This window comes from Xenopus laevis, chromosome 7L (assembly GCF_017654675.1).
Source record: "Xenopus laevis strain J_2021 chromosome 7L, Xenopus_laevis_v10.1, whole genome shotgun sequence".
In the NCBI taxonomy this organism is placed as follows: Eukaryota; Metazoa; Chordata; class Amphibia; order Anura; family Pipidae; genus Xenopus; species Xenopus laevis.
In genome coordinates, this window is record NC_054383.1 from 111,581,782 (window position 1) to 111,725,960 (window position 144,179).

At 38.6% G+C, this 144,179-nt stretch overlaps 5 protein-coding genes across 14 annotated transcripts in view; 1 reads left to right on the forward strand and 4 right to left on the reverse strand.

The window, feature by feature from the left end:
• Positions 1–4,202, reverse strand: part of LOC121395496 (neurofilament medium polypeptide-like) — a 5,960-nt gene extending 1,758 nt beyond the window's left edge. Inside the window, exons 1-9 of the mRNA XM_041569068.1 lie at positions 3,716–4,202; positions 3,243–3,278; positions 3,062–3,094; positions 2,844–2,879; positions 2,278–2,683; positions 1,686–1,745; positions 1,532–1,579; positions 586–693; positions 1–468 (exon numbers count right to left, since the gene is read on the reverse strand). The exon at positions 1–468 is cut by the window's left edge and continues 300 nt beyond it. Coding sequence (XP_041425002.1) covers positions 1–468; positions 586–693; positions 1,532–1,540 — 585 coding nt within the window. The 5' untranslated portion in view covers positions 1,541–1,579; positions 1,686–1,745; positions 2,278–2,683; ... (2 more) ...; positions 3,243–3,278; positions 3,716–4,202. The remainder of the gene's footprint in view (positions 469–585; positions 694–1,531; positions 1,580–1,685; positions 1,746–2,277; positions 2,684–2,843; positions 2,880–3,061; positions 3,095–3,242; positions 3,279–3,715) is intronic.
• A 6,054-nt stretch (positions 4,203–10,256) lies between these two features.
• Positions 10,257–18,703, reverse strand: LOC121395607 (nik-related protein kinase-like). Of its 3 annotated transcripts, XM_041569516.1 has the most exons (20): positions 18,532–18,703; positions 18,342–18,374; positions 18,124–18,159; positions 17,558–17,963; positions 16,966–17,025; positions 16,812–16,859; positions 15,866–15,973; positions 15,125–15,748; positions 14,584–14,706; positions 14,390–14,422; positions 14,087–14,152; positions 13,816–13,872; positions 13,359–13,481; positions 12,873–12,983; positions 12,676–12,766; positions 12,293–12,408; positions 11,759–11,813; positions 11,370–11,448; positions 10,896–11,047; positions 10,257–10,557 (listed from the first exon to the last, which is right to left on the reverse strand). In XM_041569516.1, exons 6-20 carry the CDS (start codon positions 16,818–16,820, stop codon positions 10,547–10,549), a joined length of 1,758 nt encoding a protein of 585 aa, XP_041425450.1. In that variant the 5' UTR covers positions 16,821–16,859; positions 16,966–17,025; positions 17,558–17,963; positions 18,124–18,159; positions 18,342–18,374; positions 18,532–18,703; the 3' UTR covers positions 10,257–10,546. The 3 variants fall into 3 exon arrangements, with proteins under 3 accessions (XP_041425450.1, XP_041425448.1, XP_041425449.1); XM_041569514.1 differs by having other exon boundaries at positions 10,257–11,047; XM_041569515.1 differs by lacking the exons at positions 17,558–17,963; positions 18,124–18,159; positions 18,342–18,374; positions 18,532–18,703 and having other exon boundaries at positions 10,257–11,047; positions 16,966–17,124.
• Positions 18,704–25,555: 6,852 nt separating this feature from the next.
• LOC121395608 (serine/threonine-protein kinase STE7-like) lies at positions 25,556–34,976 on the reverse strand. 4 transcript variants are annotated; one of them, XM_041569521.1, is made up of 21 exons: positions 34,434–34,976; positions 33,961–33,996; positions 33,780–33,812; positions 33,562–33,597; positions 32,999–33,401; positions 32,408–32,467; positions 32,254–32,301; positions 31,307–31,414; positions 30,422–31,189; positions 29,881–30,003; positions 29,687–29,719; positions 29,389–29,454; positions 29,118–29,174; positions 28,661–28,783; positions 28,175–28,285; positions 27,978–28,068; positions 27,595–27,710; positions 27,061–27,115; positions 26,672–26,750; positions 26,198–26,349; positions 25,558–25,859 (listed from the first exon to the last, which is right to left on the reverse strand). In XM_041569521.1, the coding sequence occupies exons 7-21, from the start codon at positions 32,260–32,262 to the stop codon at positions 25,849–25,851; spliced, it is 1,902 nt and encodes a 633-aa protein (XP_041425455.1). In that variant the 5' UTR covers positions 32,263–32,301; positions 32,408–32,467; positions 32,999–33,401; positions 33,562–33,597; positions 33,780–33,812; positions 33,961–33,996; positions 34,434–34,976; the 3' UTR covers positions 25,558–25,848. The 4 variants fall into 4 exon arrangements, with proteins under 4 accessions (XP_041425452.1, XP_041425453.1, XP_041425454.1 ...); XM_041569518.1 differs by having other exon boundaries at positions 25,556–26,349; XM_041569519.1 differs by having other exon boundaries at positions 25,556–26,349; positions 32,254–32,467.
• A 5,564-nt stretch (positions 34,977–40,540) lies between these two features.
• rpl28.L (ribosomal protein L28 L homeolog) lies at positions 40,541–45,478 on the reverse strand. The gene is given in 5 exon segments (NM_001086269.2): positions 40,541–40,660; positions 40,986–41,104; positions 42,146–42,269; positions 43,518–43,608; positions 45,458–45,478. Coding segments are annotated over 4 exon segments (414 nt in total). The 5' UTR covers positions 43,599–43,608; positions 45,458–45,478; the 3' UTR covers positions 40,541–40,570.
• A 23,895-nt stretch (positions 45,479–69,373) lies between these two features.
• gsg1l.L (GSG1-like L homeolog) lies at positions 69,374–109,576 on the forward strand. 5 transcript variants are annotated; one of them, XM_041569524.1, is made up of 6 exons: positions 69,374–69,922; positions 98,225–99,121; positions 101,929–101,973; positions 103,608–103,760; positions 105,083–105,194; positions 109,157–109,576. In XM_041569524.1, exons 2-6 carry the CDS (start codon positions 98,797–98,799, stop codon positions 109,485–109,487), a joined length of 966 nt encoding a protein of 321 aa, XP_041425458.1. In that variant the 5' UTR covers positions 69,374–69,922; positions 98,225–98,796; the 3' UTR covers positions 109,488–109,576. The 5 variants fall into 5 exon arrangements, with proteins under 5 accessions (XP_041425458.1, XP_018081767.1, XP_041425460.1 ...); XM_018226278.2 differs by having other exon boundaries at positions 69,377–69,922; positions 101,926–101,973; XM_041569522.1 differs by lacking the exon at positions 69,374–69,922 and adding an exon at positions 82,132–82,481 and having other exon boundaries at positions 101,926–101,973.
• The last annotated feature ends 34,603 nt before the right edge of the window (positions 109,577–144,179 follow it).

Below are 144,179 nucleotides of genomic sequence, written 5' to 3' on the forward strand. Positions count from 1 at the left end.
CTCATAGGGCTCTAGCTGAAGTTGTTCGGATCCTTCTATGTTTTCCTTAGAAGACTTTAGTTCAGATTCCACACAGGACTCTCCTTGAGGTTCTTCAGATCCATATACATTTTCCTCAAACAACTCCAAAACATTTCCAGTTGCCTCATAGGGCTCTAGCTGAAGTTGTTCAGATCTTTCTATGTTTTCCTTAGAACAATTTTTTTCGGATTCCACACAGGACTCTCCTTGAGGTTCTTCAGATCTATATTCATTTTCTTCAAACAACTCCAGAACATTTCCAGTTGCCTCATAGGGCTCTAGCTGAAGTTGTTCGGATTCTTCTATGTTTTCCTTAGAAGACTTTAGTTCAGATTCCACACAGGACTCTCCTTGAGGTTCTTCAGATCCAAATCCATTTTCCTCAAACAACTGCAATACATTTTCATAGGGCTCTAGCTGAATTTGTTCAGATGCTTCTATGTTGTCCTGTATTAAAGAGACAATATTATTTTATAAAATCAACCAATTCAACCACTATAATTTAAAAATCTTTATGATTTCTTTGATTAAAGTTTTTCCATTCATTGGTTATTGTCTGCTTACCTGATAGTGGCAGGTGTTGTTATCAGATCTCTCTTCCTGCTCACTAAGCTGTTCCTCCTGGTTTCTGCTAACCTCAAAGCTGATCTCCTCAGGTTCACGTTCAAATTCCTGGATGAAAAACAGGAAAATGGATTAAACTTATAAATATATATAAAATATTGGTTGCACATTACATAGTAACACAATGTAAAAGACATTATCTTTGCCATTTCTTTATCTGGTTGGTCCTGGGATAAAAGCAAAAATATTTATAATATATCAGTTTTAAAAAAATCCTTAAATAAACCTTGTATATCAGGGGACTGATGTATGTCCTGTAGAGTTTGCAGCTGCCATTTTATTAAAAGGGCACCTGTTGGGTAAAAATGTTATCCCCAAACAAAGGTGCGGGCTAATAGAGACCGCATTCTGGTTGGGGATAACAGCAGTTTTTTTAAACAAAAATGCCCCCACCAGTGCTAGGCCAGTCACTCGTATGCACATAACACGCATGTGACGTTACTCGCATGCACATAATGAGCAATTCAGGGCAGCTTTTCATTATGCGCATGCGAGTGACTGAACGTTGTTGCTCGCACAGGGAGCTCCCTCCTGGTGTGGTATCATAGCGCTGGCGGGGGGGCATTTTTTTTTTTTAAAAAAAACGGCGGTTATTCCCATCCAGATTGTGGGCTCTATTAGCCCGCACCTTTGGGTGGGGATAACATTTTTACCCAACTCGTGCCCTTTAATGTTACAAGGGATCTCCTGGGCTGAATGAAGGTGCTCGGGCTTAAATGACAAAATTGGCAGAAGAAGTGTATTGCACAAGCAAAGCAGCAAACTGTGCAGAGCATAACCCTAGTCAAGATTAGTCACATGGGTATGCCTAACATATTACCATCTCTAAGTGAATTTGGGTTTCCTATTCCCTTAAAATATTTTTGTTATTTTGACTTTTTCTTACCTGGCACATCTCAGTGTTCTCATTGTCTTCAGGATTATCCGAATTCTCCTGGTTAAGAAAGGGGAAGAGATGTTATGAGTGTTATTTCTGTTATAAAGAAGCTAAAATATAACCCTGCATGAAATATAGGGCAATTTTTATGACAGCTATTCACCTCTTTTATGCTTTCCTGGCTGATTTCTATTTCATTTTCTGTTTCTTGCTCTGGCTCCTCCTATTTAAGAGAAATACATTTAGTTATCAGATCAACTTACTACAGGTATGAGACCTGTTATTCAGAATGCTTAGGACATGGGGTTTTCTGGATAACAGATCTTTCCTTAATTCTGATCTCCAAATCTTAAGTCTATTAGAAAATCATGTAAATAAACCCAATAGGCCGGTTTTGCCTCCAATAAAGATTATTTATATCTCAGTTTGGATCAAGTACATGGGACTGGTATTATTACAGAGAAATGGGAAATCATTTTTAAAAATGTGGATTATTTGGCTAAAACGGAGTCTATGGGAGATGGCCTTTCAGTTATTTGCAGCTTTTGGATAATGGGTTTCCGGATAAAGGATCCCATACCTTTATAATGTGCTATATATATAGAATTTACCTTGAAAAAAGTAAATTAATGCAAATTCAAAAAATATATATTTAATCTACTTTACCAAGGCCAATTAACAATAATAATCAATAAAACTTTAAAAGGAAGCTAAAACTATAATGACTGTATGATACCAACTCCTTTCTTGCTTACCAGGCAGATTTCTTCAGTGGGCTTCTCTATTTGAGCCTGGATAAGAGATAAAAAGGTGGCATTATTTTATGCAATTAAAGGTCTATTGTCCATAAAGATTATTACATGCAAAGTTAGTGTATGTTTAGTCTCTGAAAAAAGTTTTAAGGAAATACAATTAATGTTTATAAATAAATGCAGGGTCAGTATAGGGATTTGTTCAAATAATATTGGAAATTCCAAATTGCTATTCCTAGCAAACAGAGAAAATATCATTTCATCATCAACAAATAAAAGAGTTTTAATAATAAAGTCAATGATGTTATGAATGTGTCATCTATGAAAGTGGTATTGTTGTTTCTATAGTTGAATTTCAATATTAGATACTTACCACAACTATTTCTTCAGCAGCTTCTTCTGGCTGATTCTAGTAAAGAAAAAAACATTTTATCACAAAAAGAAAAAAACAAATAGGAAAACTAGAATGTATTCAATGATATGAGAAACCTTCTAACTATATAGATAGCATTATATTTTTACAAGTAAAAGAATAATATTTTATTGTATTTTACCATAGTTTGGCTTACCACAACAACGACTTCATCAATTTCATTGGGTAGTATCTAGAGTAGAGAATAAAAAACGGTGTTATTGCAAAAATTGGACAAATGAATTAAATTTATTTAATAATCTCAATCAAACTTTCATCCGTTATGAGAAAAACGTCTAACTATATAGATGGTGCTATGCTATGAAAAGTAAAAAAATCACATTTTATTGTATTTTATTCTATTTCTTAACTTACCACTATGATTTCTTCATTAGATTGATCTTGTTTCTAAGAAAAATAAAACAAAAGGGTTTTAGAAATGAGCACTTAGATAAATTCATGAGAATAAGTTATAAGAAAACTAATAGATGGCACTATCCTTTTAAATGTAAAAAGGATCACAATCTATTGTATTTTATTATATTTTTCTACTTACCGTAATATTTTGATTTGTGGGTTTATCTGGTTGTTTCTAGTAAAAAGAAGAAAAAAAAAGTTTTATCACAAAAGTTTCTCCCTCCATTAAATTATTCACAAAATAATATGTATGATATTACAATACAGGTATGGGACCTGTTATCCAGAATGCTCGGGACCTTGGGTTTTCCGGATAACGGATCTTTCCGTAATTTGGGTCTTCATGCCTTAAGTCTACTAGAAATTAATTTAAAAATTAAATAAACCCAATAGGCTGGTTTTGCTTCCAATAAGCATTAATTATATCTTAGTTGGGATCAAGTACAAGCTACTGTTTTATTATTACAAAGATAAAGAAAATCATTTTAAAAATTTGGATTATTTGGATAAAATGGAGTCTATGGGAGACAGCCATTCCGTAATTCGGAGCTTTCTGGATATCGGGTTTCCGGATAAGGGATCCTATACCTGTACAAGGAAATAAGTACTTACCTTGCGAAAGCAACGGAAACAATTGCAGATAGAACGCCACATGTTTATTCTCTCTATGGAGACAAAGAGAAAGATCATTTGTATAAATATATATATTGACAAAATAGCTGATGAACACCAGGAATTTCAGTAACAGAAAAATGTGTATAATGTGTATGACGTGTATTATGTATTATGTGTATTATGTTTCTGATTTGCTCCCAGGTTAAGATTTATTTAAGTGTGTGCCTAAGCCTTCAACTGTATATTTATATATACTATATGTGCTTTAGAAGAATCACTACTAGAAAGCACACTATTATATGTATAAAATATCAGCATTGGTAAATGATTGTATGTAGGACCAAGTACAACACCCAAATCACATTTTTAGATTTTCACTTTTTTTTAGAGCAAAAATTGAATTTTCTGTAATTCAATAGATTCAAACAGATTCACAACACCGCTAGCAGTTTTTAAACCATACAGTACCAATATTTAGGGGCAGATTTATCAAAGGTTGGGGTGAATTTTCAAATGAAAAACATTTGAATTTCGAGCTATTTTTTGTGTACTTCAACTAGGGAATACTCCAAATTTGATTCGAATTTGAAAAAAAAATTCAAAAATTCTAATATCGAAATTAATCATGTACTGTGTCTTTAAAAATACGACTTCAACCATTCGCCATCTAAAACCTGCCAAATTGCTGTTTTAGCCTATGGGGGAAAAACTGAATTGAATTCGATGGAATGCACCATTCCTTCGATTCGTACGATTAGAATTCGGCAGAATATGGACCTATTCGATCCAAAAAGGACCTATTCGACCAAAAAAAACTTCAACTTAATTTCGGTTGGTCTTTTTGAATTAGAATTCCAAAGTGTTTTCAATTCGAAATTCAACCTTATATAATTATGCCCCTTTAATATATTAATTTTGTTAATGTTTTTATCTGAATGTGCCAAGCTCCACTCACCTCAGTTGCCTGATCAAGAATGAACCAGTCTGAGCTTCTGTTAGACACTTTGATTCTGTCCATTATGACATCATAAGTACATCCCATAATATGCCCAAGTATGGACGGACTGCTGTTAGACAGTTTGTGTCTATTATGACATCATCAGGACATCACATAATGATATCTATTTCAAACATTGGCAGATTCACAGCATTGTGACATCACATTTTCAACCCAAGGTGGGAAATTAAATAATAGTGGGTTGTGTTGATTCTACATAACTTTGTTTAAAATGTGGTGTGTTTTCTTGCCAGGATGTATGTGCTTTCATTGTGTATTCATTCACAGTACAGGGAATGATATTGTTATATAGTGAAGTCGGGTTAAAAAAAAAAGTTCAACCCCAGTGCACCCATATTTATACAGACCTATTTATACACTCTATAAGTAAAGGAAATGCTGCCATTATAGTATGCATATTAAATTAGCATAGGGAATGCAAAGGCAATTCCACAATTATTTTAGGTTGGACCAAGTACAACATCCCCCTTCAAATCAAATTCTCTGTAATTCCATAGATTCAAACAGATTCACAACACCGCTAGTAGTTATTAAGCCATACAGTACCAATAGTAAGGGGAAGGGTTATCAAAGGTCAAGGTGAATTTTCGAATGAAAAACAGATTTCCAAAGTGTTTTCAGTTCAAAATTCGACCCTTAATAAATATGCCCCTTAATATATTAATTTTGATAATGTTTTTATCTGAATGTGCCAAGCTCCACTCACCTCAGTTGCCTGATCAAGAATGAACCAGTCTGAGTTTCTGTTAGACACTTTGATTCTGTCCATTATGACATCATAATGACATCATAATACGCCCAAGTATGGACGGTCTGCTGTTAGACAGTTTGTGTCTATTATGACATCATCAGGACATCCCATAATGATATCTATTTCAAACATTGGCAGATTCACAGCATTGTGACATAACATTTGCAACCCACGGTGGGAAATTAAATAATAGTGGGTTGTGTTGATTCTACATAACTTTGTTTAAAAATGTGGTGTGGTTTCCTGCCAGGATGTGTGTGCTTTCATTGTGCATTCATTCACAGTACAGGGAATGATATTGTTACATAGTGAACACATATTTATATAGACCTATTTATACACTCTGTAAGTAAAGGAAATGCTACCATTATAGTATGCATATTAAATTAGCATAGAGAATGCAAAGGGAATTCCACAATTATTTTAGGTTGGACCAAGTACAAAATCCCCCTTCAAATCAAATTCCTTGTCATTGTAAACATTTTAATATATTTCTACATTTTTAAATAAGTTATATAGAAGAACTAAACCCTAAAAATGAATTGACATGTGGTCAGAGAAATAAAGGTCTTCTAACTGTTTATGAGAATTGTGCTGTGAGTGCTTTCTATTTGTGCACTATAACTATATTGGTGAGCACCCGGCCTTTACTGATTTAAATGGTGTGTGCAGATACACGGAAGTATTTATTATTATTATTAAAATGTATTTATATAGCGCCAACATATTGCGTAGCACTGTAAAGTAAATGTGATTATACAACTACATCACATGAATTACATATATAGAATATAAGTATATATATATATATAATAGTATCAAAAAGTAACCGCACTCACAGGTCTTTAGTGAAAAATAATAATAATAAGTTATATATATATAATAATATATAAGTACATATATGTTAAACTTATAGAACCAGTAGTGATCTAGGCCTTCAAAGTTGTCACAGGAGTTTCCCATGTTGGATATTTCTAGGAGTGTCTGTGACACGCACATGCTCCGTGGCCTCTGAGCAGCTGTTGAGAAGCTAAACTTGGGGGTCATTGCAAATAATCAAGCAGAAAATGAGTTTTGCCTGTCATACAAGCTGATGTTACAAGGTTGATTATTAAATTGTGATGCTGATTGTGCTGGTTTGTGAGCTGCCATATACTAGTTTACTAATTAGCCTTATATTGTGACATTTATATTATATATATATTCAGTATATTGTGCTTTGGCCCCTGAGCTCAGTAACTGACAGAAGCACATAGCATGTGCAAATAAGAAGATGGGGTGCTACAGATTCCTGTTAAGGGCGCCCAGAGTTAGAAATCCCCACCTCCCTCATGATCGTGTGCATGCCCATCCATCATACCTACATCTGGAGCACAGAGATGCTCAGAGGTTTAGATAATGGGCAAAATCTGCCACCTGCCCAATCACCAGTGCTCCAGATGTAAGAAATCTTCAGACGTGGCTGGGCAGCAAACCTGGGCCTGGCTACAGGGGAATCTTTCATCTAACCCGCTTTTGGGCCGCGGCCCGGCTGTTGGGGACCCATGTTTTTATGTTATCTGTTATATATCAGGGAGGCTAATTTTCAAATTAAAGCTTTTTTGGAATTCAATACTATGATTGAACTTGATTGCATTGTTTTCTCTTTTTTCTCCACTGCTAACATATTTCTGAAAAAAACTTGAATAGGAAAAACTAAAGAGGTTTAATCTCACTTTTCCGTTCATTCTTACAAATTTAGCATTTAAAAAAAATAATAATGAAATAATGGGTGTTGTAAATACACCCCACATTGACTTCTATAGAAGCTTGTCAGGTTTTAGTTGGCAAATTGTATGAATTCTAATAATAAATTCATGATATTGAATTCAAATGTTAATAATGTTGACCCCTATATGGATCTTTTTCAGTACTACAGGCGATATTGCTCATGCTCTAAAATGCATCAAAGAACACAATATCGATCATTTACGATGACAAGCGCAGTTCTTTTGCCATGAATTTCCCCTCAATCCATTGTGCACGAAATCCTAATTATTAAAGGTACATGCGTCAATATGAGCACTGAAGTTTTTGTTTTGTGTGCTCAGCGCCGCGTCCGAAATCCTGTTCCGTATTGAGCACCCAGGGCTACTCCTGCTATGAGGGAAGGTGAGAACCTTTCCTCAGGCAGCAGTGAGCGATACCAGGCGGTAGCCCCAGGGTTCCCTCAGCGTCCTGTGTCAATAGGGTCAGCTCATTAGCGACTAAACAAACTGGCACACAAGTCAACCTTGCACCAAACCCTGAATTTATTTTTATAATGGAAATAGTTAAGCTATGCTGTAGTTCATCAAGCAGGCAGCACTAGGTCCACCTGAGAGCGAATATAAGACAGTGCCTTGCTGGGGCACTTCCGCTTTTGGCCTGTAACATCTAGAAGCAGCATCAGACCAAAGTGGTCAGACCCTTGTGGGAGGTTAGTAACGTTAGGGCTAGCTAGTGGACAGTAATGGCAAGTAAGTTCACTTTAGGAATGAAAGTTAGAGAGGGCTAGTGTGCACGGACAGAGTGTTGTCCCAACAAGGATTAATAGTTTGGGCTAGAGCCCTGAGGTGACTGTGCACCAGAGTTAGGATTTTGAGCGTTCAGGTGTAGATTAGTGGAGATACTACGGAAGAAGCTTGGGCATTGTATTTGAGGTTACAGCAGAGAATCAGAGGTAAGAGCTCCTTAGCAGGAGGCCCCAGTACAGCGAATGACTCTCCTGCCAGTGCTCCTACAGGACAAGGGCCCTGTAGGCAGGGGCGATCCTTGCCATTTTGCCGCCTGAGGCTGCCTTCCTTTGCCACCACCCACACCCCTCCCCATGACGCTCACCAGAAAAAACTTTGATTTTCAAGTCCACCTATTGACTCCAAATAGGTTCTATGAGGTCCCCCATAGGCTAAAACAGCAATTCGGCAGGTTTTAGATGGTGAATGGTCGAAGTCTAATTTTTAAAGACGCAGTACATGATAAATTTCGATATTCTAATTTTTTTAATATTTTTCAAATTCAAATCGAATTTGGACTATTCCCTAGTTGAAATACACAAAAAATAGCCTGAAATTCGAATTTTTCTCATTCGAAAATTCACCTTGAATTCACCTTGAATCTAAATATCTAAGTATCTAAATATATCAACGCCAGATCCAATAAAGAGCATGGCAGAAACGTTTGATGGACATGAGTAGTTCTGTAGAGACAGAACTGGTTCCTTGGAGTAATTGATCAATGATGGATGAGTCAGGGCCTCACTGTGGAGGAGTCCAGATCAAGGAGGAAGTACTAGATACAAGAGTCCAGTTTGAGACAGCCAAGGGGTTAAGAAATATCATAGTTGAGATTCAGGCAAGGCAGCAAAAGGATCATAGTCAGAAGTAAAGCAAAGGCTCAAAAGTCCAGGAATCAATTAACAAGGAACACCAAAAAGAATGACCTATAATAGGGAAATAAACTTGTGACCTTAGCGTTCTTTTATTTAGAATTTTGGTGCCAATTTCAAAGCAATGACGTCATGCACACGGTGCGTCGCGCACAAGTGCGGCCCTGGGCACCACCATCTTGGATTAGAAGCGGAGCGCTCTGCAAAGGATGTGACTGTTAATCATCAAGAAGACTTCTTTAGTCCAGTTGTTAAACCTTTAGAAGAAAAGCTTTCTTCTTAAGGATTATCTACATACCTATAGCACTGACCTTCCTGCATTATCCTCTTAAAGATTCGTGTTCTGTTACATGGAATTACAATGCTTCACTCTATCGCCTTTGGGTTTACAGAAATTGAATACCAGTTGAAGCCTGTTTCCTAAAGTTTCTATTTTAGGACCTCCAAGGGCATAAATATATGTTATGTGTCTGTTAACCTCTGCATCCATTTTCCATGAACTGGGATTCTAGATATGGTCATTGGGAGCTATGAGCTACAGTGCAATAAGATATATATCGACTGGTAACATAATAATAGGTGCCAAAATTGCTCCAGTGCTAACAGCCAACAGCAATAAGGCAGCATTTTCTTCTATACCTGGAGCACACTTTGCCCCTATTATACAATACCTCATGATTCACACAACAAAGATAATATGCACTCCCCCAGGCTATACTCTAAAATGAACATCATCTACTGTACTAAGTATAGTGATAATGTGCTAGTGCTGTCTGAGGTGTGAACAGGTAACAATGTGGGCACTTACAGTCTTAAGTGTGAGCAATACATGGATCTTATGGGTCAGTCTCTTACAGGTGTGAACAGTGCAGGGAAGATAACAGTTGTTAACAATGCAGAACATTTAGAGCCTAAATCTGAGTTGTGAACAATGCAGGGGCCAGTTAATCTCAGTTCACACATGGGAAGGCCTGTGGGCCGCCAGTTGGATAGTACTATTCTAAGGGCCTTTTTTTTTTGTCTGTATTTTAAATATACAAATACTCCCTTGAGCAGTGCTGAGAAGGCAAAATGTTTATTTACATTAAATTCAATTATGGTAGTGTTGGGTCTAGGAATGGGTAACACGGTGCTTTAGCCTTTGGCCTCCCTTCACTAAAAGGAAAATACAGCAAAGCAACTTCATCCAAGAACAGAAAGCTTGTCAATATACAGTAAAAAAGCACTTATATAGGCACTGAATACAATTTTATTTTTATAACATTCTTTATTAGATTTTTTTAAAAACAATTAAGGAAATAAAACATATATATATAAAAAAACGATTTTGTCAATATAAAGAATTAAAAATGACAAAAACAAATGTAATTTTTTTTTTTTATAAAAAGTAATTTTTTACAGTCTTGATGAATTTATCCAAGTGGGATTCCATGGAGGGCAGCCATCGGAAACCTAGTTTTTCTGCCCCCGTCCCTCCCCCGATGGCTGCCCTGGATCTTTTTTTCTTCCAGGTAGTTCCTTGGATCTGTTTGTATCCAATCACAGAAGAATTTCTTTAGGCAGTTTGGTGGTTTCTCAGTCTCCACCAATTGGTCATCTGCAGATGGTGGATGTCGATCTGTTATTCAACTTCAACATTTTCTTCTTTTATCTTCAACGGTTTGCTAGTATGAAATATTGTTCATTGTTAGTCATGAAGCAGGTGTTTACATTTTACAATCATTTTACAATTTCTTAATTTTTTTATGTTTGCATTTACAATTTTTATCATTACATGTTTAATGTCACGTGCCTTTTTCTGCTTATTTAACAGTCAGCTACAACTATCCAACAATAACATTGTCTCCCATCTCACCTTATGGGTCTCACTCCTACATGTGGCCTAGTTCAGTAACCCACACCCTAACAGTCTTTGCCTTTCTTATTTGAAGCCAGAGAATATTGTTTGTATAGGACAACAGATAGTTACAGAATGACAATAAGAATAAGCTATTTTTCTTACCTCTCTGCAGATGTTTCATAATATTCTTCTGTACAACCCTTTCATTGCTTATTTCTGTGATGAAAGGGTGTGACAAGAGCTGCCTTGCAGATGGTCTCTCAGCAGGATTTTTCTGCAGGCATTCCTCAATAAAGTAGTGGAATTTTTCACTCCTGCAAAAAGAAATTGAGGCACAATTATAATTGTCATGTTATAAATATATCTAATTGCTCAGACTTATGGAAGTCCATGCCCATATAAAGCTCTTAGCCCATTTATACTTCACATCATTACTACACCCTATTTTCCTAATCCCTCGTCCCTCACTGTAACTTCTCCTTTGTCTATTCTTCCACCCCATTCACACTGACTCTCTTTCTTATTTGACAACCCCTTACTCCATTGTCATTTCCTCACTCTCTTCACCCTCACTTCCTTTTCCATTTCCCCAACTTCCCCTCACTCTCTTTTTGTCTTTTCATGGAAATCACTCACCATTTGTTCCCTTTCAACGTAGGAGCTGGACCACGAGTAATTTGTTGGATCAAAGCCTTGTCAGGAAGTTTGTTGTATGCTATGTAATAAGGAAATACAATATTAAAACATGCTGACTGCTAATTACAATATTTATAGGGTTCTAAAAGGTCCAAAGTTTGATACAGATCAAATCACCTATTTCAAGCAATAAGCAGCAAGAGTTACTGCACTTGGCCTACTTAGTGCCTTTTATTACATTATGGTGGGGTTAGTTTTTTTATCATTAATTGATTGTAAACTTTACATAAGGGGCAGTATCATTCTGTGTTACAGCATTTACTTTCTAGTAACACACATATATTACGTATATACAAAGTCATGATAATAATTCCTGAGAATGTACTTACGGACACATCCTTCTGCCATGTGAATGGCTGACATTCCCAAAGACCACACATCAGCCTAGAAAACATGGAGGAAAAGAAAACAATTAAAGAAGACTATACACAGGAGACATACTTCTGTTGTCTATCCATCCACATTATGATAGGGCTTCTCTTTAGACTGCAGAATAGGAAATACATTAAAACATGGCACTTTGTACTCATATAAAACAGTTCAAGGGCTGAAGTACAGTGGGTTTCATATCTAAAGAATGACCCCAAACTGAGAAACTTCTGTTTTACACAGAGTTGGAAAATCCAATAAAGCATAAGGAGGGGGTTCTAAAATTCTTGTGCCCTGTACTTACAATACATTATGCTCCCTCAGTTCACTTACACCTTTTCATAATAGCAAAACTGGATGACAAATTTGCTTTTGAGAGGGGTATGTGAAGTAAGTGGCAAAAACACATGTAGTTACCTCATGTGGGCTACATATATTTAAATAAAGGTGGCGCTAACTCTACAATTTAAAGGAAGAAGAAGTCATCACTATACCTTATGGTCAAATTCGCCTCTCTTACTCATGCAGACAATGGCCTCTGGTGATAAATATGCCATATCTCCAGCAGGGCTATCACTTTTTCCTCCCGTGACAGCACCACCAAAATCAACTGAAATTGTAAGACAAAAACATTAATTTTTTATGTTAGTTTGCAAATGGAGCGCACCGATAAAAATCATGGTGATACAGAAACATTTGTGGGCAATTTTTACATGAGAAAGAATTAGTGTGCAGATGTGTTGTTTTTGCAGGTTTAGAACTTTTAAAAGGTTTATATAAACATTATTATTTAGAGACAGAGTAATATAAAATTGACTTCACATTCACTGAAACTTCACAACATCCATTCTGTATTCAGATTCTAAGCGTCACTTACTTATCTTTACAACTGCGTCTTCAGTTAGCATCAGATTTTCGGGCTTCACGTCGCAATGTAGAATTCTCTGTTTTCTGAGATGATACAAGCCCTGGGAAAAATATAAAGGAAAATGGTAAATACAATTATTTTTCATGTTCTTAAACTAATAAGATGAAAATTTGTTAAATAACAGAGAAGGTTCACATGTGACATACCTGTAACACCTGCTTGCAGATATAAGCAATCCAGCTTTCTTCTAAGGAACGATTCCTTTTGCTTTTTATTAGGTCAAGGACTGATCCACCATCACAAAGTTCTGTAGCAATCTAGAACACCAATAAAAAACATATATTAGTACATATATACAATTTAATTGTTGAGCTTGCATTAGGCAATACTAGTGACATAAGAGTTTGTGTGCTATAATTTACTATAATAAAGTGTACTTGCATTGTTTTTGTTTCTATGTGTTCTGTACTAGAAGTAAAATGTGACTGCCTTGATTTGCAGTCAGTGGGTATAATTCAGAAATAGGCACTTATAAGCATTCAGGGTATGACTGCAATCAGGTAAAACTGAGAAGGTCATGTGGATTGGACTCTTTCTTATACAATTGGATCTTATTTGTATCCAAGCTTGTATGAGAGCTGTTGATTGAGAGTTGGTGCACAAAGGTTCAACATATCTAAACGCTTCCTTACCCATAGCTCTTGATTAATCCTTCTAGCAGGCTTTTGGTAAAATGCGCCATAAAAGGAGATGATATTCTCATGGCCAGAGATCTTCTCAAGTATTTCCAGTTCATTAAGGATTTTATCTTCATCCTAATTTACAACAAAAGAAATGTTAATACAACAGAAAATTAAATAAAATGGATGCAATTGTTATTTTAAATACCCAATTTAATTATGGAGAATTACAGCTTGTTAATACCATATGAAAATGTTTTTTGTTTGTTTTAAAATCTGAAATCTATTGCCTTCTATAAAAGGTATTCATCCACTTATTTTCACATAGTAACATAGGAATTTAGGCTGAGAAAAGAAACACATCCATTGACTTCAACCTGTTCAAATATATGAAACCTATGCAAAATAAGGCTTTTTGCAAAAATGCTCATTATAATATAAATATAGTAACATTACAAAGACACATTACCTCTATGTTCTTTATTATTTTAACGGCCACTTCTTTGCGTTTGATATTATGCCAACCCTGTAACACAAGTAGAGAAAGAAGGTTAGTGATGATGAACTTCATTATGGTGAATAAAACAGATATGTGGATAAGGCACAAGTTTATTGGCAGCCTCAGAAACACAAGAAAAAAGGAAAATACTGTAGAGAGTGTGACCAAGTGGGAGAATTCTGAAATCACCCAGAAGCATGACACAAACTACACAATTGTAATGTTGAATAAAGTATCTCACCACATGGACAACTCCAAAATTGCCTTCTCCGATGGCCTCTCCAAGTTTTAAATTTCCCCTGGGCTCCTGAAAAAATAACATTGTAAAATATTGATAAATATTGATAAATATTGATAAATATATACTAAACTAATATAATGCAACTGGACAAATAACTTTCTCAACATTTAATTTAAGAAGCAGTGATATTATAAGGAGAAACTGGAAAATGTTGTATAAGGGGAGAAGGTTGAGGGCTGGAATAATTAAGGAAAACTATGAAAGTTGTGCTTTTATGTTCCAAAATACTGTTTTACAACTTACTGGGTATTTGGCAAATGGATCTTTATCATCCTCCTGGGGAAGAAAAAAAATGTTTAATTAGATAATCTGAGATTATTGGGTGAAACTGCTACAATTATTATATAAAGTACAAGGAAAGGTTTTACTGGGGGTTCCAAAATATTAGGTAAAAGTATATATAAAGGATTCAATAAAGTATGTTATGTTATCCAAACCTTGCTAAAGTCTTCTTGGGTACGGTAGACACACTTTTCTTTTTTCGTTATTTTTCTATTTAATTCTTCCTTTTTCGCTATATTTATATTTGTGGTCCTGTTGTCAATTTTCTTTGGTACCTCCTTAAATAAAAAGAAAGGATTTGTTGTTAAGTTGAACTAAACCCTGAAGTTAAGTTGCTTAAAGGGACAGTATAGACCTTTTTGAACATTATTTCAGTGAACAGCATTTGTGCTGAATTATACTTTGCCTATAGTTTTAATTAAGACATATCTATAGTTTTTGCTAATTCTTGAACTAAATAGAGCAAAAACTGACATTTAAACTACTATACATCTTACTGCCTGCTTTATATTACTATAGTTAATACAAATCACCAGTTTACTGAGAAGCCTGCTGTATAAACAAACCCCTCTCTTCTCCTGCTGAAGCATTAGGCTTTGTGATAAGAGCAGCTCATTATACAGAAGTATTTTAAAGAGGGGTATACTGCCCCTTTAAATTTATATTGATAAAAGGTTTAATTATTTTTGTTCAAACCTCATTAAGGCACTCTATCCTTCTTTGGTCCTTTACTTGCTCTTTTTCAGAGATTTCAGTCGGGAACTTTATTTCGGATTCCACACAGGACTCTTCTTGAGGTTCTTCAGATCCATATACATTTTCCTCAAACAACTCCAAAACATTTCCAGTTGCCTCATAGGGCTCTAGCTGAAGTTGTTCAGATCTTTCTATGTTTTCCTTAGAACAATTTTTTTCGGATTCCACACAGGACTCTCCTTGAGGTTCTTCAGATCTATATTCATTTTCTTCAAACAACTCCAGAACATTTCCAGTTGCCTCATAGGGCTCTAGCTGAAGTTGTTCGGATCCTTCTATGTTTTCCTTAGAAGACTTTAGTTCAGATTCCACACAGGACTCTCCTTGAGGTTCTTCAGATCCATATACATTTTCCTCAAACAACTCCAGAACATTTCCAGTTGCCTCATAGGGCTCTAGCTGAAGTTGTTCGGATTCTTCTATGTTTTCCTTAGAAGACTTTAGTTCAGATTCCACACAGGACTCTCCTTGAGGTTCCTCAGATCCAAATCCATTTTCCTCAAACAACTCCAATACATTTTCATAGGGCTCTAGCTGAATTTGTTCAGATGCTTCTATGTTGTCCTGTATTAAAGAGACAATATTATTTTATAAAATCAACCAATTCAACCACTATAATTTAAAAATCTTTATGATTTCTTTGATTAAAGTTTTTCCATTCATTGGTTATTGTCTGCTTACCTGATAGTGGCAGGTGTTGTTATCAGATCTCTCTTCCTGCTCACTAAGCTGTTCCTCCTGGTTTCTGCTAACCTCAAAGCTGATCTCCTCAGGTTCACGTTCAAATTCCTGGATGAAAAACAGGAAAATGGATTAAACTTATAAATATATATAAAATATTGGTTGCACATTACATAGTAACACAATGTAAAAGACATTATCTTTGCCATTTCTTTATCTGGTTGGTCCTGGGATAAAAGCAAAAATATTTATAATATATCAGTTTTAAAAAAATCCTTAAATAAACCTTGTATATCAGGGGACTGATGTATGTCCTGTAGAGTTTGCAGCTGCCATTTTATTAAAAGGGCACCTGTTGGGTAAAAATGTTATCCCCAAACAAAGGTGCGGGCTAATAGAGACCGCATTCTGGTTGGGGATAACAGCAGTTTTTTTAAACAAAAATGCCCCCACCAGTGCTAGGCCAGTCACTCGTATGCACATAACACGCATGTGACGTTACTCGCATGCACATAATGAGCAATTCAGGGCAGCTTTTCATTATGCGCATGCGAGTGACTGAACGTTGTTGCTCGCACAGGGAGCTCCCTCCTGGTGTGGTATCATAGCGCTGGCGGGGGGGCATTTTTTTTTTTTAAAAAAAACGGCGGTTATTCCCATCCAGATTGTGGGCTCTATTAGCCCGCACCTTTGGGTGGGGATAACATTTTTACCCAACTCGTGCCCTTTAATGTTACAAGGGATCTCCTGGGCTGAATGAAGGTGCTCGGGCTTAAATGACAAAATTGGCAGAAGAAGTGTATTGCACAAGCAAAGCAGCAAACTGTGCAGAGCATAACCCTAGTCAAGATTAGTCACATGGGTATGCCTAACATATTACCATCTCTAAGTGAATTTGGGTTTCCTATTCCCTTAAAATATTTTTGTTATTTTGACTTTTTCTTACCTGGCACATCTCAGTGTTCTCATTGTCTTCAGGATTATCCGAATTCTCCTGGTTAAGAAAGGGGAAGAGATGTTATGAGTGTTATTTCTGTTATAAAGAAGCTAAAATATAACCCTGCATGAAATATAGGGCAATTTTTATGACAGCTATTCACCTCTTTTATGCTTTCCTGGCTGATTTCTATTTCATTTTCTGTTTCTTGCTCTGGCTCCTCCTATTTAAGAGAAATACATTTAGTTATCAGATCAACTTACTACAGGTATGAGACCTGTTATTCAGAATGCTTAGGACATGGGGTTTTCTGGATAACAGATCTTTCCTTAATTCTGATCTCCAAATCTTAAGTCTATTAGAAAATCATGTAAATAAACCCAATAGGCCGGTTTTGCCTCCAATAAAGATTATTTATATCTCAGTTTGGATCAAGTACATGGGACTGGTATTATTACAGAGAAATGGGAAATCATTTTTAAAAATGTGGATTATTTGGCTAAAACGGAGTCTAGGGGAGATGGCCTTTCAGTTATTTGCAGCTTTTGGATAATGGGTTTCCGGATAAAGGATCCCATACCTTTATAATGTGCTATATATATAGAATTTACCTTGAAAAAAGTAAATTAATGCAAATTCAAAAAATATATATTTAATCTACTTTACCAAGGCCAATTAACAATAATAATCAATAAAACTTTAAAAGGAAGCTAAAACTATAATGACTGTATGATACCAACTCCTTTCTTGCTTACCAGGCAGATTTCTTCAGTGGGCTTCTCTATTTGAGCCTGGATAAGAGATAAAAAGGTGGCATTATTTTATGCAATTAAAGGTCTATTGTCCATAAAGATTATTACATGCAAAGTTAGTGTATGTTTAGTCTCTGAAAAAAGTTTTAAGGAAATACAATTAATGTTTATAAATAAATGCAGGGTCAGTATAGGGATTTGTTCAAATAATATTGGAAATTCCAAATTGCTATTCCTAGCAAACAGAGAAAATATCATTTCATCATCAACAAATAAAAGAGTTTTAATAATAAAGTCAATGATGTTATGAATGTGTCATCTATGAAAGTGGTATTGTTGTTTCTATAGTTGAATTTCAATATTAGATACTTACCACAACTATTTCTTCAGCAGCTTCTTCTGGCTGATTCTAGTAAAGAAAAAAACATTTTATCACAAAAAGAAAAAAACAAATAGGAAAACTAGAATGTATTCAATGATATGAGAAACCTTCTAACTATATAGATAGCATTATATTTTTACAAGTAAAAGAATAATATTTTATTGTATTTTACCATAGTTTGGCTTACCACAACAACGACTTCATCAATTTCATTGGGTAGTATCTAGAGTAGAGAATAAAAAACGGTGTTATTGCAAAAATTGGACAAATGAATTAAATTTATTTAATAATCTCAATCAAACTTTCATCCATTATGAGAAAAACGTCTAACTATATAGATGGTGCCATGCTATGAAAAGTAAAAAAATCACATTTTATTGTATTTTATTCTATTTCTTAACTTACCACTATGATTTCTTCATTAGATTGATCTTGTTTCTACGAAAAATAAAACAAAAGGTTTTTATCACTAAAAGAAATGAGCACTTAGACAAATTCATGAGAATAAGTTATAAGAAAACTAATAGATGGCACTATCCTTTTAAATGTAAAAAGGATCACAATCTATTGTATTTTATTATATTTTTCTACTTACCGTAATATTTTGATTTGTGGGTTTATCTGGTTGTTTCTAGTAAAAAGAAGAAAAAAAAAGTTTTATCACAAAAGTTTCTCCCTCCATTAAATTATTCACAAAATAATATGTATGATATTACAATACAGGTATGGGACCTGTTATCCAGAATGCTCGGGACCTTGGGTTTTCCGGATAACGGATCTTTCCGTAATTTGGGTCTTCATGCCTTAAGTCTACTAGAAATTAATTTAAAAATTAAATAAACCCAATAGGCTGGTTTTGCTTCCAATAAGCATTAATTATATCTTAGTTGGGATCAAGTACAAGCTACTGTTTTATTATTACAAAGATAAAGAAAATCATTTTAAAAATTTGGATTATTTGGATAAAATGGAGTCTATGGGAGACAGCCATTCCGTAATTCAGAGCTTTCTGGATATCGGGTTTCCGGATAAGGGATCCTATACCTGTACAAGGAAATAAGTACTTACCTTGCGAAAGCAACGGAAACAATTGCAGATACAACGCCACATGTTTATTCTCTCTATGGAGACAAAGAGAAAGATCATTTGTATAAATATATATATTGACAAAATAGCTGATGAACACCAGGAATTTCAGTAACAGAAAAATGTGTATAATGTGAATGACGTGTATTATGTATTATGTGTATTATGTTTCTGATTTGCTCCCAGGTTAAGATTTATTTAAGTGTGTGCCTAAGCCTTCAACTGTATATTTATATATACTATATGTGCTTTAGAAGAATCACTACTAGAAAGCACACTATTATATGTATAAAATATCAGCATTGGTAAATGATTGTATGTAGGACCAAGTACAACACCCAAATCACATTTTTAGATTTTCACTTTTTTTTAGAGCAAAAATTGAATTTTCTGTAATTCAATAGATTCAAACAGATTCACAACACCGCTAGCAGTTTTTAAACCATACAGTACCAATATTTAGGGGCAGATTTATCAAAGGTTGGGGTGAATTTTCAAATGAAAAACATTTGAATTTCGAGCTATTTTTTGTGTACTTCAACTAGGGAATACTCCAAATTTGATTCGAATTTGAAAAAAAAATTCAAAAATTCTAATATCGAAATTAATCATGTACTGTGTCTTTAAAAATACGACTTCAACCATTCGCCATCTAAAACCTGCCAAATTGCTGTTTTAGCCTATGGGGGAAAAACTGAATTGAATTCGATGGAATGCACCATTCCTTCGATTCGTACGATTAGAATTCGGCAGAATATGGACCTATTCGATCCAAAAAGGACCTATTCGACCAAAAAAAACTTCAACTTAATTTCGGTTGGTCTTTTTGAATTAGAATTCCAAAGTGTTTTCAATTCGAAATTCAACCTTATATAATTATGCCCCTTTAATATATTAATTTTGTTAATGTTTTTATCTGAATGTGCCAAGCTCCACTCACCTCAGTTGCCTGATCAAGAATGAACCAGTCTGAGCTTCTGTTAGACACTTTGATTCTGTCCATTATGACATCATAAGTACATCCCATAATATGCCCAAGTATGGACGGACTGCTGTTAGACAGTTTGTGTCTATTATGACATCATCAGGACATCACATAATGATATCTATTTCAAACATTGGCAGATTCACAGCATTGTGACATCACATTTTCAACCCAAGGTGGGAAATTAAATAATAGTGGGTTGTGTTGATTCTACATAACTTTGTTTAAAATGTGGTGTGTTTTCTTGCCAGGATGTATGTGCTTTCATTGTGTATTCATTCACAGTACAGGGAATGATATTGTTATATAGTGAAGTCGGGTTAAAAAAAAAAGTTCAACCCCAGTGCACCCATATTTATACAGACCTATTTATACACTCTATAAGTAAAGGAAATGCTGCCATTATAGTATGCATATTAAATTAGCATAGGGAATGCAAAGGCAATTCCACAATTATTTTAGGTTGGACCAAGTACAACATCCCCCTTCAAATCAAATTCTCTGTAATTCCATAGATTCAAACAGATTCACAACACCGCTAGTAGTTATTAAGCCATACAGTACCAATAGTAAGGGGAAGGGTTATCAAAGGTCAAGGTGAATTTTCGAATGAAAAACAGATTTCCAAAGTGTTTTCAGTTCAAAATTCGACCCTTAATAAATATGCCCCTTAATATATTAATTTTGATAATGTTTTTATCTGAATGTGCCAAGCTCCACTCACCTCAGTTGCCTGATCAAGAATGAACCAGTCTGAGTTTCTGTTAGACACTTTGATTCTGTCCATTATGACATCATAATGACATCATAATACGCCCAAGTATGGACGGTCTGCTGTTAGACAGTTTGTGTCTATTATGACATCATCAGGACATCCCATAATGATATCTATTTCAAACATTGGCAGATTCACAGCATTGTGACATAACATTTGCAACCCACGGTGGGAAATTAAATAATAGTGGGTTGTGTTGATTCTACATAACTTTGTTTAAAAATGTGGTGTGGTTTCCTGCCAGGATGTGTGTGCTTTCATTGTGCATTCATTCACAGTACAGGGAATGATATTGTTACATAGTGAACACATATTTATATAGACCTATTTATACACTCTGTAAGTAAAGGAAATGCTACCATTATAGTATGCATATTAAATTAGCATAGAGAATGCAAAGGGAATTCCACAATTATTTTAGGTTGGACCAAGTACAAAATCCCCCTTCAAATCAAATTCCTTGTCATTGTAAACATTTTAATATATTTCTACATTTTTAAATAAGTTATATAGAAGAACTAAACCCTAAAAATGAATTGACATGTGGTCAGAGAAATAAAGGTCTTCTAACTGTTTATGAGAATTGTGCTGTGAGTGCTTTCTATTTGTGCACTATAACTATATTGGTGAGCACCCGGCCTTTACTGATTTAAATGGTGTGTGCAGATACACGGAAGTATTTATTATTATTATTAAAATGTATTTATATAGCGCCAACATATTGCGTAGCACTGTAAAGTAAATGTGATTATACAACTACATCACATGAATTACATATATAGAATATAAGTATATATATATATATAATAGTATCAAAAAGTAACCGCACTCACAGGTCTTTAGTGAAAAATAATAATAATAAGTTATATATATATAATAATATATAAGTACATATATGTTAAACTTATAGAACCAGTAGTGATCTAGGCCTTCAAAGTTGTCACAGGAGTTTCCCATGTTGGATATTTCTAGGAGTGTCTGTGACACGCACATGCTCCGTGGCCTCTGAGCAGCTGTTGAGAAGCTAAACTTGGGGGTCATTGCAAATAATCAAGCAGAAAATGAGTTTTGCCTGTCATACAAGCTGATGTTACAAGGTTGATTATTAAATTGTGATGCTGATTGTGCTGGTTTGTGAGCTGCCATATACTAGTTTACTAATTAGCCTTATATTGTGACATTTATATTATATATATATTCAGTATATTGTGCTTTGGCCCCTGAGCTCAGTAACTGACAGAAGCACATAGCATGTGCAAATAAGAAGATGGGGTGCTACAGATTCCTGTTAAGGGCGCCCAGAGTTAGAAATCCCCACCTCCCTCATGATCGTGTGCATGCCCATCCATCATACCTACATCTGGAGCACAGAGATGCTCAGAGGTTTAGATAATGGGCAAAATCTGCCACCTGCCCAATCACCAGTGCTCCAGATGTAAGAAATCTTCAGACGTGGCTGGGCAGCAAACCTGGGCCTGGCTACAGGGGAATCTTTCATCTAACCCGCTTTTGGGCCGCGGCCCGGCTGTTGGGGACCCATGTTTTTATGTTATCTGTTATATATCAGGGAGGCTAATTTTCAAATTAAAGCTTTTTTGGAATTCAATACTATGATTGAACTTGATTGCATTGTTTTCTCTTTTTTCTCCACTGCTAACATATTTCTGAAAAAAACTTGAATAGGAAAAACTAAAGAGGTTTAATCTCACTTTTCCGTTCATTCTTACAAATTTAGCATTTAAAAAAAAATAATAATGAAATAATGGGTGTTGTAAATACACCCCACATTGACTTCTATAGAAGCTTGTCAGGTTTTAGTTGGCAAATTGTATGAATTCTAATAATAAATTCATGATATTGAATTCAAATGTTAATAATGTTGACCCCTATATGGATCTTTTTCAGTACTACAGGCGATATTGCTCATGCTCTAAAATGCATCAAAGAACACAATATCGATCATTTACGATGACAAGCGCAGTTCTTTTGCCATGAATTTCCCCTCAATCCATTGTGCACGAAATCCTAATTATTAAAGGTACATGCGTCAATATGAGCACTGAAGTTTTTGTTTTGTGTGCTCAGCGCCGCGTCCGAAATCCTGTTCCGTATTGAGCACCCAGGGCTACTCCTGCTATGAGGGAAGGTGAGAACCTTTCCTCAGGCAGCAGTGAGCGATACCAGGCGGTAGCCCCAGGGTTCCCTCAGCGTCCTGTGTCAATAGGGTCAGCTCATTAGCGACTAAACAAACTGGCACACAAGTCAACCTTGCACCAAACCCTGAATTTATTTTTATAATGGAAATAGTTAAGCTATGCTGTAGTTCATCAAGCAGGCAGCACTAGGTCCACCTGAGAGCGAATATAAGACAGTGCCTTGCTGGGGCACTTCCGCTTTTGGCCTGTAACATCTAGAAGCAGCATCAGACCAAAGTGGTCAGACCCTTGTGGGAGGTTAGTAACGTTAGGGCTAGCTAGTGGACAGTAATGGCAAGTAAGTTCACTTTAGGAATGAAAGTTAGAGAGGGCTAGTGTGCACGGACAGAGTGTTGTCCCAACAAGGATTAATAGTTTGGGCTAGAGCCCTGAGGTGACTGTGCACCAGAGTTAGGATTTTGAGCGTTCAGGTGTAGATTAGTGGAGATACTACGGAAGAAGCTTGGGCATTGTATTTGAGGTTACAGCAGAGAATCAGAGGTAAGAGCTCCTTAGCAGGAGGCCCCAGTACAGCGAATTACTCTCCTGCCAGTGCTCCTACAGGACAAGGGCCCTGTAGGCAGGGGCGATCCTTGCCATTTTGCCGCCTAAGGCTGCCTTCCTTTGCCACCACCCACACCCCTCCCCATGACGCTCACCAGAAAAAACTTTGATTTTCAAGTCCACCTATTGACTCCAAATAGGTTCTATGAGGTCCCCCATAGGCTAAAACAGCAATTCGGCAGGTTTTAGATGGTGAATGGTCGAAGTCTAATTTTTAAAGACGCAGTACATGATAAATTTCGATATTCTAATTTTTTTAATATTTTTCAAATTCAAATCGAATTTGGACTATTCCCTAGTTGAAATACACAAAAAATAGCCTGAAATTCGAATTTTTCTCATTCGAAAATTCACCTTGACCTTTGACAAATCTGCCGCTAAGTATCTAAATATATCAACGCCAGATCCAATAAAGAGCATGGCAGAAACGTTTGATGGACATGAGTAGTTCTGTAGAGACAGAACTGGTTCCTTGGAGTAACTGATCAATGATGGATGAGTCAGGGCCTCACTGTGGAGGAGTCCAGATCAAGGAGGAAGTACTAGATACAAGAGTCCAGTTTGAGACAGCCAAGGGGTTAAGAAATATCATAGTTGAGATTCAGGCAAGGCAGCAAAAGGATCATAGTCAGAAGTAAAGCAAAGGCTCAAAAGTCCAGGAATCAATTAACAAGGAACACCAAAAAGAATGACCTATAATAGGGAAATAAACTTGTGACCTTAGCGTTCTTTTATTTAGAATTTTGGTGCCAATTTCAAAGCAATGACGTCATGCACACGGTGCGTCGCGCACAAGTGCGGCCCTGGGCACCACCATCTTGGATTAGAAGCAGAGCGCTCTGCAACGGATGTGGCTGTTAATCATCAAGAAGACTTCTTTAGTCCAGTTGTTAAGCCTTTAGAAGAAAAGCTTTCTTCTTAAGGATTATCTACATACCTATAGCACTGACCTTCCTGCATTATCCTCTTAAAGATTCGTGTTCTGTTACATGGAATTACAATGCTTCACTCTATCGCCTTTGGGCTTACAGAAATTGAATACCAGTTGAAGCCTGTTTCCTAAAGTTTCTATTTTAGGACCTCCAAGGGCAAAAATATATGTTATGTGTCTGTAAACCTCTGCATCCATTTTCCATGAACTGGGATTCTAGATATGGTCATTGGGAGCTATGAGCTACAGTGCAATAAGATATATATCGACTGGTAACATAATAATAGGTGCCAAAATTGCTCCAGTGCTAACAGCCAACAGCAATAAGGCAGCATTTTCTTCTATACCTGGAGCACACTTTGCCCCTATTATACAATACCTCATGATCATTTGGATTCACACAGCAAAGATAATATGCACTCCCCCAGGCTATACTCTAAAATGAACAGCATGTACTGTACTAAGTATAGTGATAATGTGCTAGTGCTGTCTGAGGTGTGAACAGGTAACAATGTCCTACAGTCTTAAGTGTGAGCAATACATGGATCTTATGGGTCAGTCTCTTACAGGTGTGAACAGTGCAGGGAAGATAACAGTTGTTAACAATGCAGAACATTTAGAGCCTAAATCTGAGTTGTGAACAATGCAGGGGCCAGTTAATCTCAGTTCACACATGGGAAGGCCTGTGGGCCGCCAGTTGGATAGTACTATTCTAAGGGCCTTTTTTTTTGTCTGTATTTTAAATATACAAATACTCCCTTGAGCAGTGCTGAGAAGGCAAAATGTTCGTTTACATTAAATTCAATTATGGTAGTGTTGGGTCTAGGAATGGGTAACACGGTGCTTTAGCCTTTGGCCTCCCTTCACTAAAAGGAAAATACAGCAAAGCAACTTCATCCAAGAACAGAAAGCTTGTCAATATACAGTAAAAAAGCACTTATATAGGCACTGAATACAATTTTATTTTTATAACATTCTTTATTAGATTTTTTTAAAAACAATTAAGGAAATAAAACATATATATATAAAAAAACGATTTTGTCAATATAAAGAATTAAAAATGACAAAAACATTTTTATATGTTTAAAAAATTTTTTTTTTTTATAAAAAGTAATTTTTTACAGTCTTGATAAATTTATCCAAGTGGGATTCCATGGAGGGCAGCCATCGGAAACCTAGTTTTTCTGCCCCCGTCCCTCCCCCGATGGCTGCCCTGGATCTTTTTTTCTTCCAGGTAGTTCCTTGGATCTGTTTGTATCCAATCACAGAAGAATTTCTTTAGGCAGTTTGGTGGTTTCTCAGTCTCCACCAATTGGTCATCTGCAGATGGTGGATGTCGATCTGTTATTCAACTTCAACATTTTCTTCTTTTATCTTCAACGGTTTGCTAGTATGAAATATTGTTCATTGTTAGTCATGAAGCAGGTGTATACATTTTACAATCATTTTACAATTTCTTAATTTTTTTATGTTTGCATTTACAATTTTTATCATTACATGTTTAATGTCACGTGCCTTTTTCTGCTTATTTAACAGTCAGCTACAACTATCCAACAATAACATTGTCTCCCATCTCACCTTATGGGTCTCACTCCTACATGTGGCCTAGTTCAGTAACCCACACCCTAACAGTCTATGCCTTTGTTATTTGAAGCCAGAGAATATTGTTTGTATAGGACAACAGATAGTTACAGAATGACAATAAGAATAAGCTATTTTTCTTACCTCTCTGCAGATGTTTCATAATATTCTTCTGTACAACCCTTTCATTGCTTATTTCTGTGATGAAAGGGTGTGACAAGAGCTGCCTTGCAGATGGTCTCTCAGCAGGATTTTTCTGCAGGCATTCCTCAATAAAGTAGTGGAATTTTTCACTCCTGCAAAAAGAAATTGAGGCACAATTATAATTGTCATGTTATAAATATATCTAATTGCTCAGACTTATGGAAGTCCATGCCCATATAAAGCTCTTAGCCCATTTATACTTCACATCATTACTACACCCTATTTTCCTAATCCCTCGTCCCTCACTGTAACTTCTCCTTTGTCTATTCTTCCACCCCATTCACACTGACTCTCTTTCTTATTTGACAACCCCTTACTCCATTGTCATTTCCTCACTCTCTTCACCCTCACTTCCTTTTCCATTTCCCCAACTTCCCCTCACTCTCTTTTTGTCTTTTCATGGAAATCACTCACCATTTGTTCCCTTTCAACGTAGGAGCCGGACCACGAGTAATTTGTTGGATCAAAGCCTTGTCAGGAAGTTTGTTGTATGCTATGTAATAAGGAAATACAATATTAAAACATGCTGACTGCTAATTACAATATTTATAGGGTTCTAAAAGGTCCAAAGTTTGATACAGATCAAATCACCTATTTCAAGCAATAAGCAGCAAGAGTTACTGCACTTGGCCTACTTAGTGCCTTTTATTACATTATGGTGGGGTTAGTTTTTTTATCATTAATTGATTATAAACTTTACATAAGGGGCAGTATCATTCTGTGTTACAGCATTTACTTTCTAGTAACACACATATATTACTTATATACAAAGTCATGATAATAATTCCTGAGAATGTACTTACGGACACATCCTTCTGCCATGTGAATGGCTGACATTCCCAAAGACCACACATCAGCCTAGAAAACACGGAGGAAAAGAAAACAATTAAAGAAGACTATACACAGGAGACATACTTCTGTTGTCTATCCATCCACATTATGATAGGGCTTCTCTTTAGACTGCAGAATAGGAAATACATTAAAACATGGCACTTTGTACTCATATAAAACAGTTCAAGGGCTGAAGTACAGTGGGTTTCATATCTAAAGAATGACCCCAAACTGAGAAACTTCTGTTTTACACAGAGTTGGAAAATCCAATAAAGCATAAGGAGGGGGTTCTAAAATTCTTGTGCCCTGTACTTACAATACATTATGCTCCCTCAGTTCACTTACACCTTTTCATAATAGCAAAACTGGATGACAACTTTGCTTTTGAGAGGGGTATGTGAAGTAAGTGGCAAAAACACATGTAGTTACCTCATGTGGGCTACATATATTTAAATAAAGGTGGCGCTAACTCTACAATTTAAAGGAAGAAGAAGTCATCACTATACCTTATGGTCAAATTCGCCTCTCTTACTCATGCAGACAATGGCCTCTGGTGATAAATATGCCATATCTCCAGCAGGGCTATCACTTTTTCCTCCCGTGACAGCACCACCAAAATCAACTGAAATTGTAAGACAAAAGCATTAATTTTTTATGTTAGTTTGCAAATGGAGCGCACCGATAAAAATCATGGTGATACAGAAACATTTGTGGGCAATTTTTACATGAGAAAGAATTAGTGTGCAGATGTGTTGTGTTTGCAGGTTTAGAACTTTGAAATGGTTTATATAAACGTTATTATTGAGAGATAGAGTAATATAAAATTGACTTCACATTCACTAAAACTTCACAACATCCATTCTGTATTCAGATTCTAAGCGTCACTTACTTATCTTTACAACTGCGTCTTCAGTTAGCATCAGATTTTCGGGCTTCACGTCGCAATGTAAAATTCTCTGTTTTCTGAGATGATACAAGCCCTGGGAAAAATATAAAGGAAAATGGTAAATACAATTATTTTTCATGTTCTTAAACTAATAAGATGAAAATTTGTTAAATAACAGAGAAGGTTCACATGTGACATACCTGTAACACCTGCTTGCAGATATAAGCAATCCAGCTTTCTTCTAAGGAACGATTCCTTTTGCTTTTTATTAGGTCAAGTACTGATCCACCATCACAAAGTTCTGTAGCAATCTAGAACACCAATAAAAAACATATATTAGTACATATATACAATTTAATTGTTGAGCTTGCATTAGGCAATACTAGTGACATAAGAGTTTGTGTGCTATAATTTACTATAATAAAGTGTACTTGCATTGTTTTTGTTTCTATGTGTTCTGTACTAGAAGTAAAATGTGACTGCCTTGATTTGCAGTCAGTGGGTGTAATTCAGAAATAGGCACTTATAAGCATTCAGGGTATGACTGCAATCAGGTAAAACTGAGAAGGTCATGTGGATTGGACTCTTTCTTATACAATTGGATCTTATTTGTATCCAAGCTTGTATGAGAGCTGTTGATTGAGAGTTGGTGCACAAAGGTTCAACATATCTAAACGCTTCCTTACCCATAGCTCTTGATTAATCCTTCTAGCAGGCTTTTGGTAAAATGCGCCATAAAAGGAGATGATATTCTCATGGCCAGAGATCTTCTCAAGTATTTCCAGTTCATTAAGGATTTTATCTTCATCCTAATTTACAACAAAAGAAATGTTAATACAACAGAAAATTAAATAAAATGGATGCAATTGTTATTTTAAATACCCAATTTAATTATGGAGAATTACAGCTTGTTAATACCATATGAAAATGTTTTTTGTTTGTTTTAAAATCTGAAATCTATTGCCTTCTATAAAAGGTATTCATCCACTTATTTTCACATAGTAACATAGGAATTTAGGCTGAGAAAAGAAACACATCCATTGACTTCAACCTGTTCAAATATATGAAACCTATGCAAAATAAGGCTTTTTGCAAAAATGCTCATTATAATATAAATATAGTAACATTACAAAGACACATTACCTCTATGTTCTTTATTATTTTAACGGCCACTTCTTTGCGTTTGATATTATGCCAACCCTGTAACACAAGTAGAGAAAGAAGGTTAGTGATGATGAACTTCATTATGGTGAATAAAACAGATATGTGGATAAGGCACAAGTTTATTGGCAGCCTCAGAAACACAAGAAAAAAGGAAAATACTGTAGAGAGTGTGACCAAGTGGGAGAATTCTGAAATCACCCAGAAGCATGACACAAACTACACAATTGTAATGTTGAATAAAGTATCTCACCACATGGACAACTCCAAAATTGCCTTCTCCGATGGCCTCTCCAAGTTTTAAATTTCCCCTGGGCTCCTGAAAAAATAACATTGTAAAATATTGATAAATATTGATAAATATTGATAAATATATACTAAACTAATATAATGCAACTGGACAAATAACTTTCTCAACATTTAAGAAGCAGTGATATTATAAGGAGAAACTGGAAAATGTTGTATAAGGGGAGAAGGTTGAGGGCTGGAATAATTAAGGAAAACTATGAAAGTTGTGCTTTTATGTTCCAAAATACTGTTTTACAACTTACTGGGTATTTGGCAAATGGATCTTTATCATCCTCCTGGGGAAGAAAAAAAATGTTTAATTAGATAATCTGAGATTATTGGGTGAAACTGCTACAATTATTATATAAAGTACAAGGAAAGGTTTTACTGGGGGTTCCAAAATATTAGGTAAAAGTATATATAAAGGATTCAATAAAGTATGTTATGTTATCCAAACCTTGCTAAAGTCTTCTTGGGTACGGTAGACACACTTTTCTTTTTTCGTTATTTTTCTATTTAATTCTTCCTTTTTCGCTATATTTATATTTGTGGTCCTGTTGTCAATTTTCTTTGGTACCTCCTTAAATAAAAAGAAAGGATTTGTTGTTAAGTTGAACTAAACCCTGAAGTTAAGTTGCTTAAAGGGACAGTATAGACCTTTTTGAACATTATTTCAGTGAACAGCATTTGTGCTGAATTATACTTTGCCTATAGTTTTAATTAAGACATATCTATAATTTTTGCTAATTCTTGAACTAAATAGAGCAAAAACTGACATTTAAACTACTATACATCTTACTGCCTGCTTTATATTACTATAGTTAATACAAATCACCAGTTTACTGAGAAGCCTGCTGTATAAACAAACCCCTCTCTTCTCCTACTGAAGCATTAGGCTTTGTGATAAGAGCAGCTCATTATACAGAAGTATTTTAAAGAGGGGTATACTGCCCCTTTAAATTTATATTGATAAAAGGTTTAATTATTTTTGTTCAAACCTCATTAAGGCACTCTATCCTTCTTTGGTCCTTTACTTGCTCTTTTTCAGAGATTTCAGTCGGGAACTTTATTTCGGATTCCACACAGGACTCTTCTTGAGGTTCTTCAGATCCATATACATTTTCCTCAAACAACTCCAAAACATTTCCAGTTGCCTCATAGGGCTCTAGCTGAAGTTGTTCAGATCTTTCTATGTTTTCCTTAGAACAATTTTTTTCGGATTCCACACAGGACTCTCCTTGAGGTTCTTCAGATCTATATTCATTTTCTTCAAACAACTCCAGAACATTTCCAGTTGCCTCATAGGGCTCTAGCTGAAGTTGTTCGGATCCTTCTATGTTTTCCTTAGAAGACTTTAGTTCAGATTCCACACAGGACTCTCCTTGAGGTTCTTCAGATCCATATACATTTTCCTCAAACAACTCCAAAACATTTCCAGTTGCCTCATAGGGCTCTAGCTGAAGTTGTTCAGATCTTTCTATGTTTTCCTTAGAACAATTTTTTTCGGATTCCACACAGGACTCTCCTTGAGGTTCTTCAGATCTATATTCATTTTCTTCAAACAACTCCAGAACATTTCCAGTTGCCTCATAGGGCTCTAGCTGAAGTTGTTCGGATTCTTCTATGTTTTCCTTAGAAGACTTTAGTTCAGATTCCACACAGGACTCTCCTTGAGGTTCCTCAGATCCAAATCCATTTTCCTCAAACAACTCCAATACATTTTCATAGGGCTCTAGCTGAATTTGTTCAGATGCTTCTATGTTGTCCTGTATTAAAGAGACAATATTATTTTATAAAATCAACCAATTCAACCACTATAATTTAAAAATCTTTATGATTTCTTTGATTAAAGTTTTTCCATTCATTGGTTATTGTCTGCTTACCTGATAGTGGCAGGTGTTGTTATCAGATCTCTCTTCCTGCTCACTAAGCTGTTCCTCCTGGTTTCTGCTAACCTCAAAGCTGATCTCCTCAGGTTCACGTTCAAATTCCTGGATGAAAAACAGGAAAATGGATTAAACTTATAAATATATATAAAATATTGGTTGCACATTACATAGTAACACAATGTAAAAGACATTATCTTTGCCATTTCTTTATCTGGTTGGTCCTGGGATAAAAGCAAAAATATTTATAATATATCAGTTTTAAAAAAATCCTTAAATAAACCTTGTATATCAGGGGACTGATGTATGTCCTGTAGAGTTTGCAGCTGCCATTTTATTAAAAGGGCACCTGTTGGGTAAAAATGTTATCCCCAAACAAAGGTGCGGGCTAATAGAGACCGCATTCTGGTTGGGGATAACAGCAGTTTTTTTAAACAAAAATGCCCCCACCAGTGCTAGGCCAGTCACTCGTATGCACATAACACGCATGTGACGTTACTCGCATGCACATAATGAGCAATTCAGGGCAGCTTTTCATTATGCGCATGCGAGTGACTGAACGTTGTTGCTCGCACAGGGAGCTCCCTCCTGGTGTGGTATCATAGCGCTGGCGGGGGGGCATTTTTTTTTTTTTAAAAAAAACGGCGGTTATTCCCATCCAGATTGTGGGCTCTATTAGCCCGCACCTTTGGGTGGGGATAACATTTTTACCCAACTCGTGCCCTTTAATGTTACAAGGGATCTCCTGGGCTGAATGAAGGTGCTCGGGCTTAAATGACAAAATTGGCAGAAGAAGTGTATTGCACAAGCAAAGCAGCAAACTGTGCAGAGCATAACCCTAGTCAAGATTAGTCACATGGGTATGCCTAACATATTACCATCTCTAAGTGAATTTGGGTTTCCTATTCCCTTAAAATATTTTTGTTATTTTGACTTTTTCTTACCTGGCACATCTCAGTGTTCTCATTGTCTTCAGGATTATCCGAATTCTCCTGGTTAAGAAAGGGGAAGAGATGTTATGAGTGTTATTTCTGTTATAAAGAAGCTAAAATATAACCCTGCATGAAATATAGGGCAATTTTTATGACAGCTATTCACCTCTTTTATGCTTTCCTGGCTGATTTCTATTTCATTTTCTGTTTCTTGCTCTGGCTCCTCCTATTTAAGAGAAATACATTTAGTTATCAGATCAACTTACTACAGGTATGAGACCTGTTATTCAGAATGCTTAGGACATGGGGTTTTCTGGATAACTGATCTTTCCTTAATTCTGATCTCCAAATCTTAAGTCTATTAGAAAATCATGTAAATAAACCCAATAGGCCGGTTTTGCCTCCAATAAAGATTATTTATATCTCAGTTTGTATCAAGTACATGGGACTGGTATTATTACAGAGAAATGGGAAATCATTTTTAAAAATGTGGATTATTTGGCTAAAACGGAGTCTATGGGAGATGGCCTTTCAGTTATTTGCAGCTTTTGGATAATGGGTTTCCGGATAAAGGATCCCATACCTTTATAATGTGCTATATATATAGAATTTACCTTGAAAAAGTAAATTAATGCAAATTCAAAAAATATATATTTAATCTACTTTACCAAGGCCAATTAACAATAATAATCAATAAAACTTTAAAAGGAAGCTAAAACTATAATGACTGTATGTTACCAACTCCTTTCTTGCTTACCAGGCAGATTTCTTCAGTGGGCTTCTCTATTTGAGCCTGGATAAGAGATAAAAAGGTGGCATTATTTTATGCAATTAAAGGTCTATTGTCCATAAAGATTATTACATGCAAAGTTAGTGTATGTTTAGTCTCTGAAAAAAGTTTTAAGGAAATACAATTAATGTTTATAAATAAATGCAGGGTCAGTATAGGGATTTGTTCAAATAATATTGGAAATTCCAAATTGCTATTCCTAGCAAACAGAGAAAATATCATTTCATCATCAACAAATAAAATAGTTTTAATAATAAAGTCAATGATGTTATGAATGTGTCTATGAAAGTGGTATTGTTGTTTCTATAGTTGAATTTCAATATTAGATACTTACCACAACTATTTCTTCAGCAGCTTCTTCTGGCTGATTCTAGTAAAGAAAAAAACATTTTATCACAAAAAGAAAAAAACAAATAGGAAAACTAGAATGTATTCAATGATATGAGAAACCTTCTAACTATATAGATAGCATTATATTTTTACAAGTAAAAGAATAATATTTTATTGTATTTTACCATAGTTTGGCTTACCACAACAACGACTTCATCAATTTCATTGGGTAGTATCTAGAGTAGAGAATAAAAAACGGTGTTATTGCAAAAATTGGACAAATTAATTAAATTTATTTAATAATCTCAATCAAACTTTCATCCGTTATGAGAAAAACGTCTAACTATATAGATGGTGCTATGCTATGAAAAGTAAAAAAATCACATTTTATTGTATTTTATTCTATTTCTTAACTTACCACTATGATTTCTTCATTAGATTGATCTTGTTTCTAAGAAAAATAAAACAAAAGGGTTTTAGAAATGAGCACTTAGATAAATTCATGAGAATAAGTTATAAGAAAACTAATAGATGGCACTATCCTTTTAAATGTAAAAAGGATCACAATCCATTGTATTTTATTATATTTTTCTACTTACCGTAATATTTTGATTTGTGGGTTTATCTGGTTGTTTCTAGTAAAAAGAAGAAAAAAAAAGTTTTATCACAAAAGTTTCTCCCTCCATTAAATTATTCACAAAATAATATGTATGATATTACAATACAGGTATGGGACCTGTTATCCAGAATGCTCGGGACCTTGGGTTTACCGGATAACGGATCTTTCCGTAATTTCGGTCTTCATGCCTTAAGTCTACTAGAAATTAATTTAAAAATTAAATAAACCCAATAGGCTGGTTTTGCTTCCAATAAGCATTAATTATATCTTAGTTGGGATCAAGTACAAGCTACTGTTTTATTATTACAAAGATAAAGAAAATCATTTTAAAAATTTGGATTATTTGGATAAAATGGAGTCTATGGGAGACAGCCATTCCGTAATTCGGAGCTTTCTCGATATCGGGTTTCTGGATAAGGGATCCTATACCTGTACAAGGAAATAAGTACTTACCTTGCGAAAGCAACGGAAACAATTGCAGATAGAACGCCACATGTTTATTCTCTCTATGGAGACAAAGAGAAAGATCATTTGTATAAATATATATATTGACAAAATAGCTGATGAACACCAGGAATTTCAGTAACAGAAAAATGTGTATAATGTGTATGACGTGTATTATGTATTATGTGTATTATGTTTCTGATTTGCTCCCAGGTTAAGATTTATTTAAGTGTGTGCCTAAGCCTTCAACTGTATATTTATATATACTATATGTGCTTTAGAAGAATCACTACTAGAAAGCACACTATTATATGTATAAAATATCAGCATTGGTAAATTATTGTATGTAGGACCAAGTACAACACCCAACTCACATTTTTAGATTTTCACTTTTTTTTAGAGAAAAAATTGAATTTTCTGTAATTCAATAGATTCAAACAGATTCACAACACCGCTAGCAGTTTTTAAGCCATACAGTACCAATATTTAGGGGCAGATTTATCAAAGGTTGGGGTGAATTTTCAAATGAAAAACATTTGAATTTCGAGCTATTTTTTGTGTACTTCAACTAGGGAATACTCCAAATTTGATTCGAATTTGAAAAAAAAATCAAAAATTCTAATATCGAAATTAATCATGTACTGTGTCTTTAAAAATTCGACTTCGACCATTCGCCATCTAAAACCTGCCAAATTGCTGTTTTAGCCTATGGGGGAAAAACTGAATTGAATTCGATGGAATGCACCATTCTTTCCATTCGTACAATTAGAATTCGGCAGAATATGGACCTATTCAACCCAAAAAGGACCTATTCGACCAAAAAAAACTTCAACTTAATTTCGGTTGGTCTTTTTGAATTAGAATTCCAAAGTGTTTTCAATTCGAAATTCAACCTTAGATAATTATGCCCCTTTAATATATTAATTTTGTTAATGTTTTTATCTGAATGTGCCAAGCTCCACTCACCTCAGTTGCCTGATCAAGAATGAACCAGTCTGAGCTTCTGTTAGACACTTTGATTCTGTCCATTATGACATCATAAGTACATCCCATAATACGCCCAAGTATGGACGGACTGCTGTTAGACAGTTTGTGTCTATTATGACATCATCAGGACATCACATAATGATATCTATATGTGTTTTCTTGCCAGGATGTGTGTGCTTTCATTGTGTATTCATTCACAGTACAGGGAATGATATTGTTATATAGTGAAGTCGGGTTAAAAAAAAAAGTTCAACCCCAGTGCACACATATTTATACAGACCTATTTATACACTCTATAAGTAAAGGAAATGCTGCCATTATAGTATGCATATTAAATTAGCATAGGGAATGCAAAGGCAATTCCACAATTATTTTAGGTTGGACCAAGTACAACATCCCCCTTCAAATCAAATTCTCTGTAATTCCATAGATTCAAACAGATTCACAACACCGCTAGTAGTTATTAAGCCATACAGTACCAATAGTAAGGGGAAGGTTTATCAAAGGTCGAGGTGAATTTTCGAATGAAAAACAGAATTCCAAAGTGTTTTCAGTTCAAAATTCGACCCTTGATAAATATGCCCCTTAATATATTAATTTTGATAATGTTTTTATCTGAATGTGCCAAGCTCCACTCACCTCAGTTGTCTGATCAAGAATGAACCAGTCTGAGCTTCTGTTAGACACTTTGATTCTGTCCATTATGACATCATAATGACATCCCATAATACGCCAAAATATGGATGTGCTGCTGTTAGACAGTTTGTGTCTATTATGACATCATCAGGACATCCCATAATGATATCTATTTCAAACATTGGCAGATTCACAGCATTGTGGCATAACATTTGCAACCCACGGTGGGAAATTAAATAATAGTGGGTTGTGTTGATTCTACATAAATTTGTTTGAAAATGTGGTGTGTTTTCCTGCCAGGATGTATGTGCTTTCATTGTGCATTCATTCACAGTACAGGGAATGATATTGTTACATAGTGAAGTTTGGTTAAAAAAAAGTTCAACGCCAGTGCACACATATTTATACAGACCTATTTATACACTCTATAAGTAAAGGAAATGCTGCCATTATAGTATGCATATTAAATTAGCATAGGGAATGCAAAGGGAATTCCACAATTATTTTAGGCTGACCAAGTACAACATCCCCCTTCAAATCAAATTCCTTGTCATTGTAAACATTTTAATATATTTCTACATTTTTAAATAAGTTATATAGAAGAACTAAACCCACTAAAAATGAATTGACATGTGGTCGGAGAAATAAAGGTCTTCTTTGTGATTGCTTTCTATTTGTGCACTATAACTATATTGGTGAGCACCCGGCCTTTACTGATTTGAATGGTGTGTGCAGATACACGGAAGTATATATATATAGTAGTATCAAAAAGTAACCGCACTCACAGGTCTTTAGTGAAAAATAATAATAATAAGTTATATATATATATAATAATATATAAGTACATATATGTTAAACTTATAGAACCAGTAGTGATCTAGGCCTTCAAAGTTGTCACAGGAGTTTCCCATGTTGGATAATTCTAGGAGTGTCTGTGACACGCACATGCTCCGTGGCAGCTATTGAGAAGCCAAACTTGGGGGTCATTGCAAATAATCAAGCAGAAAATGAGTTTTGTCATACAAGCTGATGTTACAAGGTTGATTATTAAATTGTGATGCTGATTGTGCTGGTTTGTGAGCTGCCACATACTAATTTACCAATTAGCCTTATATTGTGACATTTATATTATATATATATTTAGTATATTGAGCTTTGGCCCCTGAGCTCAGTAACTGACAGAAGCACATAGCATGTGCAAATAAGAAGATGGGGTGCTACAGATTCCTGTTAAGGGCGCCCAGAGTTAGAAATCCCCACCTCCCTCATGATCGTGTGCATGCCCATCCATCATACCTACATCTGGAGCACAGAGATGCTCAGAGGTTTAGATAATGGGCAAAATCTGCCACCTGCCCAATCACCAGTGCTCCAGATGTAAGAAATCTTCAGACGTGGCTGGGCAGCAAACCTGGGCCTGGCTACAGGGGAATCTTTCATCTAACCCGCTTTTGGGCCGCGGCCCGGCGGTTGGGGACCCATGTTTTTATATTATCTGTTATATATCAGGTATATCAGGGAGGCTGATTTTGAAATTAAAGCTTTTTTTGAATTCAATACTATGATTGAACTTGATTGCATTGTTTTCTCTTTTTTCTCCACTGCTAACATATTTCTGAAAAAAACTTGAATAGGAAAAACTAAAGAGGTTTAATCTCACTTTTCCGTTCATTCTTACAAATTTGGCATTTAAAAAAAATAATGAAATAATGGGTGTTGTAAATACACCCCACATTGACTTCTATAGAAGCTTGTCAGGTTTTAGTTGGCAAATTGTATGAATTCTAATAATAAATTCATGATATTGAATTCAAATGTTAATAATGTTGACCCCTATATGGATCTTTTTCAGTACTACAGGCGATATTGCTCATGCTCTAAAATGCATCAAAGAACACAGTAGCGATCATTTACGACGACAAGCGCAGTACTTTTGCCATGAATTTCCCCTCAATCCATTGTGCATGAAATCCTAATTATTAAAGGCACACGCGTCAATATGAGCACTTTTGAAGTTTTTGTTTTGTGTGCTCAGCGCCGCTCAGTCATTCCGAAATCCTGTTCCGTATTGAGCGCCCAGGGCCAGTCCTGCCATGAGGGAAAGTGAGAACCTTGCCTCAGGCAGCAGTGAGCCATACCAGGCGGTAGCCCCAGGGTTCCCTCAGTGTCCTGTGTCAATAGGGTCAGCTCATTAGCGACTAAACAAACTTGTTTTGTCAAGTCAACCTCGCACCAAACCCTGAAATGTCATCAAGGGGTAAAAATAATTAATTTTTATAATGGAAATAATTAAGCTATGCTGTAGTTCATCAAGCAGGCAGCACTAGGTCCACCCGAGAGCCTATATAAGACAGTGCCTTGCTGGGGCACTTCTGCTTTTGGCCTGTAACATCTAGAAGCAGCATCAGACAAAAGTGGTCAGACCCTTGTGGGAGGTTAGTAACGGAAGGGCTAGCTAGTGGACAGTAATGGCAAGTAAGTTCACTTTAGGAATGAAAGTTAGAGAGGGCTAGTGTGCACGGACAGCCTGTTGTCCGAACAAGGATTAATAGTTTGGGCTAGAGCCCTGAGGTGACTGTACACCGGAGTTAGGGATTTGAGCGTTGAGGTGTAGATTAGCGGAGATACTAAGGAAGAAGCTTGGGCATTGTATTTGAGGTCACAGCAGAGAATCAGGGGCAAGAGCTCCTTAGCAGGAGGCCTCAGGAAGCAGCTAACGACTCTCTTGCCAGTGCTCCTACAGGACAAGGGCCCTGTAGGCAGGGGCGATCCTTGCCATTTTGCCGTCTGAGGCGGCCTTCCTTTGCTGCCCCCACCCCTCCCCATGCACCCACCTTTTCATTGCCGGAGAGGAGTCAGTGCACATCACTAGTGCAGAGCACTCTCTGCACTAGAAGAGACGAATTTCCGGGTTGAAAACTGGAAATTCGGCTGTTACCAGGAGCGGCATTTTTGCAGGCCCTGCTAATCCAGGGGGAGCTGTCGTCTGAGGGGAGTGTCTCAACTCGCCTTATTGGTGGAGCGGCCCTGACTAAACCTGACTGTTTTGCCAAACTGACTGTCCCGTCTCAGCCTGTCAGTTATGTTTCTAATACTGCACAAATATGGCAGCCCGCCTTATACAGGAACATGGGCACCAGACAGGTAATGTAAAAGCATTCTGCAAATACTTTATGGCAAAGTTATAAGTAGATTTCAAAGACAATATCATGATAGATTGAAAAAAAAAAAAAATGTAAACATTAAGGATGTTTAATCCTATTAATTTTGAACCTATGACAAACTCCATCATTGAGTGCATTGCAGGACCAGATTGGGCACAATGAAGAAGTCACCATGAAGAACATGGAGTACCTGCACCAGCTAGAAAACGCACGGACTAAATGATAACTTGTCCGACACATGCTCCGAAGTTGCCATAACCCTTTCCCCAATCTACCTAGTAGGTGACAGCAGATCATTTAACTATAGTTTCTATGACCCTATGGTTAATCAGTAAATTATGCCGTTTGCAAATTGCAAATAAAACCATTAAAAGGATCCAGAAAAGAACATATTATTGCATTATATACCCTTAATTCCTTGAGTAATAAATCACCTGTGTTATCCAGATATTTCATATTTAGAGATCACAGCCTGGGCCCAATCAAAAGGCCTATATCAAGCTATATACACATCTTTCCTATAAAACATGATATAATGAAGCATATTTACTTTTACATATTGTTTATGAGAGGTTATTAATATAGGAGAGTGGGTGGTCTTTTATTTACACCAGCGAAGTCATTGTTGGAAAACTTTATTCAACGAACCGCCTGTTCCCATGTAGAATTGTATGAGTTAACGTTTAAAGAGCCGTTAAGCAGGATCTGGGACAATAATTAGGAGAGCTCAATCCCATTCTATGAGCCTCAAGGTAAGCAGCCCTGCTTTAGTCAATTAGAACTGGGATCAAGGATCCCTCTTTCGTTTTTGCCCATCTGATCAAAAACACTTACCAACTATCCGTACAAATCACAGCATAAATAATTACTGCTTTATACAAGCCCTAAAATAATTACCATGTATAGCTCTGCATATATGATACACAGTGTTAATGAATCCAGATAACTGGACTGGGAATTAAATTGTGCATGTAATCTTAAATTTACATAGATTGTAAATTAGTTATGTTCTTTAATTCCAGATAGTTACTACTTTTTAATCTCTCCAGTAAAGAGGGGAGATATGCCTAGAAGTTTGTGTTTAATATGTAACGAGCTCCAGTAGAAGATGTACTAGCTTATCACATATCGGGCAGGTGTAGAACAATTATGGGCATTTATAGGTTTTTTATTCCCCCTCAAATAATTGCGACAGAGCAACAATACCCATCTATCCAAATTAATTATGAATATCTGCTTTGCCAGCTGCAGTTAAGGCATGAGCCTGCTCTAAATGAAATGTGTATTTCTTCTAAAGGACAATGAAGATTCTGAAGAGGCAATCGCATCAGTATGAAACCATTTTATTGCACAGAACATTTATGTAGTCTTGGCAGCCCGGGAGCGCTTCTTCTTCACCACAACTGGTTTCTGGCTCTTCAGGATGGCGCTAGCACGACGAAGAGCAGCCTATAAACACAAAATCCGCGTGAAAAAAACAAACAACGTTTTTTTTCCCTGAGGAAGATCACTATGATGTGATCGAAAGGTTTGAATTTCTTTCGTTATTCTATTACAATCAGTTACTCTAACATAAACATATCAACACAGTCCAGCTGCAACGCCGAGCATACCATTAGAAAATTTAAAAACACAACTTGGCCAACATTAGAAAAAAAAAAAATAATTTATAAGGTGAAGCTAAAAAGACTTCATGAACAAAATCAATTAAAAAAATCTAATCAATTCAGTGTGCACTGCAGTTATACTTGTAGGGAACAAGACATCCACTTACCATGCGGAGATCCTTCCTGTAGTTGTTCTTGCGGATAATGTGACGCACGCTGCTCAGAGTGGAGCGTGAGTTCTTGTTTATGGTGATTTTTTCATAAGATGTTGCAGGTTTGCGCTGACCTAAAAGTGAACGCTTAGTTAGGAACCAATATTATAATTTCTAGCATAATGTTATAAAAGCGGAGTGAGTTGAATAAAAACCAAGCTCAGTTGCTATTGAGATTAAAAACTAGATTGTCAGCAAAGTCCTATTTTTTAAGTAAAAAGTGACTTGTTATTCAGAATGCTCGGGACCTGGGGCTTTCCGGACAACAATCTTCCACTAAAAATCATGTAAACATTAAATAAGCCTATAGGCTGGTTTTGCTTCCAATAAGGATTATTGATATTTTAGTTTGGCTCAAGAACAAGCTACTTTAAGGGCAGAGACACGCGCAGATTCAGGGAGATTAGTCGCTCAACGACTAATCTCTCCGAACTGCCTCCCACCGGCTAGAATGTAAATCGACGGCAGGATGGCAATCAGTGCGTTTCATTTCTGAGGTTGCCCGAAGTGAAAACGAATCGATCCAAGTGCCATCCAGCTGGCAATTTAGATTCTAGCCGATGGGAGGCAGTTTAGGGCGATAAGTTGCCCCGAAGAAAAGACGATTTATCGCCAGCTGACTAAGTCTTCCCGAATCTGAGCGTGTTTGAATTTAAAATTTTCACTAAATCACAAAAGTTATTTTGCACGCTATTGCCTTGCACAATGAGCCACTTTGGGTTCAGAAGCTCTGTAATAAGTCTGATGAGAGCCTTCCCTCTAAGGGTCAGGGCACATGCTCAGATTCAGGGACATTAGTTGCCCAGCGACAAATCTCTTCTTCGGGGCAACTAATCTTTCCGAACTGCCTCCCGTCGGCTACAATGAAAATCGCCAGCGGAATGGCAATCCGAGTGCCTCGTTATCCAAGGTCGTCTGAAGTTTGTTGCTGGGCAACTAATCTCCCCAAATCCGAGCGTTTGCCCTGACCCTAACACAGCTAGCAAGTCGCATCTTTAGTTTTCCTTTCAATAAGGGGGTTGCAAACATGCAGTCAGGTTATAATAAAAAAACACTTGAGATTCTCCTTGCAGCAAGGGCAGCATTACAAACTCCCAACTTAGAAATCCATTTACCTGCACGTTTTTTCATCACAACAATGACTCCCTTTCCATCAGCTGCAGGCTCAACACCGACTGTTTTCTTGTGGATCAGACCATTGTAGCGAAAGGAGTTTCTTGCCTTTAGATTGTTTGGCTCCTAATCAGTGAACAAGGAAAAGCATGGATTCAATCACTTGCAAACATAATGGTCATATTTTTCACATAGGAAGTGGCTCAGGGTGTAGTGCATAAGAATACAACACACAGGAAAACATTACCGTATCAATCATTTAGCCACAAATCCAAGAATATCTAAGGCAGCAAATATGTTTTAACCCCAAATCTCATCTGGATTTACCTTCAAAGTGGGATTTGAGGTTAGAGCACAGCAAACAGTCACAGTTCACCACTCCCCAATTGCTACAGCTCCAGAACCAGTTTAGTTACCACTGTCACAGAGAGAAACTGGGCCAGGGACAGATGTGAAATATGAACAATCTCTGTAAAGCAGTTTATACAGGTATAGAATCCATTCATAATGCTTGGGAACTGGGGATTTCTGCATAAGGGATCATCCACAAAGTGGATCACTAGGACTTGAACCTATTACTACAAGTGGATTAGTAAAAAAAAATGGATTGGTAAAATTAGTTATTTCGCCGGAAAAAAACTCGAATGTCAGGAAGGCTGCAATCTGCAAAAAAATTGATCCCTGGACCTCTCCTACTGACTTATACAGCAATTCAGCAGCAGCAATTTAGTTGGCAAATAGTCTAATTTCAGTTCTTAAAGGGCCGCAGTATGATAAATCTCAAAATTTAATTTTTTTTAAAAAAAAACTTGAATCTAAATTGAAAAACTACCTAGTCAAATTTGTCAGTTGTGGCCACTGCGACAAATTCAGTTACATTGAGTAGGAGAAATAACAGCCTGCCAGAATGAAGTTCCATCCTAAAGTGCTGGCTCTTTCTTAAAGCAAACCAAAACCAATCATTTTGGGGGCCAAAACACAGATCTCACAGGTCGATCAAACTCTATAATAAAGACTGTAAACTTGCTGCCAGCATAAAAAGCACATCTACAGTAAAGGGGTGGCTAACCTTTAAGTTAACTTTTAGTATGTTATAGAAAGTCTTTTTCCAGCTTTCAAATGCCCCAAATTAAAAAAAAAACTGCAAATTGTCTCAGAATATCACTCTCTACATCATACTAAGAGTTAATTTAAAGGTGAATAACCCATTTAAGGAGTGCCTGAAAGGTATGATGGCAGCACGGTGACAATTTTTTCCCAAGGCCGGTCATTTTTTTGGCACGGACCAAAGGGAGAAAAAAAAAAACAAACTTACTTTGAACCACTGTATTTCCTTTTGAGGCAATGCATATGAGTTCAGATTAATGTTCTTACCGTACTAAAGACCTGATGGTTTCTTTTTACAATAAAGCTGGAGCAGTTACGAACAATCATCCATTGCAAGTGAGCAGACATTTTCAGGCACCTGGAACATAAGATACATTCATGAGCAAAAGAAATGTGCAGAAGTGAAAACATAGGAACAAAACCTCCAACACAGATGCACCACATTTAATTGTACCAGTAACACAAAAGGGTAGGTAACGTGTAGCATGTTACAAAACATCTTATCCTTAGCAATTTTTTCATTGGTCTTTATTTTTTAGTTTCCTCTCCCCCCACTTATTTGCAGTCCTCTTCAACCTCTTACCCGGCAGCCACAAAATCTATTGTTCTGTGAGGCTACAATTTTATCGTTAACTTTTAGTGCATCTCTCTCTTTTCATTCCCTCTCGAAATTCATCTTCCAGTGTCTTTTTCAAACCACTGGCTTGTTGCTAGTCTAAACTAGACCCTAGCAACAAGATGGCTGCTGAACACGGAAGATGTTCCCACATTGCAATGTGACAGTTCTATGGCCATCCCAATGACAGTTTGTATTCTTCACACAAGACTGACAGCAACGCAGAAGTTCTGCAGACAGACATTGCAGTAGCACATGAGAAACTTGGACTTAACAGTGGGAAGATGCGTGTGTATAACCTATCCTAAAAAGTTATGTGCCAGGGAAGAATGTGTAGGCATCTTATGCTCATTCATATTCTGTCTTGATTTTTTATGTATTTTTAATTTACACATTACACTGCAAATAATTCACTCTACAATATAAAATATTTCTTTCCTGAACCAGCAAGTTTATTTTTTAGTTATAATATTGGTGTGTAGGCAGTCATCTCGGGTCATTTTGCCTGGTCATGTGATTTTAGAAAGAGCCAGCACTTTAGGATGGAACTACTTTCTGGCAGGCTGCGGTTTCTCCTACTCAATGTAATGGAATGTGTCTCAGTGGGACCTGGATTTTACTTTTGAGTGTTGTTCTTAGATCTACCAGGCAGCTGTAATCTTGTGTTAGGGAGCCGTTATCTGGTTACCTGCCTTTGTTAGGCTGCTGGAGGGGGAAAGGAAGGGGGTGATAATCACTCCAACTTGGCAGTACAACAGTAAAGAATGACTGAACTTTATCATAGCACAAATTACATGACTGGGGGCAGCTGGGAAACTGACAATTTGTCTAGCCCCATGTCAGATTTCAAAATAAAATATGTTTGCTCTTTCGAGAAATGGATTTGAGTGCAGAATTCTGATGGAGAAGCACTATTAACTGGTGCATTTTGGAAAAAAAAAAAAACATTTTTCCCATGACAGTATCCCTTTAAAGTGTATATTTTATCACATCATGAACAGCAATTTAATTCCAGGCACCTTTCCAATATGCTTTAGCCACATGGTTATGAAGGTGTGTGTGTTACCAAGAGCGTTGCTAGTTCTGACTCCTGACACAATGTAGTAAAAGCCAGCTAGGAGAGCAGAGAACAGATAAAGGCTACGGCTTCGGACAACAGCAATTGTATATAAACAAATGAACACTGGACTATTAAAGATGTGCAGGAATATTGCTTGGAAGTACAGTAGCTGATGAGGGCCATTATAATCTGCTCGTACGAGTGTCAGAAAGAACACACGAACGTTTCATATATAAAGCCGTGATCTGATTGGAGGAGGCTAAACCCTCCGAGCCTTAGCGCTGTAGCAACACTATACATACACCAGGCCCACCATTGAGAGCAATCCCTAGCTACGCTTAGTAGGCCGCCAGCAACAGGAGCGCGACCCGAACTTAATATGGGAGGCCGACCCAAGCCTGAAACGCCTCACTGAAGCACAGGGTAATGTGTAGGTGCCTATTAGCGATCAGACCGGCTGTGTCACACGCGGGAAACGGAGCTGCAGCGCTAAACAATCCCAGGAATGAAGCCACGGACACAGCACGTTACCTCTCTCCGCGCTGCTAGAGGAAGGAAAGGAAGTGGGAGGGGCGGAGCCGAGCCTTATTTCCTGCCGTCTCCGCGCTAGGCTTAGGCGGAAGTGATGTCATGAAACTGAGGGCTTTGAGGTAGATGGTGGAAACGCCATATTTAGTGCTGGAATATGTGCTGAAGTGTGGTAAGTATCCTGTACACTACAGTACTACTAAAAATCTTTTAGCGGTGTTCTCGAGTAATTTGCAATGGGTCATTTTTTTATGTGACTTTTTGTTCTACACTTCGCCAGCATGGACACTTCCGAACTGCTGCCTGGTTGCTGAGGAACGTGGACCCTAGCAACCAGGCAACAGTTTGGAATTAGAATAGAGGATGAGTAGGAAAAGGTTGCAATTACCATAACATGTTAATCTTACTGAAAGTCAGCGACTCCAGCTACATAGCATGTTTTAAAAGTCTAAAAAAAGCAGAATAGAAAGGCAAATAATTGAAAAGAATTTAAAGGGGCTTTTCACCTTTCAGATAACTTATGATGTAGAGAGGGATATTCTGAGACACTTTGCAATTGGTTTTAATTTTTTATTATTTGTGGTTTTTGAGTTATTTAGCTTTTTATTCAGCAGCTCTCCAGTTTGCAATTTTAGCCCTCTGGTTGCTAGGGTCCAAATTATCCTAGCAACCATGCATTGATTTGAATAAGAGACTGGAATATGAATAGGAGAGGCCTGAATAGACAAATCAGTAATAAAAAGTAACAATAACAATACATGTGTAGCCTTACAGAGCATTTAGAAGGGGTCAGCGACCCTCATTTGAAAGCTGCAAAGAGTCAGAAGAAAAAGGCAAATCACTATAAAACTAACATAAAAGTTACGTTATAGGTGAACCACCCCTTAAAGAAAATGGAAAATTTGCTTAGAATGAGCCAATCCACAAAATGCTCAAATTTACTGTAATTTAAAGGCGAACTTTCCCGTTCAGAAGACTTTTATCACCAGTGCACACTAACAGAGGGTTGTGGATGGGAGCTAAGAATTATGTACCCAGTGCTATTTCCTTTAAATACTCTTAAAGGAGTTGTTCCCATTTAAATGAACTTTTAGAATGACATAGAGAGTGATATTCTGAGATAATTTGCAACTGGTTTTCATTTTTTATCATTTGTTGTTGTTTTTTTTAGTTTCTTTTTTAGTTATTTAGCTCTCCAGTTTTGCAGTTTCCGATATCTGGTCGCAAGGGTCCAAATGGCCCTAGTAACCACACTTTGATTTGAATAAGAGACTGGAATATGAATAGGAGAGGATAAAAAAGATGAGTAATAAAAAGTATCTGCAAGGCTACAATACATTTGTATCCTTGAAACAAAAATATGGTGTAGTATTTTGGGTTCTTTCTGGAGCACCCTGTGCTAGAAAAAAAAAGTCGCTAGTGTGAGTTCCCCTTTAGAAGAGACTTTCCTTTTTGTTCCAATTGTGTATATAATTAGATCAGGTTTTTCAGAAACCTTCACCAAGTTTGGCTAAAATGCCTACTTACAAGATTGTAGTAGAATTAACACATGTAGTAGTGGTCTCCAGTGTTCTCCCCTTCTTCCCAGGCCTCTGTTAGACTCCAACATAGGGATACAGAAATCTCATAGTATAAGGGCATTAGCACATGGGCAGATTCGGAGAGATTTAGTCGCCTTGCGACTAATCGCCTCTTCTGCGGGGAGACTGCCTTCCGCCTGCTATAATGAGAAAACGCCAGCGCCAATGCATTCAGATTCCGAAGTTGCCTCATGAGGAAACTTCGGAAATCGAATCGACGCGAGTGCATTGGCGCTGGCGTTTTCTCATTATAGCAGGCAGAAGGCAGTTGCCACGCAGAAGAGGCGATTAGTCGCCAGGCGACTAAATCCCCCCGAATCTGCCCGTGTGCTAAAGCCCTAATACTGTTTTATTTCCATAAGTTTTAGTCACATACAAGTCACATACACCTTTGCAGGTGTCACCAGTTGGTTCCCAAAGGAGAAGATATTTTTGTTTCTGTTGTTCACTTTCTTAGTTTGCTTTAGGCGCTGATCCAAAAAAAATTTATGTGACATTTTTACACAGCTGAGACACTAAAAAGGAACGGCAGGAGAGAGCTATTCTGAAGGACTAACAATTGCTAAACTTTAATGTCTTACTGTTTTATTGTTACATTTGTAGCCTGACAGAGTATTTGAATTTAGCTGGAGGTCAGCTGAGAAGTCAAAAACTTTAAAAAAGAAAAAATGAAGGCCAGTTGAAACGTTGCTTAGAATAAGCTAAAAGTTAACTTCTTCCCTGAAGCGCTCCTGTCTTTATTTGAATACATATCATCCTGGCCCAGTAAACCCCCCCCCCAGCCAACAGGAATGGAAACTTTTTGTTGCCATGGTGACACGCTACTCTTGTCAGCACACAGGATTCTAGTGAGCAGAATGCACACTAGGATCATACTGAGGAGAGAGCACTGAGGGGCTGCAGGCAGGATTATAGTGATTGTGCACTGTGTGGTTTTCAGGCTTCAGCGCATGTATAATGTTTTGTAACTATGGCACGTGCCTATGGTAGCCAATTTTTGCCACATGTGCATTACTGGCAGAAGGCAGAGAGACATCCTTTAGTAAGATGGCGGCGCTGTCCTAGTAATTGGCTTGAGAGATTGCAATACTGATATTTTTCTAACAAAACTTTTTTGAAGGAAAAAAACAGAGCGATCATGGTGTACAGTGTGAGGACTATTGAAGGGGACTGTTTGTAAGCCTTGCCTTTCCTTCTCCTTTAAAGGTGAACCACCCCTTTTATCTTCTTCAGATAAAGTGGATTGCAGACACGTGAGTATGGGTTAGTGCCAACCCAAAATCTTTAGACAGTTTTCTTGTCCTTTCCCAAGCCTACTTTTTAATCACAGGAACCCAAATATTAGGCACCAGGGCTGCCATCAGAATCCCTCTTTTGCGTCCTGGGCCCATTACAGATATAACATTTTGGACCCTTCTAATGTACCAAACCATACAAAGTAATATACAGCTGTACCCACCATTGGCTGCATGCTAGGCCTCGATGGTAAAGACCCTTTCTATTAGGGATGCACCGAATCCAGGATTCGGTTCGGGATTCGGCCAGGATTTTTTTAGCAGGATTCAGATTTGGCCGAATCCTACTTCCCAGCCAAAACTAATCTGAATCCTAATTTGCATATGTAAATTAGGGGCGGGCAGGGCAATCACATGACTTTTTGCAACAAAACAAGGAAGCAAAAAATGTTTTACCCTTCCCACCCCTAATTTGCATATGCAAATTGGTTCGGTATTCAGCCGAATCTTTCTCGAAGGATTCTGCCGAATCTAAAATAGTGAATTCGGTGCATCCCTACTTTCTAAACTCCCCTCAAGTAATTTTTCTTTCTGAATAACAGCTCTTTCTTGAACAACTTTTTACCAGAATCCTGAACATCTCTCTCTGCCACAATCTATTAAACGGAGTTCACCAATGATGTTCATCCTGCTATGGACCAAGTACACTATCCCATTCTCATACTCCCTTTTTTATCTCTTTATTCTATCTTGTGTTGATAACATCTTTTGGTTACTTCAACATTCAGATGACAGTACATTGATTAAAGAGGTGGTTCACCTTTAGGTTAACTATTAGTTCGTTATAGAATGGCCAATTGTAAGCAACTTTTCAATTGGTCTTCATTTTTTCTTTTATGTAGTTTTTGAATTATTTGCCTTTTTCTTCTGAGTCTTTCTAGCTTTCAAATGGGGGTCACTGACCCCATCTATAAAAAAAAAGCAAATGCTATGTAAGGCTACAAATATATTGTTATTGCTACATTGTATTAATCATCTTTCTGTTCACGTCCTCTCCTATTCATATTCCAGTATTTTATCCATATCAGTGGTTGCTAGCCTAATTTGGACCATAGCAACCAAATTCCTGAAATTGCAAACTGGAGAGCTGCTGAATAATACGCTAAATAACTCAAAAATCAAAAATAATAAAAAATTAAAACCGATTGCAAATTTCTCAGTATATCACTCTCTGGGGGAAATTTACTAAAGGGCGAAGTGGCTAACATTGGCGAAAATTCGCCAGCTTGACGTCATTTCGCCATTCGCCAAAGAGATAGACTCTGGAGGAACTTCCCACTCTAACGCCAGGCGAATTTTCGGTCTGACGAAAGAGCGTTACTATGCAAATTCACTAAGTTTTTGAGTTTACTGACCCTTACCTCTATCACCAGACTTGCCTTCGCCACCTCAGACCAGGCTAAGTGCAATAGAGTAGATAGGAGTTCCTCAAAAAAAAAGTTGAAAATTTTTCTAAGTCCCAAAATACGCTGGCGTTTTTTCCTATTTAAAGGGCGATAGACTGAAAAAAATCATAATTTTTTTTTTGCGGTACCCTCCTTCCCCTCTACATTTGCTAACATATGGCACATAAGCTATAATGGGGGCACATGTGTAGGGCAATATAACAACTCTATATAACTTTAAGGTTCCCTGGACTTGTGTAGTGTAATGTATTTGCTGCAGCATATACGGCCATTGTACTTCAACTGCACACCGTATGCTAATTAGCCAACACTAGCGTAACTTCGAACTGCTGAGCATAATTTCGCTGGCGTAATTTCGGTACCCTGTGCGCAACTTCGGATCTTCGTGAATTAGCGTTGTCCAGGCGAATATACGCCTGGCAAAGTGTTGCGATGTGCGCGAACCCAACGCTGGCGAATTATCGCGGGTTAGTGAATTTGCCCCTCTATATCATACTTACAGTTAACTCAAAGGTGAACACCCCTCCATCACATCATCCAGGTTAGCAGTTCACAACAGTATTTTAAACTAAAGTTGTTTAAGCCAAGTTTGTCTTCTCTCTCTTCTGTATTGCAAGTAACAAGCCCCCATACACAAGTTTTGTAAAGTAAACTGAATTTATCGATCACCCTCTCAACCAACATATGTGATTTATTTATAGAACATGCTGTTGCCTTGAAGAATATATCCCTTCTTTGCTACTGTTTAAAAACTTAATTGGCTCTTAGTTCTTATAATTTGCTACATACCTGTCTCTTGGATCGTTACATCCACTAAAATATATCCACTGTCCAATTTATTGTATCATAGTTATAATTTATAGACTCCTTTTACTCCTGAATGCCTCTTCTTCATGGTTTATAAATTCATTGAAACAGAAACCTCCCACCAGCTCTGTCAGGAATGTGCAGTATTTTATTCTGTATAATTGTATTTATTGAACCCCTGTTGCGTGTTTATCCTCTACCCCTCTGTACAGAGCTCTGCATACGTTTTTGAAGCTGTAAAAATAAATAGATACCTACAATTTATGTTGATATTTCTTAGTTCATCTTGTTCTATGTTATAAAAAAATACTGATGCATTGTAAAAAGACAAATGAAAAACAAGCCATTTGTAGAGCTATAAACCTTTTACTTTGTTTGATGTCCTCTGGTTTTTGAAGGGGCCAGAACTGGAATCGGTAACCCGCAGGTACCAGACCCGCTGCAGGACTCTAGAAAAGGGCACAGTCTAGAGACCAACGATTGTGAAAATCATTTTTAAAGTACATTATACAGGCAAGTTCATTAAAAAAAAAAAAAGGTGATGTGCATATATGTTGTGCATATTCTTGCATTTTGTAAAACAAAAAGAATATGTATTCCCATGCCTGGAAATACTGAAAGGGGCAGTATACCCCCTTGATCAATATGAAATAAATGAATAGGACTTGTGCTGAACATAGTTTTTGTCTTTTTTTTTATCACAACAAAGCTATGGTTTTTGTTGTTTCTTAATCTTGAGCTAAACAGAGCATGCAGAAAGACTGAAGCCACTCCATGTTTTTTTCTTGCAAGGTCAATAATTAGATTACCAGTAGACAGCCCCTTCTATTCACCCTTTATTGTGACTTTTTTTGCCTTACAGCTAATACAGCGGGATTATGTCTGCACTGTGCATTTTAATTGGACACAATAGTTGCTCTCACTCCTGTTAAGATGGCCATAGACGCAAAGATCCGATTGTACGAATCATCATACGATCGGACTTCCCCATCTCCCGACCTGCCATTAACCATTGAGATCAAATAAAGTAGTAAAAGAACAGATGAGCCGATGTTCTGCCCCTGACAACAATCGTACAAAAGTTATGTCTGACAAAAGCTGGTGACAGTATCCATCTGAAAATCGTATGATCGGCAATACATGCAGAGATATTATCAGCAGCCGACAGAATTCTTTAAACCTGTCCGATCGACCAAACGACCGATCTCCGCCGGACGAAAAATGTCTGGACTCTCCACACACGGTCCGAAAATCGTACGAATTCTCCATTCGTACGATCTGATCCAGCTTTAGGTAAGTAAGCCTGTGCATATATTTATGTTCAGTGAGATTTACCTTAAATAGACCTGTATGTAATTGGTTATTGTTTCCTGTGTCAGTACCACAGTTCATACTAATCAATAAATGTGTTAATTCAACTCTGATTGATAATTCTTTTTTCTGTCACTTTTTTTATGTGTGAAAGAGGCCTACAGTAAAGATATACCTTCTAGATATCCAGATTTTCCAAAGTCCCACATTTTAATAAGAGAATGGAAAAGGATTATTGTAAACTGGATGTTTTCATCATGGTTCTCTCAAGAACAAATGTCATGATCTAAACTCCTTTCCTCACTAGCATATAGTTCCAATTCACTTTAATGCATAACATGTTACCTAGGGCAAATGCTTTTGACTGGAAGCAAGTTTCTCTTTGGAAATGTGGGAATAATTGGGTACGTGGCCTCTTAGGATCAATAGAGTGGACCAAAAATGTTCTAAGATTGTTATTTGTAAAATTGGCAGGTATGCTGAGGGACTTGATGCAAGGCAAAGCAAAAAGCTCTGGCCTAGAACTTGAGATTCATTTACGTGTGTTTGGTTTTCTAAAATTTACTCTAAGCTTAACTGAATATGGAATGGTTGGATACATTGGAAGAAAGCAAATTACAATCGCACACCCTGTCGCTCCGACAAATAAATGTCCCCGGTGCACAGTGGGAGAGGAATTGGAAACCTCGTAACCAACATTGGATAAATCATGTCTGGGCATGGGTCTGGCAGCTAACTGGAAGCCTGTGCAGAGCAGGAGAAGCAGAAAACTTTGTTTTTATGCCAAAGCCAAGCACAGAAAGACCAAGAATAGCCATAAGTTTTTGCAATTTAGTTGCTAATGAGGTGGCACCAACCTCTGCATCAAGGCAAATTGACATCTAGAACTAAAAACATATACAACAAAATGACAACCAGTTAGAAACCTGCTTTTTTTAAACACTATTAGCCTGAGTGATTTAAAGGAGAACTAAACCCTAAAAATGAATATGGCTAAAAAGGACATAATTTATATATTGCACTTATTTCACCAGTCTAAAGTTTCAGCTTATTAATAACAGCAATGATCCAGGACTTCAAACTTGTCACAGGGGGTCACCATCTTGGATAGTGTCTGTGACACTCACATGCTCAGTGGGCTCTGAGCAGCTGTTGAGAAGCTAAGCTTAGGGGTTGTCACTAATTATCCAGCAGAAAATGAGGTTGGTCTGTAATATAAGCCTATGCTACAGGGCTGATAATTAAATTCTGATGCTAATTGCACTGGTTTCTGTGCTGCCATGTAGTAATTATCTGTATTAATTACTAATCAGCCTTATATTGTGACATTTCTATTCTATGTGTACTGTATATTGTGAGTGGGTCCCTAAGCTCAGTAAGTGACAGCAGCACAGAACATGTGCAGTGAATCAGCAGAAAAGAAAGTGGGGAGCTACTGGGGCATCTTTGGAGGTGCAGATTTTCACTGCTAAAGGGCTGTGGTTGCTTGGCCTGGTACATAAGCTTAAAAAATAATGTACAACATTTCTAGCCTACTTTAGTTCTCCTTTACAGTTAAACTGTCCATTTAACTAGACAAGTGTTATTTTTGAGTGAGTAATAAAAAAGTCCTCACCAGTGGCATAGCTAAAGAGGAAACAAACCCTGTGTACTAGTGCAGGTCAAGAAAAATTTGACCCGACCCTAACCCGCCCCTCTGCCTCCAAATTTATAGACTTGCGCCTGCACTGCAATGACATCACAGAAGGGGTTGGGCCATTCAGGCACAAATCTATGAAAACAGCTCACTTGAGGAGGTCAGTAAGGTCAACCCGTACCCGACAGTAGTATCCACCCGAGGATTCTGCGTGTATAGGGTCGGCGGCACATCACTATTGTATACAAATGAGATGGGGGTAAGAACCCGTTAGGGATGTCCGAATCCACTATTTTGGATTCGGCCGAACCTCCGAATCCTTAGAGAAAAATTCAGCCAAATACCAAACTGAATCCTAATTTGCATATGCAAATTAGGGGTGGGAAGGGGAAAACTTTTTTTACTTCCTTGTTTTGTGACAAAAAGTGACGCGATTTCCCTCCCAACCCCCAATTTGTATATGAAAATTAGGATTCGGATTCGGTTCAGCCGGACAGAAGGATTCGGCCGAATCTGAATCCTGATGAAAAAGGCCAAATCCTGGCCGAATCCCGAACCAAATCCTGTATTAGGTGCATCCCTAGAACCCGTGACCCCCCATTGCCATGTGTACAGCTATTACCTGTTGCCCCCTGCATTTACATAGATCAATATATCAGAGAGGGATGCAGAAGAATGTGCGAAAAAATTGTATAAAACTCTTTAGCTTATATACTCTAGCATTTCTATTATTTTGGTATTTACGTGTGGTGAATCCTATTCTTTTTTCACATTAGCAATAAGTAGTAATTTAGAATGTTTAGGGAAAACCCTTTAAATAACATTTAACAGTTTACTGTGTTCAGCTAAATTTAACGTTTACATCTTCCGGGCTGATCTAAATCTATACCAGTAATTGTTTTTCCCAAGCACAAAGCGATGCATCTGGACAATGTTATACAGGGTTTCAATGAAAAATTAACGTGCTAAAACCTCTAAATGTCCTTACCTCTTAATTAGAGCGGAATAGTAATACCCAGAAGAATAAAGCAGAATTAGCGCTTGTTTGGCAGTTTTGAAAACAAAATGTAAATGGGGCAGTGTTGGCATGTGTTTGGCTTGTTCATAGGCCTAGGCATATGCCCGCTGCCAGGGATTCAGTCTGCTAATGATCTGATATAGATGGAGATAGACAGAGGCAAGCAGAATAAAATAAAGACTGAGAAAAAACTGATTGTCGTGTTGTGTTTTGTCATGGAAATATTTTCGAGGCACAGTGCCACTATTATAATGTCTGCACCTCGTTTTCTTTGTGTGAATGTCACCAGTTCTTTTTCAGAAATAGATTTTAAATGAAGGCAAGTTCATTATTTGTGGTTTTATCTGGATTAACTGATATTTGCCACAGTTCAAATGACTTCAGCTTGGCCTCGAGCTGCAAACAACGTGCCTTTCACTGCTTAAAGGAGAACTGAACCCTAAAAATGAATGTGGCTAAAAATGCCATATTTTATATACTGAAATTATTGCACCAGCCTAAAATTTGAGCTTCTCAATTGCAGCAATGATCCAGGACTTCAAACTTGTCACAGGGGGTCACCATCTTGGAAAGTGTCTGTCACTTGCTCAGTGGGCTCTGAGCAGCTGTTGAGAAGCTAAGCTAAGGGGTCGTCGCAAATTATCCATCAGAAAATGAGGTTTGGATAAATTGGAAGAAAGCAAATTACCCTTGCAAAACCTGGCGCTCCGACAAATAAGTGTCCCCGGTGCACAATGGAAGAGGAATCAGCAACCTCGTAACCAACATTGAATAAATTGGAGTCAAGTCTGGGCATGGGTCTGGCAGCTAACTGGAACCCTGTGCAGAGCAATAGAAGCAGAAAACTTTGTTTTTATGCCAAAACCAAGCACAGAAAGACCAAGAACAGCCATGGGTTTTTGCAATTTAGTTGCTAATGAGGGGGCAGAAACCTCTGCATCAAGGCAAATTGACATCTAGAACTAAAAACATATACAACAAAATGACAACCAGTTAGAAACCTGCTTTTTTAACACTATTAGCCTGAGTGATTTAAAGGAGAACTAAACCCTAAAAGTGAATATGGCTAAAAATACCATATTTTATATAGTGAACTTATTGCACCAGCCTAAAGTTTCAGCCTCTCAATAGCAGCAATGATCCAGGACTTCAAACTTGTCACAGGGGTCACCATGTTGAAAAGTGTGACGCTCACATGCTCAGTGGGCTCTGAGTAGCTGTTGAGAAGCAAAGCTTAGGGGTTGTCGCAAATTATCAAGTAGAAAATTAGGTTGGTCTGTAATATAAGCTGATGTTACAGGGCTGATTAAATTCTGATGCTAATTGCACTGGTTTCTGTGCTGCCATGTAGTAATTATCTGTATTAATTACTAATCATCCTTATATTGTGACATTTCTATTCTATGCGTACTGTATATTGTGAGTTGGTCCCTAAGTTCAGTAAGTGACAGCAGCACAGAGCATGTGCAGTGAATCAGTAGAAAAGAAGATGGGGAGCTACTGGGGCATCTTTGGAGACACAGATCTTTACTGCTAAAGGGCCGTGGTTGCCTTGGGCTGGTACAGAAACCCAAAACATAATGTACAACATTTCTAGCTTTAGTTATGCTTTAGTTCTCCTTTAAGAGCAATTAATGAAGCATGCCAGGACACTAAGAGGTAGAATGACTTGTCCAGGGTTAATTGGGGCTTCCACAGGGATTTAAGTCTTGGTCTATTGCTTGAGCTAGAGCAGAGGTCCCCAACCTATTTTACCCATGAGCTACATCCAAATGTAAAAAGAGTTGGGGAGCAACACAAGCATAAAAGTTCATGGGGGTGCCAAATAAGTGCTATGATTGGCTATTTGGTAGCCCCTATGTGGACCGGCAACCTATAGGATACTTTGTTTGTCAGTACACCTGTTTTTTTGCAATCAAAACTTTCCTCCAAGCCTGGAATTAAAAAATAAGCACCTGCTTTGAGGCCACTGGGAGCAACATCCAAGGGGTTGGTGAGCAACATGTTGCCCTTGAACTACTGGTTGGGGATCACTGTTCTAGGCTAATTCTTCCCTATTTCAGCTACCTCAAGACAAAGCAAGTAAAACAAATGACCCCTTTGCTAAGTAACATTCTGTTATGGTAAGAATACTGTATTGTGAGACCAAAGCAACTGATATGGAGCTAAAATCAGAGGTGATTGTTTAGTCTTCCTTTAATTATTATTTATATGTTTTGAAGGGAATTATATTTCACATATTTTAAAGAACAGGGGAAACCTATCACTGTTGTCCCAGTGAATTAGGGATTCCTTGTCCTTTACATGCTTTCTATACAAGTGAATGAGGGGGGCTAGCAACCATATATATGTGGCATGTGCTGAAAATTTGTTTTGCCTCTTGTTTAAAAAATATATATATTATGAATGAGTGACCAAAGGAATCTATAAAAGGCGAGTGTTGGCTTTAATGTTTCCATAATGGCAGATTTAAGCTCCAGTGCAGGTGTTGCTAAATAGGAATTATGTTTTCTCTGTTCAAAGCTGGAGTATTCCAATCCATCCAGGAGTCTGATCAATGCCCCACAGAATCACTTGGGCTGGAATTTGAATAATGGAATGAGGGACAAAAATTGTTTGACCACACCCATTTTCTGTCCAGATCCACTAAATACCATGTCCATTTTACAACATTTTGCAGGTAAGTATGAACACATTTCTGGGGATTTTAGAGCCATATTTGATGTGTTATTACAGTTTTGCTAATAATAATTAAGCTGCGAGTCTCAGTTCTCCCAAGAGACCTGCTTATCTTAGTTACAAATATATCTAAGTGCAGGTGCTGAGTATTCTGGGCTCTCTGCCAAAAGCCTCTTATTTAATTAAGTTTCAGAAACTTTGTATCTTTTTCTGGTGTCAGTGCAGGAGATCAAAGGGAAATGCAGGACAGAGACTTTGGGCTGAGCTGTCAATATCGGGACAGATGCAGAAAGTGTGACAGTTGGACCATATGGTACAGGATTAACCCCAAAAATATGTGTGGACCCAGTGAAATGAGGGTATGAAGGCGCATCCAGAGGGCAGGAGTTATTTGTATTCAAACTGTAAAACCGAAAAAGTGTCTGTTGTGGATCCTGCAAACTTACTTATGATTTGTTGTAATCATGTAATTTACTTTTTTTCTAATCTCATCAATTTGGCATATCCTTGGCATATTCTATCTTGATAAAGAGAAACTTTTTTTTTTAATACAAAAAGCACATCTTTTTAATAAAAGTTGAGTTTATTTGGCATAATTGTTCTTCTTTATTAAATGAATGAGATGCCATTAGGGTTGCCATGCTTTTTTCTCCATAATACCGGCCTTTATATTGGAGGTGCTGGCCCTAGCTGGTGATTTACCGACTGGGCCGGTCAAATACTGACCATAGATGCCATTGACTGCAGGTATTACAAGTCGGGAATCTATTGTCTGGAATGCTTGGGACCTTGGGTTAAGGTATTTGAAATTTGGATATGTCTACAAAAACAATAAGGTTTTATTGCTACCAACATAGATTTATACCTAGTTCCTGACAGCGACAAGGTACTGTCTTATTAGTACCGAGAAACGGGAAATCATAAAAAAAATAGATTTTTTTTTTTTATGGGAAATGCCATACCCCCAGGCTTCTAGATAATATATCCCATACCTGTACAGCGTTTGCATTCATGATTGTCTTCACTTCAGCTATTTGGTTGTACAGGTATAGGATCCCTTATCTGGAAACCCGATATCCAGAAAGCTCCGAATTATGGAATGGCTGTCTCCCATAGACTCCATTTTATCCAAATAATCCAAATTTTTAAAAATGATTTCCTTTTTCACTGTAATAATAAAACAGTATCTTGCACTTGATCCCAACTAAGATATAATTAATCCTTATTGGAAGCAAAACCAGCCTATTGGGTTTATTTCATGTTTAAATGAATTTCTAGTAGACATAAGGCATGAAGACCCAAAATATGGAAAGATCCATTATCCGGAAAACCCCAGGTCCCGAACATTCTGGATAACAGGTTCCGTACCTGTACTTGAAACAGATTTCATGCTGTGAAAAACTCTTTTGAATGTAGTACCTAGAAAAAAGAAGATGCTTTGGGATGACCACCTATTGACGGAAGATTTGAGAATCATCCAGTCCAAACACATGAACGGTCCCTTGCCGAGCCTGTATCTTACCATTTTAGCAGCTGACCACAGATATTTATTACTGATGTACAAGTTGGCTCTGTCTAATCAACAAAATGTATTTAATATCTCTAGCCATTTTCCCAGAGTAATAACATCATTTGTCATTCTTAGCCTGGGAATGGTTCGCTGGTAGCTCCTACTGCATTATTTCCCCAGCCTCTTGCAAAACCTGATTAATATAAGCAATTATACAGTGCAGCTCTTCAACGAGAATTAGTAATGACAATTGGCACAGAAATAGCTGCACATCAATAAGGGAACGGAGCAGGCTGGATGATTTCTTTTTGGACCGCAGCATGGAAAAGCCGCAGGCTTAGGCTTCCTGCAAATAAAGCTGCTGGTCTGGCCTCCATGAGTTAAAATCCTCTATCCAATTATTTGTGCCCTTGTATGTGACCGAATCAATGGCTTTGTGAATTTACACACCATTAGAATCACTGCCAATATTACTCTGCCAGGGAAAACACTGGCTCCTGTTGTCATAAAGGGCAAAGAGAAAAGCTTCATACCGGGTTTGGGAAAAGCTCTTTGGCTTCAAATGAAATGAACCTGGGGGTCTATAGGTTAAGCTGAGTACAGGGATTTCTAATAGGGTTACTGGCGCCCAGAGGTATTGGAGGGATGAACTGCTTTGTACTGTGCAGCATGTTCTTCTTATTGTGGAGATCCAGCATTTCTTTTCAACTGCATGATATTCTCCGAGACTTGCAGACAGAGAATGCCTTCCTACACAGCAAGGTGGAGAATATGACAGAAATGCTGATGGAGCTGAAATTCTACATCTGGAACAACACCCGAGGTAACAAAAACACAGAGGGTACAAGGCAGGTACCAAGTAGGAAGAAGGGGGGGGGGTTAGGATTGTTATGAATAAAGCAGAGGGCCCATGCTCTCTAAGATGTACTGCATATAAAACTATAGCTACTAGGCTGAATTGTATAGACAAGAAGTTTCACTTGCTGTCCCTCGCTCCATGCAGACTCCCAGCAGCAGGGTACAAAAGCCATGCCACTAACATTCCCAAAGTGAGGAGAGTCTGTACAAAGTGTTTCCTCCAAGTAGCTGAAAAAAACATGCATGTTAAAGGGATTGTTCACCTTTAAATAAAAGGGGTGGTTCACCTTTAAGTAGCAACTTTTCAAATTGCCTTCATTATTTATTTTGTATAGTTTTTGAATTATTTGCCGCCTTCTTCTGACTCTTTCCAGCTTTCAAATGGAGGTCACTGACCCCATCTAAAAAACAAATGCTCTGTAAGACTACACATTTATTGTTATTGCTCCTATTGATTTCTCATCTTACTATTCAGGTCCTCTCCTGTTCAAATTTCAGTCTTTTATGCAACTATCACTCTCTATGACATACTTAGGGGGTTATTTATCAAAGTCCGAATTTATCTCAATATTTTCTGAAAAAAACTCCGACCAAATCCACATGGGTTTTTTGGGCTTATTTATTAATACAGTTTCCTGAAAATTTTGTTTGTGGGAAAAATATTTTTTTTGGTATTTTTCACCCGAAAACTCAGAATTTTGCTCAGGGTATTGCCAAAAACCCAGCGCACATCAGAAAGTCATTGGGACTTCTCCCATTGACTTATATGCAACCTTGACAGGTCTGAGGTGCCGGATTTTCAGATTCAGACTTTTCCATCCTCAGGGTTTAATAATTTCCAAAAAATTTGGTGATTTTTTTTTTTTTAAAAGTCAGATTAATTTTTCATGATTTTTGCATTCCGAGTTTAGTAAATAACCCCCTAAAAGTTAGCTTAAAGGCGAACAACCATTTTAGCGTTTAATATGATGTAGACAGTGAGTCCTTTTGCAGTTAGTCCTATTTTTGTAGTTTTTGAATTCTATAGCTTTTTGTTCAGCAGCTGTCTGGTTTGGAATTGCAGCAGCTAGCTGGTTGCTATGGTCACATTTTCCCTAGCAACCAGGCAGTGCTTTGAATGATAGATAGGAATATGAATAGGAGAAGCCTGAATATAAAGATAAGTAATTAAAAGTAACAATAAAAATAGACTAGTAGCCTCGCTGAACAAAAGGGTTGTTTTTTCAAGTTTGTTCAGTGACCCCCATTTGAAACCTGCAAAGAGGCAGAAGAGCAAGCAGATAAAAAATTAGAACAAACTGAAAAGTTGCTAAAGCCATTCTATCATATGCTTAAAATTAACTTAAAGGTGAGCTACTCCTTTAAGATAGTGAACCATCAGGTTTGTAAATTGTATTGTATGTTACCTATAATGTAATTTAATGTAGTTGTCACTGCAATTATCTACTACCCATAAAGTATGAATAAGATGTGCAGATACAGTGAAACCTCGATTTTAAGTCCCCTGATTTTAAGTTTTCCCGCATTTTACATTTTTTATTTGTGGTCCCACCAATTTATTATGCATTTCAACTGGTGCATTTTCCTGATTTTAAGTAATGTTTTCCAGGATTTTACATCCTGATGTACCCAAAAATTGCTTTTTTTCCTCTATGAATGTTATTTTTTGTGAAAAAAAGAGGTTTAAAATACTAACCAGATATATATTTTGCCATGGTTCTGCCTGTAAATGGTCAGTTCCAATTAGTCTGCCCCTTATACAGTCGTGCACAAATCACTTATTAATCTGTTGGTGCTTTTTAAATGCGCGTTATTAATAATAATAATAATAATAATAATAATAATAATAATAAATATGGATAAATGCATTTTAGGCATTCACCATAATTTTCCTTGAGAAATGATGGAGCCACGATGCATTAAACAATGGGAAATCATTTGAGTTTATGTAACCTGTTATTCACCTACGCTGCTAATCTCCACTGTGCCGTATAAATATGCAAACATGGTGTATTTGGATGTGCGTATTGAAGAAGTTCCCGTAGGGACAGGCCTATCATGTTTATATAATACATACAAGTGCCAGTAAGTGGAAGTTAAACTATCTTGCTAGAAAACAGAAGTATAAATGGACTGTCTCTATATAAATGTTAACATTTCCATGTTCCAATTTGTCTGTTACTATAAATTCTTTTTTGCAGGTTCAGCACCTACTCCAGACCATCTCCAAGAAGGTGTTTCATGCAACCAAGATACTGTCTGGGCCGGATCTTCCCAGATCAACACCCCTGTGCCAGTCCTTATTGCAGCCACACAGGCACTTCTTACATTTATTAGTAAATAGTTGTCTTCTTGTCCATGATCTGCTTTCATAGCATTCCAACTTCCAACCTCTGTTCAGTTCAGTGCCACCCGCCTTGAACAATCCAGCGAATCATGTGTGAGACAACACAGACCCAAGCAGTTCTGAAACAGTAACATTTTAATAAAAAATGTCATAATAATATTAGTTTAGGCTTGGATCACTCTGTCATGGGTATTAGTGATGTGAACAACACCAGAATGGGTAGAGTACCAGTACAGTACCAAGGGCTGTTAGTGCTATATGCTTCAGCCACTTGGGAAACTTTTAAAGGGATAACTTTTTGTATGTAGAATGGCAAATTCTAAGCAACTTTTCAATTGGTATTCATTGTTATGTTTTATAATTTTTCAATTTGTTGCCTTTTTCTTCTGACTTTTTCCAGCTTTCAAATGGGGGTCTGTGACTCCCATTAAAAACAAATGCTCTGTAAAGCTACAAATGTATTGTTATTGCTACTTTTTATTACTTGTCTTTCTGTTCAGGACCTCTTCTATTTATATTCCAGTCTCTTATTCGAATCATTGCATGGTTGCTAGGGTAATTTGGACCCTGGCAACCAGACTGCTAAAAATTACTGCTAAATAAAAATCGAAATAACTCAAAAAACACAAATAATAACACATGATAACTAAGAATACCACATTCTACATAATACTAAAAGTTAATTTGAAGGTGAACAATCTATCTATCTACCTATCTATTTATCTCTCTCCCTCTATCTCTATCTATTTTATCTCTTTCTCTCTCTCTCTCTCTCTCTCTCTCTCTCTCTCTCTCTCTCTCTCTCTCTCTCTCTATCTATCTATCTATTAATCTCTCTCTTTTTTTCTCTCTCTCTCTCTCTCTCTCTCTCTCTCTTTATTCATCCATCATCTATCTATCTATCTATCTATCATTTATACGTTTGTCTATCTATCTAACAATTTATCTATCTGTCTATATATCTATCATCAATCTCTCTCGCGCTCTCTCTTTCTCTCTTTCTCTCTCTATCCATCTATTAATCTCTCTATCTATCTATCCATCTATCTTTACGTCTGAATATCTATCTCTCTGTCTCCCTCCTTCTCTTTGTCTCTCTCTCTCTCTATTTATCTCTCTCTCTTTCTCTCTCTTTATCTATCTATCATCTATCTATATCTGTCTGTCTGTCTGTATTTCTCTTGCTTAACAGCATTGGACTTGACTAGTCAGTAGCCTAGCTGTCTGTAAACAATGCAAAATTGTGACCCACTTGAGGGGGTTTAGAAGTAGGCTTTCTCTGCAAATTAATTTACATTAAAACAAACTGACCTCACATACTGAGTTTTCTAATAATGACAGGGGTGCTAGTTGTGGCCTGTAGATTCATACAGTTTAAAAGTGAAAGGGAAAGTTACTGTTGTGTAATGGCTGCATGCCTCTGCTAATAAAGCACTGTTATACTCTACACATCCTCGGCTACCCAAAACATAACAAATGGGGACAAGGATGGCTCTTCTACCTCTGCAGCAGCCTGCACCTTATTTTCCAAACTCTGGTGAGCCTACCATACCTTTTACTGCTTGGATCCGTATGTTTGAAAATTACATTATTGCTGCTGACCAAGGGGAGATTTCTGCTGCTAGAAAGCGTGCTTTACCTAGGGGCAGATTTATCAAAGGTCAAATTTCGAAATGAAATATACTTCGAAATTCGACCATCTAATGGCTATACTTCGACTTCGAATATCGAAGTCGAAGTTTTTTTTACCGAATTTGACCGTTTTGTGGTCGAAGCAAAATCATTCAATCGAACTATTAAATCATTCGAATCAACTTCGAATACAAAAAATTTAGAAAAATGCATTAGAAAGCCCCCATAGGCTAACATAGCACTTCGGCAGATTTAATTTGGCAAACTATAAGGGGCGATTCACTAACTTCGAGTGAAGGATTCAAAGTAAAAAAACTTCGAATTTCGAAGTGTTTTTTGGGCTACTTCGACCATAGAATGGGCTACTACGACCTTCAACTACGACTTCGAATCGAAGGATTCAAACTTAAAATCGTTTGACTATTCGACCATTCGATAGTCGAAGTACTGTCTCTATAAGAAAAAACTTCGACCCCCTAGTTCGCCATCTAAAAGCTACCGAGCTCAATGTTAGCCTATGGGGAAGGTGCACATAGGCTTTCCTAAGTTTTTTTGATCGAAGGATATTCCTTCGATCGTTGGATTAAAATCCTTTGAATCGTTCGATTCGAAGGATTTTATCATTCGATCGAAGGATTAATCGTTCGATCGCACTATTTGCGATAAAATCCTTTGACTTCGATATTAGAAGTCGAAAGATTTTAATCCTCGATATTCGACCCTTTGTGAATCGGCCCCTAAAAGTCAAAGTTTTTTTAAAGAGACAGTACTTCGACTGGTCGAATATTCAAAAGATTTTACTTCGAATCTAAATAAATTCGAAGTCGTATTATCCTATTCGATGGTCGACGTATCCTAAAAATTACTTCAAATTTTTTTACTTCGAAAATTCCCTCAAATTCACTTCGACCCTTGATAAGTCTGCCCATTATATTAGAGGGACAGCGTATATTCTATACATTACCATTACCTGATGATACTTATGAAACTGCTCTTACTGCTATAAAGAACTTTTTCGTGCCAAGAGTAAATGTGGTTTCTGAAAGATATAAATTCCGCCAACGCGGACAACGTAATGGCGAATCCACAGAACAATTTGTAACAGCTTTGAGAGAGCTGGTTGTTACCTGTGAGTTTGGGAATCTTACAGATGAAATGCTAAGAGACCAAATAGTGGAATAAACAGACTCACCTCGCATTAGAGGGAGACTGCTCCTAGAGCAAGATTTAACCCTTGCAAAGGCTATTACAGTTGCTAGCCAAATTGAAACAGCAGTAGCAGAGGCTAAAACTCTGAGTCAGGGAACTGCTGGGAATGTACAGACTGTGAATTCAGCACTGTGGCCTAATAATGCACAGTCACAGTCAAAATACAGTGCTAAGGAAAGGGATTCACCTACACTGCAAAACCATGCAGCAAATACAAATAGAAAATACTGCTTTCCCTGTGGTTCAACACAACACACTGCAAATCATGTTACATGTCCTGCAAAATCTAAACGGTGCCGCAAATGCACAAAGGTAAGACATTTTGCTAAGATCTCCTGTAGTTCTGCCATAGTTCTGACTACTTCAAATGTCACAGTATTAAGTGTGGATAAAGCTGGTACATTTATTCCAGACAAGTTTATATGAACTGTCAGTGTCAGTACTGCTTCTGCTGACAAGGGACACTCCATTAACCTGATGCTTGATACAGGTTCAGCTGTTTCTATACTACCAAAGGATATTTTCTTGAAATACTGAAACACTTTGCAAAAAATCCGCTTGTTGCACCTGCCCTGAAACTGGTCAGTTACTTAAAGGATCCAATCCCAGTGCTTGGTTGCTTGCCAGTCACTGTACAATCTGAATCAAATACTGCAAAATGTGACTTTTACATTGTGAATAAGGGTACTACTATACTTGGAAGGGATCTCTTTGCTGCATTAAACCTACAATTAGTTGATGGTCTCATTACTACAGCACCAGTGCCTGCCACACAGCCAGTGTCTATATTGTCACCACAAAGCAACACTTCACTGGGTTGTGCAAAGAACTTTGTACACAAAGTTAAATTGAGACCAGATGTAAAACCAGTACCATTTCCTGATTCAGCATGGGAAAAACTTGCTATTGATATTGTCGGCCCTTTTACAGATGCTCCTATAGACTGTTATAACCTTGATAGACTATTACAGTAAATGGCATGAAATTTCATTTGTTTCTCATATAACACCAGCTACAGTAATAACATTCTCTACAGTCTTCAACAGAGAAGGTAATCCAAAGGAGTTAATATCAGAGAACAGACCATAGTTGGTCTCATATGAGTTTGAATCCTTTCTGAGTGAGAGGAATATTGTGCATAGGAAATCTTCAGTGTATTACCCACAAGCAAATGGAGAAATTGAGCGATTCAACAGAAGTCTGAAAGAAGCTCTACAGACAGCAAATCTTACTGGGAAATCTTGGAAAGTATTTACAACAGAGTTCCTACATAACTACAGAGCAACGCGCCATGCAACAACCCAATCATCTCCAGCTGAATTATTACATGGCAGACAGATGCGCACTAAGTTACATGTTGCAGACATCAAACTTCCACAAAATACTGTGCCTACAAAATCATCTACTGCTGACATTGTGAAACGTCAACAAGCCAAATGCAAGGCTTATACTGACAGAAAACGTGGTGCCAGAGAAGTGCACTTTCAGCCTGGATCTTTAGTCAGAATTAAGAAACCAGGAATACTGAAACAAGGACAATCTAAATTTACTACACCACTTGAAGTGAGACGCCAGCGAGGACCATACACATATGAACTGTCTGACGCATATGGAATGCAAGTTGTCTTGCTCCTGTTAGATATGACTTTGGAGAAGCTCCATTTAAGGAATGACATATTCCTACTCCTGATGTCAACTGCAATAGGCCTGAAGAAAGTGAACCTATAAGGCTTACTGAGAGAATCAGAAAACTACCTGCATGGACCCAGGACTATGCGATGTGAATAATGTATATTATTGCTTTAAGATGCATTGTTGTTGTTTATTACGTTTGCCCAAATGCTTTCCTACTATAGGGGGAATATGTGGTGTTTATACAAATGGCTTGTAGATGTCACTGTGCCCAGACTTATACTGTGCATACTTCCTGACAGCTTAAAAGTGAAAGTTACTTTTGTGTAATGGCTGTCTGACTCTGCTAATAAAGCACTGTTATACTCTACTCATCCTCGGCTAACCAAAACATAACACTAGTCCCAGACCCATTCTTCTGCAGATGGAACATTGTTTCATCAAAAATAATGTGTGTTAAGCTATGTGTGTTAAAATACTCTTTACAGAGCCCCAGAAGTTGGGTTGCTCTCATATAAAATAATGGGATAACATCAACTCAAATTCAGTGCTCTGAGAAGAGTCAAGGCCAGAAATAATATGACTCCAGTGTCAGACAATTGAATATGCTGTGCCAGAATCGCTTTAATATTTAATAGTTGTGCTTTGGGTTAAAAATAAATACAACTACCTCTTTTTAATAGTGTTGTGTCTCTTTAAAAACTGGTTGCACATAGAACACCGCCCCCCAATCCACATAACTGTATTTGCTATGTACACAGGGATAAAATGCATTGCATGTCATTTTACTGTAGTAGAGTAATGAATACACAGTTCTTGGAAGAAGGTATTATGCAGGGTCAGTAAATTTGCAGAATGCTATTCTTGTCAAATAGAAATCAGTTCCTCACATCTAATGCTCTATGTACTGATCAGCTTGACCACTGCTGAGACTGTTCATCGGGGGTTAATCAGCCTGACATATTAATGAACCTGTACTATTATGTGCTGCATCCAGGACTTGGGGTAGGAGGGCTGTGTGTGAGGATGGAAGCAGCTTTGTTTGGGGGACTCTAACGTAAAGGGGATCTTTTAAATCCTAAGAAAATATAACTGTGATCCTTTGAGGTTGTTTTAGTGATGTTTAATGGTTTCTTAGATATTAGTAGTTTTAGACTGCTAACACTTGGCTTTCAGCTCTTCTCTTTGTAGATCTGAGTGATAACTGAGACTTATTTATAAACACTGGGTACATTTGCACATGGGCAGAAACCGATAGCAACATGTCAGTGATTAGATTTTTCAACCAGCTGCAGGTAGGTCAATGAAAGCAAACAGGGTCGGAACTAGGGGTAGGCAGGGTAGGCACATGTCTAGGGTGCAAAGCAGGAAGGGGCACCAGGCATGTACATTCTCTGCCTCCTAACCCCCAGTCTGGTACTGTCTGCCGCTCTGGCTGGTACTCGCTTCCCTATTCTCGTGCATGCCCTTTTCGCGCATGCGCGTTTTTCCATGCTTATCGGGTGTTGCCACCGCCCAGGCTGCCTAGGGCATCTGAAAGCAAATAACTGATTGGTTGTCATGGGTTGCTGCCCAATGCCAATTTGCCCAGTGTTTATAAATAAAGATGCATTTCCTGTATAGGCAGCCAACCCTATATACAGAGAGCTGTTGAGCCAAAAATCTAGTATCAGCAGTCTAAAACTGCTTATATCTCTGAAGCTACTTAGAAAATAAAATAGGGCAGGGGTACCCAGGTTATAGTGACAAGACAGACATCATATTACAACATTCTAGGTGTGGTGGTCCGATAGGGCTAGTTAGGAAGAGCAGTTTGGTGCTCCACCTAGAAGATAAGTAGTGTGGGGTTAGAACTCCCCAGGTGACACCGGCCTATTGTAGGAGCAACAGTAGTCTCTCTCCTTTACGGTATTGTTGTTTGAGTACAATTGAAACTGCATGTCACATTTGTATTGCTGCATCATGTGTACAAAGGAAACACTCCTTTCTCTCTGTTTGGATGTTCAATAAATCTTCTGTTCATAGTTAAGAAACACTGGTGCCAAGTTTGTTTCAATTCTGTGCCTGGCACATTATAGAGAGTTACCATTCGGCTACATCACCCTGGAAGGTCATTGGACCCCACTTTCTATAAGGTTACATCTACGGTTGCCACCTCTCCCCTTTAATACCAGCCACATATTGAATCCAGATCCTGCATGGCTAGGTAGCAGTTAAAGGGGTGGCTCACCTTTAAGTTAACTTTTAGTATGTTATAGAATGGCCAGTTATAAGCAACGTTTCAATTGATCTTCATTACGGACGTTTTTGCCTACGCTTCCCTGCATTACGCTTTCTTCCGTTCAGCCGCAGGGGAGCCCAGGTGCAGACGGATTACATTTTTTTGAGGGGGCTGTCCCCTTGAAATAATTGACTGCTTCTACTCCTGCGCTCCCCTGAGGCTGAACGGAAGAAAGCTTAATGCAGGGGAGCACTGACAAAATGGAGTGTAAGAGCCCTAAAAGCAAACTCAAAGGTGAACAACCCCTTTAATTGCCGCATGGCTGAACATAAATCAGTTCAGTCTGCAGCATGCATCTTAATTAATTGCTAATTAGCCGTGTAGTGGAACTCTAGTTACATCCATTTTTCTAGCTATTTCTCCATCCACCTTTCATTCCCTGCTTTATCTCTAATACTGCTGATTTGCTTTAGGTTCAGCATTCAGCCAAATCTTTATAGAGAATTCTCTAGCTGTCCATAAATGACAGATTTGATGGTTCCCTGTTAACAACGGAATTCTATTCATTTAATGTAAAATAAATAAATAAAATGAGAACGTTCTATTCATTTGATTAGTTTTTCCTTGTCACACTGGGTTAATGTTAAAGCATCAATTTTACGCAGCAATTCCTGATGCCCAGCAGCGATGCCACCGACCTACTCCTGCACAGATGATATATTATTTCTAAACCATTGCCGGCCTCACATGCCCATAAACTAAGGACTCAGCCTTATCTGAAAAACCCTTCAAAAGAAGCCCGGGCTTTGGCATGCATCCTGGGCAGAATGAGAGTGAATTTATAGCGAGTGCCTTGGTTTGGTTGGCACAGTGCCCGCAATTTATGGGGTGATGGGCAAAGAACGTTTGTGAGGGGGGTTTGCGCTTTTGTTGTTTCAGGATCAGATCCACTTTCATTTCTTTGAAGTCTTCTGGCAAAAAAAAATCTGCATTTTTAACTGATGCCCTGATGTTTTAAACAAGGAATTATCTGTTTGCCTTTATTAGCTGAGCTTCTGCAATGGACCAGTAGATGGCAGCGTTTCCTGATTAAGGGGCCATCGCATCACATTGTGTGTGTGTGTGCTTTTGTGTGTGATCTGCCAGCATTCATCATCCCTGCTCTGCAGTGCACCACCAGCTGAGTGATAACTAGGGGAAAACATGCCTCATCTATTCCCATCCAGAGAATCATGAAATGCAACACGGGGCAGCGTGCAGGTGGAAGGCCTAGCGATGCCAGGCTGAGCTGCTGAAAGCAGGAGGACCATGGGCAAGGTGATACAGGGTAAGTGTAACAGGTCTCAAGTGAGCTGGCACAGTCCTGGCTGTTACTTTCAGGCTGTTAAAGTTACATTGTTTCTTTGGGGTGCAGGTGGGCCCCCTGTGTGCAGTTTCATCAAGGAAAGTGAACCTGGTTATTGTGTGAGAGCATTGAGCATGTGCTGCACCTGCTGTGTTGGGATCTCACAGAGCCTGTTGCTTTGCTCACTGGGTATCCTGCTCTACTTGCTGTAATGCTTAATAGGGAGATACGGCTGAGACCCGGGGTGCCCTGCCACTATGATATTACTGGCTGCTTTCCCTATACTGTCACCAAGTCTTTATGCTGCATGCCCAGTGTGTTTTATAGATCTGCTCAACCTGACACACTGTTCTTAAGCTACAGCTCCCAATGATTTTTTTTTTAAATCGTTTCTTTCCGTCCAGCAACAGAAATAATTTTATTCATGGTCTTTATTGTACTTGGGGCCAAAATACGTTTTTGTGGATTTTAAATGAGATGTTTTATGAAAAAAATGTCTCTTAGTTGCATGGTTTATTTGTCCCTTTCATTTGAACGGAGCTGCTGAAAACCTTGGGCTTTATAAGTTCTATAATAAGAGGTTGGCTCTACCTTTTTCTTTCAATAACGCACAGTAAAGTATCTGTTCATGGGATATACTGAGAAAAGAGAGAATTCCATCTCTGTGTATTTGTGGGGGTGTATTAAAAAAAAAATTTATTATTCGGAATATCAGCACTCACGACTCCAGTAGCTAAATGTGCCTGGGTACATTCCACCATAAAATTCATACTCCTCTGCCAAACGAAGTTGCACTCACAGGACTTTTAAAAAAACAAAAAAATATTTATTTAAGACAAACATTAACGTTTCATCTGTTATATATTGGTATGGGATCCGTTATCCGGAAACCCGTTATACTGAAAGCTCCACATTACATATAGGCCATCTCCATTAGATTCCAGTTTAATCAAAAAATTCCAGTTTTTAAAAATTCTTTATTTTTTCCTACACTAATAAGACCGTACCGAAGACATAGGTAATCCCTATTGGTGGCAAAACAATCCTATTGGGTTAAAATCCTATTTCCATTCCTATTTATAGGATTTTTTTTAGTAGACTTAAAGTATGGAGATCCAAATTACAGAAACATCTGTTATCAAGAAAGCCCCTGGTTCCGAGCGTTCTGGATAACAGGTCCCAAACAGGTGCAGATATACACACAGAAACAAGACATATTTAGAAAGTCTACATTTACAACTGTAAAAAACTACAGATAGAATAGATAATACAGTGTATAATTTAACAGTATGACACCTTCTCATAACTTTAAATGCAAATATGCTGAGAAGAACTGACTGTCAGTTTAGCCGTTTATACAGTACATTGTTGCTGTTTTGATAAATATAGTACAATGGTTACCCAGGAATTGTATTTTAGAGACAGGAATGATGTTTTTTCCTACTGAGCAAAATTAGGGGGATTAGCCGGAAGCTACTGTAAGTAGTGAATGTAACCTTGAACTTGACTTGAGACTTTAATCACAGCAGCTATGTATGGTATATTTCTCTAAAGTCTCAAGTACAAAGCAACTTTTTACAAGTGGAGATCCACAGTGGCCACATTCCCTTTCGTGCACTTGTCCTAACTAAGTGTGCTGTGGGGTAGGGGGTAAATGATGATGTGTAGGATAGAGTAAACTGAATGGGATCCAGTGGGGTAAGAGAGATTTAAACTTCAGGACACAGGGCAATATTGACTTCTACCCTTTAACCACAATATGCACGGGGTCAGTAGTCATGGGGGACATGTATTGACACCTACGCCTAGCCAGTTGGGTGGGGGCATATAAAGAAATTAAACTGAACCTCACAAACGCTGAACTGGTCATATAGCCACCTACCCCCCCCCCCCCCCCGGCATTATTACTGCTGATGGCAAACTCTTTAATCCTATTGACTGAACATGTCTGAGGATATTCTTCACTCTCCCTTTTGTAATCACTTCAACACCACGGTCATTACCTGTTGCTTATTCCTATACATTATTACCAAGATCCATCCTTTTTTTGACTCAACAGCTAAGGCCACTTCTTCATGCCATCATCCTATCCCACCTAAACTACTGCAACTTGTTATTAACTGGCCTGCCTGACTCCCTCTTTTTACCCGTCTTGAACTCTCCTGCTAGAAACTTCCTCCTCTCACCTAGAAGAACTGGGCTTGCCATTGATTATTTGTGGTTCCCTCCTAACCCCTGCAGATGGAAATGGGATGCTAAAGGATATTATTGTCCCCAGTAAAGTGCAAGGTATAGCTATTTGTTGTGTACAGCACTATCCAGCTACCATATCGCTTGCTTCTGCTGAGACATTCTCCATAGGCAACAATTATCCATATGATGATCACTAGAGGCATTCAAGCTGCAGGAGAAGTCACTACTCTAGTTCTGACTTTTGAGGGTTCGGCTCTTGGATTTACCATTTGTGAGCTGTTGAATGTAGCCTCGAATTCCTTTAATTGCTGTTGAATGTAGCCTCGAATTCCTTTAAAGGAAGGGGTAAGAGGGGTTAAATCTTATGTATCCTTGGGGCAGTAATGACTAACCCTGCCCAAAATAAAAGCATAGGTTTTGTGTGCAGCATAGTCAGTCTATACCCTGAAATCTTAGCCAAAAAAACAACTTAAATCGAAAGTTTATGTTTTAATAAGTGAATGTAAACACTGTCATGGAAGATGTACAACCTCATTCAAGACGTACGCCCTCTAGCTGGTTACAGAGTGGGTTCTTGTTCATACCATGATCCAATGAATATGAATGTGAAAGTGTTAGCTAAACTTACAATTAGATTTTAACCTTAAATTAACTTTTTGTGTGATGTAGACCACAATATTCCAAGACTTAGCTGCAACTATGTATAGTCCCATTTTGTGCATTGGCTTTTTTTGTGTTCTGTAGCTTCAGGCTTGGCCTTTCAACTGCTATCTGGTTGCTAGGATTTAATGACCCTAGCAACCAGGTAGCAGTTTTGAAGTCAAAACGGGACAACAATAATAGACTAAAAGAGAAAGGAATAGTGCGGTAAATGTAAAATATATATATATATTTTTTTTTTTTTGATTGCCCATCTAGTCAGTCCCCTATAGGCAGCATATTCCTTTTAATATGTTGTCAGCTGTGTGCACACACTTTATTTCTTTGCAGTTGATAAATAGTGTGTGCAATAAGTGTGCAGAGGAGTGGGTGGGAGTGAGCAGTGACTCATTCTTGTTTGGAAACACAGCACATTGTATTGACTTCTAATGCAATGCGGCGATGTGAATTATTGTTCTGTTATGTGTATGTGAATACAAAATATTCTGTGCTCAAAAAAGAAGCGCAGCGCAGGAGGGAACATTGCCTGGAGGTACAACAAATAAGGTCTCAGCATTGTGCTTTTAGGCACTTTTTTATTAGCTCTGCACAATTTTTAAGATGCTAGTTTAAGCTGGGAGTTATTTTCAGCATCTTTAATAGAAATACTTCATTTAAGTTGATACTGACACTAAAATCTACTCTTCAAAATACTAATATACAATTAAAAGTTACCTATAGGTCTTGTTGATGGTTTTTCACTAATATGTCAGCTTTTTTAAGTAATTGTTACATGAAGTTTCTAAACCTGACTGTTTTGCCAACCTGACTGTCGATTCTGAAACTGTCAGTATCCCCCTCATAGAGGAATAAGGTGGATCAGATGGACTATGTAAAAAGCACCAGGGAAATACTTTTATGGCTAAATTATAAATAGCATGCAAAGACAATGTTATGATAGATGCAACAAAATGTTTTTGTTTCTTGTGTCAGTTTCTCTTTAAACTGGTATTTCATACACAATATACGGCTAAAAACGTGCACTCTCCTTATTATTAAAGGGGTTGATTATTAATGGAAATCTAAATCCTCAAAACAAATACAAAAACAAATGTTAAATTGCTCATAGTGCTCTTCTGAGAGGCAACATCTGAAGACCTTTCTTCTGTTGGTGTGAATTCTCATGGAATTTCTGCGTTTAGCCACCAGCGAATAAATTTGCAAAACTGCAGCGAAAATTCTCCAGCGTCAAAAAAACTTGGACGCGTGTCGGAATAGTCACTCGCGTCAAAACTGTTGCGTGTCAACATTATTCAGGCGCCCGTTTACTTTAATGCGGGCATCAAAATTGACGCGAGCGTCAAAATTTGTATTTTGCTAATTTTTCACCGTTTAGCGAATTTCGCAGAAAATTTGTGCATTTTTTGGAGACTCTAAATGGGACAAATTCGCCCATCACTGCTCCTGAAGATTCCCTGAGTCGCATGAAGAAGCACCTTAGGGGTCAAGAAGAGATGTGTTGAATGTGGGTCATACACTATTCAAATGAATGGGATATAGTTGCAGGCAGAGACATACAGTTTTTAGCTGAAACAGTCATCACACATTTCTCATATGCCATGGGCCCAGTTCAGTGAAAATTTGAGCTATCAATTAGCTTTGAAAGGGAAATATACCTTCCTCTGTACTGTATGTTAAAATTGCTGAGAAGGTTCTTTGGAACACTTTTGCTATTTACATTTTTTTGATATCATGATTTTTTACACTGTAATATTATGAATCTGTAACCAGAATACCCCCTGCTGTTCAGCCCAGGAAGATCAGGAAAAGTATACTTAAGTGAAGCAAGAAGCATTGTGACAGTTCCCTGCTTAGTTCCATCAATCAAGGATTGTGCATCATCTTATCCTGTTTAATGGACATTTTTGTCCAGCTCCCTGCACCAGATAAGGGTCTCCCCAAACCCCTTTACTGGATCTCTGCCTCCTCAACTGATTCGCTCAGGAATGTGCACAGAGTACAAACTAGGCTAGTGCCACATGGGGGCTGAAATTGGGCATCTGAAATAGGCAGGCCACAAATTAGCCCCTATGCGGGCATTAGCCTCTTCTGCCTGCACCCAGAATCACTGTGTTGGCTAGGGTGCAGGTGCATTTGGCTGATTTTACCAACCCCCCACCCTTGCTGGAGGGTCAGATTCTACATCAGGGGTCCCCAACCTTTCTTACTGGTGAGCCATATTTCAATGCAAAAAAAGAGGTGGAGAGCAACACAAGCATTAAAAGTCCATGGGAACGTCAAATAAGGGCTGGGATTGGCTGTTTGGTAGTCCCTATATGGACTGGTAGCCTTTAGGAGGCCCTGTTTGGTAGCACATCTAGTTTTTATGCAATTAAAATTTGCCTCCAAACCAGGAATTCAAAAATATGCGCCTGCTTTGAGGCCACTGGGAGCAACATACAATGGGTTGATGCGCAACATGTTGCTCACAAGCTACTGGTTGGGGACCACTGTTCTACATCGACAGTCATTTATTAAAGCATTGTTCTAGAAGTGCCCCACTTATAACATTCTTATCTTGATCCAGACAATGCCAAACAAAAACAGCACTAAAGACCTTTCCATTTAATCACATTTTTTCCCTGACTTGTAAATCAGATTTCTCCCCGAATCAATACTATCCTGTAATTAGACTAATGGTTGTAACTATTTATGCCCTTGTGTGCTAGAAAAATGTCTAATCTTTTCTTGAAAGTATTGACTGAGCCTGGCAGCATCACCTCCCTTGGAACTCAATCTCACATTTTTACTGCCCGTATTGAAAAGAATTGTCTTCTGAGCAGTAGGTGGAACTCTCTAATCTCAGTGAATGGTTACGTGTCAATTGTGTAGACTGCAGGCCTCCTCTGAGTTAATTATATTGACATTGGACTTTAATCCTAAATTATTGTTTCTTTTTCTAGTTTAACCTGATTTTTTTACTAAATCTTTGTAACTCGGTTTTTATATTAATCTTGCTAACATAATTCCGCTTCTTTGTACTCCCTAAGGTCAGTGCCATGTAGCGGACCTTGGCCTGCGGATGCGCCTGGATGTATTATTTTGGCCCGGGTGCAGGCAGATGCAGCTGATTTCAGCGCCAAAATGCAGACTCTTGCGTTTCTGCCTCAAAATCAGCTGTGTCTGCCTGCACCCGGGACAAAGTACCGCAATATATCCGGATGCAGGCACATCAAGCAGAGGAGGAGCGAATTTTAGTCAAGGTCTTTCATTTTCTTGTGCCCTAATAACGCTGTGCCAAGGCTCCAAAAGCGCCCCCCCCACATAGACTTTAATGTAAATTTTAAGGTAAGCGCTGGCATTCTTGGAAAGAATTTAAAGCAACAAAAAGATTTTCTCTTCTGGTTTATTAATACCGTTTATACACATGCTAATATCCTGCTGGCCTTTCCTGGTGCCAAATGAACCGTTGAAGTATTACTGAGGCCATAAGCTCTGCCAAGTCCCTTTAAGTTGCTGAAAGCATAATTCCATTAAGTGCATAAATAGCATACTTCCCTTTGATCCCCAAAAGCATAACCCTGTTATTATAAATTGTGACTTCAGTTTACTAGCTTGTCCACCCATTGTACACTAGTCTATACAAATTCAGCAACCAAGTCGGCTTTCTGAGCAAGTAAGAAAGTGTTTCTTGGCCTTTTTTGAGCAAGTGATCCAGATTATGTGAGCTGTGAGACCCTCAAATTGGGTTAGAATCCATTATGCACCATGTCTTAATAACTATTTGGAAGAGATATCTCTGTATTAAAGGAGAAGGAAAGGTTTGGTGCACTTAGGGTGCTAAATGTTAGGCACCCCCAAGTGATTGTATATACTTACCTGAAACCCCGGGCCGGTGCTCCTAGCAGAAACTGGCACCGGCCCAGGTTTATACCATTGAGCACAACGGAGTGATCCACTTCCGTCTTCAGTCAGTACACAGAACAAATGATAGAATCACTGGAGGGGGGAAGTAGTTAAAGGGTTACTGTCATGGGAAAAAAAATGTTTTTCAAAATGAATCAGTTAATAGTGCTGCTCCAGCAGAATTCTGCACTGAAATCCATTTCTCAAAAGAACAAACAGATTTTTTTATATTCAATTTTGAAATCTGACATGGGGCTAGACATATTGTCAATTTCCCAGCTACCCCTGGTCATGTGACTTGTGCTCTGATAAACTTCAATCACTCTTTACTGCTGTACTGCAAGTTGGAGTGATATCACCCCCCTCCCTTTTCCCCCCAGCAGCCAAACAAAAGAAGAATGGGAAGGTAAACAGATAGCAGCTCCCTAACACAAGATAACAGCTGCCTGGTAGATCTAAAAACAACACTCAATAGCAAAAACCCATGTCTCACTGAGACACATCCAGTTACATTGAGAAGGAAAAACAGCAGCCTGCCAGAAAGCATTTCTCTCCTAAAGTGCAGGCACAAGTCACATGACCAGGGGTAGCTGGGAAATTGACAAAATGTCTAGCCCCATGTCAGATTTCAAAATTGAATAAAAAAAAACTGTTTGCTCTTTTGAGAAATGGATTTCAGTGCAGAATTCTGCTGGAGCAGCACTATTAACTGATTCATTTTGAAAATTGTTTTTTTTTCCCATGACAGTATCCCTTTAAGCATCCCTCTGTGATTCTAGTCGATTAATTCCAGCCCAGCCTGCAAGTTTTGTTCCAGTATCCTCGCCATTTGCTGCTCTCGACCAGTGCATTTTTATTGAAGAAGAGGAGCGTCAGTCCAGCGTGGAACGGAAGCGACTTGAATCACTGGGGCCTGCCGTCCGCCTAACAACTTGCCACCCTTCAGTGATTCTACCCTTTGTTCTCATTTAAAGGGAATCTTTAAACAGCCTGGGGACCCATTTTTAAGTTAAGAAACCCCGAAGCAAGGGAATCAAAGCACCTACAAGCTTTGAGGAAACACTTTCCTTTCTGCCTTGCCCACAACTCTGCTAAATCAGCTCACCATGACAGTGATAATAGATTTAATTAAATAAGGAAAGGTGCCCGACGACTGACTGATACAAATCCAAAGCCAGTAGGCAGAGCTGAGGGGGAGGAATTCAGCAACGGGCTGAGGATTTTACTGTGACTATCGTTGAAAGAAAAACCTCAGAATTGTATCAAATTATATGTGGAGAAATGGCTCTTATCATTATTTAAACAGTATTTTAAAATACTATACTGGTGGCTCACTTTAACTGTGATTTCAAGGCATTTGTTGTATCATTGAAAAGGAACAAAGAAACAGGCAAGAATGAAAGATGGTCTAATCAAGAAATACACTGTACGGAGTATGACTGCAATAGTTTAGAACATTGTAGATTTTGGGTTATTGGATAATAAATCTCATACTGTTAGGAAATATGTTTTCTAAGATTTCTACCAGCATAGAAGGAAGGAAGAGGGAGGTTATATTGCCGCAATATAGGTCACTGGTGGAAAATGCTGAGTACAGGTATGTGATCAGTTATCCAGAAAGCTCCACATTACGGAATGGCCATCTCCCTTAGACCAATTTTAACAATAAAACCGTACCTTGTACTTGATCCACGCTAAGATATAATTAATCATTATTGGAGGCAAATGTAGCCTATTGGGTTTATTTAATGTTTACATGATTTTTTTTAGCAAACGTTGGGTATGGTAATGAAAAAAATATGGAAAGACCCCTTATGCAGCAAAACCCAGGTCCCAAGCATTCTGGCTAACAGGTCCCATACCTCTAGTAACTAGGGATTTCTAGAGGCATTGGGGAGTATCGAGCTTCTCTCCAAAGACAGAAATATATGGGGAAATGGTGCATGCGCTATAGGCCTAAGGATTACAGGAGTTGCTTCTCTACATAAACCACAAAATTGTCATTGAATATCTTCAACAACTTTAACTCTAAGTTTAGGTTCATAAGTCCGTTATTACTATTAGCTAGATTTAGCCATTAAACTAGCTCTTCTTAACAATAATCCCCCCCCCCAAAGTTGCTTTACTGCAAAATGCTATTACCTTAGTTAAGATGGAGGATTCTGGGAGTTATAGTGCCACAAGACCCATGGGAAATAAAAGTAACAACATGCCTCCCTGTATCTCTGTGGGCATCCCTTTAATGTACAGAGGTATTTTTTTGTGATGTTATCATTCTCTTTCTCCTGGTAAATAAAATAAATAAATGCTTTGCGAGACGCAACTCTTATAGTTATTCTGACACCTTCAGCTCAACCGACAATTCAGTTCTGACAATATATCATTTTTTTTATCAATACAGCCTATAATTTTCCTCACCGCTTGGCAGCACAGTAACTCCGCTTTCTGCCCAACTCATCAGCTGTAAAAGACAGTAGGGCTCGTGTGTTGTACAAACATCATCAAAGTTTGCCTTAGCCTTGTACAGGCATGGGACCTGTTATCCAGAATGCCTGGGACCTGGGATTATCCGGATCACAGATCTTTCTCTAATTTTTATCATCATACCTTTAAGTCTACTAGAAAATCATGTAAACATTAAATAAACCCAATAGGACGGTTTTGTTTCCAATAAGAATTCGTTATATCTTAGTTGGGATCAAGTACAAGCTACTGTTTTATTATTAGAGAAAAAGGAAATAGTTTTTAATAATTAGGATTATTTAGATAAAATGGGATTTTATCAACTCTAAGATTATTATTCAAACAGTAAGCCATGAAAAGGTGGCATCTAATTGGTTAATAGAGGACATGGACCTGGATAAATGTAACCTGCGTGAGTATTAGCCTGTTGTTCCCTTGGCACAGGATCAGACTGTTTATTGAACGATGCAAACAGCAAAATGTGTCTTTAGTAGTGGAGCCAAGAAATTCTTCTCTAAAACACCCCATATTTCTTCATAAGCCAAGTCCCAGTGGGGGCCACGGATTCACATAAAGCCATATTGCACATCACTTTGCAGCCGATACAACCAGAATGTCATGGGGAGGATCGTTCCAGCAAATTGTATTGCTATTTCTCATGCGGAAACCTGAGGGGAGAGGAAGATGTTGACTTGAAATTGATTTTTATACAAAAATATTTGTATTTGTCAGGGAGGATAAATGAGGGTTTAAATTCCACAAGAATATGCCTCCTAGTTACTTTGCTGAGGTAGTGAAGCAATAGGCTTGCGGAGAGGAAATGGGCAGACTGCTTGGCGAGGGCAGTTTCAGAAAAAAAGCTTTTTATTGCTAGGACTATTTCTTATCCTGGATCAGAGATGGGTTAAAAGGTTAGATGCAAGTGTTGGCAGGCTAGGTAGTGCGACGTTGCACCCATAAGTACACCATACGCCTGGCATTTGGGGCTGCCCATAGTTCAGTCCCAGAGCACACTGCACCCTTGTGGTTGAAGGTATGTTAGCACATCTGGCCCTGTGAGCAGTACTTTGTAGTAAAGAGCTTGCGTTGAACATGTAGGTCAAGTGAATGGAGATGGAGCACAAAACGCATCCGCTTATCTCAGCCTGAGAAAAATACACAGGCTGAGAGCAACAGAGCCAATACTCTCTCTGACCTTGGCTTTAGGGGCAGAGATTAGTGCACATTATAAGCAGATATTAGGCAGACTGAAGGGAAAGCCATTTATTATGGTTGAATGGGGGTCTAAACTGTGCTGAGAAGTATGGGGTAAGAGTAAATTTATTGGCCATTACATTGTCTCAAAAAGCTGTATTCAAATGTGAACATGATGCCTCCCTGTATCACTGTATCAGCTGGTGAATTCCTATAGGCCTGGTATAGGTATGGGATCCGTTATCCAGAAACCCATTATCCAGAAAGCTCAGTATTACAGACCGTCTCCAATATAATCAAAAATTTTACAATCATTTCCTTTATCTCTGTAATACTAAAATAGAACCTTGTACTTGATCCAAACTAAGATATTATTAATCATTATTGGAAGCAAAACCAAATGATTTTCTAGTAGAATTAAGGTCCCGAGCCTTCAGGATAACAGGTCCCATACCTGTATAGTTATATATATGTATAGTTATATTGTTTTCCTATATCTGTTGTTGACAATTCCCAGGATTCCACTGCCAGCTTATGGTACTCAGTTGGTCAGCCACAAATGATCATGCAAACTAGCCTTTCACATTTTCACTTTCCATATTTTGGACTGGGGTTTTGCCAAACACTAGTAATCTCCCCACACTTGCCTTTGTTAGTCAGTTGGGTACAATAATCTATGAAGTAAATATTTTTTACTGCCATTTTCTTCTATAAAAGCTCCTACTGTGATCAAGTTTGGGGCACAGGGGCTAATTCCAATAAGAAACACGGGTACATTTACTTAGGGCCGAATATCGAGGGTTAATTCAAGACGTAGTCAAAGGTCGAAGTAGCCAAAAAAAAACACTTCGAAATTCGAAGTATTTTTTATTCTATTCCTTCACTCGAGCTAAGTAAATGTGCCCCACACTGTTTGAGAGGGGGACAAGACAGTGGTGCTTAGGGCTTCTCTTAAAGTATTTACAGAACTTTACTGGGGTCATAGTTGTTGTTTCTTTCCTCCAGAGCCCAGCACAGTGACATGACTGTAGAGTGATGAATAGCACCCTGGGCAGAACAAATTGAAATATTTTTATATTTGAAAAAGATCCGCTGCCTGCTGCCCCCCCTTGCATCATGGGAAGTGCAGAAATTTGCATGTACAGCCTCCATAAATTCCTCTGCAATAAAATATACAGCCTCCTCTCCAGCAATGGAGATGCACCCACCTGGCATCAAAATATTATGGTAGTGCTTCTGCCTGTGACAGCTTTAGTTTAATAGCAGGGCTTAGATTAGGGATCCCTACTTATAACTGCAATTTAAAGGAGAAAGAAAGTCACTTATAACTGAAACGGTAGAAGGAAAGTCAAATTCACAATTGAAAGGTTGGTGCATTTTGTATAGGACAAGAGCCAGGCTTGGATAATACGTTATTCACTAGGGAGTTCCTTACAAATTGGCAACTCCAGTGAATTTGACACTGCTTCTCCTTTAAATGCATTCTAGTCTTGTAATAAGGAAAGTCACAGTCATAAATGCACAGTGATTTAATCAGGAACTGATTGGAGAGTTGGTGGAGAGTCTACATCTGCCCCATACAGCTGTAGCAGGTAGCAAACAAAGATAATCCAGGGGGCTCTCTGCAAACACATCTAGCATCTCACCTCTGAGAGATCTGGAAAAATTCCCAAACAACTTGCCGAATAAAAAGGCAATCAGTATGGAAATACATTTATGTATATCAGATGCACAGAGTTGAAATCATCTGTTTAGCCAAGATGACAAGGATTAAAGGAACATTGCTTGCTTAGATAAGAGAAATAGGAGAACTATGGGGCAAGGGCTGCTTCTGCTGGATGGATACAGATAAGCTTGCCCAGAAAGGCTGTTATTGTCTAACAGATCAAATGTTAATCTCACATGAAACTGACGCTGGATCTTCCCTGCAGATAATGAGGGCATTTTAATCAGCTTTACCCCCCTTCAATCCTGATAATAAATACCCCTGCTAGATATTATAGGAAGGGAAATGTAGAGCATCCTCACTGCTCATCTTGACATTCTCCGGAACCCAAAGGTCGCTCATTTCTTCATGTTCTCGCCTCCCCTCCCGTCTTCGGCTGCTTATGAAGTCTGTCTGCACAATTCGCTGTTTCATCAGCACGTAAGTAGGTTCTGCGAGTGAGCGTGATTGTGGGGAGACTGTCTTTGTAGCCTGCAGGGCTAATGAGTTCTACTGTGCCTTGTTGTATTCCATCTTATTTAAAATAGCAGCTAAGATAAATCAACTTACCCTTGTTTGCATAACCCTTTAACATTCCTTACTGTGCGGAAGAATAGATTTGTTTAGATTTTCTTCAGTTGTTTAAACTGCTCTTTAAAAAATTGTTAAAATAAGACAACCAAACAGGGCATTGCTGATTGGGACCTGTTAATACAGAATGCTTGGAACCTGGGGTTTTGCATATCTTGTCTGCTAAAAATCATTTAAACATTAATTAAAACCAATAGGCTGGTTTTACATCCAGTAAGGATTAATTATATCATATTTGGATCAAGTACAAGGTACTGTTTTATTATTACAGAGAAAAAGGAAATCATTTTTTGAAAATTTAATTATTTGATTAAAATGGAGTCTATGGGAGATGGCCTTCCCATAATTCAGAGTTTTCTGGATAATGGGTTTGAGGATAAGCTACAAATTCTAAGGGACCCACAGAGAAGCCTTTACCTGCCAACTATAACACCTTTATGTTTGTATTTATGCAGATATATACAATAAAATAATTCACGCTGCCACATTTGATTATAAGTAAATGCTTGTAAAGTCAGTAATTTCTTGGAACAACACAGTAGGTGATACACTCTGTACACACTGTTTGCAATAAGCCTCATACTGGGAATGTGTTAAAACTTAATGGAAATCAGTTGACTGTAGTCATAAAAGGTTGTAGCAAGCGTTGTGTTATTACAATGGAATACAGTGTTTGTCCTATTTTAGCTGTCAGGCCACATGAGATGCTTACATGTTGCCCATCCTCGACACAGAGACAGGGTTCTGAACCCACAAAAAGATGCACATTCAGCTAAATCTCTAATTGAATTTTGGTGCAGCCAGAGTTCTGTTTCCCTACCCTGGACAATCCAAGTTTTACCAAAGAAGTAAATTCATCATTTATGGATTTCAGCCCCTGACCACTAGCCAAATCTTCTTGTCTGCTCGCGTCTGGAAGCCCTGTGTCAAATCCAGCGCGAACAGGCTCTGCGGATTTGCAAAGTCTTGTGTTTCTTCACCGAAATCCGGCGAGTCTGTTCACAAGGCTTCCAGAGGCGAGCAGACAAGAAGATTTGGCTAGTGATCAGAGACTGATTTCTGGCCCTAGCCTAAACACTGTCAATCATACAATTTAGTGCTTCCATGCACTTCAGTTTGAAGTATGTTGACATGTTGACACTACAATTTGCACTGGGCAGAAGAAACCAAATCAGTAAATGTGCCCATCGGTCTTAGGCAGTGATCCCAGTGGCTCATGAACAACATTTTGCTCACCAACCCCTTGGATGTTGGATGTTGCTCTCAGTGGCCTCAAAGCAGGAACTTCTTTTTGAATTTTAAGCTTGGAGGCAAGTTTTGGTTGGCAGTACACATGGTTTATACGCAAACAGAGCCTCTTGTAGGTGGCCAGTCAACATAGGGGCTACCAATAGCCAAACACAGCCCTTTTTTGGCACTCCCAGGAATTTTTTCATGCTTGTGTTGCTCCCCAATTCTTTTTACATTTGGATATGGCTCATGGGTAAAATAGGTTGTCGACCTCCAGTCTAAGGGCTTAGTGCCAGACAAACTGCTATACAATCTAATTTCATAGTTTCCATTGTTTTGCTGTATTAACTTTTCTTTTGTTTCAGCTCTATCTCGAAACGTCTTGTAAGTTCTCGAAAGTAAAAAAGTACAGTGTACATGACGATTTTCACTCATCCAGGTCATAATATACAATATCTAATAAAATTAAGTTTAAAGCAACTGGACTTCTCTGAGTTTTCTTGAAAAAACAGTATCTGTTGTTTCTGGTTGCTTTGGACTTAATTCTGCTAGATTCTGTATATACAGTACAAATATTTGAAACCAGGCATGCACCGAATCCAGAATTAGGTTTGGAATTTAGCCAGGATTCAGCCTTAAGGTGGCCATACACGGGCAAATAAAGCTGCCAATATCGGTCGTTTGGACCAATTTGACAGCTTATCTGGGGGCTTCTGATGGGTCTTCCCGATCGATATCTGGCCACGCTATCGTATATCAGTATTATCTGCCCCCTTATTCAGATTTCTACAACCAGGGTCAGACTGGGCCGTTGGGACACCGGTTAAAACCCGGTAAACTCGGCCCTTGTGGGCCCTGCGCTGCTCCCTAATCTCCCCTACTGGTCCCAATCACATCATGTCAAATCAAAAGAAGAAGAAACAAGGTACGTGGCGGTGTGTGTGGCGGAGGTGGGTTGCAGCTGGAACAAGGGTTTGGGTGGGTGTGGGGGCAGCAACCCAGGTGTGACCCCCAGTCCGACGCTGACTATAACATACCATCTTGATATGGAAGGGCTCTGCTTACTGTATTTCTAGATGCCTGCCATGTCACACATTTTCATCTACAGACTGGTGAAGGTGCCAAGTCTTGCCACTTTTATCCAAGGGCAGCAGGTGGTACTGGAGACAAAGGGGTAACAGAATAAGACTAGTTGTATTATCAGAATGAGACAGAGCAAAATTGCCGGCATCCATATCAACCATCCATCCTTAATGAAAGCAATACCCTGTGACCCAGCCTGTAACACCCCCTACATCCCTTACACTAACATTTAGCAGCCCCTAATCATTCCTGACAAGCCCTCGAGCACAATGTCATGATTCTGAACTGCCCAATACTAAAGATTTCTCTTGGCACATCCATAGCAGCCATGAAGCTCCCACACTCTGTAGTTTGCCTGCCTCACAGTTCCCTCTATTCCTTTTTCTGTTGCACAGTAGCTGCTTGTCTGCCCCATGTCTCTCACTTATTTCAGAAAGATTTGGAGACTTTTGTGCTTTCTGTCACCTTCACATCACCCGTAGGCAGAATATTCCTCATAATATTCCTTCTGTTCTACTATGGAGATGTCACTCTTACACCGCATAACTAATCTAATATTCTTGTACAGTGCTAGCTAATAGGAAAGAGTAGTCAATCACCGGCACTGTCTTGTAGATTATTTATTTTCCATGAAAACTGAAATGGGATATGTTTTGTGCAAAATATTATTATTATATTGTACCTAACTTTTCTGCCAATCCCATTGTTGGAGGTTTTCTGCTGCTGTTCAGTGAATTATCCTTTCTATGAAACTGCCCTTGAATAATCCAGTCTCTTATTGCGCTATATTTGGTGATTTAAAGTAATCCTAATATTGTCAGTTACAATTTTAAAACACAAATCTGTATTTTCAGAGATAGATTATGATAAAATTGTTTGTCTAGCAACTGGCATCTTTAAATCCGTGTGTTTACTATATAATCTTAGTAAATGCGTTTAGCTTTGCCACTAAGAACAAGGTTTATCTTATGTCTGTCATCCTTAAGTGCACGGCTTCATTCGCATCTTCCATATTTTGCCGGTTCAAAAGTAGGGAGATAAAATTTTTAGATTTGGTATTTGTTGAAAAACACTGTATATCCGTGCTTCAGAACTATTAAACACAGCATTTGTCATATTAGTGACCTAGTCCAGCCTGCTGAGCATCTGATGCCTTGGGATTAGGTCTTTACTCTATAGCAGGGATCCCCAACTTTTTTTTTTTTACCAATGAGTCCCATTCAAATGTAAAAAGAGTTGGAGAGCAAAACAAGCATGAAAAAGGTGACGGAGGGGATGTCAAATAAGGGCTGCCTGTGACTGGCTATTCTGTTTGGCAATACATCTGGCTTTATGCAACCAAAACTAGTCTCCAAGTCAATAATTGAAAAGCAAGCTTCTGCTTTTAGGTCCTGGGAGCAACATTCAAGCGGTTTGGTGAGCAACATGTTCCCCAAGAGCCACTGGTTGGAGACCACTGCTCTATAACAAAGAATCACTAGCCAATGAAAATTATTCTATTCCATGATGGAACAGTACGTTGTAGGGTACAAGATCACCAGCATTGCTATTTGTAGTTATGACATGAAATACTGTAAGATCGTTCAGCAATCCTGAGTATGTTAAAGGATACACCTTTGACTAAGAGTAGGACAGCCCAAAACATCCCAAATGGTACCAAATTAAAATAACTGAAAAAAGGAACTTACAAGGTGTGTCTCCTTGCATTTTGAAAACATTGCATAATTTGTAAAACATCTTTAGAGGGCTTTTGGAGTGCCAAATGTGACCCCCCACACTGATTACAATCACTTACCCAATACCCCAGGGCAGGGCTACTGCTAGCAGAAAACTCCACCAGCCTGGAGTTCTTCTCGGTGAGCACCACAGAGCTATCTTCTTCTTCCGCTTTTTTGTTTTTCAATGGCCCCTGGCCATACATGCCTACATTGAGTCAGGTATTTTAGCCATTTTTGTTCATACTGCCCATCATTCTTCCTGGCATGTATGTCCCCTTGGGGGCAGATTCAGCAGACCCTCATGTGGGCACACATATTTGCTTATAATAACAACAAGGTAAAATGGGATAGCAGCAAAACATGTTCCTTATGCCGTAGTTTAACCTATAAACCAAATCAAACTATAATTACAGTCTGTACAGTACTGCCTTGAACAGAGATTCCTATAGATTAGACTGAGCCATCGAATTTGCATTATAGTCTAATTTATTCTAACATAGTAGTCCCCAATAATCCCTTATTCCTGTAATTCATCTTTACATAATGCATTTTAATATTCTGTTTATCAACTGTTCATGCAAATCTTATTCTCTTAGATCAGCATTATTACTGATTTATTACTTTGCTACTGTTATCGCTTCTCCTAGTGCGCTCCATAACAAGTTATATATTGCCCACTACTAATGTTGTTTAGAACTTGACCTTGGGGAAAAAAAAATGTCTTCATTATTGAAAATCTACCATAAAACCTGGTCAGACGTTGTGCCTCAAATCATATGATTACCAGAAAGCAATTTCCACCAAGCAAGCAGAAAAATGATTTAGCTTGGCTGAGCTTTGAATAGTAACTATATTTTATGTAAAAACAATACCAGCTTGTTGTGGCTGTTTACAACCGGCTATTACTAAAATACTTTAGTTAATGTGATTGTTTTTTTTAGATGTTTTATATTTTAATGCTCTGCAAAATAGATGGTTATATACACTAGGGATGCATCCTGGATTTGGTTTGGGATTTGACTGAATTGGAGCTGTTTTTTATAGTCGGATTCATAAAAATCCAAGAACCTGGCAGAACCATATCCAAACCCTATATATAAAGCAAAAACATTGCTCATCTGCTCATCTGCAGTTTCCAGCAAACCCAAGGATTCAGTTCGGTATTCGCACCTTTCAGTTAAGGTAAATTTGGGGATTCAGCCGAATGCTGAATTGTTGGTTTGCTGCATACTTAGTGTACATGTAATGCTTGCAAGCCTTAAGTATGAAAGAGCAACACTGTCCATCTTGGGAAGGTTTTTGAGTGGTTGATACCACATGGTGGACTTCATTGGCTTGTACTTCTGGCAGAATTGGAAGTTGCATTTGTGGGTTCCTGTAGCTGCTTTGCTGTCAAGTATTGTGATCATTCAGGTAGTAATTGGGCTATTTCTAAATAGACAATGTTCCATGAATATATTTTTATTTTTTGATGCTGAAATGTTGATAGGGCACCCTAGTCTTCCAATGGACGAATTGGGGGTTATTATCAGGAAATATGCAAACTGAAGGTATTTATTGGAGCCCTGTTTCTGTAGATTATGCTATATGTGCATGCTACAGTGGTCCCCAACCAGTAGCTCGCGAGCAACATGTTGCTCTCCAACCCCTTGGATGTTGCTCCCAGTGGTGTCAAAGCAGGTGCTTATTTTTGAATTCCAGGCTTGGAGACAAGTTTTGGTTGCATAAAAACCAGGTTTACTGTCAAATAGAACCTCCTGTAGGATGTCAGTCCATATAGTGGCTACCAAACAGCCAGTCAAAGCCTTTATTTGACATCCCCATGGACTTTTTTGGGCTTGTGTTGCTCTCAAAGTATTTTTACATTTAAATGTGGTTCTCGAGTAAAAAAAAGGTTGGGGACTCCTGTGTTAGGGTGTTCCTTTAACTTTAAATTACCTAAACGGCTTAGCTGCTTTCTTTTTAGTTTGACTGTGCCAGTGCACTCTCTGGGATTAGGTTAAGGAGCGTCTTTTACACAATACCATATGACACCAAAAAACATGTATTCTTTGCAGAAAAGGGTATTTGGGCCTCATAGGGGTGTTTATACAGCAGTAGACCTGTTAATTAACCTGAGGCTGCTCTGAGATATGTTACAAGCTCAATGACACTGATACCACAATTCAAAGCAGTGGTCCCCAAATTGTGCAGCTGCCCCTTAATGGGAGGCCTGGAGCATTATTCTTTCCCTAAATACTACTGGAAGCCCAGCCAATGGGTCAGTGAGGGAGGGTTAGATGTGGAGAGAACACTTGCTCTTGTGGATATTATTGGAGTCACAATGTGCACACATACAGGGTTTTGGTAGCTCCAGATTCTCCTGGTCAATAGGTGCAGTTGGCCATGATTTATCAGAAGAAACAGGATGAAGGACTTGGTACTCAGTAAAACTAGTTGGAAGAAAATGGAGTATGTATGCTTGTGAGTACTTTGCATGAATAGTGTAAATTCGTACACAACTTTTGGTTCATTATTGCGTCCAAGACTGCACTAGTGGCTGTGGTCGTAAATGAGTCTTATTGGCTGCAAATCAATAGTGCGAGTACCCAAAATAGTGTGCGTGCAACCCAGCATTTATCATTTAAATTATAAGCAGACACTTCTAAAAAAAAAGTCCTTTTGATAAATAGTTATATTTGGAAAGCATGACAAATTATTCACTGATTCAGGTTTTATAAACTTAATCAGCAAGTATTTTTGTAGAATATATCTACTACAGAGCCTTCCCACAATTACTTCCACTCCATTTTGTCTCATTTATAGATCCACTGAAAATGATTTGAAAGCTGCAGTGAAAAAGTCAGTTTTTTTCCCCCTCTTGTAATTTCTTTTTAATTGTACATTATAAAGCCGAAGGCATTCCAAACTCGGTAGGCATCAGTTGTTATGAATGTGAATCTTCCTAACCGCGTCATTGAATTTGCTAAAAAGAAAAATCGGGTCTTCAACATCTGTTCAGAATATCTAGATTTATTCTTAGAGGGATACTATCCGTTCTAATGTATTTAATGTATTGGCTCTTTGCATTGCAAACATATTCTTTGGCTAAGTTATATTGATGACTTTTTTTCTGCAATAATTAGATTGAATAAAGCCTGATTCACCCCCGTCTGACAATTATCTCGTGTTCCTGCTTATCCTGTTATGCCAATTCATCTCGCTGCCATGCTGCAATATTGATATCTGTAAGTATCATAACACCAAAGAAGTAGCATAAGTCATAGAGGGCAACAAATGCACATATAATTATAAATTGAAGGCTATTAGTAGGTATTCTCTTCCCTGAATATGTGTAAAGGTGGCCATACACGGGCAGATAAAGCTGCCGATATCGGTCGTTTGGACCGATTTGACAGCTTATCTGCCCGTGTATGGGGGCTTCTGACGGGTCTTCCCGATCGATATCTGGCCACGATATCAATCGGGAAGGTTGGATTTTTAACAGACCGACCCGTCGGAGCCCCTTGGCGCATCGTAATTCGATCGTTCGGCCATACGTCCGAACGCTCGAATTACCCCCGATATAGCCATGCCGTTAGTGGCATATCGGGGAAAGATCCTCTCATTTGGCGATGTCGCCAAACGAGCGGATCTTTGAGTCTATGGCCACCTTAAGTTAATTGTAATATTTGATAAAACTCCATCAAGACACCTTCACAGCTCAGAGAGCACATAATGTGTCTTTCAGCTTTTTAGTACTGAAACCAGCAGAGAGCTACCTCATATGCCCTCTGTGTGAATTGAGCCCAAAATAGGTAGAACAGAGAGAAGAGAAAGCTAACATGGAAAGCTAATGAAGAGCCAGGTCTGTAAAGGCAAGCAAAAAGCTGCGTATAGGAGATACTGACGCACAGAGACAGTGGAAGCTAAAATAAAATAACATTCAAGGCAGGGCTGAAGGTGACCTGGCATTGGTTCCGGTAGAAACAAAGAAATAGTTTACGTAGTGCTGTCAGTTTCAAAGTGGCAAAGTCACTGAGTCCAAATAGGAAGGCGTAGAAGAGAGAAAATGGACGTATAAATTGTATCGCTGCTTGGCACAAGGTTGTTCCATGACCATAATGACTGTAGACCTGTTATTATGTCAATAAAAGAGAACAGGATGGAATGATAAAATAATAATTGAATACATTGTTAAATGGCTTATGTCCAGTTCAACGGATGTGTTGTCCAGCTAGGCACAACAATGGGCTGCCCAAGCCAAGAATACAACTCATTGAAGGATGTAGAACTAGTGGAATAAATGCAGTATAATTTTTTCCAGTGAGAGCTTTCAACGTTGACTTGATTAATGTATTTTACTAAGATTTTGTGGTTTAAATGGAAACTGCTCCTTTGCTTTTAATAGATTTGATTGACAATTCAACTATTAGGAAGCTGAGATTTTAGTTGCTAATACTTGTCTAACATGTCAATTTGCTCAAGCAGTAGATGAAAGAAGTCAGTTGCAAATACTCTATTTGGATGTAGTTTGGTTTTTTTTTACCCAACAGAGATCTTGCTCAGTGTTCCATATTGGCAGAAAATGTTTCCCGTTCAGCAGTTCATATGGTTAGCAATATCTTTAGTCTCCTTGACCTTCTTATGGCAAAATCATTGTACAGGTATGGGACATGTTATCCAGAATCTCCAGGAACTGTGGATTGCTGGATAAGGGATCTTTCCCTAATTTGGATCTCCATACCTTAAGTTTACTAAAAAAAAACACTTAAATATTAAATAAACCCAACAGGACTGTTTTGCTTCCAATAAGAACAAGGTACTGTTTAATTATTGCAGAGAAAAAGGAAAACCTTTTTAAAAATTAGAATTGGAGTCTATGAGTGATGGTCTTCCCATAATTTGGAACTTTCTGGATAACAGGTTTCCCATACCTGTATACATAACAAAACAGTGAGGTCCTTTGTCTGTTTTATGTGCTGTGTACCAGGATATCAAAGTCACGGCCCAGCACTGTATGGCTAGGAAATTTGCCATGTACGCAGTCCTCTGTGCATTGGCAGATGATGCCTATATATATATATATATATACACAGACATAAACGCTCGCACTCTGAGCTAGTCTTGGTTCTCGTGTGGGTGCTGGGTCAAATATTATGTATAAAATTTCCAAAGGACCCGTACTCCAATTTCAGTGAAATGTTCAACTTTTATTCATTCTTGTGCTTCAACGTTTCGGCCCTCATTCGGGCCTTTATTAAGGATAAAGGCCCAAATATATATATATATATATATATATATATATATATATATATATATATATCAAAAATTTGGAAGTGCTGTCATTGTTAACTGGAAGTTACATCATCGGAAGTAGGCATGATCAGGAAAAAGGAAAAAATCGCTATTGAGAAGACCTGCGGCCCGACCTGCAACCCGCAGAACCGCTGACCCGCACCTGGAAATTCTACCCGCAACCCGAAGGGTACCTCAGGTTTCTGTGGGTAACCCGCGGGTACCCGACCCGCTGCAGGACTCTAATACATACCCTTTTTTGTTCCAGCAATTCATTACAATATAAGGAGTAGAGTTGCATTCTAGGCATGTGAGTATAGGTCTAAGTACTCGCTTTTGGTTTGAGTATCCCATAAAATACAAGGCGTGTAATGGCATTTCAGGCATGTGGATATAAGTCTAAAGGTGGCCATAGATGGAAAGATCTGCAAACGAGCAGATCTTTCCCCGATATGCCATTAACGAGTATGGCTATATTGGGGGTAATATGAACGTTTGGCCGCATGGCCGAACAATCCGATTACGATGTGCAATGGGCTCCGGCGGGATCGCTCAGGTCAAAATCAAACCTGTCTGATCGACCAAACGACTGATCTCCGCCAGACAAAAGATGTTCGGCACTCTCCATACACTATGGCCAGCTTAAGTATCCATCATCTGCTGCCCTGTAGGTACTGCTTATAAACTAGCTACAAGTGGCTAGTTTGGTAACCATTGTATATTGTACTTAATGCACTAATTTAATACAGAGGTTAACTAAGACACCTCTCTGCAGTCCATTCCGGGTGCTCCCGGTAACTAAGGGTGCGCTGACTAGTAACGGCTCAGATTTTGGTAGGGACTTGGTGTGCAGGGATGCACACATCCACCACTGCCTGATACAAATCCTGTATCACTCTATGAAAAAATGGTTGTATGCTTCTGGTAACTAAGGATGTATTGCCTAGCAACAGCATGTGTAAGGGCCAGGTATGGAGACTTGGTATGCAGAAATACACACATTCAGTGCTGCCATATATAAGTCCTACAAAACCTTTCCGAAATCGTTACTCAGGCGCTAAAGATTGCTTGCTAAAAGGTTATGGCATTTAAGGGTAGTTTTACCTCTGCATTTTGCTTGATGTGACTTTTTTGGTGTGGCAATTTTCTCTTTTTGATACAAGCCTATAATTTCTGTTATTCCTCTTTTCTAACTACCGTTAGACTTAATAAATAGCAAAATAAACATTTGGAAGATTCAGCAAGTCCTGTGTTGAGTGTAAACATGAAACCCTATATTTAGACATATCACTGCCAATGTTATAGTGTCTATAATACATATTAAAAAATATTTCAAATTCTTTACAAATATTTATTTCTAAAATATTCATTTAAATAGCGGCATTATGCAGAATGCTTGGGACCTGGGGTTTGCTGAGTAAGGGATATTCCCAGTAATTTGGATCTGCTTACACTAAGGGGCCCATTTACTTAGCTCGAGTGAAGGAATAGAATAAAAAAAACTTTGAATTTCGAATGATTTTTTTGGCTACTTCGATTATCGAATTGGCTACTTCGACCTTCGACTTCGAACGATTCCAACTAAAAATCGTTCCACTATTCGACCATTCGATAATCGAAGTACTGTCTCTTTAAAAAAAACTTTGACCCCCTACTTCGCCACCTAAAACCTACTGAGGTGCAATGTTAGCCTATGGGGAAGGTTCCCATAGGCTTTCTAATGTTTTTTTGGTTGAAGAAAAATCGTCGATCGATGGATTAAAATCCTTCGAATCGAAGGATTTAATCGTTCGATCGATTTTCCGTTCGATCTAACTATTTGCGGTAAATCCTTCGACTTCGATATTCGAAGTCGAAGGATTTACATTCGCCAGACGAATATGGAGGTTTAATTAACTCTCGATATTCGACCCTAGGTAAATCTGCCCCTAAGTCTGTTAAAATGATGCCATAGTAATAGACATGCAGATTTACTACTAAATGCCATGGTAATAGACATGCAGATTTAGTCACTGGTGCCCTAAGATGGCCTAGCTGATGCTGCCACCTGCACGTTCCTTTTTAGCATTTGATGAGGGGGCGTATCGCTACTGGAGAGAGCACAGTTCCAATTTAAAAGCTGTATTTTTGGCTCTTCCAGTTACCAGGAGCAGCTTCTAGCCTCCTCTGGTAACCTGCGGGGGGCTGCTTACTAAGGCAGATCTGGCACTCCCTGGATTTAGAATAATTCATGCAGCCTCAGCTGCAGTCAGTACCTCATATGCAGTACCTTGTATATAGCACAGGTATGGAATCTGTTATCGGGACACCCGTTATCCAGAAAGCTCCAAATTATGGGAAGGCCATCTCCCATAGACTCCATTTTAATGAAATAATTCTAATTTTTAAAAATGATTTGCTGTTTCTCTGTAGAAATAAAACAGTATATTGTACTTGATCCCAGCTAACATATTATTAATCCTTTTTCGAGGAAAAGCAATATATTCTATATCCTATAGAATTTATGTGAAAGTAGGGAGGGGTGTGTGTATGAATGCTGGGTTTTCATTTGGAGGGGTTAAACTTGATGGACTTTGTCTTTTTTCAACCCAATTTAATTATGTAACTGTATATAATGTTTAAATTATTTTTTAGCAGATGTATGATGATCCAAATTACGGAAAAATCCTTTATCATTTTGCGTAACAGGCCCATATCTGTTTACTGTAATATCCCACTTTCCCCTACCCTAGACCTTCACTGTAAGTGAGCAGGGCCCCCTCTGTACATCACTGTGCAATGCAGGGCAGATTAAATTCCATGATAATAATGTTTATTCAACCGTTATGAGAAGCAGCTCAGGTTGGCTATAAGGTAGTGCTGTAACTAATGCTAAATTTCTGCCTGTCAGTGTCAGAGCAGGCGGCTCAGTTTGGTAGCCGGGAAGTACATCTCCTCCTTTTCATGTGAAGGCAGAAGGATTATCATTCTCTGTCACCAAGTGAAATGCCACTGCTTCTGCCTCTCTGCAGGACTCCAAACACCTGATTGCCTCTTTTTTCCACTCTGTCATTTTCTGTCTCAGAAGGAGCAGTTGTTTCCTCTCAGGGGACACATCCTTGCAATTTTCTTTGGATTGATTAAAGGATATGTGACAAGGGTGTAAATACCGGGGGACCAATAGATGCTGCTGAGGAGGGGACGCAGGGAGCGGGAGAGGATTCTGGATGGAACAAGGGTAGTGGCAGAGATATAGAGAGCTAAAGGAAAGAAATCCATAAAGTACATACATATTTTCTCTTAAATATGCCCTAGCCATGCCACAATGCTCCAGGCCCCTACATTTCTAATTCCAGCCCTGCATGAGGGCCTTGGCAGGGAGTTAAATTCAAAATATAAACAGTTATTGGACCTGTCATTCAGAATGCTTGGGACCTGTGGCTTTCCGGATAATGGATCTTTTCATAATTGGAAGCCTGCACCTGTCTCTCACTCAGTAGGGTTAATTTATTAAGCAAGAGCAGAATTAGCATGTAGCCTGCCCTGTGTTCTACCCAGACTGTTGCGATATTTCTAAGAATTGTAGCTGCACACAACTTGTCATAACAACAGAGAGAGCAGGTCATGTGGCTGTGACAGGCGGCAGGATTATAGGGGAATGAAGATGGACCTGACTAGGTGTAACATTTAAAATATGTACAGGTATGGGATACGGAAACCCGTTATCCAGAAAGCTCCAAATTATGGAAAGGCCATCTCCCATAGACTCCATTTTAAAGGAAAACTATATCATGAACAATGTAGGTACACTGAACAATATATTGCATAAAACAGCTCCACTTTCATAATAACATACTTTTTTAATTGTATGTGTCATTGGGTAATCCGAAATAGAAAAGGGGCGCACCCTGGGACCCTACAATTCACGGTGCACATAAACAAACCAAGTTGCACACGTTAGGTCACATGAGCCAATTGCTGGACAAAATTCTGCCTTTTACTCCCACACCTTTTCCTGTTACAGTTAGAGCTGCAGTATTTCTGGTCAGGTGATCTCTGAGGCAGCACACAGACCATCACAAAATGGTGGCTCAAAGGAAAACATATAAAAGGACAATATTCACTAAAATATATATTCCAGTTTGGTAAGACTTTTTAATATGCCACTTAATATGACATAAACTTAAGTATTCGTTTTGGGGTTATAGTTTGGCTTTAATCATATTCAAATGTTTAAAATTGATTTCCTTTTTCTCTGTAATAATAAACAGTACCTTGTACTTGATCCCAACTAAGATATAATTAATCCTTATTAGAGGCAAAGCAATCCTATTGGGTTTATTTGATCTTTAAATTAATTTAAGTAGACAATGTATTGAGATCCAAATTATGAAAGATCCTTTATGCGGAAAACCTGGAGCATTCTGGATAATATGTCCCATACCTATACAATTAATTGTATATTGGGGAACCGAAATAGATTTTGCTTTAGGGCCCAATCATTTCTAGTAAAGTACTGTTATACTATGTTAACTCATATACAAATATTTAGGGTATAAGGGATATTTGCTTTTTTAAGGGCTATGCTATTTTCAACACTACTCCACTTCAGTAAATATTATACATTGGTTTCTGGCATAAGTGCAGACTTTATTAAATTACCATATTCTGATGGGTCTTGTCGTAATCTTCAGCAAAGGGAATTTGGGGGGGATGATAGCATAAATGTTTACAGTTGTCAGGGTCACTAACAAACTAAATAGAAGATAAATACAGGTATAGAATCCATTATCTGGAAACTCATTATCCAGAAAGCTCAGAATTAGGGAAGGTCCGTCTCCCATAGACTCCATTTTATCCAAATCATCCAATTTTTAAAACATGATTTCCTTTTTTTCTGTAATAATAAACCAATACCTTGCACATGATCCAAACTGAGATATAATTAATCCTTATTGGAAGCCTATCGGGTTTATTTCATGTTTAAATCATTTTCTAGTAGACGTAAGGTATGAAGATCCAAATTACCGAAAGATTTGTTATCTGGAAGACCCCAGGTCCCAAACATTCAGCATAACAGGTCCCCTACCTGTACATACTGTATAAAATCAGGAGAATAGTGAGGCAAGGGTTCAGATACGCAGTGGAAAGTATTATTCAGGGCTCCGGATGAACGGTTCTTTCCACAGCACATCAGGAAAAAGTGCAGAGTAGCTTTTTATTTTATTTATTAACTGCAAGCTCCAGATCCCATTTAGCTACGGAGCAATTCTGCTGAATGATTTACACTTCTCTGGTCACTGACAACAGAAATAAGCTGACTCCATGCAATGGATTTTAACTAATTAATAGCAGTCTCCAGACAATATATCCTGATTCCCAGGCGACTATCTCATTGTACAAATTGTCTGCTCTGAAATGTTTGATCAGTGGGAAATGTCAGGGTAATCTGTAAATATGAATATGTACTGGAGCCTTTTATACTTAATGTGCTTAATTTTCCCTTGAATGCAACATGCAGGTTACATGCATTAAATATAGCAAAGCAGCGGCACATACTGTAGTAGTGGATACAGGGAGTTGCACATTAGCAGGGGTACAGGTTGTCCAATTCAGATCTATACGCCGTTAGCCCATAATTAGTGCTGTCTTCAAGCTTGCGTTCGTAAATTCAAGCTATGTTCATGAATTATGAATTTAAAATACATTTATAACTTTTATTAAAGGGGAGTTTGCCTTTAAATAAACTTTTAGAATGGTACAGACCTATGTATTCTAAGCAGCTTCTCATTGTTTATTTATTATGGTTTTCATTCTGGCTTGCAACTGAAAATGCTGTGTGGTTGTCGGGGTCAGTGACCCTGGCAACCAAATTACAGGTTGACTGTGAGGCATTTATTTAATCATCATTCTTTTTGTGTATAGCTCATCTTTCTATTCAGGCTCTCTTCTATTGCGCTATTGTCCAACTTATCACATAACATGGGCCAATTAAGTATCTATATTAAATGAATGGAAGTAATTACAATCAATCTATGTATCTCTTGAACAGACTGGGGGGGGGCATAAAAATCCTTTGATGGGCCAAATCTGGTCCAGTTGGACAGTTTTTGTCTATTGTGACTATCATACTGCTGCCTTGTTACAAGGATTATGAAGCTAGAGCAACTAGATAGCTGCACAACTAAAAATATAAAAACTCAAAAACTGTATTGATCCACCATAGCTGCCTAGTAGATGAATAGAACTGAAGAGATCAAGACCATTTTTGCTTCTACTAAGAATTATTCTTTATGTTTCCTGTAGGAATCCTGGTTTTAACAACAATAAGGGTCGTCCATCAGAACCTCCCTCCCTATATCACATCAAATAGTGGATTAAAATAACTCCACACCCCACGTTCGAGAACTACATCTTCAACTTCCATTGTGCCTTGAATGTAAATGGGAATTATGAGGTCCCTTTGATATTAGGTCTTCTTTTTTTGTAGGATATATGACGGCTTTCTAAAGAGCAGCCCACATGCACTTTATTGTCCAAGAAAGATAAGATACGCAGGGTTATATCCGTGTGAGATGAAAGCGATAGGAGCAAATCTAATAGACTAGCTAGATACCGTTGAAGAGCGGAGATGTGTGCTGAGCTCAGATGTAGGAAGATGAGGGAATGTTAATAAATGAAATGAAATAGAAGATGTTTTTTAATGGAATGTGTTAACAAAGAAGAAGAAAGAGCTGGAAAGAAAATAAGACACACGCTACAACAAAATGTGCATATCCACAAAGGCAGCAGTTCCAAGTGGAACAGTGAACTAGGAGAAAAAAATGGACAGAGATATTGATGCCTAAAACAACTATTATTGGAATTGTGGATTAAATATGGAGCTCAGCAGAAGAAACAGATCATTATTATCTGTGCTTCTCAATCTCCTGGCCCTTAGTTTCTCAGTGGCAGCCTTCTTTACCAGCTACTGGTGCGAGGGGACTCACAAGGTGGCAAAACCCCCCTGCCTCTCTGCCGTAAAGAGCAAAAACTGCCAAGTTCTGTCAATGAATAGCAGCTCCACCAGTACTGACACCACCGATACCAACGGAACGCTGAACGAAAACGTGGTTCACTACAACTGGGAGACTGGGGATGACAAATATGCCTTCAAGTACTTTCACACAGGGTTCTGGTTCTCCTGTGAAAAACATCAAGGAGGTAAGCCTCTATTTAGGAAAAATGCCATCCTATTATATGTGGTAGAACCTCTATACTGTGCAGTACAAAAAGGCTAAGAACAAGAGGAGAAGAGACTCTGTTTAACATTATGTGATTCTGTTACATTTGTGGCTCTAATATTTCTTTTGTTTTTTAATTCTGAAGCATACATAGTTTAAACAGAAAATACCATTTTAGAAGGCCTGTTTAGCTGCACAGTAGTGATGTGTGGACTGGCCCGATACCAGTGGGTCCGCAGGTTTGGGCCGACTTCAGCGCTCCCCCCACCCGCGACCTTACACTGTCGGCTTTCTGCTTATGGCTTCTGTTTTTATAGGCGTGCACTCACCAAGCCCAGCCCCTTTTGCGACATCATCGGTGGGGTGGCCCGGGCCTATAAATAGAGGGGAGGAGGTGGGTGCGGGTAGGCTTTGGTTAAGAAAAACCCCACCCACACATCACTACTGCCCAGCTTTAATAACACACAGAGTATTAATGCCATAATGCTTCTGGTCCCGATTCATTATTTAATGGAACTATTAAATGTGCAGAGGGTCAACATACAGTAGCTGTAGATAAACCAAGCAGGAACTGTGAAATAGACAAGCTTTAGCATGAGATGCAAATATTACACCAAAAACTGCACCACATATTCTAGTGCAGGGGTCTCCAACCTTTTTTACTCGTGAGCCACAATTAAATGTAAAAAGAATTGGAGAGCAACACAAGCATAAAAACATTCCATTGTGTGCCAAATAAGAACTGTGATTGGCTGAGTGGTAGCCCCTATATGGACTGGCAGCCTAGAGGAGGCTCTATTTGGCAGTACCCATGGTTTTTTATACAACCAAAACTTGCCAAGCCTGGAATTCAAAAATAAGCACCTGCTTTGATGCCACTGGGAGCGACATCCAAGGTGTTAGTGAGCAACATGTTGCTCACGAGCTGTTGGTTGGGGATCACTGTTCTAGTGGCACAACATCTCTGGTCACAGATCTAGCACAACATAAGCATGCCTTGCATTTATATATAGGAGATAAATTACCCCAGTTGTAAAATATAAGGATATTGGAAGTCACTGAGGAGTTCCATGACCTTATAAAAGCCCACAGTCACATACCTATTATTATATATAACAGACAAGTTTGAATGAGTCATGTGTGGCAATTGATTACTAAACACCATTTATAAGGATCGAGTTTACAGGTTATTTATTGTGAATTAAAAAGCAAACTTTATGAACCCCTTGGACATTTCTGGTCATAAAGGCACCACAGCCTTACATACGGTATTTAAGTCTACTTCATTTCCATATTGACAAGAACTTTTAATAATGTGTTATTTACAATCTGCTATAAATTAAAAGAAGTGAATCCAATAATAATGGCGTCACTTCGTACACCTATTGGTACATATAGGACCAGAGTCCTTTTTGCATAATATTTTTTTTTCCATACAGTACCAGTGGAACGTGAGCTCTTTTAATATTACAGGTGTGGGACCTGTTATCCAGAATGTTCAGGACCTGGGGTTTTGCAGATAATGGATCTTTCTGTAATTTAGGATAAGTAAACCTGAAAAATAAGTGAATGTAAAATTGATAAGGGTGCTATTCTAACTTTTGTACATTCATTATTTATTTATTTTTAATTCCAAGATTTTAAAGGATTCATGTACTGTTAACATCAATGAATTTTGTTACAACAGCGCTACCTGATGGACTTTTTCTGACCAGTCTGACCACTAAGTAGTCATGAAAGTTTGTCAGGAGAAAGAAATAGGCTGCTCTGATGTTCTTCTGGTTAGGAGAAAATTAGAAACCCTTCTCAAATCTTTCCTAACCAGAAGAACATCAGAGCAGCCTCTTTTTTTCCTGACAACTTCCTTGACTACTTGATGGTCAGACTGATCAGAAAATGACCAGCAGGTGGCGCTGTTGTAACAAAATTCATTCATGTTAACGGTACATAAATCCTTTAATATCTTGGAATTACAAAAATACATTTACCTTAAATTAAGTTTTACTTATCCTTTGTCTACTAAAAAAAATCCTCTAAGCATTAATTAAACCCAATAGCATTGTTTTGCCTCCAATAAGGATTAATTACATCTTAATTAGGATCAAGAACAAGATACTGTTTTATTATTATAGAGAAAAAGGAAATTGATTTTCAAAATGAGAATTTTTGATTAAAATGGCATCTATGGGAGGTGACATACCCATAATTGCCATAATTCTAAGCTTTCTGGATAACGGGTTTCTGGATAATGGATCCACACCTATATTTTTATTCCGTATTCGCTGTGCTGCTTGTGCTCTCAGGAAGACATAAGGAGGAATGTGTTATGGTGCAAAGGCAAAAATAAGGGGTGTAAAATGAGTGTGAGAGTGAAGGGTGAGATAAAAGTGTTATTGTGAGCTTTCAAGTGTGAATTCTTGAGTGTGAGAGTGAGCGAGTAAGTCTGACAAGTGGGGGCACATGGATACTTGCAATAGTTTCTTGTGTCTTTGTACCCATGACTGTGCTGCTGTCAGTATACTCTGTGTACAGTGTCAGTCGGGAAATATATGAATTGTGTGTGATTGTACATGTACAGGTGAGCATATTGTGCACAAGTCTGCTTGGTGCTCTTTGATTGCTTTTGTGCAGTCTGAATGGTTGCTATTGTGTATGAAACCTTATGAGGCATACAGCACATCAACACTAATTAGAATGGGTAGGCATGGTGATATGCAGCTGCAGACCCAGGGGATAATCACAGAAATATTCAGTCGTATTAATATATCTCACATTAAATTTCAGAAGAGGCCTGCCGAAGCTTCATTGAGCTGTCACCTGACTCAGAAAAAGGTAAAGTGCTGCGCTCATGTACACACACAGACACACACACACAGACACACACACACAGACACACACACACACGTGTATTGGCTCTCTCCCAGCTTCGCCTGCTCCAGACATTAACATTTCAGCTTTATTACAATTCATTAAAAACATTATAGGAATTGAAATCAAGCAACAGCATTTCCCACTGTGAGCACTTATTATTTAGAGAACATGAATGTGGCTAAGAGCAAAATAATAAAGCAAGTGAGCGGGAAGGGATTTCTGTGACAGGGAGGAAAGGTGTAGGCACAGAGGGATAAGAGGCTTTAGTAATAAACAGTGTCTAATGTTGACCTCATTTACTAACAGGTACACTTAAATGCCATACATAAAACACTTGAGCCTGTATTTTCTGGAGCTTATGCTATTGAGCAGTATACTTTACAGGTGCCATTAGCCATTCACATTTCCTCACTCACACGGATCCCCTGTTTTTTTCCTCCCAAATACATATCCCTTCTCTCACTATATTTCCTTCATCCTATATAGTCCATTCATTTACCAGCCCTAAGCCAATTTGCTTCAGTACACTAATTGCAACCAATCAGAAATTGGCTTTTATTATTTTACTCTCAGTAGACTGACCAAAGCAAATTGCTGATTGGTTGCAAGGAATTACTGCACTAGAGCAAATTTGTCCAGAATAAATAAGTGCCTCATTGTATTTGCCCCACCCCCCACACACCTCCCAATGTGTTTTTACCCCTACAATACGTGTCTGGTGGCCGTACACTTGCCACACACCCAGGGGTGTAACTTTGGCTTATTACCTGCAATTTTGCTTCTCCTCCACACACAAAACATAGGGGCACATTTACTTAGCTCGAGTGAAGGATTAGAATAAAAAATGCTTCGAAATTCGAAGTATTTTTTTGGCTACTTCGACCATCGAATTGGCTACTTTGACCTTCGACTACGACTTCGAATCGAACGATTCCAACTAAAAATCGTTCGACTATTCGACCATTCGATAGCCGAAGTACTGTCTCTTTAAAAAAAACTTTGACCACCTACTTCGCCACCTAAAACCTACCGAGCACCAATGTTAGCCTATAGGGAAGGTCCCCATAGGCTTTCCTAGCAATGTGGGATCGAAGGAAAATCGTTTGATCGATTAGAATCCTTCGAATTGATCGAAGGAATTGCGGTAAATCCTTCGACTTCGATATTCGAAGTCGAAGGATTTAACTTCGAGGGTCAAATATCGAGGGTTAATTTACACTCTATATTCGACCAATAGTAAATGTGCCCCTGAGTGTGCTTTTTGCATTTGCTCTAATGGGTGCAATCTTGCTTCCACACTTGCAATTTTGCCTATAGTAAGGGAGCCTTCCAGTCTTTCCTTCCTTAGTATATGCACCCCCACGAACTGCCATCACTCCAACACAGTGTATTTCATGCACCACATCTAGTCCCATCTAGTAGCTTCCCTTTTTCTGCTTTGGTATTTGTGCAGGGGCTGTACATTGCATGTGTTTCTATACCAGACATGGGTATAAATATTACATAAACTTATTGAACTCAGGAGTGTAAATACTATCTTTGTTTTATTCTACTTTGCAAGTTATTTTTTCTCTTTACCTGGCATCCTGATTCAGGTGTCCTCTGGCTGTCGGTCATCTCCGAGTTTCTGTACATTATTCTGCTAAGTCTTGGCTTCCTGCTCATGTGTTTGGAATTCTTCTCCTCTAGTAACTTTATCGATGGGCTTAAAATGAATGCATTTGCCGCCATCATCACCGTGCTGTCGGGTAAGTACATGTACAGGCACATGGTATATACCGCATATGTATTCACACTGTTGGTTATTACTGGGAAGAGAGAGCGATGATTATTACCATATATACCATCTGTTTAGTTTACATAAAAGGCGTCATATAGCATACATGTAGGGTCCATATTTGTTTTATTTTTAAAACAGAATAATATATGAGTGGTCATTGACCATGCCCCATGCAGTGTGCAAAGTGCTAAAAAGACCCCAATTGGACATTATTTGCACTTTGCCCACTGCTTGGGGCATTGTGCTAATAGGTGCAGGGAGCTGCGTTCTGTTTAGGCTGCACTCGATTAAATGGGAAAATGGGGAAGGCATGTTGGCAACACCCCTCCACTAACACTAAAGGGCAGGCTTTTGCACCCAGGGTTTTTGTATAATGACCCTTATGGTGTTCTTTACAGTGGACCTTATTTGTCTACATTTTTGTGTAGTTGGACATAGAATGAAGTTGTTGGATATTGGTTATAAATTGCATTGCACCAGTGCACTCACCTAATCAATCAGACCTGTGCTCTCCATTTCTCACTTATTGCAAAATCTGCCCAGTTGCTCTTGGTAACTGCACTCGTGCAATTTAGCACTTATGTTTGTAAATTACACCCTCTGCCTTCTGCTGCTACTGTTTGTTGCACAAGAAAACAGATTTCATTTTCTCATTAGAATAACAGATGTGCACTGCACAAAAGGGCTCTGCAAATGGGTAAATACCTAGTGCAGGGAGAAGGAAGCAAATGTTGCCAGTTGGCAGGCTCCCTATGAGCCGCAGATAATGGAAGTGCACTAAAACCAGGGATGTAATCATGGAAAAAGTAGCCAGAGACCTATAACATCCACAGCGCTTAATATTCTTAGAATTCATGTTAATGTGCAAACATAAAGCATGTTTTATTCCTGGGATACAATCTTCTTTTTCAAAAGAGGATAGTTTTTGTTTTGTTTTTAAATTAAAGTTCTAAGCAATGTTCCAATATACTTATATTACAATTTTCTGTGCTTTTGTAGCTATTTATTAAAGCAATTGCAACTGAAAGCAGCATTTACTTAACTCCTGTTGCAAAAGTCTTAGTTCCCCTGCAAAGACAGGCCTGTCAATCAGCTGCCTGGTCTTCTGTATCAACAGTCTGAGGCTTCCATTGGAAAGAGCCAGAAGAAGAAGGCAAATAATTAAAAAAAAAAAGTTAAACACCCCTTTAAAAGGACAAGACTGGTTCGTTTTGTATGTTCTTTTCTTATGCTGAATTTATTTTTTTAATATTGATACTGTACATTCTCTTTTGTCTTTTTGCGATGTAGGTCTTCTGGGAATGGTAGCACATATGATGTACATGACAGTCTTCCAGGTTACTGTCAATCTTGGTCCAAAGGACTGGAGACCACAAACATGGTACTATGGATGGTCCTTTGGGTAAGAGGCTTAATTGATGTAAAGAAGAATTTATACATATGTTCAAACCTATTATCCAGAATGCTTGGGACCTGCTTTTTGTAATCTGGATCTCCATACATTGTCTACTTAAAATGTATTTAAACATTAAATAAACCCTATAGGATTATTTTGCTTCTAATAAGGATTAATTATATCTTAGTACAATGTATTGTTTTATTATTACAGAGAAAAAATCTATTGACTTATTTGTTTAAAATTGAGTTTTTGGGAGATGGCCTTTCTGTAATTCAGAGCTTTCTGGATAACAAGTTTTCAGATAACAGATTCCATACCTGTATAAGAAAACTTTCAGTTTCTTACTGCCTGCTGCCTGTATCCCATGTGTAAAACGATGAGTCTACATTTCAATAGGATTTAATTGTACATGTTACCTTAGAGAACCAGAAAACCTCCTACTTAAATACTGAATCATCTGATTCTTAGGCGCCCATTTACTTAGCTCGAGTGAAGGAATAGAATAAAAAAAACGTAGAATTTCGAATGTTTTTTTTGGCTACTTCAACCATCGAATGGGCTACTTCGACCTTCGACTACGACTTCGAATCGACCGATTCAAACTAAAAATCACATTTTCAGGTGAAAAAAAACCTCACATTTTTTTTTCTTTAAAAAAACCCCAAAAAACTCAAATGTTTCAAGATTTATTATATCCCGACCCTGGAAATAGCTCAAATCTGAAAATACACCATCTCAAACCTGTCGAGGTCATGTAGGAGTCAATAGCAGAGGTCGCTTGAACCATTTGAAGACATTAATAGCCTTCAAGTTTTTCCAGAGGGTTTTGCCCAAAACTTGATCAATTCCATTTTTTGTTTAAAGGCGAAATCTCTATCAATTCGAGTTTTTCGGGTATTACAACTCAAACTCACTGAATCAAGTTTTTTCTTAAATAAGTTACCATTCTAGTTGTGAGTTCATTCGAGGTATAAAAAAACTCCAAAATTCAACCTTTGATAAATAACCCCCTAAGCCTGATCATTAATAAAGTACATGTATGGGGCCTGCTATCCAGAATGCTCGGGACCTGGGCCCGATAAAGGTGTCTTTATGTAAATGGAGTCTGTGGGAGATGGTCTTCCTGTAATTCGGAACATTCTGGTTAACTGTTCCCATACTTGTACTGAGATTTCTGTTACATCAAATCCTGAGCAATGTACCCAGTGTGCTCCAAATGCAACAACTTTTGTTCATGATTGTACAGGTACGGAACCTGTTATCCAGAATGCTCGGGACCTGGGGTTTTCCAGATAACGGATCTTTCCGTAATTTGGGTCTTCATGCCTTAAGTCTACTAGAAATTAATTTAAACATTAAATAAACCCAATAGGCTGGTTTTGCTTCCACTAAGGATTAATTATATCTTAGTTGGGATTGAGTACAAGCTACTGCTTTATTATTACAGAGAAAAAGGAAATCATTTAAAAATTTGGATTATTTGGATAAAATGGAGTCTATGGGAGAGAGCCATTCCGTAATTCGGAGCTTTCTGGATATCGGGTTTCCGGATAAGGGATCCTATACCTGTAGTATAATGGTATTTAATGCAGATATTGATGACTCTGTACATATGTCTTGCCTTACTATTTATGTACTAAAATCACTATACAACAGTGGCTATACAGTATATATATATATATATATATATATATATGTATATATATATATATAGTGAATAAAGTACCCCCTCTTGTAAAATATAAGGATATTATAAGTTACCGAGGAGTTTCATGACCATATAAAAACACGAGGCCGAAGGCCGAGTGTTTTTATACAGGTCATGGAACTCCGAGGTAACTTCTAATATCCTCATATTTTACAACAGGGGGTACTTTATTTATTATAATACACAAATTTTAGTGAGTCATGTGACAGAAATGACATCACTACTCACCGTTTATAACTGATGACATCACTACTCACCGTTTATAAGGATATAATTTACAGGATATTCATGGCTTTTGTGTATTATATATATATATATATATATATATATATATATAATATATATAGATAGATATAGATATTGCAGATCTATATAGAGGATTAGGGTAAGGGCAAGGGTATTGGTATAAAGAACGGTCAGTGTAATAACACAAAACAAATAAATGTATAATTGCTCAGAGTACTTTTTCAAGATCGTAGCTTTTAAACTTCTGTCATAAGGAATTTGAAGCAATAGTGCCACCTGCTGTTCATTTCTTTTACCGGGACAGTTTAAGTTATTGGGAAAAGGAAAGTCTTCAAAAAATGAACCAAGCAGAGAAGAGTCATCTGACATTTCTCTTCGGTTAGTTTTAAGTGCAGTTATGAGTAAATTTACATTCATTTGTATTGTAGGTTTACAAGTACTTAATATTTATATTTAATAATTATAGTTAATATAATATTCCTGTCCTGCATTACTAACATTATTCCACTAACCCAGGATGATGTTGCTTTATATTTTTATGGATATTTTTTGAATGTATTACAAGTATGGGATCCGTTATCCGGAAACCCGTAATGCAGGAAGCTCAGAATTAGGGAAAGGCCTCAGTTTCATCAAAATAATCCAAATTTTTGAAAATGATTTCCGTTTTCTCTGTAATAATAAAACAGTACCTTGTACTTAATCCAAACTAAAATATAATTAATCCTTATTGGAAGCAAAACCAGCCTATTGGGTTTATTTAATGTTTACATGATTTTCTAGTAGACTTAAAGGGAATGTAACGGCAAAAAAAAAAAAAAATCACATTTTTACTTTCTTTAATGAAAAAAAAAACTATCTCCAATATACTTTAATTAATAAATGTGTACAGTTTTTATAAGAAACTTAACTGTATGCAGTGAAATTTCCCCTTCGTTTAACTTGCTCTGGCTGCTGAGGATAGGAAACTTCAGACAGTCCCTAACTGCTCTTCAGGGAAACGATCATACTTTCAAATGTCAGGGGGAGCCCCCCACCTTACTTCCCAGAACTAGAGCAGCTTTGTTTGTTTCCCTGTAGAGCAGCCGGAGACCATGTAGAGTTTCGTATCTGCAGACCCAGTGCAGTCTGCATATTCTGATTATTAATCAGTCTTGCTGTATCTACTTCTATGGCAGATGTTATTTGACTTGTGCTGTTTTGATAATTTATGACGATCCCTAAGCTTAATCTCCCAACTGAAGCCCAAACCCCACTGAGCATGTGCATAGCCTTGGTCTTCCAAAGATTATTTACATAGTTACAAGATGACAGCCCCCTGCAACAAACATTGAAACCATAAATCATTCATTTAATTGGGCCTCTGGTGCAGTAAGTTCATTTCTACAGCATTTCTAGCATTATTCTATTTTAGTTTCCCTTTAAGCCAGGTATGAAGATCCAAATTACTGAAAGATCCGTTATCCAGAAAACCCCAGGTCCCAAGCATTCTGGATAACAAGTCCCAGACATGTATAATTTAATAGGTACAATTACATAGTGTCAAACTTTAAACCACATCCCATTCCTCTCATTAGCAATTGTTTCACGGGGGGAGTTTAGGGCATCACAGAAGCTGAAAAATCAGCTAAATTACAAAGGGTATATTATATTGGGTAACAGCTGTTAGATATTCATTATATGCTGAAAACATACCCGCTGTCAGGGGATGCTGGGAGCTATAATTTAACAGCAACTGTAGGGTTTTAGTTTGGTCAAACATAAATTTACATTGGCCCTCAGCCTTTCTGCAGGCTTTATTAAATTTATTTCCCATAAATTCTTCAGAAAGGGTTAAAAATGCATTGACGTATTTCAAATGCTTTCTTGCAGTGAGTGGGTTAAGCTGTAGCGTTGGAAGGCTGGCAGGCAATCATTTGAGCCCACGTAGATGAATTATTAATAAAAATAATCCTTTTATGCAGTTTGGGTTGGTTATATCCATATATATTGTTTTCCCTCTCTCTTGCAGCCTGGCCTGGCTCTCATTCACCCTTTGCATGTCGGCCTCTGTGCTCACGCTCAACACATACACCAAAACCATCCTGGAGTTCAAGTACCGCCGGAGGATCTTCGAGAAGAACGTGCGCGAGTGCAATCCCTTCCTGGACCCGGAGATGGTTCGATTCCTCTGGGAGAAGTACATCTTCTCGGTCAGCAGCACAGTGGACGACCCATTCAACTGGCACAAAGGATTTGGGAGCCCCATATTCGTGGATATCGGAAGCATCACTGACCTCCCCGGTGCCGTTAAAGAGGAGGAAAGAAGGGTGGATTTGGAGGACGATGGCGATCAATGCTAGACTAGAAATACTATCAGCTGTGCAATAGAAATGTTTTAGCATCACTTCTAATACTCTCTTACATGTACCAATAAAGCGCTTCATTCTTTTCAGAGAAGTCTGAGGCTTTAATGGACCTTTTATGGAGAAATTCATGTACACCAATGGGAAATTTTAGTTACACTTATGTTTTTTTATAGTTTCATTCATATAATCCATGGGATGTTTGGTAGTAATGCTGCCAGAGACAAATGGACCCACTCTGGCATTTCTGGTACACAGAGGCCCAAAAAAGGCCACACAGCAGCCCAGACAGTGCCCACCAGCTCAATATATAGGGGCAAATTCAAGGACGAAGCGCCTAACACTAGCGTTAATTCGCTAGCGTAGCGCATTTTCGTTAATTCGCCAATTCACTAACGGACGATGGCGTAAATTCGCTAGTGTTACTTCGCACCCTTTCGCCTGTCGAATTTGCGCAACGGACGTAACTACGCAAATTCACTGACGCGCAAATTTTTCTGAACGCTACCTTTTACGCGAGACTTCCTTCGCCACCTCAGACCAGGCGAAGTGCAATAGAGTAGATAGGGATTGCTTTAAAAAAAGTTAAAAAATTTTACGCTTGCGTTTTGTTTTTTTTTAAGGGTGAAGGGCTGAAAAAGATCGAAAATTTGTTTGGGGCTCCCCTCCTTCCCCCCTACATTTCCTAACTCATGGCACCTTAACTATACAATGGGCACATGTGTAGGACAAAATAAAAATTTTATTTGCTGTTTTGAAGGTTTCCCAGGCTTGTGTAGTGCTGCTACATATACCTCCATTGTAACTTCAATTTGGCGCCGTATGCAAATTAAGCATAGCTAGCGTACCTTTGCTTTGCTTGGCGAATTAACGCTAGTGTAACTTCGCAACCTTTCGCTTCCCCTGAGCGCAACTTCCGATTTTAGTGAATTTGCATAGCGCTGGCAAAAAAAAAAGCGGACGCTGGCGCAATTACGAATCTTAGTGAATTTGCCCCATAGTGCCTATCTATGGCAACCCACAGATTGCTCCCCACTAAAAACTAAGGTAATAAGGGAAACAAAATGATGGGGGGGGGGGTTATGTAGTAACATGTGCAAAAACCTTGGCTCAGTCTAGAAAGGCATTGCAATCAGCCAGCACAGGAGAGCACTGAGGCCTGTCTATCAATTCTGCAGCCTATAGCTAAGTGAAAAAAGTGAATGTTATTTTTAGGGCTGAACTCCCTTTAAATAGTCTCTCTCTAATATGGGAGAGTGCAGCTAGGCATTGGGCAGCTGGGGACTGTCACATTAGGAGACTACCCATAGAAGGCTTTCTGTTGGAGAACTGATTATTATACATTATATAGCAGTTGATCTACTTTTTTGGAGGTTATGGTGCCTGTGGTTAAACCTACTGCTGTGAACATGTAAATATAGAAATGACAGGAGGCTTCCATTTTCTCTGCAATGCTGTTGCCTCAGGCAACTTCAATATATAGTGTGCCAGGCATTTTTAATGTTGAAATCCCGACCTATTCCCTGCCTTGTTTGCTATAGAGTACGTCAAAATGTAAAAACTGCATTGAGCTGTGTCAAACCAAAGGATTACCTGGGGCTCTGGAGCTATTGCTGAATCATTTCTGTTTTGTTCTGATGGGGAAATGCTTTCATTATCCCATATAACAGATCCTGACAAATTTCACCTCTTCTCCCAGTGCTGATCCAAGAACAAAGATGGAAATGGGGGGGACAGGACAGAGACAGTAATTAGCCTTAATGGGGTTGTTCACCTTTTAGTAAACTTTTAGTATGATGTAGAGAGTTATATTCTGAGACAATTTGCAATTGGTTTTTATTATTTGTGTTTTTTTAGTTATTTAGCAGCTCCCCAGTTGGCAATTTCAGCAGCTATCTGGTTGCTAGGGTCTTGTTTACTTTAGCAACCAGACAGTGGTTTAAATGAGAGACTGGAATATAAATAGCAGGAGGAATGTATAGAAAGTACAGGAATAAAAAGTAACAATAACAATAATGTAGCCTCACAGAGCTATAGTTTTTTTTGGGCTGCCAGGGGTCAGTGACATCTATTTGAAAGCTGGAATAATTAAAAAACTAAATAATCATAGATAGGACATTGTATAACTTAAAGGGGTTGTTCACTTTGAGATACCGTTTCTTATGTGATATTCGGAGACAATGCGCAATTGGTATTCATTTTTCATTATGTGTGGTTTTTGAGTTATTTAGCTTTGCATTCAGCAGCTCTACAGTTTGCATTTTAAGCAATTTGGTAACTAGGGTCCAAATTAGCCTAGCAACCATGCATTGATTTGAATAAGTAAAATATAAATAGGAGGACTGAATAGAAAGATGAGTAATAAAAATGAGTAATAACGATACATGGATAGCCTTATAGAACATTTGTTTTTTAGAAGGGGTCAGCGACGCAAGTAACTATAAAACTATACATAATGACAACCAATTGAAAAGTTGCTTAGAATTGGCCATTCTATAACATACTAAAAGTTACCTTAAAGGCGAACCACCCCTTCAAAGGCAAACCATTCCTTTAAAGGAATCATTACACCAAAAACATCTTTTAAAGTAATGAAAATATAATGTACTGTTTTGGCTGCACTGGTAAAACAGGTGTGTTTGTTTCATAAACACTGCTATGGTTATATAAATAAGCTGCTGTGTAGCCATGGGGGCAGCCATTCAAAGATGAAAAAGGAGAAAGGGCCCATGATACACAGCAGATAACAATAAGCTCTGCTGTATACAATGGGATTCTTCAGAGATTATCTGTTATCTACTGTGTATTCTGTGCTTGAATGGCTGCCCCCATGGCTACACAGCAGCTTGTTTAAATAAACTATCGTACTTTTTCTGAAGCAAACACACCCATTTTAGCAGTGCAGGGCAACAGTACATTATATTGTCATTCCTTTAATATACTTTCATTGTTTGAGGTTACTGCTCCTTATGGGCTGCTCTGATTGTATTTGATACCAGCTATTTGGGAGCTATTTGGGAGTATATATTGCTCTGGTTAGGCAACAAAATAAGCGATGTGCGGGTTAAAAAAATTGACCAAAACCCATTCTCCTTGCAAATACCCCAACAACTCATGCCCAAATTATTGCCTGCTACCTAAAGACGTCACCTATTGACATCACAAGTGGAAGGGCCCCACCACCCTCTTCTAACCAATGGGGAGGGAGCCACAGCAATGCTGAGGGACTAAGGCTACAGGCCCAGCAGTACTGGCACATACTAAATACAACTTATTACTCTGTCAGTGATGGAAATATTCTACTGTACTATCATCCTACACTCTCCCATACAACGTGAGGAAGCTTCTAACAGGCTAACAGTGCATAGTTACTGAAATGAACTACTCTATCCAGTACATTGAGACATATGATTCAGTAGGAGATCTGATATATTTCCATAAACAGTATACTTATCAGTCTCCAGCCTGTCTGCTCTTTACAGGTATGGAACCTGTTATCCAGAATGCTCGGGCCAGGGATTTTCCGGAGAAAGGGATCTTTCAATAATTTGGATCTCTATACCTTAAATCTAATCTTTGAACATTAAATAACCCCAACAGGATTGTTTTGCCTGTAATTACTGTATATCTTAACGTCTACAAGGTATTGTTTTATTACAGAGCAAATGTATTTTTTTTTTTCTTTAAAAAAAAAGAAAATTATTTGTTTAGAATGAAGTCTTTGGGAGATGGCCTTCCTGGAATTTGGAGCTTTCTAGATAACAGGTTCCTGGATCACAGATCCATCCATGTACCAATACACATCAGTAGTGTTGGGGTGGGTTAGAAAGTGAAAAAGAGTTGGCCTTATGCAGGTCTGGACTGGGAGTCAAAATAGGCCCTGGCATTCCAAGTACACAGAGGCTCAAATCGTCCTCCACCAGCCCACTAAATAGTGACTTTCTATGGTACATTACAGCAGCCCTTCTGGCATTTGCCAGAACCCACAGATTGCCAGTCCGGGCCTGGCCTTATGCCTTAACTACAGCAAAGCAGGTCTTGGCTTATTTCATGTTGTCTTTGGGGGTTTCGTCCCTGTATATCACCAGCCTTTACTAAATCTGAAAAACCCCAAAGTAAAATGTACTTACTGTAATGGAAAGATATATTTATAATTCAGCTATACTTTTCCTTCAATGCAGAACCTGTATGTTTCAATGGGCATTTTAAGGGGTCTATTTCTCAAGATGCGCTGAGGCAATTTGTATGGCCTTCCATTCACTCCTCATAACATTGTTCATTTGACTGTTTATTGAGTGATAGACAGAAGCAGAAGAGCAGACAGTGGAAAAATGATGAGCAGCGAAGATCTTATGGTCGGTGAAATAGCGAAAAAAGACCAATATAAATGACTGGATTAACTGTATAGTGTTGTTTTTGGGTGGAAAAGTCTGGTATAATGTCACCGAAGAAGGTATATTGCTGCTTACAAAATAGGCAAATATATCTACTTTTGACTTACATCGTAGATCCACTTGGGTAAAGACTTATGTCAATGATAAGCTTTATCAGGTGGAACATATTAAGTTGGCGTTGAATATAGATGATAAGTATACCTTATAATTTCCTACAAACACCTATACAACTGGCAATACATTATAAGGGCTCATACACACAGGCGGTTTTTCCTGCGATCCCCTGCGTTGCGCTTTTTTACGTTCAGCGCAGGAATAGATGCACTCAATTATTGTGAAGGGGGCTGTACTCACACAGACGCATATAAGTGCGAAATGCAGGTTGGACGCAGCATGTTGCATTTCACCAGCATACGGCGCATACATGCATCTGTGTGAGTACAGCCCCCTTCACAATAATTGAGTGCGTCTATTCCTGCGCTCCCCTGCAGCTGAATGGAAGAAGATGGAATGGAGGGGAGCGCAGGAAAAACCACCCGTGTGTAAGGGCCCTTAGACATTGCCAAACGAGCGAATCATTCATCTAATATGGGCTTCATTGGGCTAATCAGATCATTTGTCCATAGGGTAAAAAAAATATCAGATTACAATGCTGGGAATACAAGCTGTCGATGGAAGGACTGAATCAATGAGCCAATTGGGTCCTCAAACTGGTGGGAAAATCAAACCTGCCAGAAAACAGGCCAGATATCCTATGGGTGGACCGTTGGAGGGCCTGATAAATGGGCATATAATCTGCCACATCTGCTTGAAGGCCACTTTAAGACTACAGACAGATAAACAACACCTAGCCATAACCCACAGAGCTTACGTATGCAACCTATAGTCTTTCAGATGTGGAGCTGCAGCTCCTTGAACCCCACGGAAGTCTAACAGAAGGGGTTGGGAGTTTCAACATCTGGAGGACCAGTCAATGCCCAGCACTGCATTGGTGCCTCCTTGTTTATGAACCCTCAGTGAAAAAATAATAAACCCACATTGTGACTTGCATTGTGTTGAGCATGGAAATGTCTTTATTTCTTGTCTTCATAAACATGTTTTTCTTATTTTCTGAACTTACAGACATTAACTTACTACATTAACCCTTAGTATCACGTACAGAGTGATAATCTGAGACAACTTGGTTTTCATTTTTTATTATTTGCAGTTTTTGAGTTATTTAGCTTTTTATTCAGCAGCCCTTCAGTTTGCAATCTGGTTGCCAGGGTTCAAATTACCCTAGCAACCATGCATTTATTTGAATAAGAGACTGGAATATGAAAAAGGAGAGGCCTGAATAGAAAGATGCGTAATGAAAAGTAGCACTAACAATACATTTGTAGCTTTACAGAGCGTTTGTTTTTTAGATGTGGTCAGTGACCCCCATTTGAAAGCTGGAAAGTGTCAGTAGAAAACTGCAAATAATTCAAAACTATACAACATAAATAATGAAAAAACTGAAATTGGCCATTCCATAACATATTAAAGGGATCCTGTCATCTGAAAACATGTTTTTTTTCAAAACGCATCAGTTAATGGTGCTACTCCAGCAGAATTCTGCACTGAAATCCATTTCTCAAAAGAACAAACAGATTTTTTTATATTAAATTTTGAAATCTGACATGGGGCTAGACATTTTGTCAATTTCCCAGCTGCCCCCAGTCATGTGACTTGTGCCTGCACTTTAGGAGAGAAATGCTTTCTGGCAGGCTGCTGTTTTTCCTTCTCAATGTAACTGAATGTGTCTCAGTGGGACATGGGTTTTTACTATTGAGTGTTGTTCTTAGATCTACCAGGCAGCTGTTATCTTGTGTTAGGGAGCTGCTATCTGGTTATCTTCCCATGGTTCTTTTGTTTGGCTGCTGGGGGGGGGGAAAGGGAGGGGGTGATATCATTCCAACTTGCAGTACAGCAGTAAAGCGTGATTGAAGTTTATCAGAGCACAAGTCACATGACTTGGGGCAGCTGGGAAATTGACAATATGTCTAGCCCCATGTCAGATTTCAAAATTGGGTCCTCAAACTGGTGGGAAAATCAAACCTGCCAGAAAACAGGCCAGATATCCTATGGGTGGACCGTTGGAGGGCCTGATAAATGGGCATATAATCTGCCACATCTGCTTGAAGGCCACTTTAAGACTACAGACAGATAAACAACACCTAGCCATAACCCACAGAGCTTACGTATGCAACCTATAGTCTTTCAGATGTGGAGCTGCAGCTCCTTGAACCCCACGGAAGTCTAACAGAAGGGGTTGGGAGTTTCAACATCTGGAGGACCAGTCAATGCCCAGCACTGCATTGGTGCCTCCTTGTTTATGAACCCTCAGTGAAAAAATAATAAACCCACATTGTGACTTGCATTGTGTTGAGCATGGAAATGTCTTTATTTCTTGTCTTCATAAACATGTTTTTCTTATTTTCTGAACTTACAGACATTAACTTACTACATTAACCCTTAGTATCACGTACAGAGTGATAATCTGAGACAACTTGGTTTTCATTTTTTATTATTTGCAGTTTTTGAGTTATTTAGCTTTTTATTCAGCAGCCCTTCAGTTTGCAATCTGGTTGCCAGGGTTCAAATTACCCTAGCAACCATGCATTTATTTGAATAAGAGACTGGAATATGAAAAAGGAGAGGCCTGAATAGAAAGATGCGTAATGAAAAGTAGCACTAACAATACATTTGTAGCTTTACAGAGCGTTTGTTTTTTAGATGTGGTCAGTGACCCCCATTTGAAAGCTGGAAAGTGTCAGTAGAAAACTGCAAATAATTCAAAACTATACAACATAAATAATGAAAAAACTGAAATTGGCCATTCCATAACATATTAAAGGGATCCTGTCATCTGAAAACATGTTTTTTTTCAAAACGCATCAGTTAATGGTGCTACTCCAGCAGAATTCTGCACTGAAATCCATTTCTCAAAAGAACAAACAGATTTTTTTATATTAAATTTTGAAATCTGACATGGGGCTAGACATTTTGTCAATTTCCCAGCTGCCCCCAGTCATGTGACTTGTGCCTGCACTTTAGGAGAGAAATGCTTTCTGGCAGGCTGCTGTTTTTCCTTCTCAATGTAACTGAATGTGTCTCAGTGGGACATGGGTTTTTACTATTGAGTGTTGTTCTTAGATCTACCAGGCAGCTGTTATCTTGTGTTAGGGAGCTGCTATCTGGTTATCTTCCCATGGTTCTTTTGTTTGGCTGCTGGGGGGGGGGAAAGGGAGGGGGTGATATCATTCCAACTTGCAGTACAGCAGTAAAGCGTGATTGAAGTTTATCAGAGCACAAGTCACATGACTTGGGGCAGCTGGGAAATTGACAATATGTCTAGCCCCATGTCAGATTTCAAAATTGAATATAAAAAAATATGTTTGCTCTTTTGAGAAATGGATTTCAATGCAGAATTCTGCTGGAGCAGCGCTATTAACCGATTCATTTTGGGAAAAAAATGTTTTCCCATGACAGTATCCCTTTAAAATTTAAATTAAAGTTGAACCACCCCTTTAAGTGTCATGATCCTGCTTTAGATCATGGGATATGCATTGTCTAGGCATTGTTGATCCATGTTCTGTGCCACTTGATATTCTTTGCTATGTACCAGTGCTTAGATACAGAGATGACAGCCATTATGCTGTGAGCTGTTACAGTAGATGCTAAATGACATGCTAATAATATATAATAAGAACCTTTGCTAAATGCCTATTAGTATGATTGTCAGAGCGGAGCAGAAACGCTGCACTTTTTATTATTATAAATTGTCGTAGCTGTTCCTTACTACATAATCCTCTTTTCACCCCTGGTTTATAATCTTCATTATTTAGATGGTGGAACAAATGAGTTCTATATATGCAGTAAGCTTTGTCTGCTACTTTTGCAAACACTTAAGGAATTGTACACTGGGCCTGCGGTTTAGTTTTTTATTTTAGCCAAACCTTATATTTTGTACACTCTTGGTTGCACCAGGCCCGAGGGACTGACAAAGTTGTATCTTTCAGTGCTGGTATCTAAAATCTTCTAAGGGCAGAGACACTCAGGGAGATTTGGGGAGATTGCATCTTCTTCGGCCAATAATCTCCCTGAATTGCCTTCCCACCGGCTAGAATCGAAATCACTGGCGGGAATGGCACTCGGAGCACTTCGTTTTCCGAAGTTGCCTCACAAGGAAACTTCGAGCGACTTCAGAAAAGGAAGCGATCCGAGTGCCATCCTGCTAGCGATTTAGATTCTAGATGACGGGAAGGCATTGCCGGGAGATTAGTCGCCTGAAGAAGAGGTGATTTGTCGGTGGGCGAATAATCTCCTCGAATCTCCACGTTTGTCTCTGCCCTAAAGCCCAGAAAACAATATTTTATATACAGAAGTGTTTTTTCCCATCAGCAGCCCCCCTTAAAGCTGCCTTTATATTTCATGTTGGCAGCAAGATGGTGTTGGATGGGGGAGGAGAGAATTTATCATTAACCCAAACACATTACAGGTATAGGATCCATTATCCAGAAACCTGTAATCCAGAAAGCTCCAAATTATGGAAAGGCCATCTCCCATAGACTACATTTTAAACAAACTAATCAAATATTTAAAAATGATTTCCTTTTCCCCTGTAATAGTAAAACAGTAGTTTGTACTTGATCCAAACTAAGATATAATTCATCTTTATTGAAAGCAAAAACAGCCTATTGGGTATTTATTAATGTTTAAATTATATTTTACTAAACTTAAAGGGATACTGTCATGGGAAAACATGTTTTTTCCAAAACGCATCAGTTAATAGTGCTGCTCCAGTAGAATTCTGCACTGAAATCCGTTTCTCAAAAGAGCAAACAGATTTTTTTATATTCAATTTTGAAATCTGACATGGGGCTAGACATATTGTCAATTTCCCAGCTGCCCCAAGTCATGTGACTTGTGCTCTGATAAACTTCAATCACTCTTTACTGCTGTACTGCAAGTTGGAGTAATATCACCCCCTCCCTTTTCCCCCCCAGCAGCCAAACAAAAGAACAATGGGAAGGTAACCAGATAGCAGCTCCCTAACACAAGATAACAGCTGCCTGGTAGATCTAAGAACAACACTCAATAGTAAAAACCCATGTCTCACTGAGACACATTCAGTTACATTGAGAAGGAAAAACAGCAGCCTGCCAGAAAGCATTTCTCTCCTAAAGTGCAGGCACAAGTTACAAGACCGGGCGCATCTGGGAAATTGACAATATGTCTAGCCCCATGTCAGATTTCAAAATTGAATATAAAAAAATCTGTTTGCTCTTTTGAGAAATGGATTTCAGTACAGAATTCTGCTGGAGTAGCACTATTAACTGGTGCATTTTGAAAAAAACATGTTTTCCGATGACAGGATCCCTTTAAAGATCTGGTCCCAAGCACTATGAAGAACAGGTCCCATATCTGTATTTGTTATCATACAGCAGACTAGTAAATGCTAATTGCTGATTGGTTACTATGGGCACTAGAACTGGAGCAAATGTTGCATCTGTTATTATATTGTCCTCTTATTCTGCCTTTTTCAAACCAAGAGACTTTAGTGCTGGGGTCTTGAAATGACAAGGCTAAAATAATCCAAATGGTGTACAGTGAAGCCATGGGGATAGTTTGCTGTACAGCTGTGATGAAATATAGCTCCCACCAGAGAGGATGTTGGGAAATGTAGTTTTATAACAACCACAGGACCTCACATTTGCACATTCCGCCTAAATGCACAAAGGCTTGACTTGTTTATTAGGAGGGAGTTTTGAAGTGGCCCGATAACAAGAATCAATGGCGTTGCATCTGCACAGTAAGTATCGCTTGATTGCAGACTGATTATCCTTCACTAATTCTTTATAAATTAAAGCTTCTTCTGCCATTAAAGCTACTTTGAAAATCTGTGGCAGAAATGATGAGAACTAAACACACGGCGCTGAAAATAATAGGCAGTAATTATCCAGCAATGAAGGTCAGCTTTGACGGAAGCCTTGCTGTTCAAGAAAAAAAGCACTCGCCAGCCTCTGATACATCCCAGAGCACAAAGTAATGGAAATGGATTGAGATCTCTGTGATCTGAACTAAAAAACAAAAAGCGCCAAACTGCTAGACAGCATTTAACCCATTCTCTTCAGAGAGAGGCAATTTAATACAAGCACTATGGGCCTTGTAACACATAGCAACCAGTCAGACGTGACATTAACTGGTTGCTTTGGTTTATCAGCAGGGCAAATTATGAGCTATTAAAAGGGCTGTTCACCTATAAATTAACTTTTTAGTATGATGTAGAGATTGATATTATGAGACAATTTTTTCACCTTGTTTCGCTGCGGAAATTACGCCCATAGACTTGTATGGCATTGTGCACCAAAAAAAAAAAAAAGACGTGCGGCGAAATTATTTAGACTCTAAATAGACTTTAATGGGTGCCGGCGGCGAATTTTTGGTGAAATGAAACGGGTCAAATTCGCCCATCCATATAACCATGGAGTGATTTTAATAAGGGACTGGAATATGAATAGGAGAGGCCTAAATAGAAAGATGAGTAATAAAAAGTTAGAAGAAGAAGAAGAAGGCAAATAATTCATAAACTATAAAAAAACAAATAATGAAGACCAATTGAAATATTGCTTAGAATTGGCCATTGTATAACATAGTAAAAGTTAACTTGAAGGTGACCCACCCCTTTAATGCATTATTCAATGTCTGGCATTAGACGTGGGGACAGAAGTCTCAGAAGTCTTCTCAGTAGAAGTTCAAGCATCACTAGGGCTCCATGTTGTACCCAAGACAAAAACCTATTCATCTTTCAAGACTAACTTACCATAGTGCTGTGTGCCTTGCAATATACAGGTATGGGATCCATTATCCAACCTAAAAATCGGATCATTTCAGAAGGAAGTTCAGCACATTGGTGGCTAATAGGGCTTATCTGATCATTCGGCCCCCATGCAAATGAACATATCATTATGCACCTCTATGGACATCTGTCAGAAGAGGACCACATTGATGTGCCTACTAGATGGTCCTTTCTTGACAATACAGGTATAGGATCCGTTATCCGGAAACCCATTATCCAGAAAGCTCTGAATTACAGAGAAAGACAGTCTCCCAAACACTGTATTTTATCCAAATAATGGATTTTTTTTTCAATTATTCCCTCTGTAATAATAAAACAGTACCTTGTACTTGATGCAAACTAAGATATAATTAATCCTTATTGGAAGCAAAACCAGCCTATTTGGGTTTATTTAATGTTTACAAGTAAACTTAACCTATGAAGAGCCAAATTACGGAAAGATCCATTATCCGGAAAATCCCAGCTCCTGAGCATTCTGGATAACAGGTACCATACCTGTATTTTTTAACCTGCCCAGTGAATATCTGGCTGCTTTTCGGTTGCTCATGCAGGACATTGAATAAGCCCCATACACAGGCTAATAAGCAGCAAACTGACAGTTTTTATCAACCCCTCTATGGCCACACAAATGACCATCTCTGAAGATGTGACATAGAGAACCTGTAGCACTGGGAGCTCTTATTCATTTATTTAGTCAGGCCTCTAGGCTCTATTAAAAAAAAGCAAACGGTGTTGTTGCATTTGGATTTCTGTCCATGTATACTTGGTATCTACATGTCACTGATGATGCTGCAGTGTCCTGACAAATATACAGATTTAAGGCATTGTTCATTGTTTATGTGACACTTTGAGAAAGGCTGTGGGTCGGCCGAAACGTCAGACCGTTTTTTAAAAATAAAACTTACATTTTAATTATTAAGACCTGAGAGTGCGGATTTTTCTGGATATATTTAGTTTATTTTGCGGTCTCTGCACAGAGGCACATTTACCGCAGTTATCGAGAGTGCCGGTATCAGAGTGAAATATATATATATATATATATATAAATATACTATATGTCCTGGAACACATTCACTGTTAATCAGTCATTTTGAAGGCCCAAGGGAGAAAGACCAGAGACTTCATATTGTGCAGAAAAGAGCAAGCGATGGAGATTGATGGCGGCACAATATACACAGTATTGTCAGTACCATGTGGCATCAGTACCCCCAAGTGGACATTTTCGGATATGAACATGGAAGTTCATTCATTCAAACCCTTTTCTGCATCATTCTCTTTGCATAAAAAACATAATGCTGTTATAAGCCCCGGGAACAGGGATCATGTTATTTATTCTGTGCTCAGCAGCAAATATACAAGAACATTATTATCATCATCACCATCATCATCATCTGTTTATATTATATATATATATATATATATATATATATATATATATATATATATATATATATATATATATATATATATAAAACTATTTATAGATTACTGTGCCTTTTCTGTTCACTAATTTTACTATTGCAGGACATATTAGGCACGACAGTTACATTTTTCAGGGCTCCTCTATTTAAGAGAAACATATATTCTGAAACTGAGCATAATCCAGTGATTCCTCTTGGCCCTTTCTACGGCCCTCCAGCAGGTTCCCATATAGTTGTGTGAAGCTAAATGGAACTTAAAATATTTTAAAGGGGTGGTTCACCTTTAACAACTTTTAGTATGTTATAGAATGGCAACTTTTCAATTAGTCTTCATTATTTATTTTTTATAGTTTGTGAATTATTTGCCTTCTTCTTCTGACTCTTTTCAGCTTTCAAATGGGGGTCACTGACCCCATCTAAGATTGCAAACTGGAGAGCTGCTGAATAAAAATCTACATAACTCAAAAAACCACAAATAATAAAAAATGAAAACCAATTTTAAATCTCAGAAAGTCTCAGAATATCACTCCCTACATCATTCTATAAGTTAACTCAAAGGTGAACAACCCCTTTTAACAATCAGGTGCATTTTTTACAGGACTCATGGCCCACCAGATATATTTCAGCTACATGTTTTAGCATCCCCTTGACAGGGAACAGTTCCGTCTCAGCAATTGTATTTATAAATACATATATGATGTATACAGTGATATTCTGAGACAATTTGCAATTGGTCTTCATTTTTAAAAAAATGATTGAGCTTTTTGTTCAGAATTTCTCCAGTTTTGAAGTTGGTTGCTTGACTAATAAATATATTATAAATATAATATACTTAATCCAGAGTTCATCGGTGTATTTTAGAAAGGTGTCCATGGTGGAAAAAACTATGGTATTTGAAAAGCTACTGGAGAGAGGCAGGATGCCTTGAAGCAGTATGTAACCCTTTTGAAGATGCCATGGAGAAGAACCTATGCAGAGAACCTACAGAAGACTCCTGGATCCAGTGAAAATCGTCAGCAATGTCACAAAGGCTGTGAAAACTGCAAGCCAATTGCCCACCTGGAGGATTGTCCCAGAAAAAGAAAGCAAAAAAAAATCTGGCTGTGCAAGTAAAGACCTGCTCGTTTGGAGACCTCACCAAATGGATCTTTTCTGATATGCCTGGCTGCTACTTGGGCCAAATGATCAGGTTATAATGCAGTACAAGCAGGCCGTTGGGGTAAGGATCACAGCAACAAGCCAATTTATCTGCTAGATATTGGTCAGGATGGGCCCCATACAAAAGCCAATAATAATATAGCAAGCACAATTAATGCAATGGTGAACGTCTGCATTTCAGGTGCTGCTGCCCCTGCCATGCTTCTAGCTTGTAGCGACAGAGCGACAGAACATGTCGAGTAGGGGCCGCATCGCTAGTGCAGTGAACGTCGCTTGCTGCACTAGCATAACATTTTTTTAAAAAAATGGAAATTCGGCTCTTAAAGTTACCAGAGGTGGCTTTTTGCTGCCCCTGGTAACTGGGCGCTCCGTGACGCCTGAGGCACTGCGTCTGCCGGAGTTGCCCTTTAGCTGTAGCAGCTTTATTGAGTCTAGGGATGCACTAAATCCAGGATTTAAACAAAGAAGTCAGAACATTTTTACTCTTTTTTTCCCCCCCCTAATTTACAATGATGGTTTGGATTCAGTTCATTATGTGGCTGAATCTTTCACAAAGTATTCAGGATTCAGCCGATTCCTAAAATAGCAGATTCAGTGCAGCCCTAATTGAGTCAGAGATTTTGGCTAAACTACAGTGTGTCAATTAGAACTGTCAGAGTCGGTCTGTATGTTATTTTTATAAGCAGCTGTATTTCCAGATCCCATTATGTTAAAGGAACAGAACAGTAATGAAAGTGTTTTAATGGAATGACAATATAATATAGTGTTGCCCTGCACTGATAAAAACAAACACAACTATAGTTTACATAAACAAGCTGATGTGTAGCCATGGGGGCAGCCATTCAAGTATGGGGTGCCGTTTGTCCCAAATACATTCTGTATACAAAACTATCCCTAATACACAGAATGAATGTCTCTCATGTTATATAAGTATTTGTGACCATACATAGAGAAAACAAATATACAAAAGACTTATTTCTATTAAAGAATGAAAACAAAATCTGGTTAGTGCACAAAAGGATGTCATTATATCACAAACTCCATTCTGTACATTTTAACAAGCAATCTGTCTCACAAATGTATAACCTCCATGTAACGGACGCACTTATGTGCAAAGTTACTTACAGAATGAATTATGTAAAAACAAAGTTGGACATAATATATAATAGTGTAACTAACTAGTGCTTGTCAAGCTAGATTTGACTGACAAAATAGATATCTGTGACAGAAAGCAAGATTTTATGGTACAGGATTCATTCTTTCCACAAAACGACAGTTTTGTTTCACAAAACAGATAAAATAACCATTCTGTGAAGCAACACTGTCAGTCACATTCCTGAACCAATAAGAACAAAGCTTATTGCCATATACAAACAAGATGAGAAGTGGCCAGCTCTGCTCCACATGGCTAAGGCAAAGTATCTGGCCTGCTATAGAGGGCGCCCTCTAATGTCCCCTGTGCTGCATAGTAATAAACATGAACAAACCTTTCCTAAAAGAGCTGCTGAGAAATATAATGCTGCACTTATAATGATTGTAGAGAAAGAAAAGTATGCAAAACTTATATAAATATGATCATTTTCAGGTGATATGGCTATTCTTATTGTAGTGACCTGCTTGTGTGGCCATTTTGGTTAAGGGCATTCCTGCTGTTTTGCCATTATCTTATGACTCACTCCTGTTCCTCTTCCTGTCTAAGCTGAGAGTAATTATGGGGCAGCCCACACCCACCTGCAATGTTGTATTAAATGTACCAGAAGTTACTGTGCTTGTCTGGCTGCTTGCCACCCGGCCGGTATTTTACCGGGCAAGCCGGTAAAATACCTGCCGGGGCCGGTATTACAAATTTACCGGCAGCTACATTGCCGGTAAATTTGTAATACCGGCCCCGGCAGGTATTTTACCGGCTTGCCCGGTAAACTACTGGCCGGGTGGCAACCCTACTTGGGACTGATCATGTGCACCACGCATTCTCTATAGTATGATGTGTTATATGAGCAGCCACTCCTGAGTACTGTATGTAAACAAAAGGGGGTCATTTAGGCTGGGGCAATTTTAGGGGATCATAATCGATTTATATAGAAGCAACAACGCTTTACGAGCACCCGAGCCATGCGGCCATTTCGCATATTACAGAATGCGGAAGTGCCGAAAAGACGAAGATGAAGTCCCAAAGCGGCGAAAAGACCAGAATTCGCGAAAGGAAGTTGAAGTCCTGAAGCCTTTTGTTTACACACAGTACTCAGGAGTGGTGCTCATATAACCTACACATCATACTAAACACAATGTGTGTGCACATGATCAGTCCAAAGTCTCTGGCTAAAGCTATTATGTAGTAGTTGAACTATAGCTAAGCACATTATTAAGAGACTACTACAAGCTAATTGGTGCAAGATTACAGCTAGGAGGAGACATTGGAGTCTAACTATCATATACAAAACTTATAACTGACTCTGAGAGTCAGGTAAAGCAGCCAGACAAGCACAGTAACTTCTGGTACATTTAATACAACATCGCAGGTGGGTGTGGGCTGCCCCATAATTACTCTCAGCTTAGACAGGAAGAGGAACAGGAGTGAGTCATAAGATAATGGCAAAACAGCAGGAATGCCCTTAACCAAAATGGCCACACAAGTAGGTTACTACAATAAGAATAGCCATATCACCTAAAATCATCATATTTATATAAGTTTTGCATACTTTTCTTTCTCTACAATCATTATAAGTGCAGCATTATATTTCTCAGCCATTTGTAAAAACTTCCATTTGTGAACCTGTAGTGTTTAACAGCAGCTCTTTTAGGAAAGGTTTGTTCATGTTTATTACTATGCAGCACAGGGGACATTAGAGGGCGCCCTCTATAGCAGGTCAGATACTTTGCCTTAGCCATGTGGAGCAGAGCTGGTCACTTCTCATCTTGTTTGTATATGGCAATAAGCTTTGTTCTTATTGGTTCAGGAATGTGACTGACAGTATTGCTTCACAGAATGGTTATTTTATCTGTTTTGTAAAACAAAACTGTCATTTTGTGGAAAGAATGAATCCTGTACTATAAAATCTTGCTTTCTGTCACAGATATCTATTTTGTCAGTCAAATCTAGCTTGACAAGCACTAGTTAGTTACACTATTATATATTATGTCCAACTTTGTTTTTACATAATTCATTCTGTAAGTAACTTTGCACATAAGTGCGTCCGTTACATGGAGGTTATACATTTGTGCGACAGATTGCTTGTTAAACTGTACAGAATGGAGTTTGTGATATAATGACATCCTTTTGTGCACTAACCAGATTTTGTTTTCATTCTTTAATAGAAATAAGTCTTTTGTATATTTGTTTTCTCTGTGTATGGTCACAAATACTTATATAACATGAGAGACATTCATTCTGTGTATTAGGGATAGTTTTGTATACAGAATGTATTTGGGACAAACGGCACCCCATATTCAAGCACAGGACACACAGTAGATAACAGATAGGTACTGAAGAATCCCATTATCCCTTATCTGTTATCTGCTGTTTGACCTGTGCCTTTTCTCCTCTTTCAGATTGGAATGTCTGCCCCCATGGCTACACAGTAGCTTCTTTATATAAACTATAGTAGAGTATCTCAAGTAAACATACCAGTGCAGTAGAGCAGTACGTTATATTTTTGTTGCATTAGTTTGGCAGATGTGGGGACTGGGTGGACGTTACCCACAAACAACCAAGGCATTCTGTACATTCACCATATAATGTGCAGTTTCTTTGGTTTCTGTTGCCATGTATCTACAGACACCAGGGCAAGGGTCATTTCTGGCCACACTGCACGTGCTAGTGAAAGTGTAAGACTTGTCTAATCAAATCCTTTTTCATTTAATTAACAGCCATTGACCCGCTTTCCCTGGCTCCATTGCTGTGTGTTCCTTGCGGCATATGTTGGATAAAGTTTTTATCAAGAGGATTTCCTTTCACAGCATTGAATTCCCAATCACATGTTCTTTTCTCAATTTGTTTTAATGGTAAATCCATTCAAGATTAGTGCTGAAGGTTTAATTAAAATTAAAGATATTAATCATGCAGAATCATCAGTTTTAAGAGAAGATGAGTTTTCCCTACGGGGAAGGGCAAGCTAGTTGTGTTTAAGCACAGTGTTTGGGTAAGCAGAGGGCAATAACCCTGAGCAGTAAAGTCATCAAGTCCTTCTGGCATGTGATTTATCTGTGCTTAATGTCTCAATCAACACTGTCATTTGGAACCTAAAATACTTTTGCATAAAATATTACAATTTTCCTTCTGCAAAATTACAAAGGTTTCGGCTACTCAGTTCTATACACTGTTTTAATTACTTGTTCACCTTAAAATTAGACTTTAGTATGACGTAGAACCTGATATTCTGAGACAATTTGCAAATGATCTTCACTTTTTATTTATTTCGCTTTTTGTTCAGCAAGTCATGATTTTTATGATGTAGTTTTTATTTCTAAATTACACTGCAAATAATTCACTCTACAATATAAAATGTAATTCTTGAACCAGCAGGTGTATTTTTTTTAGTTGTAAAATTAGTGTTTAGGCGCCATGTCAGGTCATTTTGCCTGGTCGTGTGCTTTCAGAAAGAGCCAACACTTTAGGGTGGAACTGCTTTCTGGCAGGTTGTTTCTCCTACTCAATGTAACTGAAGGATTTGCAGTGGGATTTTACTATTAAGTGCTGTTCATAGATCTACCAGGCAGCTGTTATCTTGTGTTAGGGAGCAGCTATCTGGTTACCTTTCCATTGTTCTGTTGTTAGGGTTCTTACAGACGAGCGTTTGAAGCGCGCTCCCCTGCGTTCTGTTTTTATGCGTTCTGCGGCAGGGGAGCGCAGGAGTAGACGCATTCAGTTTTTTTCAATGGGGCTGTACTCACACAGGTGCATGTAGGCGCCGAACGCAGGAAAAATGCAGCATGTTCGGCGTTTTTTTTTTTAAAAAAAAAACTGAATGCGTCTACTCCTGCGCTCCCCTGCCGCTGAACGCATAAAAATGGAACGCAGGGGAGTACAGCTTCAAACGCTTGTCTGTAAGAGCCCTTAGGCTGCTGGGGGGGGAAGGGAGGGTGATGTGATTCCAAATTGCAGTACAGCAGTAAAGAGTGACTGAAGTTTATCAGAGCAAAAGTCACATGACTGGGGGCAGCTGGGAAACGGACAATATGTCAAGCCCCATGTCAGATTTCAAAATTAAATGTAAAAAATCTGTTTGTTCTTTTGAACAACACTATTAACTGAAGCATTTTGAAAAAAAAGGTTTCCTCCCATGACAGTATCCCTTTAAATTTGGAATTTCAGCAGATATTTTTTGCTTGGGTTCAAATTACCCTAGCAACCAGGAGGTGGTTATGAATAATAGAAGGGCTTTATAGAAAGATAAGTAATAAATGTTAACAATACAGAGCAGTTTTTGGCTGCTGGGGTCAGTGACCCCCATTTGAAATATGGAAAGAGTCAGATAATTGAAAAACTATAAGATAAAAAGAGGACCAATTGAAAAGTTGCTAGCTATCAGCCATTCTAGAACAAACTAAAAGGTAACTGAAAGGTGAACCACCCCTTTAAATAAATGTCCATTAAAATAATTATAATTAATATATCAATAATATTTAATGTTATAATCAATCCAGCCATTGTTCAAAGGGTCCCGCAAAAGAAAAGAAAACATAAAGAAATGTAGATATTCCATTTCCAAACCCAAGGCTACTGTTCTACTCGATGTGCAACATCTCAGCATTGATTATAGAAAGAGGGAAATACACCTGCGTCTGTATGGAGGTGTGATGGAAGCAGGAGCCGGCAGTAAAGAGGTGCCCTGGGAAATCAGCAGAGACAAAATGGACAGGTTCATAGTGAATGTAGATGCATTGTCTGCAAGATCCTTGGCTCAAGGGCAGCTCCATAAAGAACTTTGTTCATAAAGTATCTGTGTTCTATCTGTGTTAGTTTTGCTTTTTCATGCTCCAGTGCATCTCCCTAAATCCAAAAGACAAATTCTAATAAGTAGCAGTGCATTATACAGAGGGCTGGTAATTTGTTTTAGCAGTGACTTAGCAGAACAGAAAGTAAAATAATACCTATATGTTTCTTAATTTAAAGAATATACAAAAAAATTGTATAACACAAGCCCAATTCATTGAGCTCCTCTTGAGAAAAAAATGGTGTATAATGCCCCTTTAATTTGGAGCATAAAATGTTGGAGCTATCCATCTGATTATAATACAGGTATGGGATCTGTTACCAGGAAACCCGTTATCCAGAAAGTTTTGAATTTCATGATGGCCATCTTCCATATGCTTTATTTTAATCAAATACTGTATATACTCGAGTATAAGCCGAGTTTTTCAGCGTCCAAAATGTGCTGAAAAAGTCTACCTCGGCTTATACTCGGGTCAATGTGCAAAATCACAATCAATGCGCTCCTGCAATGTCCTCCTGTGACCCGCACCGCAGGCGTTTTCCCTGCACTATAGTGTTTGTTCTATAAATGGGCATGCGCCGATACTTGACCTTTCCCTTGAGTTTCCAAAGTACGGGCGCCGATGTGTAATTGCCCGCAGCTAGGGCTGGATTAAACAGTAAAACCGGCTTCAGAGGCGCATCTCTTTCTCACTCACACATTCTCCATGTAGCAGCGGCATTCAGCTTCCCATGCGCGCTCCTCCCAGCTCCGCCCACACAGCGCACCAAATTGTTAGTCTCGCCTTAGATCTCCAAATTATTGCCTCAAGGTGTCTGTTTTCCGGCTCACCGTAGGGCCTGCTGCCTGCTAAATTATAGGGCGCTTGGTTAGGGGACTTGATCCGGTGTTACAGAGGGGACCATCGGACAGGATTTCACAGGGTAATTGCTCCCGTCCCTGCTCCCATCTCTTCGCCATTACTGGAACCTGCTGGGGAAACTACACAGAGTACAGCAGTATGAGGACAGCAGTATGAGGAGCAGTTGTATCGCAATAGAGGAGCAGTTGTATCGCAATATTGGAGCCCATGTGAGTAACTGCTACAGGCCTTACTGGGGGGGGGGGCAGTAACCGCAGGGCAACAAGTGGCCTGTAATTAGCCCTACCTGTGACCTTGCCGCATGGCTCAGCCAGATAACTATAAACTGCATTTCCCAGCAGCCTCTTCCAGTCTGAGTCACACAAGGATTCTCGGAGTTGTAGTTGCAATGTAAACTCAGGTTTACATTGTCCTCCTAGTGACTTGTACCCCTGTCTGGTCATTGTTCAACAGCAGTATGGAATGTCAAGTGCTTTTGTTTCAGCTAAGAATTTCTCTCTCTCTCTCTCTCTCTCTCTCTCAAACAATCCTATTGGATTTAATTGTCTAAATGATTTTTAAACTGACAAAGTATGGAGATGCAAATTACGGAAAGTTCCCTTATCAGGACAATCCCAAGCATTCTGGATAACAGGCTCTGTACCTGTAATAGAGTGGGTCATCATGTAAATGGCCTAATTATTTTGTTTTATCCCTAAACTCTCCTGCCTCTAATAAAACATGATATGCCCTTCCACTTGCATCCAGGGAAAATTCTTAAAGGGGAAAATTGCGAACATGAAAATTTTATATAAGCTTCCCCATACTGAAATAATAAACTTTGTAAATATAATCAGTTAAATATTCTGTATCGTTTCTGAAATAATCAAGTTTATATTCACTCTCTGCGCATTTGTTTCTCTTCATTCAGCAGTTGGGTGTCAGATATTCATTGACAGTTAGATCCAATACATCTTATAGGGGGGACTCCTTTCCTAGCAGATGTATCAGAGGTCATTGAAATAGTGGATTCCAGTGCAAACAAAATGCATGTAGAGAGACAGGATTTCTGATGATTTTAATAGAGTGAGCTCTAATACATCTTCTAGGCAAAACAAGCCCCACTATAACTCCTGCATGAAGAGAGAATGAAGAGAAACTGATGCTGAGAGAGGGATAGTGAAGATGAACGTGATTATTTCAGAAACAGTAGATAATTTTTAATTGATTTTATTTAGAAAGTTTCTTATTTCAGTATGCTGACATACTTATATTACATTTTCATTTTCACGATAGTTCCCCTTTAAAATCGAAATTGTGCAGTGATATAATCAACAGATTCGCAGCCCATTGCTAAGACTGTGTATTTACAATGCCCAAAGGGATCATTAACAGAAATATATTATGAAAAGTGTTTATATTGAAAACAATGTAGCAATAAATTTGCACTATTGTGTTTATTGATGTTAAATCCTTATAGATGTCACCTTTTGCAGATGCCTTAAGAATGTTCCAGGGAATAACTGATGTAGAGTCCTGCAGCAGGTCGGGTACCCGTTGGTTACTCGGCAAAACCTGCGGTGCCCTGCAGGGTGCTGGTAGAAGTTCTGGGTGCGGGTATAGACGCGAGTCGGCGGTTCTGCAGGTTGGGCCGAGGGTCTTCTCAATAGCGATTTTTACTCCTTTTTTTCTGATCATGTCTACTTCGGATGACGTCACTTCCAGTTTACAATGACAGCACTTCCTGATTCTTGATGGTCAGCGGGTCGCGGATAAGGTACTTGCGGGTCGGGTAGCGGGTCCAAGCGGGTAAGAATGCGAGTTGCGAGTCCGGGTTGCGGATTGCAGGTTGTGGGTACGGGTCGGGTACGCGTTCCAAAAAATGGCCCAGCGCAGGACTCTAGACTGATGTACTGGGCAGATGATAAGCCAAAACTACAATCTTCTGTTCAACTGGATCGTCCTCTGGAATAATGATACTTTATATGAGGATCTTGTTAATGCTGCCTGTATTTTTTGGCCACTGCTTTGCTCGGGCAGAAAAAACCTGTATCATAGTTAAAAAAAAATGGGTGAAAAGAAAAGGTTTGAAACCTGGCAGCAAAGTTTATTCACAGTTCTATCAGTGAACTAATCGTTTCCTTGCAGCAGGAAATACGCTGTAAAGTGACCAGGTGAAGTCACCATCGACATACAGGTTTAGGAAGCAGGCACAAGGGCAGATTTGGGGAGATTTAGTCGCCTGGCGACTAATTGCCTCTTCTGCAGGGTGACAATCTCCCCGAACTGCCTTCCGCCTGCTATAATGAGAAAATGCCAGCGCCAATGCACTCGCAGCGCTTCTATTTCCGAAGTTGCCTCACAAGGAAACTTCGGGCTACTTCGGAAATCGAATCGCCGCCAGTGCATTGGCGCTGGCGTTTTCTCCTTATAGCAGGCGGAAGGCAGTTCGGGGAAATTGTCGCCCCGCAGAAGAGGCGCTTAGTCATCAGGCGACTAAATCTCCCCCCGAATCTGCCCGTGTGCTAACTCCCTTAAAGCACAGATTTACCTGGTGTTTGCCATATGATTATCTGTTACCAGCTTTTTGTGTGTTGTCTTATTTCTGAATCACAGTTCATATACGAGGTAATGCAGGAAGTATATATTCAAGGCAAATCTGTCAGCCATTCCTGTAGAGTACTGTCCTTCAGCTGGACCCAGTGGTCGGCAGGCAATATCTAGGATCCCGCATGGCCTACAATGGCAACATTCACAGATGTTCTTCTTACAATCAGAAGACTGGTCCCCAAAAATGAAGATGTGGCAAAAAATCTTCATCCCCAGGCCTGTGATTTAAACTGTAATGCAAAATCAGTTTTCCATCACTTCCGAAGCACTAGAGTTAAGGACCATGAGACGTATAATGGTTATAAAGAGTGAGGAGGTCTAAATTGCAAAGACATCTATACATTGGGGTGATGAAGGTGCACTTTATATACTGGAAAGAGATGATGCATGTTGATTGAATTTCATGTGGGTAAAAATCAAATATATGAATTATTATACACTGAAAAGTACCCCCAAGAATAGGCCTAAAAGGACAACAAAAACCATAAAAAGAATAGGGCCAGAAATGTTGTACAGGGTCAGACTGGGCCGGTGGGACACTGGGAAAAAACGGGTGGGACTGTCGGCCCAAATCCACTCCCTATGGCCAACTGAGAGTGTGCTCTGCTCTCCCTGACCTCCCCCCGCCCTGATCACATGAAGAGAGAGGGTACACGCTGGTGGGGGAAGGGGCAAAGGGGGGTTGTGGCTGGGGCAGTGGGCCCAGGGTGTGTGTGGGGGCCCCTGATGCGGCAGCCCTGGTTGGCCCGGATTCCCCTCCAGTCCGACGCTGATGTTGGATCAGATATATGGAGATTACCGTTGATTTTATGGGACAATCACATATACAATCAACATATATAAATATATGCAGAATACAATGATTTGTTTCAAATACATAGGTGAAATATACTTGAAAGAGAACAGTTTTCCTTATACAAGGTTCTTACTTCCTGGTCAGGGGATGTTGCAAAAGACTAAATCACGTAGATAATTGCAATAAATAAATTTGGTGCATTAAAAAAAGGATGAAAATTGGACATGAAAGATTTAAATGAGAAATACAGAATGATACAAAAGTTAGAAACCCAATAGCTGTAGTAGCTAGTGCTATATATGCACCACCACTGTTGGATATTTTAGTAGGAGTAGAGGACCCTTTGTGTTGTGTTTTTGAAAACCTGCTCTGGGTCTGTACTACTGGGATTGTCAACTGCCATTCATTTCAGTGCCTTAAAGGGGTGGTTCACCATTAAAGGGGTTGTCCACCTTTGAGTTAGATGTAGAGAGTGATATTATATTTTGAGACAATTTGCATTTTGTTTTTATTATTTGTGGTTTTTGAGCTATTTAGCTATTTATTCAACAGCTCTCCAGCTTTCAGGTTCAGCAATCTGGTTGCTAGGTTTTAAATTACCCTAACAACTATGCATTGATTTGAATAAAAGACTGGAATATGAATAAGAGAGGCCTGAATAGAAAGATGAGGAATAAAAAGTAGCAACAACAACACATTTGTAGCCTTACAGAGAATTTGTTTTTAGATGGGGCCAGTGACCCCCATTTGAAAGCTGGAAAGAGTCAGTATAAGAAGGCAAATAATTAAAAAAAAGAAAAGAAGAAAACACTGAAGGCCAATTGAAACGTTGCTTAGAATTGGCCAGTCTATATCATACAAAAAGTTAACTGAAAGGTGAACAACACCTTTAAGTATAATTCAGAGAGAGGGACAGAGAAAGACAGAGAGAGGGGCAGAGAGAGTCAGAGAGAGAGAGAGAGAGAGAGAGAGAGAGAGAGAGAGAGAGAGAGAGAGAGAGGAGACAGAGAGTGTAGAGAGAGACAGAGACTCACAGAAAGTGCAGAGAGAGAAACAGAGTGCAGAGAGAGACAGAGGGACTCACAGAGAGTGCAGAGAGAGAGCAACAGAGAGAGACAAAGACTCACAGAGAGTGCAGAGAGAGAGAGAGTGACAGAGTGCAGAGAGAGACAGAGAGAGGGGCAGAGAGAGCGAGAAAGAGACAAAGACTCACAGAAAGTGCAAAGAGAGAGAGAGACAAAGTACAGAGTGCAGAGAGAAAAAGAGAGTGCAGAGAGAGAGAGAGACAGAGAGTGTAGAGAGAGACAGAGACTCACAGAGAGAGAGTCACAGAGAGTGCAGAGAGAGATCTGGTGTTCGACTTCATGATGGATTATAAAAATCCATCATAATGCCCCAAACATGTGTACCTGTTCCAGCACATTACCCCCATTTGTGCCTGTGCCAGCAGCAGCCAAGCCCTCATTTTGCCCCCAATCTGTACCTGTGCCAGCAGCAGCCAGAAAATCCACAATATTGCCTACAAATATGTACTTGTGCGTGTCAGCAGGAGCCAAAAATCCACCATATTGCCCACAAATGTACCTGTGCCAGCAGCTGCCAAGAAGGAGGTGGGGAGTGCCCACAGTACAAATCATGGGCAAGGGGGGGGTTGTAAAAGGCGATTTATAAAATTGAAAAACTATTAAAGGCCTTTTATGAGATCCTTTTTATTCACACAGATAAAATATTTCTTGGCACCAACAGTCTTATCTTATAATAAAATAAATAAAAAAGCCCAGTCTTAATACTAACTAATTGACATTAGAAAACTAAAAGTCCTTCCCCATCACTCTGTTCCCTTATACAGATAGACAAGCATGTGGATGTCAGCATAGGGGGGGCAGAGCTATAATCTCTCTCTCACACTCACAGTCTGGCCACACATCCTCAGCCCTGTCTCTGAAAGAGAGAAAGAGAATGGCATATATCTGAAGGCACAGAGAATGCCATGTATCAGGAGAGAGAAAAAGAAAATGCCATCTATCAGGAGAGAGAGAGAAAGAATGTCAGATATCAGGAGAGAGAGAATAGTATGTAGAAATAGAGAGAGAGAGAGAGAGAGAATAGCATCATACCTCCCAACATTCCGGAAACAGAAAGAGGCACAAAAAGATTTGGCACGGCAAATTTATTAACCGTGCCCGTTTTGTGGCCACACGACCTAATTACCATGTCCATTTTACAAAATTTGGCAGGTTATCCGCTACTCAGAGAGATCTGGAAATCCAATACCCAATAAATAACCTAAAATTGGTTCCTTTTTATCACGGCAAACTATACTGGTGACAGTCTGACACAAAAATAGACATGAGTGCTTAGAGCACACAATAGACCTCCACTTCATGGCATTTTGTACAGGGCTCAAAGGTAGGGATGGGCAAATTTTTTCGACTTTGTTTCGCCGCGGAAATGACGCCCATAGACTTGTATGGCATTGTACGACAAAAAAAAAAAAAGATGCGCGTCAAAAAAATTCGCCACGCGACAAAAATTTTTATGCCCATATACTTTAATGGGTGTCAGCGACATTTCGCCGGTGGCGAATTTTTGGCGAAACGAAACGGGTCAAATTCGCACATCCCTACTCACAGGCACCCAAGGACAGTATAGTTATTATATTAGGGATTGACAGGGCAGCTCAAATGACAGTCTTTTGGATAGGGCATAGGCGGAGGGTAATTTTTGTTTTTTGGGGAGGCTAATTAGAATATTATACAAAAATTCTCTCACAATTTGCTAGACATTAAAAACCTATGAATAAACATATATATATACTGCATGATATATATTCCACCTCCAAACAATGGGCAGAATACAATAGAAACTTGATTTATAATTCCCACACTGCATAGTAACATAGTAAGTTAGTTTGGAAAAAAAGACACACATTCATCAGGTTCAACCCCTTAATTCATATTTAATACTCCAGAATTAAGGGCAGGATAAATGCAGTAACAATCTAATGTATAATACCCTAATGCCTGTATAATACCCTAAAAACTCATGGTATGATAAATGCAATCACAACAGCATGTACTGTATAAAACTACAAGATCTTATAATCCAAGAACATATAGAACATATCTTTGGTAAATTCAGTACAGATTTATTGTATAATAGCCATGGAACACATGACGGGTTAAATACAGAAAATGGCACATAGTATACCCTAAGAATACACAGTAAAATGAATGCAGAGTAGATATTAAGGAGAAAACAAGTTCATGGCTATATAGATTATTACACGTAGAAAACAAAATAATGTGCATGAAACACCCACTTTCAATTTTTCTTCTAGGCTGTTGTTTCAAGAGCATGCTACAGTCATGACCATTAACTTTAATACATTGGACACTCACAGAAGCACACAAGCAACACATACACAAGCACAGTAGTACAAATGCTCAGAGTGCTGAGTAATACACTTACATGAACATACACACAAACAAACATTTAGTCAAACTCATAAACAACTTACAGACTTCCTGTAAAGCTTACAAGCAGGAGTCTCACTCTGACATCCCCAAACTGGATTCACTGGATCAGTATTTGCCCCTGCACCGCTTCTCATTCCTCCCTCTGCTCCTGAGGCACTGATCATGTGACCCGCATTTATGGGTTGCCACCTGGCTGGTATTTTACTGGCTTGGCCGGTAAAAATGATGTTTGATCCCAATGTTATTGATGGGGAAAAAGGATAAATATATAGGAAGTATATTTTTCTGGAAAAGGTGGCAACCCTACCTGCATTCCTTTCTCACAGCCTGATAAGCTGCTTCAGGGAAGGCAGAATGCTTTGCTAAAGAACTGTGAGGATCATTTTAGAAACACCCTATTATACTTGAAAAGTAATCATTAACTAACAGTGCTCATTGGCTAGATAAATAAGTTATAGTACTGTAGCACTGATTTAAAGTGTGCTTGTAATGAGCTTCATTCTGCCCAGTCCTTCTCACAAGTGTCACTGTCTCCCCCCGTCAGGATGCCTTCTTGCCACAAACTGCCACATTCGTTCCCATGTTGGTTGATCTGAGAGACTGTGTGCCCCGGACGGGAAGGCTGCAGTTTTACCTACACATATGCGGCGGCGCATTGTGGGCCGTCATCATTCGTCGATAGGGTCGCCACCCGGTATTTTACCGGCCTAGCTGGTAAAACACCTGCCAAGCCCGGGGCCGGTATTACAAATTTACCTCTAAGGTAGCTGCAGGTAAATTTGTAATACCCTTAAAAAGACCACTCATCCTGCCCCCAATCCCCTATAAACTTAGCTTTTATCCTTCGTCTTCAACTCTCCATGTTGTGGCCTCGCCCCCTTTTACATCAAGTTCTGCCCCTTTTGATGTCACACTCCGCCCCTTTTTGTTCCCCCCCACCCCACCAGCCGGTAAAAAATAGGAAAAGGTGGCAACCCTATTCGTCACTGAAACATCATCAGCCGCTACAGCCTGCACTCGGCCCAAACCATGTTTTAAAATAAATGGGGGTGTACCCCTCGTTTCTCACAAGTTTCTCACCAGTTTCCAATGTAATGTTGATGAGTCAGTCTGCATTTTTTTTTTTTTAAATAAAATTTTAAAAAGCATACTGTTGTTGTGTCGCCCCCTGGATCTTGCCGCCCTAGGCACAGGCCCTCAAGTGCCTAACAGTAGATACGGCCCTGCTAGGTGGGCGCCTACTCTGCCTACCCCTAGTTCCGGCCCTGGTTTGTCTGGTTGCTCACTGTTCTGCTGTTTGCCCTCCCTGTTTATTACATATATGTGTTCATTAAATTGCAGTTGTGATACTAACAAGATCTAACTGAATTATTGGAGCAACTGAACTTGATGGGTCTGTGTCATATTCACATGTTGTAAAGTACAGTGACGTATTTCTATTTCACAAAGACATCCAGTATTCAGCAGCAGCAGCTTTAGAAGTGGCAAATCCACTGGCCAGTACATGGGTGATTTTGCTACTCACAGCATTTGACATTGTTGCTGTAGTTAGCACTACTAACTACACGCCAGAAAAAGCTTAGCTGCTTTGACTCTCCATATCTTTAATCATAATTCACTTGCCCCATCAATAATAAGAGACAAGCACAATTGTCTTTCACTAAAAGAAAAATACAACAAAAAAAAATCAGATCTCCAAAAAGAAAAATCAGGCAGCCGCCAAGGACAGCTATGTGCAGACTGGGAACAAACACACAGGCAGGGAGATGGGAGGGGATTTCCAAGCTACAGCAGAACTCAGCCTGTCAGTCAGTGCTGTGACCATTTCCTGTGAGAGAATCCCATCTCCCACCTCTCATTTCAGCCTAGAGTCTGACCTGAAAGGTTCTCATTGCAGCTCTCATGTAATGACGCTTTTAGCAGGTAAAATTCATTCATTCATTTCTGCATCATTACGTTGTTTGAAGAAAGATTAATCATATATCTGAATATGAAGGTTATGCAAAATCTCCCCTTTAACTCACACACGTAGAGTTGCCACCTTTTTACAAAATTTTCACCGGCCAGTGGTGGGAATGGGAGCAAAAGGGGCGGGCTGTGTCATCAAAGGGGGTGGAGCCACGGCACGACATGGGCCAGTGGTGGGGGTGGAAACAAAAGGGATGGGCTGTGATGTCAAAGGGGGTGGAGCCACGGCACGCGATGGGCAGAAGGCAACTATATTGCCGGTAAAATACCGCTAGGGTGGCAACCCTACACACGAGATGATTTTTAGCATTTTGTCACCATGGGAGAGGAACACAATGCTACAAATCTCTCATAATTCAACAGTGAATCACAGCAGCTGCCTGATCAGAATCAATAGAATAATAGTATATTTATATAAAAGGCTGCTCTTTGTTTAGAGAGGGTTGTGAATATTTTGTGAGGCAGCAGATCAATGCAGTAGGCTGTGCTTCCATCACTTCAGAACTACCTAGCCCAGGGATGTGGCTCCTGCCTGCGTCTATTGCTATACAGCGCTACAGGGATTAGCTGTCCGGCCTTCTGCAGCACATGCAGATTCCAAAACAGGACAAAAGCAACCTCAGAGAGCGCTCTGCACTAGCGACGTGTACCGTCGTCGACCCCCTCTGGCAATGAAAAGGTGAGCACATGGGGAGGGGTGGGGGCAGCAAAGGAATGCCACCTCAGGCGGCAAAATGGCAAGGATAACCCCTGCCTCCAGGGCCCTTGTCCTGTAGGATATACTGGAGTCGTTAGCTGTAACGGGGCCTCCTAAGGAGCTCTCACCCTTGATTCTCTGCTGTGACCTCACATACAATGCCCAAGCTTCTTCCGTAGCATCTCCGCTAATCTACACCTGAACGCTTAAATCCCTAACTCCGGTGTACAGTCACCTCAGGGCTCTAGCCCAAACTATTAATCCTTGTTGGGACAACAGGCTGTCCATGCACACGAGCTCTCTAACTGTCATTCCTAAAGTGAACTTACTTGCCATTACTGTCCACTAGCTAGCCCTTACGTTACTAACCTCCCACAAGGGTCTGACCACTTTGGTCTGATGCTGCTTCTAGATGTTACAGGCCAAAAGCAGAAGTGCCCCAGCAAGGCACTGTCTTATATAGGCTCTCGGGTGGACCTAGTGCCGCCTGCTTGATGAACTACAGCATAGCTTAACTATTTCCATTATAAAAACAAATTATTATTTTTACCCCTTGATGACATTTCAGGGTTTGATGCAAGGTTGACTTGTGTGTCAGTTTGTTTAGTTGCTAATGAGCTGACCCTATTAACACAGGACACTGAGGGAACCCCGGGGCTACCGCCTGGTATCACTCAATGCTGCCTGTGGCAAGGTTCTCACTTTCCCTCATGGTAGGAGTGACCCTGGGTGCTCAATACGGAACAGGAATTAGGAATGACTGAGCGGCGCTGAGCACACAAAACAAAAACAAAAATTTCAAAAGTGCTCATATTGACGCATGTACCTTTAATAATTAGGATTTCGTGCATAATGGATTGAGGGGAATTTAGTGCAAAAAAAACAACGCTTGTCGTCTACTGTGTTCTTTGATGCATTTTAGAGCATGAGCAATATCGCCTGTAGTACTGAAAAAGATCCATATAGGGGTCAACATTATTAACATTTGAATTCAATATAATGAATTTATTATCAGAATTCATACAATTTGCCAACTAAAACCTGACAAGCTACTATAGAATGTGCGGTGTATTTACAACACCCAAATTTGTAAAAATGAACGGAAAAGTGAGATTTTAGTAACAGTTTAAACCTCTTTAGTTTTTCCTATTCAAGGTTTTTTTTCAGAAACATGTTAGCATTGGAGAAAAAGGAGAAAACAATGCAATCAAGTTCAATCATAGTGTTGAATTTCAAAAAAGCTTCGAAAATCAGCCTCCCTGATACATAACTTTTAATATGACAGGGATCCCTAACCGCCGGGCCGCAGCCCATAAATGGGCCGCAGACACCAATACGCAAAAACGAGGCACCCTGAATTGGACGCTGGCACGCCAAAATTGGATGCAGGGGCCTCCAAATGTGCTGCCGACCCCATCCCCGACCCCACCCCCGGGTCCTTGCAAAAAAAATTTGGATAATGGGCTTCTGTATAACGGATCCCATACTTGTACACAAAGGTTTCGTATGTAAATGTTTTAAAATATTCTGTTAACAGAAGCACAAATTATTACCACGATTATTAACTGTGAACTTTAATATTATTATTATATCTTCCTCTGGATCAACTAGCAGTTAGACAGCTTTATATATAGACATAAGAGGTTGAACTTGATGGACGAGTGTCTTATTTTCAACCAAACTTACTATGTTACTATTATACATCATATATACATATATCATTATTTGGGTACCAAAGGCAACTAGAAATAAATATAAATGACATGGTATAACTATATATGCATTCAAATGTACTTTGCATTAGGGAAATGTTTTAAAGGAGAACTAAAAAGTAACTAAAGAAGTATGGAAGAAATGTTTTGGGATTCTATACCAGCCCAAGGCAACCACAACCCTTTAGCAGTAAAGATCTGTGTCTTCAACGATTCCCCTGTAGCCAGGCCCAGGTTTGCCACCCAGCCACGTCTGAAGATTTCTTACATCTGGTGATTGGGCAGGTGGCAGATTTTGCCCATTATCTAAACCTCTGAGCATCTCTGTGCTCCAGATGTAGGTATGATGGATGGGCATGCACACGATCATGAGGGAGGTGGGGATTTCTAACTCTGGGCACCATTAACAGGAATCTGTAGCACCCCATCTTCTTATTTGCACATGCTATGTGCTTCTGTCAGTTACTGAGCTCAGGGGCCAAAGCACAATATACTGAATATATATATATAATATAAATGTCACAATATAAGGCTAATTAGTAAACTAGTATATGGCAGCTCACTAAGCAGCACAATCAGCATCACAATTTAATAATCAACCGTGTAACATCAGCTTGTATGACAGGCAAAACTAATTTTCTGCTTGATTATTTGCAATGACCCCCAAATTTAGCTTCTCAACAGCTGCTCAGAGGCCACGGAGCATGTGCGTGTCACAGACACTCCTAGAAATATCCAACATGGGAAACTCCTGTGACAACTTTGAAGGCCTAGATCACTACTGGTTCTATAAGTTTAACATATATGTACTTATATATTATTATATATTCTTCTTCTTATTAACATGTATTCATAGAGTGCCAACATATATATATATATATATATATATATATATATACATATATATATATATATATATATATATATATATATATATATATATAGATAGATAGATATAGATATAGATAGATATATATATATATATAATCAGCAATAAACGAATAGTCTTTTTTCACTTAAGACCTGTGAGTGCGGTTACTTTTTGATACTATTATATATATATATTTCCGTGTATATGCACACACCATTCAAATCAGTAAAGGCCGGGTGCTCACCAATATAGTTATAGTGCACAAATAGAAAGCGCTCACAGCACAATTCTCATAAAAAGTTTAAAAGCTTTATTTCTCCGACCACATGTCAATTCATTTTTAGGGTTTAGTTCTTCTATATAACTTATTTACAAAATGTAGAAATATATTAAAATGTTTACAATGACAAGGAATTTGATTTGAAGGGGGATGTTGTACTTGGTCCAACCTAAAATAATTGTGGAATTCCCTTTGCATTCCCTATGCTAATTTAATATGCATACTATAATGGCAGCATTTCCTTTACTTATAGAGTGTATAAATAGGTCTGTATAAATATGTGTGCACTGGGATTGAACTTTTTTTTAACCCAACTTCACTATGTAACAATATCATTCCCTGTACTGTGAATGAATACACAATGAAAGCACACACATCCTGGCAAGAAAACACGCCACATTTTTTAAACAAAGTTATGTAGAATCAACACAACCCACTATTATTTAATTTCCCACCTTGGGTTGCAAATGTTATGTCGCAATGCTGTGAATCTGCCAATGTTTGAAATAGATATCATTATGTGATGTCCTGATGATGTCATAATAGACACAAACTGTCTAACAGCAGCACTTCCATACTTGGGCGTATTATGGGATGTCATTATGATGTCATAATGGACAGAATCAAAGTGTCTAACAGAAGCTCAGACTGGTTCATTCTTGATCAGGCAACTGAGGTGAGTGGAGCTTGGCAAATTCAGATAAAAACATTATCAAAAATAATCTATTAAGGGGCATAATTATCAAGGGCCGAATTTTAAATTGAAAACACTTTGAAATTCTAATTCAAAAAGACCAACCTAAATTACGTTGAAGTTTTTTTTTTTGGTCGAATAGGTCCGAATTCAGCCAAATTCTAATTGTACAAATCGAAGGAATAGTGCATTCGATCGAATTCATTTCAAAGTTTTTCCCAAAAAAACTTAAATTTTTCAAAGTCCACCAATTGACTTCAAAAGGGTTCTAGGAGGTCCCCCAAAGGCTAAAACAGCAATTCGGCAGGTTTTAGATGGCAAATGGTAAAGTCGAATTTTTAAAGACACGGTACATGATAAATTTCGATATTCGAATTTTTGAATTTTTTTCAAATTGAATTTGGACAATTCCCTACTTGAAGTACACAAAAAATAGCTCGAAATTCGAATGTTTTTCATTTGAAAATTCACCTCGACCTTTGATAATTCTGCCCCTAAATATTGGTACTGTATGGCTTAAAAACTACTAGCGGTGTTGTGAATCTGTTTGAATCTATGGAATTACAGAGAATTTGATTTGAAGGGGGATGTTGTACTTGGTCCAACCTAAAATAATTGTGGAATTGCCTTTGCATTCCCTATGCTAATTTAATATGCATACTATAATGGCAGCATTTCCTTTACTTATATAATGTTCATATATGTTGCAGAATAATATCTAATTCTCTATAATTATTTTATATGGTTATTTGCCAATATTAAAAAGCATTTCAATATGAACTATTGTAGAATAGTGATGGGCGAATTTGTCCCATTTCGCTTTGCCAAAACATTCGTGAATTTCCCGCGAAATTTGCAAAACGGCAAAAAATTCACAAAATGCCACCGGCGTCTTGTTTTGGAAGCCGACGTCCATTTTTGGACACAATCAAAGTGTCAAACAGCAGCTCAT

What these genes read in the sequence shown, in the direction of transcription:
- LOC121395607 (XM_041569514.1), bottom strand. An exon ending in GGATAGAGTGCCTTAATGAG is followed by an intron (nt 14,707 to 15,124) that starts GTTTGAACAAAA and finishes TTTTTATTTAAG; the next exon opens with GAGGTACCAAAGAAAATTGA. An exon ending in CCCAAGAAGACTTTAGCAAG is followed by an intron (nt 14,423 to 14,583) that starts GTTTGGATAACA and finishes TTTCTTCCCCAG; the next exon opens with GAGGATGATAAAGATCCATT.
- LOC121395608 (XM_041569518.1), bottom strand. An exon ending in ACAACACCTGCCACTATCAG is followed by an intron (nt 31,190 to 31,306) that starts GTAAGCAGACAA and finishes TCTTTAATACAG; the next exon opens with GACAACATAGAAGCATCTGA. An exon ending in ATCCATTTGCCAAATACCCA is followed by an intron (nt 29,455 to 29,686) that starts GTAAGTTGTAAA and finishes TTATTTTTTCAG; the next exon opens with GAGCCCAGGGGAAATTTAAA.
- gsg1l.L (XM_018226278.2), top strand. Translation starts at nt 98,797, where the DNA reads ATGGAGCTCAGCAGAAGAAACAGATCATTATTATCTGTGCTTCTCAAT. An exon ending in GTCACCTGACTCAGAAAAAG is followed by an intron (nt 101,974 to 103,607) that starts GTAAAGTGCTGC and finishes ATCCTGATTCAG; the next exon opens with GTGTCCTCTGGCTGTCGGTC. An exon ending in CATCATCACCGTGCTGTCGG is followed by an intron (nt 103,761 to 105,082) that starts GTAAGTACATGT and finishes TTTGCGATGTAG; the next exon opens with GTCTTCTGGGAATGGTAGCA.